Genomic DNA, 144,179 nt, shown 5'->3' with positions numbered 1-144,179 from the left:
TTTTTTCCAGGGCAATGGTGGTTAAGTGCCTTGCCCAGGGTCACACAGCTAGTAAGTATCAATTGTCTGAGGCCATATTTGAACTCAGGTCCTCATGAATCCAGAATCCAGGGCCGGTGTTTTATCCACTGTGCCACCTAGCTGCCCTGAAATGACTATTTTTTAATGGAGCTAGGATCAGTTGTGCCTGGAAAACCAGCTGATTTGTCTTTAAAGTTAAACAAAACAAACCAGCTCACCAAGTAGTGTTTTTTTTAACTCATTAAAAATAAAACAGCTTTCCTTATATGAATACTTTAAAAACAGTCTATTTGGAAACTGCAATTCTTCTAAAATCTGTTAGATATTTTGCCAATTGCATCAAAATGAGAAGTTACTTTAACCTTCTTTCTTATTATACATTAAAATGAAACTCTAAAATTCTAATTCAAGATAGTTCCAAATTATATCATCCTTAAAAACCTCATAAAACATACACTTCATAATATAGTATATTTAATCTTATTTTTATAATCATACCTTAAAACCATATTGAGAAGTCCATATATAAACATTTTAATAACAGACTATCGTATGCATATGCTGTCATTCAAGAAAAACACCTCTATACCAGTTCTTTTTATTATGCATTAAGTGGTTGTATTTATACATTGAGAGTCAGTGTGGCACAGTAGCTAGAAGGCCAGTCTAGGAAATAAGAATACCTTGCTTCTATTCCTGATTCCAACAATATGATGGTTCATTGTTGGCAAGTCATTTATTATCTCTTTGTCCCAAACAACTCTAATGCTGCAAATTGGTGTTGAGGTGCTGGTCTGCAATAGCAGAGGGAATTTTCTAGCCAGGAATTTATGTTAATTAAATTACTTCTTGCCTCCCCAAAATATTTGGAAACTCTTTAAATGGGAAGTCAAATTTCCTAGATATATGATTAATATTAATTATAATGATAATAATAAAATTATATATGTGTGTGTATATATATGTGTGTATGTATGTGTGTGTATATATAGGTGTGTTTTAAATATATATATATATATATATATATATGATTGGCCTTGCATTTTTTTTTTTAGTGAGGCAATTGGGGTTAAGTGACTTGCCCAGGGTCACACAGCTATAGTAAGTGTTAAGTGTCTGAGGCTGGATTTGAACTCAGGTACTCCTGACTCCAGAGCCAGTGCTCTATCCACTGCGCCATCTAGCTGCCCCTGGCCTTGCATTTTTAATACAACATCATAATTTTTGCTTTTGGCGTGTAATTAACCTATAGGGTAAGTTTTAATCTTTGTGTGTGTGTATGTATATATGTGTATATATATATATGTATATATGCATATACATATATATATATATACATATAAATATAACTGAAAAAGTCCTTCTTTGAAAGATAAAATTTGAAAGAAAGGTTATGTCCTTTCATCAATTTTTTATTATTATTAATCCAACAATGCACAGTCTTTAATGCATTTCAAACTATTGAATGGTTTCCCTGACTTATCTCTAACATTTGACTATCCTTTTTAATTTGGAAATGCTGTGTTGGCTGAGAATCAAACTTAAGTCAACTGGTTGGAAGGCAGATAGCCTCACTATTCTATCATCAACATTATCTAATGTCCTTGAGACACTCATCAAGTAGTTATACTAGACTGATAATTGAACTCTCCAAGTGCATGTGCAGGAAGTAATGAAGTTCAAGGTGATTACTGCCATCTTTGCAGAAGGAGGATAGTATTGCAGCTAGATTACATCTTAACAAAATTGTGGATATTATCAGCTTACTCCATTCAGCCAGTGAGTTTCACTGGCAATAACCACATGAAAACTTTCATTGAATTCTATAAGCTGTCCAGTGATACCCATGGCAAAAAGAAAGGAAAAAAAAAGATCGGCATGGTCATTGAAGAATAATGATTATGGCCAAAATAAACCATATCTCGATCATTTTAATGTAAATTATCAACGAGTAATCATTATATCTGGTCATACTTATTTTTTTAAATGCTTCAACTAAGTGAATCATTGAATGATGTATTATCCACCAATATTTTCTTACCTTATTTTTGGAAAAGAAGTTTTAAAAGTGTTCAAAGTCCCCATCTAGTATCTTCTTCTATCTCTACAACAATTTTATGATATAGCTGAAACAGAGTCTATATTTTATAGTTTAAAAAATGAGGCGCAGAGGGGCAGCTAGGTGGCACAGTGGATAGAGCACCGGCCCTGGAGTCAGGAGTACCTGAGTTCAAATTCGACCTCAGACACTTAACACTTACTAGCTGTGTGACCCTGGGCAAATCACTTAACCCCAATTGCCTCACTTAAAAAAAAAAAAAGAGGCGCGGATAGTTCACAGAGCCTGATCTAGTTCCTAGGTCTCCTCTGAAATAGTTTAGGAATATATAACACATGTTTTTTAAACCATCTGTAATTTCCCATTGTCATGTACTATTCAGAAAGTAATATGATATTGATAAAAAATAGCTTCAGAATAAATCACCAGCCCTGGATTCAGGAGGACCTGAGCCTCAGACACTTGACACTAGCTGTGTGACCCTGTCATTTAACCCTTATTGCCAAAAAACAACAACAACAACAAACAGCTTGAATACAATAAATGTAAAAAACTGACTCATTTTGGACATGCTGAATTTTCTTTTTTCTTTCTTTCTTTCTTTTTTCTTTTTGCAGAGCAGTGAGGGTTAAGTGACTTGCCCAGGGTCACACAGCTAGTGTTAAGTGTCTGAGGCTGGATTTGAACTCAGGTCCTCCTGAATCCAAGGCTAGTGCTTTATCCACTGCGCCACCTAGCTGCCCCCAAAACTGACTCATTTTGATAGAAAATAAAAGCAGAGTTACAAGGGTGGAACAATCATTACCAAGAAAATTAGAATACAATCCTTGAAATCTTTATATGAAAATAAAGAGAATTGGAGTTTTACTCTGCAGAAGAATCTATTATTCCACTTCTAGAAAAAGAAAACAAAACAACACATAAAACACTAGCTTATAAGGCAACTAGGTTGAAATGGATAGAGCACTGGACCTGGAGTGAGGAGGATATGAGTTAAAACATCAATTCACACACTTAATAGCTATGTGACCCCAAGCAAATTATTTAACTATTATCTGTCTCAATTTGACCAACTGCAAGATGAGGATAATAATAGCACCCATTTCCCAGGGTTGTTGTGAGGATCCATTGAGATTATATTTGTAAAATGATTAGCACAGGACCTGGCACATCGTAGGTATTGTATAAATAGTTGTTTGCTTTGCTTGCTCTATTAGCTTAAAAAATGAATATAAACCTTACAATGCTTTTTTTTTTGGGGGGGGGGGGGTTAAGTGACTTGCCCATGGTCACACAGCTAGTAAGTGTCAAGTGTCTGAGGCTGCATTTGAACTCAGGTCCTCCTGAATCCAAGGCCAGTACTCTATCCACTGCTCCACCTAGTTGCCCGCTTTAGAGTGCTTTTAAAATATGTTACACAAAACCAAAATAGAAGAAAGTGCTTTTGGGGGGGAGGGAATGACAGTGAGGGAATTTCTGCCTTTTATTTTTTTCTTGTTTAATAAACTTAAGATACTTTGCTCTACTTCCTATTCTTGCTAATGCAGGACTCAATAGCTGAGTACAGGAGGTCAAACAGTAATATTCCTACCAGGCCTGAAATCTCAGTGAACCATAAGAATCTGGTGATTTCTTTCCTTTTTTTTCTTTTCCTCAGCAATAAGCATGGGTTTACCTGGGTCACATCTATGTAAAAATAAACTTCTTTCTTTCTCTTTTTTAAAGAAAGTCTGAAAATTGAACTCTAACTTTGTTGAAGTATATAAGTTTTAACATTTTCTTCAGTGAAATTTGAGGCAGCTACATTTGTACAGAGGATATAATATTGGAAATCAAATCAGGAAGAGCTAAGTTCATTTCATGTCTGAGGTGTCTACTAGTTGTCAGACCTTAGACAATACACTTAACCTTTTATTGCCTCAATTTCTTCATGAGGAGCTTTTAAATGATCTCTAAGTTTTCTTCTAGTACTGAAAGTCTACATAATATTCCTATGGGACATTTTCAAGCCTAGCTTTAGTGGGCTATGATTCTGGCTCTGAGCTTTCTCTATGGAAAGGGGCTAAAGTAAGGGCTCTTCATTAAGTACCACTTTCTAACCTATTGTATTTAATTAGATGCGCTTAAATTTTTTGACAATAAAATGACTCCAGCATATCTGATGACTATATATAAAGTCTGAGTTCCATAGAACTTTCTGCAGGAGTGTGACATTTAAAATTTAATGTGTAGTCACCTTATTCTTGTCCCAAGTGTAGGGAAAACTAGCTAGGGCTTACTTATAAATTAAAAGCTTTAGCACCAGTTTGGGGCATTAAGCATTTATTAGTGAAAAAGAGAACACCTGAGTCAGAAAGCCAAGAAAAATCCTGTCTAGCATAGCATCCTCAATTCCTCCACCACCAGCCTGTTCAAGTGAGGAACTGATAGAGGAAGCTCTCTCTGCATGCCAAGGAGAGGTGGTCCTTCCACCCTGAATCAAGCTAATTGGCTAGCATTAAACAAATCCATTGGTTCACTGGACTTGAGAGTGGTCCTGTGTTGAGGTCAGCATCCACAGCTTCTGAGAACAATACTGTCTTGAGGGCCAGGCAGGTGTGGTTTCATTTGCATTAACTTTAAGTAAGTTAATCAGTGAAGTAAGTCAATCAGTGAAATAAGTCAATCTCAGTCAATCCAATCAATCCAGGGCCTTTGAGTGTTGGCAAAAACCATTATTTTCTCACAGAAGTAAGAATATATATGGATAAGTGTTACATGTCTTATTAAAGGTAAAGACTGATCATCCACAAATAAGTATGATTTCTGTTAGTATCATTTGTTGTTTAGAGCTCTAGGTTGGCGAATAGCATTACCATGAACTCCCACATTTAAAGTATATCAATTTCCCTTTTGCAACATGAATAAAGAAGAGCACCCTACTTATAGCATGAAAGTCAAAATAGAGGGGAGATATAACAGAGTTGGAGTGAGATGGCATGAGATATCATAATGTATAGCTAGCATAAAGTCTAGAGCTGAGCTTTATATATTTATAAGTGCAGGAAGGACTCAGCTTGTGGCCAGCTGTTGTCAACTTGAGCCATATTGCCATAAGCTAAAATGCTCTGAAATTTCCCTGCATTACCACAGTTAGGCTTAATCTCTCCCATATGAAAATTTATGTACTAGTGAGGGAATCTAATTATAGCACATTCTCTTATTAAAAATCCAAAGTAAATGGAGTGCTGACCTTGTCCTCAGGAAGACCCATGTTTGAATCTAGCCTTAGATGCTTACTAGCTGTGTGACCCTAAGCAAGTCACTTAACCTCAGCCTTAGTTTCGTCATATGTAAAATGGGCATAATAGTTGTAAGAATCAACTACAGTAACATATGTAAAGTGCTTTATATAACATTGGCTATTATTATTGTTATATTATTATTATTGTATTATTTTTTTTTAATTTTTGAATGGTCTCTGGATGGATGAGTGGCTTCATCTCTGAGCCTCAGACACTCTCACACATGGGAATAATACTTGTAACCTACCTCAGGTTTGTTATGAGACTCCAGTGAGAAAGTATCCTATTAAGCACCTTGATGCCTTAAAATATCGTATAAATATAAACTAATCTTGTTTTAATAAATGTTATTGATGCTCAAAACAATCCAAAAAAATTCAAGATCTAACCTCTCCCATGAGTTTCAACTGAAAAAGGTATAATATCAGTATCTCCTAACTCTTTAAAGGGTCAAAACTTCTTTCCAAACATCTATATGCTGAAGATATTAATCACATACAAGATTAATAACCAGGAGAATTTCATTTTGTCGAGGAAAATGAAGTAATGGAAGGGAAAGAATAGTGAGCCATGTTAGGGAAAAGGAACAACTCATTTGGATAAGGAGCCAATTCTTCATGTAGTTATCTATGGAAGAACAAGTAGCTTTTCACTTTTAACTTTTCCCCACTCCCTACCCTCCCGAAGACAGAAATTATATAGGTTAGACAGTTAATGGAAAAATGTTCTTCAGCCAGAATGGAGACTAAGAAATTGCAAGGTATTGTAGAAAATTAAATATAGTTTAATCTGTCTGTTTCCTATAAAAATGTAATATAGAGCAAAGAAATTAATTTTATATCTCTTACAAAAAAAAAATAAAAACAGATCAGAGACATATCTCCTACAGAACAAAACCAGATCAGAGAACATAATGTTCCCTACAGGATAAACCAGATCAGAGATAGACAGGAAAAACATAATATCAATTTATTTTGTCCCAAGAAGAAATATAACATGATCATGCTGAAGACACTCCCAAGGGAGCTCAAAGATTCCCTCTTTCTAAGGGTTTTTAAGGTTTCTTGGCTCACTGGTTACAGAATAACTTCAATAGCATGATACAAATCAACCCAAAGCAAATACTACAAATGTAAATCAATTAAACAAAACAAATCAGTTAACAACTCAATTTAAAGCAGAAGCTCTGGTTAGATTATGTGGAAACAGGAAGGTTATTATCAAAGACAAGGAGGTCTAGATAGCTGATCAGGAGAACAATGAGATCTATTTACTTTCTTGGGAAAGAAGATAGTGAAAAAGAATTTCAAAGGGGTAATTGTTTATTCTTTTGGGGAAAATAAATAGGGACTGTCTGGCTTCTGTTTGAAGTCTTTGAGCAAAAGGCATTTTGCTCCTATTAATCCAGGGTCTCATAAAATCCATTTGGATAATAAAGCAGCTCCATCAAATCTAGGTGATCCATACATTTATGTTAACAGTGTTAAGAACTTATTGTATGTATATCATCTTAGCAGTCCACTCATACTTCTTGGGAGCCTCTTTTGTGTCTTGCTACAATCTATAAGATTCCCAGTGAAGATTTACACAGTCAAAAAGCATTTCTACAGTGTAGTAAGATGTTTTAGCAGCTGTGCTGACTGCTGTGGATACACAGAAAGACAAAAACACTTTCTCTTACACATAGGGGACAAGGCGCAGCAAAATCTACACTCAATTCCTCTTTCTTTCTTTCCTTTCTTTTTTTTTTTTTTTGCGGGGGGCAATGGGGGATTAAGTGACTTGCCCTGGGTCACACAGCTAGTAAGTGTCAAGTGTGTGAGGTCAGATCTGAACTCAGGTACTCCCCTTATTCTTTCTTTCTTTCTTCTTTCTTTCTTTCTTTCTTTCTTTCATCTTTCTTTCTTTCTTTCTTTCTTTCTTTCATTCTTCTCAGTTCTAATGGGGAAGAAAAGATGTCAATAGATGTGTAATGTACAAGATACATAAAAAGTAGATGGGAAGAAAAAAAAGTAGATGGAAGATAATCTCAGAGGGAAACACACATGTGGTTTTGGGGGTAGGTCTAGGGTCAGACCAGAAAAGTTCCCTTGTAGAAGGATTTGAGCTGAATCATAAAATGAAACTAAGAGGCAGAGGTGAAGGGGGAGAGAATTTCAGGCACAGGGGATAGCAAACTGCAAAGCCATGAAGTTGGGGGATGAGATGAATTCAGGAATACGTAAGGGTTCCTCATGCCAGATTTTGCCTCTTTGAATCCCAAACTGTCTGCATTTCCTTGTACTTGTCAAGATAGATTCTCTCCTGGCTTATTCTTCCCAGAAACCCTCAATGTCAAGTCCAAAATGTCATAAAACTAGTGCATTCTAGTCTGTTTGGCCACTTCTCTAATCTGATTCTCTCTATCAGGCAGTGGCCTGGGATCCAATGTTTCATACGCCAAAGGAACTTTACAATGAAGAAGCAAAATTTTGAGATATGAAATCCAAGTCCTTAAATGCGAAGCAGAATTTTTTTCCTTGTTTTTCTTTCTATTACTACCATGAAGTACAGTGTTTTGCCACATAATAGGTGCTTAAATGTTTGTTGACTTGAAATGGTGCTGTGAAATTAAAAACAGCAAAAAGTCAGAGTTCCCAGCACCTCAATGCAAACAAACCCCAAAATCAGCATTTGATCCTGAAATGTTTTAGCATCTTTTTGTAAGGAGCTTCTTAGCAATGAGTACATTTATGGTATGTTGTTGAAGTAGGATCATCTGAGTGACATTTATGAGTAGGAAGAAACGGGTAAACAAAATTCTCAAAACTCAAGACAGATGTAGTATCATTGTTTTTTCACTGCTTCAGAGTCTATGCAAAATGAATTAATTAGAAACTTGAAATCTAACATATGCAGATGACAGAATTAAGCCAGAGCAGCCCTTAAGAGGAAAGGCTACACCTTTGTTTGCAAGATAGAAAGATGTTTAAAGCAAAATCAGCCTTCCAAATAGGTCATTTATGTGACCACCTTTTTTTATTAGGTGTGATTTCAGATGTTCTGGAAAAATACTTCTACCTCCCTACTCACCACCTCCTAAACTAGATCACTAATATCTGCAGCTCTACAATTAGAGATGAGTTCTTAAGATTTTGTCCTGTATTAAAATGCGATACTTCTAGAATAGGGCAGAAACGGAGGATCATACTTTGTCTCAGTTGTCTAATGTGAAGACCTTAAATGTTTTTCCTGAGAATATGTGAGAACAGAAATGCATGAGGTTAATAGGTGTCTTGACCAGGGATGAAAAAGGAGATTCAGGGTGAGATTCAGGGTACTGAGAAAAACTTTCCCCTTTTCAACTAGTTTACAAGCTGTCATATTTCACACCAGTGAATTGCTTTCTTCTTAGGATTTTAAATTCAAAATTTGGGGTCGAAAATGCTCAATCTTTAAATTTCGTGAACAAAGGAAATTTGTATAAATGTTAATCTATAGAAGATACATGTAAAATGCATAAACTATTTGAGTAATAGGAATAAGACAAGCATACTAGTCGTGCCTGTTTGGCAAATACTCACTGTAACAGTTTCATCACTAAATTTTTCACTGCTAAGTAAAAATTCAGTTGTAAGAGATATGGAGTAATCTTTAAATTAATTCTGATTAAGTCTAAAGTCAACATTTATTAATTTCCTATTATGATAGATTTGAGTGAGAAGGAATTATAGAATTATTCAATTTGCCCTTAATATATACAGAAGGAAATTGAGGTCTAGAGAATCAAGCTGAGTTGTTCACCATGTCTACATATGTAGTAAGTAGAATTGGGATTAATCCAAGTCCTCTGTCATGTCATATTAACAAGCATTTATTTATAAGTGCTTACTGTGTGCCAAGTTATTATGCTCAGTGTTTTAAATGAAAATACAAACAAAAGAAAGACTTTTCCTACTTTTAAGAAGGACCACATTCTAATTGGGGAAGATAATACATAAAGGAAAGCTGAAGGACTGGGGAGAAGGTACCTGAGTAGGGTGGAGAAGAAACAAGTATGGAGAGTCTGGAGTAGATCCAGAAAGGAATGATAAAGTAAATATGACTAGCTTGTGCACTTTCCTTAAATGGAGATTCCAGGACATGATGACCAATCAGAAAAAGAGGTCAGTGTCTAAATGATATTCCAGAGTGAGAAGGCTAGTGTGACATAATAGGGAAAGTAGTCCAAGAGTCGGGAGAAGGAAGAATCTACTCCTCTTTCTGAATTCGCATTTCAGACCTTTACTACTCTTTCCTCTATACTACTCAGAATGTTTTCGTTGTGGTTGTTGTTTGTCCTTCATTCTCAAGAGAACCATGACATCAGGGTGATGTCATGACTTGCAGTGAATTGGATTTAAGTGAGGGAGGGCTATGCAAAGTCACCAACCTCACTCTTTTTTCCAAAGGCATCTGAATCCAGTGGCAAGATATACATCAGGATGAATGGAGATGGCCCCTGGATGTTTAAGTCAATTGGAGTTAAAGACTTGCGCAGGGTCATACAAACTAATTAGTGTCTGAAGTCAGTTTTGAGCTCAGGTTCTCCAAACTTCAGGGCCAGTGCTCTATCCACTATATCCCCTAGCTACCCAAATCAGGATATAGAAAAGTCATGACAGATATCAGAAAATAGTTACTGCTTCTATGTAAATAATAATTATGCAATAGATTTTCCAAATAGAGTATAAAGGGAATCTTGATTGGACCACACTTTGAATCCTCATAAAGGAGCAGATGAAGAGATTTGCTACTTGCCATGATTCTTGAAAACCATGAATGTTTCTAGAGTTGTTTTCACCTGGGGAATGGAAGGTAAAATAGAAATTATTTTCAAAATGATGAAAGGCCTACATTTACGTATATTTTTAGCTGTTTGTATGTGGGGGGAGTAGGAGGCATTTGGCTTATATTTTCATTGGTGTGGGTAATCCTTGGGTAGAAATTTCTTCCACCAATAGAGATGAGTAGCAAACATATTTTGGAAATTGTATTCACCAACACACATGGAAAAGATTATGTAAATTATTAAATATTAAGGCAATCTCTGGGGGACTAAGAGGTTATGCAATTTGTTCCATGGTTACACAACTACTAAGCATGGTTCAAAAGCACTTGATCCCATGTCCTCCTGATGCCAAGGTTCATCCTCTAGTAATTATACACCACTACTTCTGTTTCTTGCCATTCATAGTTATTTTTACAGTTACCACATTTCTCCCCACCAAAATGTAATCCAATGTATATGTCAAAAATAGATAATGTACATGCTGTAGTGGTGATCAGAATATCCTCAGTCTAAAATTATCGCACAGCAATAATTACTTTTACCTTTTTTTAGAACCTCACTTTAGATTTTATGTTTTGCTTAACATGATGCCAAATGAACTGAAGGGACTTTCTCTCTAGAGCCCAGGAAAGAATACAATCCATGATAAATATTTTACTATATTATTTGCTACTCTTATTCTTTCTGCTAGCAAACATTACTATAATAAAGCTCATATATTGGCTGCTTCATGTTGTTTTCAAGTACTAAATAGTAGATAATTCCCTTTACTTTGCATACAACAGGGAAGTACAATCAGTATGGCAACATTTATTTGGTACAATTTATGAATTTCTTTTATTTCAAAATAATAGTGAGTTAAATACATAGGAGCATTATGGATAAAACTTTTCAAACCCTTCGGATCAATTAAAATAATATTATACTCGTTAACACTGGAGATCCAAAAAGGTGTGAAAAAGACGAGATAATGATTAATTTGAAAACTAGAAAAAATGCTCTCAAAGAAATCTGTCTAGCTTATGCAATTCTATAATTAGACAATTCTGTACATAGACAAATTTTATTAAAATATATGAAATGTTTGTTTGTGAATACTGGTGTTTGTGTGTTTACATATTTTCCAGAATACTTTTACTTCTTCAGGACTGAATAAAACTTTTCATTGTAAAGCCAAGTAACAGATGAGCCAACATAGATCATTTTCTATTCTGTGTTTTTTTTAAAGGATAGTCGTACTATATGGACATCTTTACTTTGTTTGCAAGCTAAATAATATACCCAAGGAGAAAAGAAACATCCTTGAAATGTGCATATCTAAATTTTGGGGAACAAACTCTGGAAACTATAAGGATCCCTAAATAGCACTGTCCTGGACTAAAATGAATGAAAGAACCAACCAGTCAAACATACTATTTACTTATTTCTACTTGAATCCATACTACAGTGGGTAGCATGAATGGCGGATACCATGATTCTGGGGTAGAAAAGGAATGTTCCTCTCTCTCACCCCACTGGAATCACATGATTCTACCTAAAGAGACCAAATGGACGCTAAATCTCTTTTTAAAGGTCTGCTGAGTTCCCAGCTCTTCTGGCTCAGCAGTCAAATGGGGGCTCTTTGTCATCTACCATTTCAAGTATCTTAGTCCTTGTCTGGAAGGAGCACTTCCCCTGCTCACCCCCAACCTCAAGTTTCCATATGGTCACCTACAACCAGAAATAGCCATTGAGCATGTTCCATGGGCTAGAAGATATAAGGCTCCCTTTACAATAGCAATATGAATAGCAGTAGCAGCAGCAATAGCAACACACTTTGCTTTTATTTTAGTAGAAAACAGGTTTGAAATAAAAGATGCTACATATGCTAGAGGATCATTTCTCAAGATCTTCAGAGAAAAGGAATAAATGGAATGGCAGGACTAGGCTTTTTACTATTTCTTTTCCTCTAGACACCATAATTTCAATAGTATAGGGAAATCCCAATGAATAAACTCTCTCAATCTTTGCATATTAGCATCTTGCTTGAGGGCACTAAGTGAATTGTCCGGGGTCACATAGGCAATTTGTATCAGAGGTGCTACCTTCCTGACTTCAATGACACTTTTTTTTCCTCTACTATGTAAGTCCTCTCAAATGACTCCTTCTTCTTCTTCTTCTTCTTCTTCTTCTTCTTCTTCTTCTTCTTCTTCTTCTTCTTCTTCTTCATCATCATCAAGAGTAAGAACACGAGAAAGCTCAACAAACAACACAAAATTTTAGGGTATTTTTCTTGCAACAACCCAGTGAGCTGGAAAGTACAAGAATTCAGAAAGAGATGACTTCATATCCTGTATCAGACAGTTAACAGCTGTGTGACTGTGAGCAAGTTAGTGAACTTTTACCCATTGCAGGTTTCTCATCAGTAATATGAGGATAATGGTTCCTACCTTATAGGGCTTTGAAGTTCTATATAAATGCTGGATATTATTATCAGCATTATTATAATTATCATTATTTTCATTACTATCATCCCCATTTTATAGATGATGAACTTGAAACTCAGAAATGCTAAGTGAAATAGTTTAGTGAATGACAGAATGGGGAATCATTTCACTACAACAGTTATTTCTATCTCCAAGAGTCTGTGATCCTATTCTATTAATTTTCTCAGAATCAAAGCAAAGAGCATCAAGAAAGAAACATAATACTTCATAGAGCTGCAGGCCTCCATTTCCTCACTTATTAAATGAACAGGTTAGACTAGGGCATCTCTTAAATCCCTGTGCAACAGTGATTTGATGATCCTATTCATACTACAGTTTTAGGAAGCAGTAAAACAGGTATTTGGGCAGAACTGTATTGTGGAATGGGGAAGAGAATCTGAATTCAAATATTTCCTCTGTGCTTCTCTGTGTGACCTTGGAATACCACCTAATCTCCCTGGGAACTCATTTTCTTATCTTACAAATGAGGGACTTGGTCTCGCTGGCCTGTAAGGCCTCATAAGTACATGTGAATTTATGATGACCTCTTTATCAATTTTTTATGAGAAAGTATTTTGCAATTCAGATGAGATTATAAGACTAATTAATGACAGAGTCAATGCTGAAGCATACATTGCCTTTCTGATCTGTACCAAAAAACATTTCTATGGCTTATTTTTTTAAAATAACCACTTCTTATTCTTCTCGAGCTACCTAGTATTTTCAAGGTTTTTAAAAACACATGGTGAGAAGTATAAAAGTAGCTTTTGTTAATCTTTGCCCTTCTTGGGGTACTTTGATGGAGGAAGGGGAAAAAAGATTCAGGGTCCATGTTCCTTCTGTGTCTCTCTAACCATTAGCATAATAGCCCTTCAAGATCTACATGAATACCTATCTTCCTTCCCCCCTACCTTTCTTTTCACTCTTCTTTTATCTGTGTTCTTCCCTATAAAAGGAACAGAATGTCTATATGTTCTATTTATATTCCTTAGCAATTAGCAGTGTCAGGCATAGAGTAAGTACTTAATAAATGCATGTTGACTTAATTTGACTTGACATATAGAAGGAAGAATGTCCACCACTTTTCTTCCTTCTACTCCTATGACTGTAAAAATTCTCTCACTCACATACAATGATTAGTCTCTGACTTTTAACCATAGCTCAGAGAATAGTGCTAATCATACAATTATCAATTATTTATTTTCAGACACACCTCATCTACATGCCCACCCTGAAGACAACTTTAGCATGATAGAATCATAGATCTGGACATAACAGATTTTTAAAAAAAAAGTCTACTCCAAACTTCTTAGTTTTTCATATAAGGAAACTGATGCTCAGGGAGGATAAGGGAATCATAAAGACCCATAAATTGAAAAAGAATATAAGAAGCAGTGTTTAAATCTACATCCCTTGACACCAGAGGTAGTGCCCATTCCACCCTATAATTTATTTCCTTTAAAATCCCTCAATTCTACCTCATGCAGTTATATAGGTTGGAAAAAAAATTTTGAATTTTTCAGATTTGAAAAAAGGCAAAAAAATTTATGGCTAATTGATCTCTAATATATATGCATTTTTTTCTGGAAAAGTTTTCTGAAGCCATAGTCAAACACTGTTTTCTCATTCAAAAATAGGTTGTAATGATATAACTTGGTTTCAGAGACATCTGTTTAGCTTTTAGAGGTTTTACATGTGGAACTGTGGTTTTCTGGACTAATTATAGGTAAGCAATGATTATATTTATCACTAGAACTCTGTGTTTTATTAGCATTTCTGTGAGTAATGAGTGATAATTGAAATGTGTGGACAAATAGAATGTCATATGATAAAGAAAAGTTTAGGTAGTGGCATGTAGGTTTAACAGATGGGATTATTATCCCTGATTTATTTCAATATTATTATACTTAGAAAATGAATAAATCAAGACTGAGAGCAATTAGACATATATATATATATATATATATATATATATATATATATATATATATATATCATTACGAGGTTTCCCACTCTGGGGATTCTTCAAAGCAAGGAAATCACAGGCCTGGATTATAATTTAAATGTCATTATATGTATCAAATACTTGAAAAATCTTAAAGACATATAGGAGGAACAATACCTTCATGTATTCATTGTCCTATCCATAGGAATGCAGTGATCAATGAAGCTAAATAAACAGAAAAAAAATTACTATTTTTAATGGGGAATTTTTTTCCTGAAAAAAATTTTAAGAGGGGAGGAATAAATGCTGTCAATTCAATTTCATAAACATTTATTAAGTGCTTACTACATACCAGGTACCATGCTAGGCATTAGAGATACAAATAGTGGGGGGGAAAGATAGTCCTAATCCTCAAGGAGTTTACAACTAATGGGAAAAAACAACACAAAAAAGATACCTGAATGGAGAAGGAAACATTAGGGGATACCCAGCAAGGGGGCATCCTGTTCCAATTTCTTTGAGTTGAAACCAGGCAGAGCTGCAGATAAAAAGTGAAGTAAGCAGGAAGTTCAGTTCCTACTAACTATAAAGGAAAGCTTATGGAAGAGTTAGGTATTCCAGCCCTCCAATTAGAAAAGAAAAGAGTCCGAAGGAGGTTGGAAAAGTGCTGAGTATACAAGGCATAATAATGAGATTAGAAGTGATTAACTTTTCTTGGGAGGAGCATCTTGTTCCCTGGAGTCAAAACTAAGAGCAACTGAAGATGGAAAGTGTCACAAAGACTATCATTCCCACAAGGTTTAACATGTAAGCTGAAAAAGATTGCTAGCCTTCCCTGGAAATATGTTCTGTACTGCCTCCAACAAGGAAGGGAAGTTATTGAATCATCCATCTTAATCCTCTGCCTTTCCCAACATTCAAAAGTGATCTTAGACAAATCATTTCAGTTCCCTGGTACTTGGTTTCCTCTCCAAAATGAAGAGGTAAGATTAGATGATTTCAAAGTTTTCTTGTAACTCAAAAATTGCACGATTTGATGAAGAAGATACCCAGTGTCCAAGACTAATTAAAATATATGTTCTATATGATACTTCTGTAATAACATCTACATTATTATTTAATATGTTGGACTTTATTCCACAAATTTGGGAGAGGCAATTTACTACCCAAAGGCACAATCAGACTATTGAACTGCATTTATTTTATTTAGGTGAATGATTTCTATTTATAATTAAATTAGAAAGCCTTTCTCAGTGAAGTCTCAGTACTTTGAACTACTTCATAAACTCTTTACTGGTTTTCTTAAGACTTTCCAGTGACTTTAAAGTTCCACCTTACACCACCATTTAACAGGCATTTAAACCCCCTGAAGATAAATACTGGGAAGTTGATAACTAAAGTAGCAAGTCTAGAAGTATGTAATTTATGAAAGATCAAACTCCTTTCACAAGATGGAGTTGAGGAGAATTTGTTAAACAGTCATTACATCCGCTCTTGCTATACATAGAGAGCAAAACAAATTAGTGATATTATGGTAATATTTTCTCAGTGGCCCAGATTACATATCAGATGATCAAACTTCTATGATTTGTCTTTGAGGGGAAAATGTTTATACAGGATTTAAACAAATAAAAAAATTGTAAATAAAAGGTAAAGAGCTAAAAAAATAGAGTTGAATGTATTATACCCTACTCAAAACACTGTCTTCACCAACGAAGGGAAAATTGTCCTGCAGTCTTTCAAGAGAAGAGTTACTATGGAAGAATGATTTAAGAGGAAAGAGAAAGATTAAAAAGAAGGAAAGTAAAAGTAAATATTATATAAAGGACAAAAGGGGGGTGGTTAGCTACCTCAAGCGTACTCCCATGACTGAAAGATATATTCTATAAGGAGCTATGGAGACCCTTACATATAATATGTAAGTAATTTTTGTCTAGAGTCCCCAACATCTGAAAGAGTGCTGTGCATACAGTATTGTGGCTCAGGAGAAGAGGAAGAAGAGATCATGTCAGCCACAAGCATCTAAAAGTACAGAAATACAAGAACCTAGAGAGGAATTTTATGGCAAAGTGAAAGAAAATAATCATTGGAAAGGTAGAGGGTAGAAATGGAACCAAAAATCAGGAAAACAGGGACAATCACTATCATGCAAAAATGCTTCTACCCCTCTCTTTCTCCTGCTAAGAGTGAGTCACAACAGAAAAATGGGGAATGGAAGGAAGCAAGATCTATAAACCAATAACTTAGAAACTGTTTAGAAGAGTAAACTCAAAATAGATGCTTTAGTAGCTTTAAAACCCAAGAAGCACACAGAGACTAAAGAGAGAATAATAAATAAATATAAAAATCATGACTCAAAAACAAAAGTTTAAAACAGATGGAAATGTAAGAGAATTAGAGAAGAGAATGAGTCACAAAACCCCTTTTAAGAGAAAATGCAAATAAAATTAACCACACAAAGTAAATTCAAGAGGAGGAGAAGGGGGGTTTTAATTAACTGGTTAATTGAGAGAAAATAATAGAGAGGATTTAGACAACTAGTTAAAAAAGAGAATAGAAAGATAACTAAAAATAAGAAATAGGTAAACAATGTAAAATGGGAGAGGGGTGAAATATAAGGTGGAAGGGAAGAGAGCTTGTAGAAAAACTATTTCCTTAAAAGAGATTAAGCAAAAATTGCTGAAGATCCATATTTATTTTATAGAGGAATACAAAAGAATCATCATTAAGAAACAAAAGTAATGTAAGAGATAAATGTAGGAAAATATAAACCTAACACTTGTTACTTTAAATGTGACTGAATTGATTGAATAAAACAAAAGAATGACAGATTGAATAAGGAAAATGAAAATCCAGAATGTGTTACTTGCATACATACCCCATACATATCCCCAAAGCAAAAACATGCATAGAATGAAAATGAGGGGCAGGAACAAAATTTACTAAATAGCAGGTGAATGAAACAAAGAAGTTACAATGATTTTATCTAACAGAACAAAAATATATGTAAAGTGTTAATAAGGAAATTGCATTCTGTTTAAAGGAATGATGAATAACAAAACAATAATATTAAACTGTTATGTTCCAAATGGCATAGCATCAAAACCCATAAAAAACAAAACAAAACAAAACAAAACAAAACACTGGCTGAATTACAAGAAAATGTAAACAGTAACAGAATAACAGTAAAGTACTTAAAATCTCTCTCTAAAATTTAAACAAATTTTGCATAAAGTTAATCAAAGAGAAAAATATGGATACATAAATTGATGGAGAGAAACGAGTTAAAAGAATTATGCTATCTTTGAAATGAGAGTTCTAAAGAATATGCATATTTCTCAGTATCATATGGAAGTTTTATGAGAATTGACTGTTCCAGGAAACAAAGAATGAAAACAAATATGAATATAAGTAGAAATACTAAAGAAATAATAAACACATCCTTTACTGATTGTCACAATAAAAAATAGAAAGTAGTTCAGGGAACATAAAAGACAGACTAAAATGAAGATGTAGCAATGAATTCATAGATAATGAGTGGGTCAAAAATAAATCATAAAAACAACTAATAATTATGAAAAAATGATGATGAAACAAAATGCCAAATTTTCCCAGATAGAGCTAAGTAAATTCTAAGGGGAGAAATTATCATTATTTTCCAGTTACATGTAAAGATAGTTTATAACATTTGTTTTCATAAGATTTTTAGTTCCAAATATTTCGCCCTTCCCCCCCAAGACAGAAAACAATCTGACATAGGTTATATATGTAAAATCACATTAAACACATTTATGTATTAGTCATGTTGTGAAAGAATAATCAAAACACAAAGGAAAAACCTCAGAAAAGAAAAAAAAAACACCTAGAAACAATATGGTTCAATCTGCATTCAAAATCCACGGTTCTTTTTTTCTGGGTGTGGAGAACATTTTCCATCATGAGTTATGCAGAATTGTCTTTGATCAGTGCACTGCTGAGAAGAGTGAAATCTATCACAGTTGATCATTACACAATGTTGCTGTTATTGTGTACAATGTTCTCCTGGTTCTGCTCACTTCACTCAGCTTCAGTCCATTTATGTCTTTCCAGGTTTTTTTTTTTTTTTTCTGAAATCTGCCAGCTCATTTCTTCTTCTTCTTTTTTTTTTTTTGGTGAGGCAATTGGGGTAAAGTGACTTGCTCAGGGTCACACAGCTAGGAAATGTTAAGTGTCTGAGGCCAGATTTGAACTCAGGTCCTCCTGACTCCAGGGCCGGTGCTCTATCCACTGCGCCACCTAGCTGCCCCTCCAGCTCATTTCTTAAAGCACAATAGTATTCCATTACATTAATATACCATGTTCAGCCATTCCCCAATTGATGGGCATTCCCTTGATTTCCAATTCTTTGCCACCACACAGAGAGCTGTACCACACCATTTTAAATGATTACTTATGATGGTTCAAGGGGAGATGAACAGCAAAGGTTTTGGGGAGATTTGATGAACAACTCCAAGAAAATTATCAAAATTAGATACAAACATTAAAATTAGAGACAAACAGTAATGAATAGAAGATGACTAATACAAATATATTTTAAACATTAGAATGCCAACAAACATAAATAAACACCAAATGAAAATATTTGACACTTAAAGGAGAAAAATTGCAAACCCAAAACAGAAGAATTATAAAGAGCCCTAAAAGATGCTACTTTGAAAAAAAATCAGGGCAGCTAGGTGTCACAGTGATTCAGGAGGACCTGAGTTCAAATCCAGCATCACATACATGACACTGACTGTGTGACCATGGGCAAGTCACTTAACCCCAATTGCCTCACCAAAAACAAACAAATAAATAAATAAATAGAAAAAAAAATCTATCAACTTTAAATAGTCTGATTTAAAAGAATAGTATAGAAAAGTAAATCAACAAAAATCAAATGACAAGATGAAATTACAACAAAAACAGAACAAAAATAGTATTCAGATCCAACTCTGCAAAAATATATGTTACTAAAACTGAGAACAAGGGAAATATCTTCAAAAATATAAAGTACTGAAACTTACAGGGGACCAAATAGATATTTTAAATTATCTAGTCTCAAAAAAGGAAATACAACTAGAGCTAACAGAATTAGCATAGAAAACTCTTGTTTCTGATAACTAATTTAAAGAATTAAGTTAGTTTTGTAAAGGGAAGTTAATAGCACTATTACATAAATCATTCTCAAAAATTTAGGAAGTACCCTATCAGACCTTTTTTTAAAAGAAATAAATCAAAGCTTTAATCTATAAAGCAAGGAAGCATAAAGCAAACAATTATAGAATTGATAATGATAACTATAGACAAAGAGAATATTAAGCAAAATATTTGAACAAAATCTTGTTAAATTGGCTGTAACAATTTCTTCTAAGCTGCATCAGACTCAGGCCAGTCCCCTAAGTAATTTAGGTTATGACATTCACCAGCTAGCAAAAAGAGATTGTATTTAACCATAGCAAAATGATGATGTTGAACAAAGACAGACATTGAGAATTCCTTCAGTTGATTCAACTGAGAAAAGCTACTATCATGAACCAGGAAAGCATCTGAGCTCCTGGAACTTCTCTTGGGTATTTTGTACTCAAACAATGAAGCAACAGTTTGATCATCCTAACATGAACAAGTCTCCATACGGGGTTTTGTTTTGTTTTGTTTTGTGTGAGGCAATTGGGGTTAAGTGACTTGCCCAGAGTCACACAGCTAGTAACTCTTAAGTGTCTAGTCCAGATTTGAACTCAGGTCCTCCTGAATCCAGGGCCAGTGCTCTATCCACTGTGCCACCTAGCAGCCCCTCCAGATAGGTTTTAATGACTTTTTTTTTTTTAAGTGAGGCAATTGGGGTTAAGTGACTTGCTCAGGGTCACACAGCTAGTAAGTGTTAAGTGTCTGAGGCCAGATTTGAACCCAGGTAGTCCTGACTCCAGGGCCGGTGCTCTATCCACTGCGCCATCTAGCTGCCCCGGTTTTAATGACTTTTAATGAAAAACGAGCCTAACCTGCACATGGGCAGGTTAGATTATCACTCCTATTGTCATCATCCAAGAAATAATTCATTATAAAAAATCAGCTTTATATCAAGTTTATAAGGATCATTTAACATTAGGAAAACTAATACTATAATCATATTAAAAACAAAATCATTGAAAACCACATGATTAAGAAAAGGAAGGAAAAGTGTTTGACTAAGTCCAACAGTCTATGATGTATAGGTATGAAGGGATAACTTAATGTCAGAAAAAGAAATCTATTTAAATAGCACAGAAAGCATCCTCAGCACTAGAATACCCGAAAAGCTTTCCCAATAAATAAAGCATGGTTACTTACTTGCTTCCTCTATTATTTGATATCATGACCCTTAGTGGAACATGTGGTCAAGCATGAAGTTTATAAGTACCACATTGAATCAAATCATGAAAAGAATATTCAGAGAAGAACAAGTTACACAATATCTATGTCCAGTTTTAGATTATTAAATTCCAAGAGACTAAAAATACTTAAGATTAAGTAAATCGGGGCAGCTAGGTGGCTCAGTGGATAGAGCACTGGCCCTGGAGTGAGGAGAACCTGAGTTCAAATCTGGCCTCAGATACTTAACACTTAACTAGCTGTGTGACCCTGGGCAAGTTACTTAACCCCCATTGCCTCACTAAAAAAAAAAAAAAAAGATTAAGTAAATCACTTTTAAAATTGAGTAAATCTAATTTTGTAGTTAATAATACTGATTACTGTCATAGTTAAATCACTCATATCTAAAGGGATGGGGAAAAACTCACGTAGCACTACCTGAAAAATTATTTTATCATTACTAACCACATGATGATAACATTTAATCTAAATTAATGCACTAGATCTGCCTGCAGCTAGTTGTATAACTTTGAATAAGTAAAACAATCTGTTTATTTCACTTTCTCTATTTGTAAAATGATGATAGTCATGCATACTTTATCTACCAACCTCACATAGTTATTATGAATCTAACATGAAGTGGCAAAATTAGGCATTTTAAGTGAATTCACTATGGAAATATTCTTTAACATTATTTAAATTAGAATTTTTTCCAGGGACTACATTAGGGAAAAGGAAAAGAAAAGAAAAGGAAAGAAAGGAAAAAGGAAGTGAAAGAGAGAAAAGGAGGAAGGAAAAAAGCAAAGAAAGGCAAGATGGAGGAAAAGAGGGGGAAGGAAAAGATGAGAACTGAATTTTAACTTTCTAAAAAGTATAATTAGGCAAAATTGAAGGAAATCTAAGAACTTAAAGATAATCACTTTTCATCAGAAATTACACAAAATTTAGAAAATCAAAGAATATAAAAAGTACATATTAATTTCGTTGATATTCTAAGTGACATTTTCTAAAGGAAGACAGGAAAAAAGGAAGGAAGAAATAAAGGAAAGAAGGCAGGAAGGAAGGAAGGAAGGAAATTGTTGCACTTGGAGGCAGAGCATGGAGCAAAGTATCTTTGCTACTAAAAGTAGCTAATTAAATCAGCAATCAATGTTTTGCAATGTCTAATTTTATCATTTCTGTTTTAAAGGCTGCAAAATTGAAACTGAAGGGTAAACTGCAGTTTCTATCTTTCAGAATGCTTACTGTGAAAGAAAACAAAAACCTGGAAATACTGACTTGTATCGTCAGAACTCTAAGCTCAGTAAGATATATGTGTAGAATTTCAACAAATCATCCCTTTGAGCTTGATGCACATGCAAAAAAAAATACAATGATGATGATGATCATCATAAAGAGCTAACATTTATACAAAACATATATGTTCTATGTAATATATATTGGTAGCTAGGTAGCAAAGTGGATAGAGCACTGGCCATAGAGTCAGGAGAACCTGAGATCAAATCTGGTCTCAGACACTTGACACTTACTAGCTGTGTGACCCTGGGCAAGTCACTTAACCCCAATTGCCTCAAACATCCAGGGCCATCTACAGTTGTCCTAATGTATATATTTCCACTGGATCCAGATGTCTCTGGAGGAGAAAGAGGCTGGTGACTTTGCATAGCCCTTCCTCACTTAAATCCAGTTCCCTGCAAACCATGATATCACCTCCTAATATCTTGGTCCTCTTTGAGAACAAAGGACAAACCAACAACAGAAATATGTACCAAGCACTGTGCTAACCATAAGAAATGCAATTTTCATTTCCCTCTCCTACCATCCACCCTGACAAAAATTTAAAAACAAAAAAACAAAAAAACAAAAAACCTTTCCAACTCCAAAAACCTTATACTCTACTGGAAAGAAATAATTTATGATAAAACATTAAAGCCATTGGAATCTTAGAGATCATCTCAGAATAATAATAAGTTATATAGAATATTTTACTGTGTAAATTATTTTTATATTAATTATAGCCTCACAATAATTCTCTGAATTAAGTTCTATAGATATTATTAGCCTCATTTTGCTGGTGAAGAAATGAAAGCTCAGAGATAGTAAGTAACTCAGCGACAATCACACAGCTGTTGCATATCAGGGTCTGATATGAAGGTTGCACCTACAACCTTTCAATGTCACGAGAAAATGAAGAAATTCTTTAGCATATTTCTCGAACTACTTATAGAAAACATTTTGGAAGACATAGATATGTCATATAGGATAATAGCTACAGATGAGTTACAATCTATGGCAATAGAAGAAACTTGGAAATATATGCCTAAGAAGCTTTCTTTGCTGTTTAGATAGATTTTTTTTCTGATAATAAGATATTCCTCCATGCCTATATATCATAGAGTTTTTAGTATAAGTGACTGTTGGACTTGGTCAACACTTTTTCTTCATCATCTTAATCATGTGGTTTAATGATTTTGTATTGTATTTGAAAGTCAGATCTCCTACTCCAGTTCAGGTCTTTTCATCATGAATGCTTGAACATCCTCTTTTTCATTAAAGTCCCATTGTTACCCCTGAAAGATTACACTCAGTTTTGCTTGGTAGAGACTTCTTGGTTGTAATCCCAGTTCCTTTGCCCTCCAGAATATCATATTCCATGCCCTTGATCCTTTAATGTAAAAGCTGCTGGATCTTGTGGTATCCTGACTGGAGCTCCACAGTATTTGAATTATTTCTTTCAAACTGCTTGCAATATTTTCTCCTTGACCTGGGAGCTCTAGAATTTTGCTATAATATTCCTAGAAGTTTTCATTTTGGGATCTCTTTCAGGAAGTGATTGGTAGATTCTTTAAATTTCTATTTTACCTTCTTCTTCTAGAATATCAGGACAATTTTCCTTGACAATTTCTGGAAAAGTGATGTTTAAGCTCTGGTCATGGTTTTCATGTAGTCCAATAATTTTCAAATTATCTCTCCTGGATCTCTTTTCCACATCAGCTGTTTTTCCAAAGAGATATTTCACATTGCCCTCTATTTTTTTTATTCATTTGGATTTGCTTTATTGTGTCTTGCTTTCTCATAAAGTCATTAGCTTCCAATTGCTCCAATCCTAATTTTTAAGCAACAATTTTCTTCAGAGAGTTTTTGTACTCTTTTCCATTTGGCCAATTTGGCTTTTCAAGCTGTTGACTTTTTTTTCATGACCTTCTTGCATCACTCTCATTTGTCTTTCTATTTTTTCTATACATCTTTTACTTTTCCCTCTACCTCTCTTACTTTATCTTCAAAGTCCTTTTTAAGCACTTCCATGGCCTGAGACCAATTCATATTTTTCTTGGAAGCTTTGGATGTAGGAGCTTTGACTTTGTTATCTTCTTCTGGGGCTGTATTTTGATCTACCTTGTCCTAAAAGAAGCTTTCTAGGGTCAGCATCTTTTTTCTGCCTGCTCATTATCCCTATCTAATCTTCTTGGCTTTTAACTCCTTCTTAAAGTGGGGCACAGCTTCCAGGGCACACTGTCCCAAGCTTCAGAGGCTCCAAGGTGGTGTGCTTTAAAGAGAGGCTTGATCTCAGCTCTCCTGGCCTGTAAGTTACCATGAGCCTGTTTGCTCTTTAACCTGGAAGCAGAAATCTGGTTCACTGTGGTCCCAAGCTTGGTGTGCCTGTGCCTATGCCTGTGCCTCTCCACCCCTGGGTCACTGTCACTCAAGTCAACACAACATTGCTCTGCCTCAAAAACAGCGGAAACCCCTGCTATCTCCCCTCCAGCCAACCTTCTGGACCCCCTCACCTGTCCATGAGATGAGTTCCAGAAGTATCTGCTGATGCTGATGATTCCAGGGCTCTGTAAATTAGGCCTGCCTGGGGCTGGATCTGTGTGGCACGGCTATGCTCCCCTCTCAGCCTAGTACAGGAAACCATCCCTGCTGCCCTTTTAAGCCATCTTTGGCTGGAAAATGATCTCACTCTGTTCTTCCGTGGGTTCTGCTGCTACAAGAATTGTCTTATGGCATTATTTGGAGGTAGTGGATGGTTGGTGTGGGGAGCTCTGAAAGTTATAGACTGTCCTCTTCAATCTTGACTCTTCCCCCAGTGATTTGTTTTTAATATGATTATACTATTAGTTTTCCTAATGTTAAACCATACTTATATCCTTGATATAAATCGATTTTTCAATAATGAATGTTTTCTTAGATGATGATAATAGGAGTGATAGTCTAAACCTTGCCCAACTACAGGTTAGGCTAGTTTTTAATTAAAAACCATTAGAACTTATCTGTGGGTGATCACATTGTTGCCTCACTGTTTGAGTCCAAAACATAAAAGAGGAGATCCAGGAGGGGTGCTCAGATGTTTCCAGGTGCATCATGATGATAGCTTCTCTCAGTTTAATCAATTAAAGGAGTTCTCAATATCTATCTTTGTTCAACATCATTATTTTGCTATGGTTAAGTAAATCTCTTTTTGCTAGCTTGTGAATGTCATAAAAATGTCTCATATTGTTCCCATATGAAGCCTAAATTACTAGGGTACTAGCCTGAGTATGATGCATCTCAGAAGAAATTGTTACAACCTATTTAACAAGATTTTGTTGAAATATTTTGCTTAATTTTCTTGCTCTATAGTTATCATTATCAAGTCTATAATTATTTGTTTTATGCTTCCTTTCTTTATGGATTTATTTGTTTAAAAAAGGAATTCGATAGGATTACTTTCTAATTTTTTGAAAATGACTTATGTAAATAGTGCTATTAACTTCCCTTTAAAAAAAAAACTAACATAATTCTTTAAACTAGTTATAAGGAACAAGAGTTTTTCTTTGATAGTTCTGTTAATTCTAGTTATATTTCCTTTTCTGAGACTAGATTATTAGATATCTATTTGGTCCCCTGTTATTTTCCATATTTAATATCCTCATTTTTCTTCTTACATTTAAGGGTTTTTAAAAATAATTTTTATTTTTGGGGGCAGCTAGGTTGCATAAGTGAATAACGCACTGGCCCTGGATTCAGGAGGACCTGAGTTCAAATCTGGCCTCAGACACTTGACAATTACTAGCTGTGTGACCCCTGGGCAAGTTACTTAACCCTCATTGCCCCACAAAAACAAACAAATAAAATTATTTGTAAATAATAATAATAATAATATTTATTTTCCCCAATCACATCTTAAGACATTTTTAATGTTTTTCTTTTAATTTTTTGAGTTTCACAATCCTATTACTCTTTCTTTCCTCTCCCCCTTCCCTGAGGTGGTAAGCAATCTGACATAAATTATAACATGAGTCATTATGCAAAACATTTCTATATTAGTCTTTTGGTGCAAGAAAGACAAAAAAAAAGAAAACTAAAATGAAGAGAAAGGAGGAAAGAGAAAAAATAGTATCCTTCAGACGTATTTAGACAATATCAGTTTATTCTCTTGAGGTGCGTAACATGTTTCATCATGCATCCCTTTGGGATTGTCTTGGATCATTTTGTTGCTGATAGTAGCTAACTCATTCCCAGTTTTTCAGTATATATATTGCTGTTACTGTGTACAACATTCTCCTGGTTCTCATTTCACTTTGCATCAATCATTGTAAACCTTTCCAGGTTTTTCTGAAATTATTCTGGTTGTCATTTCTACTGTGATGAAATAATGAGATTTAGCAGATACTCAAAGACCCACCTGGAGATTAATCTAGGACTGATTGAATCAAGTGAGAGTGATAACTGCTAATTAGCCTGCTTCAGGTTAACTGGATTGTAATCACAACTTGAGAAACACCTTCTGAACCAATGGATTTGGATGATGCCAACCAATCAGCTTGAAGCAGTGTGTAAGAACTGCCTCTGTTCCCAGACCTATAAAAAGCTTCCACAATCAGTTTGCTGAAGAGAGTTCCTGATTAAAGCAGACTCCTGGAGGAGGACTTCAGGAAGAACCCAACCAGGCTGGAACTCTAGGCTAGGTAGGACTTCTTTTTCTTAAGTTTCTGAACTCCTTGTGAATACCTCTATGCTTTAATAAATGTTTAATGCCCAAAGACTGGTGCTGAAGCTTCTAATTTAAGGCGACCACAACTTAGATTTTAAACATCACATTATAACACAATAGTATTCCATCAAAATCACATACCATAGTTTATTCTGCCATTCCTCAATTGATGGATGTCCCCTCATTTCCAAATCTTAGCCCACACCAAAAAATGTTGATTCTCTTCATCTTCTTGTAATCTCTAATCTGTTTGAAACCTTTGCTCAAGTGACACTTGCTACTTGAGGACTCTCCTGATCACCCTATTGTTATTAGTTTCTCTTCATGATAAACAAAATTAAATGGTATTTACTTTGTATTTATCTTGTGTTGGTATATCTATGTACATTGTGCATCCCCAATCAAATTAGAATGTAACTTCTTTGAAGATAGGAATACTTTTGTTTTATATTAATATCTCTAATTTCTAGTACAATGTCTTGCCAATACTATTTAAGTATTCAATATCTGCTTATTGAATTGAAAACCAGAAGTGATACCTGGATTTTTAATGAAAATGGTATTGATTTGTCTTTTTTTTGTTTGTTTGATGTTTTTTTTTGTTTTGTTTTTAGTGAGGCAATTTGGGTTAAGTGACTTGCCCAGGGTCACACAGCTAGTAAGTGTTAGTGTCCTGAGCCGGATTTGAAACTCAGGTACTCCTGACTCCAGGGCCAGTGCTCTATCCATTGTACCACATAGCTGCCCTGATTTGTCTTTTAACTTGGTGAGTTTGAAGTTTTGTTGGATTTTGCTTTCAGAAAGAGATATCTAGGGGGCAGCTAGGTCGAGCAGTGGATAGAGCACTGGCCCTGGATTCAGGAGGCCCTGAGTTCAAATCCGGCCTCAGACACTTGACACTTACTTGCTGTGTGACCCTGGGCAAGTCACTTAACCTTCATTGCCCCGCAAAAAAACAAAACAAAACCCAAACCCCCAAAACCAAGCAAACAGAAAGAGATATCTAATAGTCAGAAATGAGGATCTGGAATTTTGGAGATTGGTCAAGATTGGAAATATAGCTTGAGAAATAGAAGGATAGTGGTAGTTGTAGGAATGGATGAGCATGTCAAGAGAGAGATCATAATGAGAGTCTGTTGTTTTCTGAGTAATATACAAGAAACTATGTCAAATTTTACAAACTTCATGGCCTCAGTCTCATGATGATGATTAATGTGATATGAAAAATACTACCTGAAGGGATCTAGAAGCATTACTAAGCATTATGAAATCCTTGGAAGAAATTGAAGATCAAAGGGTGCACAGGTGGTAGTTTCAACAATGCTGTTAATGGAATTTGAGGATTACGAAGGAGAAAAGCTGAGTTATAAGTGAAGAATAGGTCAAGAACTTGATTTCTGAGAATGAGATTTGGCAAATCTGATTACACATTAAAATGTCAGATAAGCAATATCTAACAAGAGTTATTAAATAATATATTTGTCTGATGCCTTGTAGTTAGAGGGAATTTCAAATTTCTTTATTATTATTTTAAGAGTTTCCAATTTAAAGGAAAAAAATAAGAATTAACGTGTGAGCAATAATTTCTTAGAAGTACTTCACCACAATTTCTTCCTTTAAAGACGGAAGAAGCTACAAGGACTAATCACTATTATTAGCCAGTAGGAAACACCTGGTAGTTTAGGAAATAATCCAACATTTTGTAAGAAGTGAAAATCAATTTTACAACTTTCTAATAAAAAAGAGACGGAAGTCCAGGCATAGATTGTTATGCACTAGGTATCTGAGGGTAGATTTCAGAGATCACTAGGGAAAATATGGCATTAGCCATATTCTTCTAAAGGAATTGCTTCTTGAAGTGGTGGAGGAGATAAACAACAAAAGCAAAGATGGACTTAGTAATGGACTTCATACAATCATGACCAAATACTATTTCTGAGAAATACCTTAACATAATCCCACATGGGCTTCAGCTCTAAAATCAGAATGTGCTGAACATCTGGTCATAGCCACCTGTGCTGCTTGGCAGGCAAACTAGGGCCCCTTAAGAAGAACTCTTTCTAATGTATTTTGTCACAGTGGTTTTGTGACATCTTCCATTATAGTTAAGCATGTCTTGAGAAACACAGAGGAAGAATAAACCACATAAGTGTCTTCTATACCTCAGGTGACATAAATTGTAAAAAGAGTTGGGACTCTGGGCACCAGAGTTTTACAGTGGGAAAAATGAGATGCTGTACCAATATTTGGGTGGTACAGATATGCAAATGGGATACTAGATTTAGTTTCAAAAACTTTTACAGAAATACAAGCAAACAACAAAGAACAGGAATGATTAGGATCTGAGAAATATGTCAGAATATTGAATTCCTGTCCACAGCAGTGGTTATCTCTGACCATAGAGAAACTAAGTTTTATGGATAAAAAACTAACATTCATAATGCACTGGGTTTTTCAAAAGTAAAGGTGTTTTTCATTTAACTCAGTTGGGTTAATGAAAAATACCAGAAATTCAATTCCGATCACATATCATCATATTTTAGTTTAGGTAAAATACTTTACCTAAAATGATTCAAAAGTGGCCAATATCAAAAGCTTGAGCAAGGTGATATGGGGCTCCTGGGACTTGACATCCTTTTTAATTAAAATTTTTTTTTTCTGTATTTGTTGAATTTTGCTGTCATGTAGGAAGTCTGAATAATCCACTTCTAATTGGAGACCTTAAGTAATGGTGTTGGTCAATTGAGTTTCTTTTTCTTTTCTTTTTTCTTTTTTTTGTAGTGGGATGAAGGGTGAGAAGTTGGACTCTTAGAAGTTCAGCTGGTCATTAACTGTTACAAGCTTCTTTTGGCTAGTGACAACCATTTAGAATAATCCAGTGCTATCATGATTATTATCTCAGCAAGTTTGATGTGTTTTTGTGTACTTAGAATGAAAAAAAAACTTCTAGAAAGGATTCCCCTTCCCACTTCTCCATATTACTGTTGCCTCAAAAAAGACGAAGATTTTGCTTTCTTTTCTGAGTATCATGTGTAATTATATACATGCATAAATCTGTGGAGAAACTGGAAAAAAAATAAATGAAAGAAAAACTACTGTGGGTAATACCTAAACATCTTTGTCTACTTCTATAAAGCAAACTTCATTAAGCAAATATTGTGTGAAGGACAGAAGGAAGGGTGGATTCATCAAGGTTGGGGAATAAGAAATCTGATTTCTGATTTGGTAAATCCTCAAATTCATCTTTTATCAATGAAAGAGTACTGCATAGTAGAAAGGCTGAACTGAGGAATGAAAGTTCCATGACTGAAAACCATATAGAGTTCAAGATGTCTTCCTAGTTATGTGTGCACAATCCACAGGGTGAGCATTGGATTTCCCAGGCTTCAGATGCCCAGTGATAAACAGGATTAGGTGACTGGTTATCAATGCCACCTGTTGGTCAGATGTGTAAAAGTTTTTGAGATTTTTACACTGCTATATAAATATCAACTCCTATGTACAGGTGGGGATTTCAATTTTTTAAAACAATTTCATATTTTAAATGTAATTCAATATATCAACATATCCATTTAAAAGATGCATCTCTTGATGATAAGCCTTCCTACCTCATATAAACAACAGTTTAAATTGAATTATTTTACAGAAGTCATTAATTGCACATTTGTTCATCAATTAATATTTTAAAAAATTGATGAGTGAGGCATTGCAAATCTATTTCTTTGTGATTTCTGTAGACAGTGGTATTGTATAATAAATACAAATGAATGTTGATGAAGCATCTCAAGAATATTAGAAAATGAATTGCACAATTGAATGAAAATGATCCTGAAGTTAATATCTGATTGCTTCTGGGCATTTTTGCTACCATAACTTATTATTTATTGTAGATGACTTTTTTAATGACCATCTGTTCTTTTTCCAAAATGCTGCATGTCATTAGGACACTAATTTACTGTCAGATGCAGAAAAAATGAATGCACACATTTTAAGTTTCAAGCATTTACTGATATTTAAAAATATGAAGATAATTCCTTATGAAATTGGCTTTTCAATATGAACTATATAAGAGTTTTCATTAAATACAAAAATATAGATGACATTTGGGAGAGAGCTGTTAAAAGCTTAGTTTAAACCTTTTAGTTTTGAGGTATTTGTGTTTTTTATTGACTTTAGCTACAGTTATAAAATATAAAACTAAATCTTATCAGGTATTATTTAATTTTGATGTCAGGAAACAAGTTCCTAACAGAGCTATCCAAAAGTGGAATGAGCTGCCTGAGAATATATTGAATTCTCCATAATTGAAGCTTCAAGTAGAGGATAAATAAACAATTTTTCAGGTATATTAAGCATGATTTTTTTTTGGATATGGGTTGGAATACATGGCCATTGAAGGGCCTTCCAAATCTGAAATTAAAATAATGTAAAACAAACACTTGGGCATTTGCTTGAAGGCCTCCCATCTTTACTCCTGGAATTTGAAATCAGGTATCATGTTCCTTTAAGGTTTTCTCTCCTCCAAGCCAAACATATCCAGTTACTTCAACTGATTTCCATATGGCATAGACTCAAGGCCCATCATCCTGGTTGTCCTTCTATGGACAGTCTCCTCTCTATCAATGCTATTCCCAAAATGCAGCATTAAGATCACCAGTCAATATGGCAGGAGAAATGAAATTGGTATAGGCTGGTTTGTCTCCACTAATGTTTCACAAAGTCCTACCAAAAGTAGCAGACTAAGTCTTGATCAGGAAATTAAAAAAAAAAAATCATAGTGAAACATTTTTCCAGCCCGGGTCAAGAGAGATAAACAGACACAGGTCTTCAAAGTCTGAAGATATGGTCTGGTCATGTAGCTATTACTGGAGCCTTGTATTCCAGGGACTAAACTGAGGCTTTGGGTTGTACAGTAAGTCAAGAAGTCCTAGATCCATCCCAGAGTGGCCTGATGCTGTGCAGGGAGTAGGAATATATGTTAATTCTGATGCTAATATCCCAGAGTTGGGTCCCAGATCTAGGAAGGAACCTACATTTAGGGCAAACCAGGGCAAAGAACAAATAATAGTCTGAAGATATGTTCTCTTTAAGAGGTAGGAACAGAAGCTGATAGCAGCTAAGCGGCTCCTGGGAAGAGAGTGAAGTCTCATATCTAGCCTGCAGACTAGTCTAAACCTAAAACTGAACAACCAGTGTAGAGTTGCTCAGGCTAAGGGAAAACCTGCAGTTCTGTCACTTTTACTATGTGCTGCCTTCCATCAAGCAGGCTATTGACACTCTAACCAGAGACAAGCCATATTTGTACTGCCCAGACTCAGACATTTGTTAGAAACTTGCAGACCTTTTATTAGAAGATCAGAAATCAGACTTTAACTTGGAGTAAATTGCTTTGATGCGAATGAAAACTTGTAGGTCCCTAGAATGAGTTGCCCCTTAGATCTTTAAAGAACCCAGCACTCAATGCCCAAGAAAGAAGATGCATGACTAAAGTTAATATAAAATTTAACCATAATAGCCCTAGAATTCCTTCCAGAAGAGGGAAGAGAATGACCCTAAGACACACAAATACTGTTGATCTCTATGAAGTTGGCAGTTTATTTCATTGTCCAGATTAAAATATATATATATATATATACATATACAATGTTATCTAGTTTTGCTTTCCTTATTATGTTCTTCATAGAATGCTTTTTAAAATCGAAGTGTAACCCATCTTCATTTCATCTTATTAGATTCAGCTCAAACTTCTACCTCATAAACCAGTTTTTGAATCCCATTTCTGTCTTCCACTGTATAAACTATACACACATCTTCTTACCATCTGCAAATCTGTTACATATATGTTAAACCCTATATGAAAAATGATAAATTCTTGTAGTTTTCCTCTGGATACCAATTTCTAAGTTTACACTGAACTATTTTTTTTTTTAGTGAGGCAATTGGGGTTAAATGACTTGCCCAGGGTCACACAGCTAATAAGTGTTAAGTGTCTGATATCAGATTTGAACTCAGGTCCTCCTGACTCCAGGGTCGGTGCTTTATCCACTGCGCCACCTAGCCACCCCTACACTGAACTATTAATCACTACTTTTTTTGACTGGTCATTTAATCAGTTCTGAATCTACCTAATAATATTCAAATCTAGTCTACAGTTCTCTATCTGGTCCCTTTGTGGTGGCATGAAGTAATTGTACCAAGTGTTTTGCCAATATGTAGAAAAACTATATCTGCATAAGGAACTTTTATGTTGTACAAATCTAGTAACTGTTAAAAAAAGGAGAGGAAATAAGTTTGCTCTTACATGATCTGTTCTTTATAAGTACTTGCTAGGGATTGTGATCACTATTTTCATTTCTAGACATTCATTAACTATCCCTTTAGGTCAAACCCTCTTCCATATTATTCTATTGTTTCTTTTATTGAAACCAGAACATTTGCTCATCAACAATCATGTGGTCCTTTCATTTTGATTATCTTTTGGGGATTATTGAGAAGAGCTTAGAAATCATATCTTCAAATTCTTTCAGTATTTGAAGGTATAGTTTATCCTGGCCTTGTGACAAACTTGTCAAGGGCACCTAGCTGCTTTCCTTGCTTATCTTGGATATAAACTCCATATGAGCTGTATTTGTTCTGTCCTTTCCAGTCCAAAGATCACACTTCTTGGCAGAGAAACAGAAGCAAAATATAATTCAACCATACAGACCATCTGTATGGTTCAAATCTAAGAGTGATGTGAGCCATTATTATTAGTTGTTTTTCAAACTCTGATGATCTTACCAAATTAGCCATGCTGTTAGGCACCCAGACCACTTCATCTTATCTCTATACTTTTGCACTGACTTTCCCTCATGCCTACAAAGGATTTCCACCTCATCTTTCCCTCTTAGAATCCCTTGTTTCCTTCAAGCATTTGTTCAAGTGGAATCCTTTATATGAAGCCCTTCCTGCCCCTCTGAGTCACCTTGTATTTGTTTTGTATGTACTTATTTATGCCCTTGTTCACATCTGAGCTCCTTGAGTATAAGGACTATTAATTTTTATATTTTCTTTGTAGCCCCTGCAAAAGGCTTGGTATATAGTGAGAATTTAAATGTTTGTCGATTGATTTATTGATACCAACCCACACCTTTGATTTGAAACTATTCTCCTGCCTTTGTTCAGCCCCAAGACTGGAGTATTTATGTCACCCTTAATGAATCTGTAACTATATAAATGACTCCATGATTCTGGTCCATCTCTAATGATGAATGTTAAGCCTTTCCTTTTCCCTGTCCTCTAATTACAGAGTTCTCAGCAAATACATTGGTAAATATCCTTTCCTGAATCATAGATAGTTCTTGTTAAGTGTCTGATGCCGAATTTGAACTCAGGTCCTCCTGAATCCAGGGCCCATGCTCTATCCACTGCGCCACCTAGCTGCCCCTAGATTAATAATGGCTTTGTTGCTGTTCAATCTTTCAGTCATGTCACGGACCCTGTGGACCATACTGTCCACTTGATTTTCTTGGCAATGTTACTGAACTGATTTGCCATTTCCCGCTCCAGTAGGTTAAGGCAAACAGAGGTTGTGACTTGCCCAGGATCACACAACTAGCAACTGTCTGAGGCCACATTTGAACTCAGGTCTTCCTTACTCCAGGTCTACAGCTGTATTTACTGAGACGCCTAGATGCCTCCATAATGATACCTAATAATAGCTAATTTTTATAAGAGTCTGCTGTTTTAGGCACTGTTTTAAGCCCTTTACAAATATTATCTCATAATGACTCTGGAAAGTAGGTGCTATTATTATCCTTATTTTATAGATGATGTAACTGAGACTTTTCCAAGATCACACAGCTGGTAGAAAGTGCGTGAGAATGGATTTGAATTTGTGTCTTTCTGACTCCAGGACAGCAGTCTATGAATTGTACCATCTAGCTGCCCCTATCTATTACATAGATAGTTATATGCCTTTCTTCTTGTGTATCTAGGAGCATTAATATTATCCCACTAACCACATTAGGGATAGGGGCTGGAAAGAGTGACTTTTTTGGTTTTGAACATGTGAGTATTGAAATTTTTCTTCTTTTTTTCATGTTTCTTCTTTTGGACTGTCTCCAGGGAAGTTCAGTTTCACTGTAGATTGAGTGTGTTAACCTGTTGCCCCCAAGACTGTTTGTCTCTATGCAACTCCACTCATTCATCCTCAAAGGCACCTTTCCCATCACCATCACAGCAACTGAGAATTTATAAAAAAGGCGAATTAATCAAGTATTTGTCATTTTGAACAGACAATAAATCCTTTTAAAACTGTGGAACTGAATGTCAGCTACAAGTCAGAATAACCTACTATAACTTTACAATATTATTTTTAGTTTCAGTTAAATGTATCTTGGAATGTAGACAGGATTGAATGCCCTACCATCAGCTCAGAACTCCAAGTCAAAATAACATATTTAGACCGGCATGGTGGCGCACACCTATGATCCCTGATACTGAAAAAGGCTGAGACTGGTAAACTGCTTGAGTTCTGAGGTTTTGAGCTACAGTAGAACTTAAGCTGATTTGGAGTCTGCAATAAGCCCATCATTATAATGGGGTGGAGATCGATGTGGGAGGTACCAACCTGCCTAGGAAGGAGTAAACCATCAGAAAAATGAAGTGTGTTAAAACTTATGTGGGGATCAGTAGAGAGGTTTGATAGTGAATGGTGATTTTCTTTCTAGCCCTAGTGAGACCCTGTCTCCAAAAAAAAAAAAAAAAGAATAAAAAGACCACCCACTTCTCCCCTAAACAAAACAAAAAGTACAGAATGAAGATGATTTACTGAGATTATAGAATATAGGAAAAGAGTTTTATTCACTTATTTCATCAATAACTGATATTCTTAGCCCACAAAGGACCATTTCAGGAGCACACATGATAATTTACAAGTTCCATACAATTTATTAAAAAGTAATTTAGAATTTGATTTGTTGAGATTTTAATTTAGATGTAAAGGAAAATAGAATTGCTTTGGTTTGGAGATACAATATCTTGTTTTTTTTTTTTTTTAGCACTTAGCACATTGCTTGGCCGTTAGTAAAGGCTTAATAAGTGTTTTATTTTTTTCATTCTTCTGTTTCTATCGAAAAAAATATATATCATATTTCTCTATCATATATATAGGATATGTTTTTACATTATATATATATGTGTATATATATAATGTAAAAACCATATTTCTCCCATTTTCATCCTGGCTCTTAAGAATATTGATCTTTACATGGAGAACTTTACCTTTTTTTTTTTAATAAGTCAATTCCTCCAAGGGGTAACAACGAAAGTGTTTCCTAGAGAAAATCAGCAAGGCATATTTGTGTTTGGATAGTGAAATCTTGGGTTCTTAACCTTTTCCTCTGTGTCTCATGGGCTCCTCTCTAGCAGTCTGGTAAAATCTAATGACCCCCTTCTCAGGATAATATTTTTAAACGTATAAAAAAAGGTCATGGAAAGAAAATAAATTCCATAAAATAGTTAATAACATGTGTACAACATACATATTGTGGTAAAAAGTTTTAACAGTCGGTTAGATAATGGAGAGACGCCAGTTTTTTTTTAGGACCACCCTTTTGGGGAGGAGACCAACAGCATGAGCTATGCACACCAGTCCGCCTGGGACGCACGCCAGATTGCCTGCTGAGCACTCAACTTCCGGGGTGCGAGCTTAAAAGGCAAGGAGAGAACGGAAGTGGGACTTTTTCCTGCTCTGCTGGTCTCCTGACTGCACTGCACAGGCTGATGCTGATGAGAGTTCAACTGGGCCTGGCTCGCGGTTAGCAGCAGCACGCGCTTGACACGGTCTCTCTCTCTCCCCAAAGGTGGCCTTCGGCTTTTGGTGAGTTTTATACGGAATATAGACCAAGCTTAGACTTAAGACGATTTGCTTTGCATTTCTACTTTCCTATCCCTCTAATCAACATCACCTGGTAACTACCATACAATAAAAGCTCTAACTAGAAAACCAGAAGCTTCTTCCATTTACTAGTCTGGGAGATAAATTAAGGGAAAGGTTAAAGAGGGGAGATTTATGATCTAATATCCAATTTTAAATCTCACAATATATACACACATATGAGTATGTGTATATATGTATATACACATGCATACATATATTTACAGACCTCAGGTTAATTAAAAGGTTCTTAACCTTTGTCAAAGGATGGTTTCCAGCCAAGGAAAAGTGGTAGTAATGGGGAAAGATAGTTAGTTACAGAAACAGAACAAAAAGGACTAAAAAGTAATATGAAGGTTTAATCTTAAAGCAATTCATATATGCTTAGATTTACCCTATTCATTATCTAACAATTAAAATCCTTCATCACAATTAGGTTTTGAAAGAATTTTGCTAACACAGATCATTTCTTTATTCCCCCAATGATTTATACTCTGAGGGTTCACATCTCTAGGATACAAATCAGGATGAGTTCTTTATTGTCATACTTTTATCCCCCAAGTTCAGTAAAAATTCATCTTTCTTTCTATAATAGTTTCTATAATAGTTTTCAGAGGACATACTTCTAATATTTCTGCTTTCCATCAAGAAATCCCTTTTTATTTCCAAATCCTCTGGGAAAAGTTGTCAAAATTAGCACTCCACTTGGCTTAATTGGCAAATAGAAAGGCTACTTGTCTTGTCCTGAGCATCAGGGAGAGCACCACTGTGGTAATTCTTTCTACCACCAGCCCATTTAATCTTTTCATTCTAGAATTTTCTGCAACAAGCCCACTATTCTTCTCTTCATTTTAGAAATGCATTGTAACACCTGCAGGACTGTCTTTAGACATATATTGCTTTCTCCTTTGTTACTCTCTTCCTTCATTTGCCTTGTGACTTTTCTGCCTCCCCCCCTCCCCCCGCCCGCCCCTGCCACCTCATACTTTGAATCAGTTCTGCATTCCATACCTGTAACTCATGATGTAAAACTTTCTTCAGACTTTTCCATCTCAAGGAATTTTTTTTTTTGGAGGGGGACAATGAGGGTTAAGTGACTTGCCCAGGGTCATACAGCTAGTAAGTGTATCAAGTGTCTGAGACTGAATGTGAACCCAGGTCCTCCTGAATCCAAGGCCACTGGTTTATCTACTGTGCCACCTAGAGGCCCCAATCTCAAGCAATTTACCAGCCCTTTAATTTACTCATTCAGAACACTATGTAACCAGCTGAATAAGAAAATTGGTAATCTGATTGATGTTCTTGTTAATAGTTTAAAGACAGCTTTGATGTAGTGAAAGTATTTTTGCATACAGAGGTAGACAACTTGCATTTTAGTACTATTTTGGTACCTACTACTTTTGTGATCTTAGGGAGGTCCTTTTAAATCTCTTATTCTGTAAAAAGGGGCTAATAGAACTTGTACAACATCTTCTATCAGGTTCTTAGGGCAATCAAAAGAAATAATGTAGGTAAAACACTCTCACTGTAAATCAGTTTACCAATATAAACATTTATTAAGACTATACCCTAGGGGCAGCTAGGTGGCAGTGGATTAAAAAAAAAAAAAAAGCACTGGCCCTGTATTCAGGAGGACCTGAGTTCAAATTTGACCTCAGACACTTGACACTTACTAGCTGTGTGACCCTGGGCAAGTCACTTAACCCTCATTGCCCCGCCAAAAACCAAAAAACAAGACTACACCCCAGTTAAGTAAAATCAACAAGAATTAAATAATTACTGACTACTTACAAGGTCCTGTGCTAAGTGTTGGTAATAGAAAGAAAGGTCAAAACATTCCTATTCTCATGGAGCTCACAATCTAATGGGATAGATGAGGTGCAAACAATTATATGCAAAGAAGTTTTATAGAGGAATGGGTATGCTAGAGCCAGTTCAAACTGGCTCTAGAAAGTTGATCATTAAGATTTTTAATATCAGTATTTATATCTTGGAAATCAGCAAACACTACAAACCATCCTTTGATTTATTACTTTGTTGATTCTCCAGATTTTATAACAGGGTAGAGAAAATATTAATAATACAGATTAAATTTTAAATTGTATAATTTTTCTGAGAGTCAATTGTAATGCATCTACCAACATACTCCCATAGACAGTGTACATTTTAAGTGATCTCATGGGTAAGGAAATAGACTTAAGAAACATGAATAAAAGCTTCTTGAAGAATGTAGAATTTTCACTGAGATTTGAAGGAAGTCAGAGAAGGCAGGATGTATAAAGAAATAAGAGAATCGATATTGGGGGATAGCCAATGAAAAGGCACAGAATTTGCAAAAAATGGGAAGGAGGCCAGTGTCAGTGGATAGCAAAGTATGCCAAGGGTAGTAGAGTGTAAGAAGACCAGATTGGTCAGAAGGGGATAAACTATAAAGCATTTTTTGAGGGGCAATGAGGGTTAAGCGACTTGCCCAGGGTCACCCAGCTAGTAAGTGTCAAGTGTCTGAGGTCAAATTTGAACTCAGGTCCTCCTGAATACAGGGATAGTGCTTTATCCACTGTGCCACCCAGGAATTTTTAAAGGCAAATGGGGATTCATATTTGATCCTAGAGCTGATAGGGAACTGCGACAGTATATTAAATGAGGGAAGGATGATATGGTCATCCTAATATTCAGGAAAAAGATAATTTTGAAATTGAATGGAAGATAGATGGGACAGGGCAAAGTCTGAATGAAGAGAGGCCAACCAATAGACTAGTGCCATAGTCCAGCTATGAGGTTTTGAAGGCCTGCATCAGGGTAATGGCAGTGACAGAGAAGGGAAGGGGGCATATAAAAGAGATTGTAAAGATAAAATCAACAGCATTCCCTAAAATACCCCACCCTGCAACACACATAGATGGTGTGATAGTGATCTTCACTACTGTAGGGCAAAGGGATTTCACCAATAAAAGAATTTCAGACAGAGAAGCAGTGTACTGATGGAAACAATTAGGGTCAAAGATTTCTTTTCCAACATCCTTGCGACTTCTGCCCATGGGGTAAGGTCAGTGCTACTATTTGGCCTAATTTAATTTTCATATCTGTTCATTTCACTCAAATGGAAATTTATATTCCTATTCAAACTACTCACCCAGCCAATCTGTAAGGTGAAAACCTGACTCTATTTTGAGGTATGATTAACAATACACTAGTTTTTACAATTTGCAATACATCACCTATTATAATAGTCGCCTTTTTGATTGTCAGTTTTTACAGGGTTTAGGTTTAAACCATTTATTGTGGGGTTAAGAAATTGTGCTCCCATCATACCATGAGAGCAGTAACAGAAAAGCCATATTTCTAATTCTAAAATTATTTTCTTTTATGCTGTAAATATGGAAGGGACAGGTAAAATGGTGGGAAACAAATGATGTTACTAACCCTGAAATCCTATCAAGATTGCTGTGTTTAAAATAATCAGCTCTAGGGACATAATATGAGAATGGAAAAATTCATGCTGACTGGCTTTTAGATGGGTTTTTTAATACTTTTTTTGAGTCTGCGACTTATAAGATACAATCATTAAATTACTCTAAATGTATGTCCTTGGGTGATAGCAGTTGCCCACAGAAAACATGGCTCATAACACCAGTTTCGTTTCATTGACTGCTGAGCATGAAAAATACAACAATCTACAGAGAACATCAGGTGGTGTTTCTTTGCATCCAAGACAGACTTTAGTTTTTTAAAGATATACTCTGGATACTTAGCCAAATCAGATGCGTCTCTAGGTAATTAGAAGTGCATCTTTAAAGTATGCTTTATTATATTTTTTCTGCTTTCAAATCATTACAATGTCTGAAAGTGGGAGAGAGGGCTAGCCTTATCCCCAGTGAGTAAGGCTATCGAATTCTTGGCAATTCAATTCACTCTGGGACAGATAGCGGTACAGTCGAGAGAATAATAAATTTGGAGTCAGAAGACTTGGGTCCTAAAGCTAACTGCCAGTTGCAACCTATGATACCTCCCTGGGCTTCAGCCTTGTTTTGTGTTAAATGAGCAGCTTGGACTAGAAGACCTATGAGGTCCCTTTCATCTATAAATCCCTGGTCCAATAAATATTGATGGAGTGGGGTAGGGGTTGCAGGGGCAGGGTGGATTTGGGTCAATGAAGGCCCAGAATTTAGATCTTGTACATCCTCTGTTTTTCTGGAGACTTTGTAAGCCTGTTTCTAGAAATGGATATTGTGACTCAAGGATACTATGTCTGTTCTGTATATTTCTTTCTGATCTTGGGTGAATGAGAATACAGATGAATAGACAAGATAAAAACTTTGTGTGCCTTAAAAGGTTGAAAAGGCTACCAAAGGATCCAATAACTGAGTGCTTCAGTTACTGGATCCTATGATGGTCAGTTTTCTAGATTCCTGAGCCAAATCTGCCACGAGCCAGGGCAACCAAGTCCTGTGAGTAGCCATCCTTGAAAAGAAACATGCATGACCCAGTATAGCTGTGGATCCTACCAGGATCTAAAGAAACCTATCCTGAAAGCAAAATTTTAACTAGCACATCAACTGCATCACCTCTAGAAATGAACTTAGTGGGAGAAATGTAGGATCAATTTTAGTTCCTTTCCCCAGGTACTATGTAGTTGAAGAAAGTGGGCTTTCAAAATTGGTTTTTGTACTTAGGCCCTTAAAAAATTTATGTTACATAATCAGTCTCTATTTATTGTAAGACAATCCTTTTATATTTCTTAAATTAATTCATCCCATTTAGCACAGAAACTTTTTTCAAACCTTTTTCCGCCCTCCTCAAATCTTCCATGACTGCTCTTTCCTCCACCCTCTCAGCTGAAGACCTTGTCACATACTTACTGAAAAAACTGAGGCCTTTGGACAAGAGTCCCCCTTTTCTCCCTCCTCCTCATCTTATGTCATTCAGATGTCTTCTGCCACTATCTCCTCCTTTACCTCTGTCTCACATGATAAGGTGGCTTTTTTCCTTGGCAAGGCAAACCCTTCTAAATGTTCCTATTCTATCCCATTTTCCAACAAATAGCCCACTCTATCATGTCCACTCTCTCACTTGTCATCAATCTCTTCATACCTAGTGACTACTGTTAAGGGCTAAAATTCTAGCTAGTCTGTCCAAAATATCTAATGAGTGGTCGCCAATAAATTATAAGCTTTAGCAAGAGTTAGACTTTTAAGCATTTATTAAGGAGAATAAGAATTTGGTAAAGAGAGAGAAAGGCCTAGATTCCTATCTATTAAAGGGAGAGCACATTTCTAGCTCCGCTCTCCACCAGAGTCCTCAGGAAAGAGCCCAAGAGCGAGCGCCAGTCTCTTCCTTCCTCCTCCCACCAGCCCGCGTCACTTCCTTTTCCAAAGAAAAGACTCCTGGTCTTGCCCTCAAAGACCTTCGCTTCATGGGCATAACTCTTCTACAGTAAGTTTCCAGCAGGTGGCATCATTCCAATCATTACAGTTCCCCGCTTTGTTTCCTCAAGAAACGGTATGTTTCCTTGATGAAACAGTCAAAAATAACAGAATATAATAACCTATGCTAACTAACAATGTGCTAATATCAATATAGAAAAGGGAGAGAGGAAAGTTTTGTCCAGAGGGGTGATTTTTTGTCCTCATGAACCGACACTTTGACATTGGTCTTGCAAAGGGAGGGCCTCTGCAGAGAGTACATATTACAGATGGTGTATATTATGACAGAAAGAGAAAAAGGAAAAAACAACAAAAACAAAACTTTTCATTTAAAGTCTCTGAAAGTCTTTTCTCAGATGTCCTCTAGGTGTAGTCATGGAATGGAAGTCTTTTCAGGGGTTGATGTGTGGATGCTGGTAATCAGCCAGGAAAATTTCCTACAAAATTGAGCTTAACACAACTTTAAAATAGCTTTGTCAATAATCAAATCAAACAACGAAAGTTCTCAAAAACATGTCTAAGGGAATTCAGAATCTTGGTTACACATGAAACATATAATAAAACAAAAATTGAAACATTCTTTAAAATTATAATATTACTATAGTCCCCCCTTATGGAGAGTAATTGAGAAGACAATTGCTGCGATATTAATTTTTAAAAAATAATTTTTATCTTTGTTTCATCACTTTTTGCATCATCTGCCTAATTATCCTCATGCAATTATAAGAAATTTAACAATCTAATATAATTGGTAACAGATGTCAAGGCCAAATTCAACACTGCTATTTATCATGACACCTGAGATAATTATGGGGGTTACCATAAAAGAACAGAGAAATGATGGGATATGAGCATTCCCACACTTGAGCAATATATTCTGTCCATGCAGTATGCCAGGCTTAAAATAGGTGGATGGAATACATGTCCATGCCACCAAACATATTGGAGGAAACTGAGTCAGACTTAATCAGATGCATGGGATTGAGATGTCCATGGCATCAGGCATATAGGAGGGAGCATAGAAGCCAGGTGTAGAAGTGAGATGGGTGGGATCAAAACTTCCAGCCATCTGTACAGTATTGTGAGGAAAAATAAAATAAAATATTAAACCAAGAGAATCCAACCTCAACATTTGTCAAAAGCCGTTCCCTCAGTCATACCTTGACTTCATGCATGGCTCCCCTCATGTGACAGTTCAGTGTCTGCTCTTGCATGTATTCCCTCTTGTGATTGGATGGCATCTTGGCCAACTGGCATCTGATAACTCAGAATAAAGGCAATTAATGTCTTAAATGATAAGTTCCCATAATCCAAGTCTCATATGGATTTAAAAATTGAGGATAATAAATGATTGCAAAAATGTGAATACATCTTGACTCAGAACACAATATATAATTACGCAACAATTTCAAATAATACCCTTTTTTTTACTTAGTATACAATTACTTTTGTGAAAAATCAGAACATATTTAAATACAAGTTAAAGCACAACAGAATCTCAAAGAAAACTTTTTTTTTTGAAAAAAGAAAACTTTTACAAATGTTCCCCTCTTTTTTTTTTTTTTTGGAATATGCTTATCAAAAATAATACTTCTGGAATCAATTTACACTTGCCATGGCAACCAATTTGCCAGGGAAATGCTTTAAAGAATTTGATCAAATAATCAGTTGAGACAAAATAACAAAAACAAACAACTCAGAATATGGGAGCACAATACTCCTAGAATTAACATTGCATTTGGTAAAGAGAGAGAGAGAGAGAGAGAGAGAGAGAGAGAGAGAGAGCACATTTCTAGCTCCACTCTCCACCAGAGTCCTCAGGAAAGAGCCTGAGAGCGAGCGCCAGTCTCTTCCTTCCTCCTCCCACTAGCTCGTGTCACTTCCTTTTCCAAAGAAAAGACTCCTGGTCTTGCCCTCAAAGACCTTCGCTTCATGGGTGGAACTCTTCTACAGTAAGTCTCCAGCAGGTGGCATCATTCCAATCATTACACTACTTAGCTACTGCCTACAAACATGCCTGTATTTCTTCATCTTCAAAAAAAGGCAAAAAACCAAACAAAAACCCCCATTATATCATCCAACCATCTCTGCTAGTTATTATTCCATATTTCTCTGCCATTTTCAGCTAAACTTCTTGAGAATACCTTCTACAACAAATTCCTCCTCTTCCTTTCCTCTCACCTTCTTATTAACTCTTTGTGTTCTGACTTCTGAACTCATTATTCAACTGAAACTGCTCTCTTAAAACTTACTAATGATCTTTTAATTGCCAAATCTTTTCTCAATGCTCATCCTTCTTGTTCCCTCAGCAACTTTTTAGTTGTTTATCACCCTTTTTGTAATACTTTCTTCTATCTCAGTTATGCACTAGTATACTCTTGGTTTTCCTTCTACCTCTCTGACTGTTTTTTCTCAGTTCCCTTTGTTGGATCTTCATCCAAATCACATCTATTAATTATGGATGTCCTGGGTTTTTGTCTTTTCTTTGCATAAACTATTTCATTGGATAATCTCATCAACTCCCATGATTATCATACCATAATTATAATCTCTATACAAATTAATCTTATATATAACTATGCAAATACATACATACATACATACATACATACATACATACATACATACATACATACATACATAATCTTTTATATAACCTAACCTTTCAAACTCTGGTTTGACATCTCCAACCGCCCTTTAGAATTTTGAACTATATATCTTCAATTCAATCTGTCCAAAACTGAAGTTGTTATTTTTCCTCTTCCAAATCCTTCCCCCTTCCTTTCTTTTCCATAAATATTGAAGTTACCAGCATCTTCCAAATCACCCAGGTTCAGAATCTGTGTCATCCTTTACTCCTTACGCTCTGTTACCCCCTCATTTTCAATCAGTTCTTGTCTTGCCATTTCTAACCTTTGCAACATTGCTCATATATTCTTTCTTTCCTCTGATACTACTTCCCCTTTAGTGTTGGCCCTCATCACCTCACATAGAGACTGTTGTAATAACCTGATAGTTGGTCCAATTTCCCTGCATTGAATTATCAAATAGATCTTCCTTAAATGCAGGTTTGTACATATCAGTACCCCTCTTCCTATTCAAAAAGCCACTGGTTCCATATTATCTCCTGAATCAAATGTAAAAATCCCATTTTGCTTTCAAAGCACTTCATAATTTGTCCCTTTTCTCCCTTTCCAGTTTTCTAACACTTACTCCCTTCCACTTAATCTATAATAAAAATATATTGGTATCCTTGTTGTTCCTTGCACATGAACGAAATTCCAACTTCTGTCTACATTTTGTCACTGTCTACAATGTCTCTCTCTCCTCATCTCTACCTCTTAGCTTCTATGGTTTTCTTCAAGACTCAGTTAAATCTCATCTTCTGCAATAATAATGTCTCAGTCTTTTTTAACCTTAATGCCTTCCCTTTAAGATTATGCTTAATTTATCCTATACATATATTGTTTATATGCATAGTGTCTCCCACATTACATTGGTTTTTTTTTAAGTATTTTATTATTTTCCAGTTACATATAAGGATAGTTTTCAACATTTGTTCTCACAGGATTTTAGTTCCAAATTTTTCCCCTGCCCTTCCTCCTTCCCAAGATGGAAAGCAGTCTGATATAGGTTGTACAATCACATTAAACATATTTCTCCATTAGTCATGTTGTGAAAGAAGATTTGGAACACAAGGGAAAAACCTCAAAAAAGAAGGAAAAAACAGTCCAAAAGTAGAAACAGTATGGTTCAATCTGCATTCATAATTCACAGTTCTTTCTTTTGGATGTTGAGAACATTTTCTATCATGAGTTATTTGAAACTGTTTTGGATCAGTGAACTGGTGAGAAGAGACAAGTCTATCCCCATTGTTCATCATACAATGTTGCTGTTATAGTGTACAGTGGTTTCTTTGTTCTGCTCCTCTTAGTCAGCATCAGTTCATGTGAGTGCTTCCAAGTTTCTCTGAACTCCTCCTGCTCATTGTTTCTTACAGCACAATAGTATTCCATTACATTCATATACCACAACATTTTTAACCATTCCCCTATTGATGGGCATTCCCTCGAGTTCCAATTCTTTGCCACCACAAAGAGAGCTACTATAAATATTTTTGTTCATGTGGGTCCTTTTCCCTACATTACATTGTAAGCAGGAATTTTAGATCAGGGACTATTTTTTTGGCCTTTCTTTGTATTTTCAAAACTTAGCACAGTGCCTAGCAAATAGGAGGTGCTTAATAAATTTTAGTTGACTGACGGACAGTTAAGTTCTCCTATCTTTGAAATTTGATCATTTTAAGTCTCATCTTCTCTATTCTCAAAATGAGACAATGTCTTATTCATTCATGTGTTTCAAAGTAGGAATATCAAACTAAAAAAAAGTGGGAAATGGAGGACAGAAAAATGACGAGGAAATATATGATGACAGACTGGGCTTTATAAGGTCACTCATTGATATAAGCTACTGGAAGACAGAAGCTATTTTGGTTTTGATTTTGTAGCCCCCTATATAGCATAAAGTTTGAACTTAGTAAATGTTTAAAGAAATGAACAAAAATGCTTCATAGTACAATGGAAAAAATATGAGCTTTGCTATTTGAGGACTTAAAATCACTCCTTCTGATATTGGATATGTGACCTTGGACAAGTCACTTAACATCACTCTCATTTCCTTTGCCCAGAATTCACAGTTATTCTTCAATCCAACTATATTAGCCTCCTTGCCATTCCTTGAAAAAGATACTCCATTTCCCAACTCCCGGCATTTTCTTTGGCTTGCCTCCATTCCTGCGATGCTTTCCATCATCATTGTTTCTTGGCTTCCCGGGCTTCTTTTAAGTTCCATCTAAAATCCCTCTTTCACAAAAGCCTATCCTGATCCTTTTTAATTCTACTGCCTTTCATCTGTTGATTTTTTTCCAATTTATCCTGTATGTTTCTTGGTAATACATAATTCCCTGAATGTAATCTTCCACAAAGGACTCTGAGCTTCTTAAGGGAGCACAGACTATTTTTTCATTTTGCTTTGTATCCCAAGAGCTTAGCACACTGCCTTGCAAAGAACAGGCATTTAATAAATGTTTATTGACTGACAACAACATTCCTAAGCCTTAATTTCCTCAAGTGTAAAAGGAGGAGATTGAACAAAATAATTACTGTGGTCCCAGCTAAGTCTAGATTTATGATAATATGAATTAATACTAATACCTTTGTATTAGCATTTTAAGATTTAAAAAAAAAACTTATGTTATTTGAACCTCATAATAGCTCTACAAAATATTTTACATCGAGAGAATTGAGGTTGAGTGGTTTTATATATAGTAAAGGTCTCCAACAAGATAAAAACAAAGGGGATTTCTGACTCCAAGGCCAGTAACCTAGAAAATATTCTGTACTGCCTCTTTTTAGACCATCACATGAATACATATCCATGGTTTTCAAAGTACTTTTATATCCATTATTTTTAGCATTCTACAATTTTCTTAAAGATGGTGGGAGGCAGCTAGGTGGCACAGTGGATAGAGCACCAGCTCTGGAGTCGGGAGGACCTGAGTTCAAATCTGGCCTCAGACACTTAACACTTACTAGCTGTGTGACCCTAGGCAAGTCACTTAACCCCAACTGCCTCACTAAAAATAAATAAATAAAAATTGGTGGGGTTGGCAGGTCTTGTTATTCTTTAACAGATGAAGAAGCTAATATTCAAAAAAGTTAAGTGACTTGTTTCAAGTCACATAACATAATACATAGTTGGATCAACAGCTGAAAACATAATAATAATAATAAAAATCACTGACATTTATTTAGCTCTTGATATGTTTCAGACACTGTGTTAAGCGCTTTACAAGTACTGTCTTATGTGATCCTCACAAAAATCCTGGGAGATAGATGCTATTACTATTTCTATTTTATATATGAGAAAACTTAAGACAAACAGAGGCTAAGTAATTTTCCCAGGGTCAGACAGCTAGTAAGTTTCTGAGGTTGTATTGAAACTCTGATTCCAGGCCTGATGCAATGTCCACTGTGGTATCTAACTGCCTTCATCATGGGATATTTACTGAAATCATATGAAAAGAATCCTGAAAAAGGAGGAAATAAAGGCCTTCTCTCTCCCAGTTTGAGCGACAGCCTAGATCCTTAATCTTAAGCATCAAGCTCCAGCTCCCAAATGTCAGTTTATGAACATTTTGAAATGTCTCCATTCTTATTTCTCGCATCTTCTTGATACAATATTACTTGAATATATAGTGACAGCCATTCAGATGCTGTGCCTTTTCTTTGCTTTCTGTATTCCTTTCAAATGGAGAATTATTAGAATTTTAAGGCTTTAGTTGAGATGCTGAAAGATAAGATCCCCATCTTTATTTTTAGTGTCTCTAATCACATAAATTTAACACTTCATCTGAAAGACAAGCTGCTGGCATCAGTTCTCCTGCAGTCACCAACTGTCTGGAACATCAGTCAGGACAGCAGTATTTTGACATATATTGCCATTGCCACCTGAAATCTTTGTATAATGTGAACAAAGTCAGATGCATGCCTCTGCAAAAAACTCCATGGGAGTCAAATGCAGTTTTATGTCTAATGAATAAAACAAGGAAAGTCAATATTCATTGCTAAATGAGAATGGCAGATTTATTTTTGAAGTGGAAAACAACAGCAGGAAAGGGGAAGGAAGTTTGGGGTGGAAAAGTTTTCTGGTTAAAATTAAAATTGAAGTGGACTTTTCAGCTCTCAAGAATAGAATGGAAGGAGAAGCCAGAACTGAATAAGTTGAAATCTCACTGAATGATATTTTGGAAAACACACAGGGCTTTAAGTGTACCCAAACTGGTCCATGAAGTAAATGGACACCTTTCTTTTGATAGGGAAAAGTCTGAGTCCACTAGAATACTGAAAGTTAGACTTTGTCTTCATCTGTCTAGAGAGCCTTCCCCTCTATCTTAAAATGTATGGTATCTTTCCAGTTCTCAAGACAAAACTTATTTTCACCTTGTGTAACCATGCCTCTGTGTCTTTTCCCCGTATTCTTGCTGTTACAGAATGAAATGGATTAGTAACACGTTGACTTGGCTACAATATTTGCCTGCATATGCCCAATTCTCTAAATTCCATTACTATAGATCCTGAAAGGATTATGAATGAGGGGGCATGGTCTGTGTGAAAAGGACCCGATTACTACCAGCTCTATAAAGTTTTCCTGCTCATGGGTTACTTAGCTTACTAGATGTTTGCTTGTCATACACATGATCTCTCCTAACACTACCAGGATCCAGTTCAGCCTCAATTCGCCTTAATCATAGTTGGTATAAGCTAGTGATTAAATGGTATAGTTACGAGTATATGGGAAATCACTTTACCCAAAGGCATTACCCACAAATAAATCAAAATAAAAACAGGATCCACTAGAGAATACTATGATTCCTTGCATCAAAACTTCTCTGTTTCATTGTTAAATGTAAACTGGGAGAGGTTATGCATTAAAAACATGTAAACCTCATTGCATATTAATGTAAAAGAGATTGACACTTCAAATGGTTCTGAAGGAAGAGGACAGGGAATAGATACATTTTAATGGGTGTTAATGGGGATAGAGACGTCTGAAAAATGGGGTGCTAAGATGGTTTTGGAAAGGATGGCCCTGGGAAGCCAGGGGAGGAATTAAAGATATTTGATGACTATTTAGGGTAGATTATGGGTAGTAGCAAAGGGTTATAAGTAACTAGAATTAGAAGATGGGGGGGTGGGGCAGCTAGGTGGCTCATTGGATAAAGCACCTGGTCCTGGATTCAGGAGTACCTGAATTCAAATCTGGCCTCAGATACTTGACGCTTACTAGCTGTGTGACCCTGGGCAAGTCACTTCACCCCCCATTGCCCTGCCCAAAAAAAAAAAAGATGGGGGGGTGGTAAAGTTAATGTTTCCTGGAACTTATTCTTTGTAGGATGTTCATGTTGTGGTTAATTTGGAATTGATGAATCATGAGGTCCCTTTCAAATCTGAGAGTCTTTGATTCTGTGAAACTGCCCAGGATGGTTTTGTTCTAAGGTTGCTTTTCACCTTTTACATTCTATAACCCAAGCCTCATAAAAGCAAAAATCAATCAGTCAATCAATAAGCATTTATTAAACAACTACTATATGCTTGGCACTATTATAAATGCTAAGGATACAAAGAAGAACAATTTCTTGCTAATATATTTGCATACTCAAATTATGTATATAAACACAGACATAATATACTTATGTGTATCTATATATGTATATGCATATATTTTTTCAGGAAGTAGAACTTTTCATTCTCATCTTGCCTTATGATTATATGAACTTTAGTCAGAATATAGCTTGAAGTATTTTAAAATAATCTACTATCTGAGTTACTAGGATAAAGAAATTGCTCCATCTTTAGTGCAAACTGATATTATAATGCAAACTACAACTAGCCAATTACTTAGAACATAAAGTGAAGGAGAGCATAACCAAAAGAAACTTTAGGGGAAATTTAGGAAAGGAAAATGTAGTTTCTTAAATTGCAATTTGACCGTGGCTTCTCAGTTAGTACTACTACTATTACATTTAATGGGATCTTTAACTATCATTACTGTCCCAAAGCTTAGCTTCCCTTAAAATATAGCACTTAAAAAAGTTTAGACAAAAAAATATGTATCCAGGACACACAATCTGAAAGCAGAAGTCTGGAAAAATGTGAGGTATGGAATTGTTTGGTAAAATATGTGCCATTATTATCTGTTATTAATATCATATTTCCCTTTGGTTTTTCTCAGTAGATGAGATAGTTTTGTGGAAATATGCATTTCCTAGTAAAATTAGCATTTTATCTTTCTTCATAGGGGAGTTAAAAGATCAATTTGAATATTCAAAAAATGAAGATTATTGTGATGACTGATATTTACTCATTACCTATTTATATATTTGAAATAAATATATGCAATAATATTGGATAGAAAATATAATTTTCATTCCATATGGAGAAAAAATATCAAAAAAGAAAAATAAATTATAGAAGGGAAAAGATTGCTAAATAACATGCCTCATTATCCCATCTATCATCTGACAAGCCCATCACACTAGAATATTCATTCTAATGCAAGGTAAACAAGTTTCCTTGAATTCAAGTATGGTAGACAAAATTCCACAGCCATTTTTGGACCAGCATTAAGTTTTATTTCAATATGTCTCAAAATTTATTATGTGAGGTCCTAACACATATACCAGGTCCCTCCTTCCTGGACTGTATCAGCTATCTCCCCTCCTCTATCCCTCCTATTACCTGACAATAAAAACAAAAATCAATAGATATTAACCAAAAAATTAAAGCTTGCAAGCAAAATATAAAAATGTAAAAAAAGAATACTTATAGGATGGAAATATTTTACATTTTGTCATCTGTTAATGCTTCTCCTGGGCAACTAAATGTTTAACTATCTGTTTGATCTAAAAATTATTAGCATAAAATTTACAGTTATGTACTCAGTAGCCAGTATGTAGAACTTGTCTTTTTTCTTCTTCACACTGCTTTTCATCTGAAATAAAGATAAATCAGTCCCTGACTTCAAAACAAAAATGGATAGGGGTGCTAGTCTTAAAGACATAATATGCTGATACTATATCCAGCAGTTCATTTTCATGGGGGAAGATACACACCATGACAAAGGAGGGAGACCTATGATATGAAGGAAGCACAAGATAATGTGATTGAGTGTTTGGGACTTCAGCTGAAAAGTATGGCATCAGTAAAAATATAGACAGTAGCATTAAAATGCCCAATCTTTCATCCACTTGTCCCTGGATAATTAGTAGAGTCATAGCAGCCAAATAAAGGTCTTAGAATGAAAGAATTTCAAAATTAGAGAACATAACTCCCCAAAGGACTTTAATAAATTCAATATAAGGTATTAGTAGGTAGTTTCTATTGTTAAATGCCTATTGAGCAATGACAATGCATGTATTTCATGGGGATTTTTGGTTACTTTAGATCAGAAAATCCTGGAGTTGATTCTACTGTCTTGAAATGGTGCAAATGTTATCAAAAGTATGAGACCTGTATTCAGTATAACTGAAAAAAAAATTATCATTTGTAATGGTTACCAGAAGATAATAGGTACCAGAAAACTTCTGGAGTTGATTTGCAAACATTTCTTATCTTTGGAAGGGACTCAAGAAAATAAGCCACATTTTGGTAGCATAAGATAATTTGATCCAAAATGTACAAGTCTATACACCCTGGATACAGAAGCCTTCTAAGTAAGCCAAGGGTGAATCACACAATCATGGAGATTCTATTTTATTAGGCACTGAAAGAATATTTAAAAGACTGGAAAAAGGAAGACTATGAACATACTAGAGAAGAACCAGTGTAGCCCCTTATGTTTTCAAAGAAGAGAAAAGAATATGCAAACTGTTGGGAAATTAGCTTGATTTTGTCTTCTGGCAACAATCTGGAAAGGCTCATTAAAAAAGACTATCAGAGGAAAGAAAAAAAAATGATTGCAAAGAGCCAGCATGGCATTATTAAAGAAAAAAAAAAACATTCATGTCAGATTACCCTTATTTCTTTTAGGAAAGGGTAACTAACCTAGTAGATCATAAGAATTCTGTGGTTAGGGTTTTCTGAGATGTTAGAAAAGTATTTGTTCAATCATCTCATGCTGTTATTGTGGAAAATTGGTTACATGAGTATTTTTCCCATTCCATTATGTTTTGGTAGTATGTTTAAATTAAATATTTTATTATTTGACTTCTTGTAATTTGCTGTAGTAGTTATAAGATCTAGTAAATAATAGAATATGATAATATTTTGAGGGGATAAACATAAGATCTCATATTCTATTCCAAAAAACAAAGATAAAAACAAAAACAAAACAACGTCACAAGTTCAAGAAGGTTAGACAACAGCTTGTCTGACAAAGATCTTAAACTTTTAGTGGATTAAAAGCACAGTATAAATCAGTAGTGACTTGTGGCTGCCAAAAATAAACAGAGGGGAAAACAAGTAATGCGATATTGTACTACAATTAGACAAGTCTAACTTTGAGGAACAAGAATATTACTGTTCCTCTGCATTCTGAATGTAGCAGGCCACATCTGAAATGTTAAATTCAGACCTGAACGTCACAGTTTAAGAAATACATTGATAATTTGGAGAAAGTTAGAGAAGACAACCAGAAAGGAGAAGAACCTTGAATCCAGGTCTTATAAGGATCAATTTAGCCTAGAATACATTCTTAGGATGTGACATTAATGTTCAAGCATTTGAATGATAGTCAAATGGGAGAAATAGATCATTGTGTTTGGCCTCTCTCTATATAATTGGAGGTGGGGTGGTAAAATATCACATAAGAAAACAGCTAATAATTCCGTTAGGAACTTTGAGAAACATTGTGACCATTTCCCTCTGTTCTCAAGCAGCCTTCCACAGCTTGGTTTACTCTCTGATCTCTTAACACTTTTGTTCATAACTGAACTAAGCATCTCTTCTGCCGTCCTGATAATTCTTATTAAATTTCTATTGTTTTCTATCTCTATCTATCTGTTGCTAGTGAAACTATTTTATATTAGATAGATTCTAGGCAGTAACCATCACATTTTGGATTAGACTACAAGAGATAGTAGAGGACTAAGGCATCGTATTTATGAAATCATATTTATTCTTATCTTTACAAAGCTTCAAAATGTGGTACAGATAGTGTGGGAAAGAATATTACCCATCTTTGATGTAGGAAAGAAGGGAAACTCCCTTTCTCTAACTTTGAGTTTAATCAGGACTGCAGAAACTATATGGAGAACAACCATCTTAGGAGGTCCTTTGGGAGCTATGAGGCAGATGAAAAAATATATGCAGAAGAAAGTATTGAATACCAGGGTTGTTTGACTCTAAGAACGTGATAATACTTCAGGCCTGCATCCCTGAGCAGTTTAAATCTAATAGATTATTAAATAATATCCCCTAGGCATACAATCTAGGTAGTCTAAAATTCAAGTACAAGCATATGAAAGAACTAAAGAAAGCAAATCTCAGGATGAGAGGAGATAAGGAAGAGGTGCCCTTGGGATACAGCAACAAATGTGGAAAGTAAGCTTCAGTTATTGACGTCAGTGAGACAGATTAAGGACAAAGCAATAGCAGCAGATGTGGAACTAGTACAAAAAGATAGCTAATGCCACTTACAAAGAATAGGAGAAGAACAAGACCTCTCAAGAGAACTTTATCAACACCAACTCATGGTAGTGTGTATTAGGAGGTAAGAAGTTACCATATTTTTCATCATTGCTCTGATTTTTTCTCTTATAACGTGACTAATGCAGAAATAGGATTGATGTTATTATGTGTATATATATATAAATATAACCTATATCAGATTGCCTGCTGTCTAGGGGAGGGGGGAGGGAGGGGAGGGAGGAAGAAACATCTGAAATTGTAAAGCTTGTATAAACAAAAGTTGAGAACTATCTTTACATGTAACGGGAAAAAAATAAAATACTTTATTAATTAAAACAAAAAAAAGAAGAAGTTACCATAAATGTGCTGGTAGCAACACGAGGAAGTCCTCCTCCTAGTTTATTTAAAACATGAGTTTCGTGCAAGGGAATCTCTTTTCTTTCCCTGACTGGCATGGGAGTCTGTGTGGAAGGAATTATTTTCCACTGTTTTATAAGTTGTTATGAGAAAGTATTATTATTATTTTTATGGTTTTGTCAGTGTTATTTAAATTGTTTATTATTTCATTTTTGGTGATATGCTACAAAAGATAAAAATTAAAGTTTAAAGTGTATTTCTTTCCTTTCATGAAATTTGAACATACTTGGGGATCTATGGGTAGAATGGGATATAACATCACACTAGAAAAGAAGGACTTGATGTCACATTTCACAGTCACTTAAAGAATAAGGAAGAACAAAGGAAAAAGAATACAAACAGAGCTGTGAACAGAGCAATGTGAAGACAAAAAATAGTGTTATAGAAACAATATTTGTTAGAAAGGTTGACAGTGAAAAGTGAAAGTCATCCTTAGCAGGGAAGCAGTTGACTATGTTTGGATGTAGGGTTAGCCAACTAAATTTTATATTTTCACTAATGAGGTAAACTTTTTAGTTATAGAAATACATTTTCAATCACTTAACTAATGAACAATATCTAGTTTATTTTAGCACTTGAAGAAAAGTATTCATTCTTAGAATGAATAACTCTGCAAGATCAAATGAACCAGTAATAGTACCTAGTAAAAGTATTATTTTTACAACTGAATAATCATACCAGTTAGGATAATAAGTATTTCTAGATATCATACATATGTTAAGTTTATCAGCAAAAAAAGAATATGAAAAATAGATATTAGTTTCTTCTACCAATGAAGGATGATTCATTGGTAAACACATATACATATTAAAAACAGGAATTTAGGTGGCAGCTAGGTGGCCCAGTAGAGAAGGCCCTGGCCCTGGATTCAGGAGGATCTGAGTTCAAATCCAGCCTCAAGCACTTGATACTTCCCAGCTGTGTGACCCTTGGCAAGTCACTTAACCCTCATTGCCCCCCAAAAACCAAAACAAAACAAAAAACAAATGGAACAAAAAATAGGAATTTGATTTTGATTGGGTTAGAGAAAACCAATGACCGTGTCACTATCTATGTCTTTGTTCAGATTCAGTTGTATGGCTGATCCATACACTTTGTGCGTTCCTAAAGTTCTGCAGTAGGTCACATTCATACAGTTCTGTGGAATTTCTTTCACAGAGGTCCCCTGAAATGGTCTTGGGAGTACAGTATACTAAAGTCAACAGGAAGTTAATCAGGGTATTATTAGGCATTTCTAATCTTATGGAGACTACTCCTCTAGTTAATAAGAAGTTGAGATTAAAAAAATAGATAAGACTATATTATAGGGGATCATTCTCTTGGAGGGTTAGAGGATAACTCTAGTGTTGTAAGGAACATAAAATATCTATTAAAAACTTATTAACTTAGATAAAGCTAAAGATAACAGTTAGATGGATATCTTCTTTATTCCCAAAAGCTGGACACCTAGGAGTAAGAAAACCTTTAGGCAGAAGTAGTTCATTTCAACCAAACCCTGTATAAGAGATTTGACCAAAACCCCTCCCATCCAATACACATACACCTTGGCCCAATGACTGTTTGTGAGGAATCTATCTTTAAAAAAAAAAAAGGCTATAGATGCCTCTGTGTTGTTCAGTCATTTCAATAATGTCTGACTCTTTGTGACTCCATTTGGAGTTTTCTTGGCCAAGATACTGGAATGGGTTGCCATATCTTTCTTCAGCTCACTTTCAGATGAGAAAGTGAGGCAAACATGATTAAGTGACTTGTCCAGAGACACAGAATTAATTAGTACTTAGACCCAAATTTGAACTCAGGAAGATGAGCCTTCATTAGTCTAAGCCCAGTGCTCTATCCACTGTGCAACCTAGCCTCTGAGCTTAAAGCTAAAAAACAGATTGCAAAATTCACTCTTCCTTATACATGAAATGGGTAGCCTCTCAGTTGAGGACCCAAGTTTAAGTCAGAATCTCATGGTAGAAACTCCATAATCTCATATTCAGGATTACTGTGCATGATAGTGACCAGGAGAGTGGCCTTGAACAGTAGTCCTGCCCTGCTAGACCAGCAGGGAGCAGTATCAGACAAAGAGTATACATATTAGTATACATACAGACTTATGTCTGGCAGAGAACATATGTTTGCCATCACATAAGTGTCTCATGAGACTAGGTGGAATGGGGATCAGTAGGAACAGCATGATAAATTCATCAGTCTATTCTATTTTAAGACAAGTATAATTCTTATGAGATTTTTCCCTACATCAAGTGAAATTTGTAATTGCTTATAGTTCTGACCCCTGTGGAAAGGTAGAACTAATCTACTCCTTCTTCCCCATGACAGCCCTTCAAATACTTAAAGAACCCCCCCACACACACTTAGTCTTCATTGTGCCCCAAATATATACTCCAAAGTATAAAGTTCTTGTGCCTCTAGTGAACAAATCATGTACTCGAATCCCTTTAAAATTCTGGTCACCCTCATATACACACATGCATGCATACATACATGCATATGTACATGTATGCATAATACATACATATAAATAAATGCATATGTACATATATGTGCATAGAAATATATACTATATATACATATGTATATATGAGTATTTGCATATATATTTAGCTATATTGATTATTTTATTTCTATTATTGATCTCCTTTAAACATGATACCCAGAATGGAGCACAAAACTTTTGATATAGCCAGTCCAAGGAAAACATTATACAGTACAAACCATTCTTTTTCATTTATTTATTTGCTTGTTTGTTTGTTTTTGTTTTTTTATTGTTTAGAATTTTATTTTCCAAATTATATGTAAAAGCAAATTTTGACATCAATTGTTAAAAACTTTGTGTTCCAACTTCTCTTCATCCTTCCCTTCTCATAAAGTCACTAGCTTCCATTTGTTCAATCCTAATTCTTAGGCAATTATTTTCTTCAGACAGCTTTTTTATTTCCTTTTTCATTTGACTTTTCAAGCTGTTGACTTTTTTTTTTCATGACTTTTCTGAATTGATCTCATTTCTCTTTCCATTCTTTCCTCCCTCTCTCTAAATCTACCTTCTTTCTCTTCTAAGTCCCTTTTGAGAGCTTCCATGGCCTGAAACCAGTTCATATTTTTCTTGGAAGCTTTGGATGTAGGGGCCCTGAGGTTGTTATCCTCTTCTCAGGGTGCACCTTGCTCTTCCTTGTTGCTGAAGAAACTTTCTATAGTTCTCAACTTTCTTTGCTTGCTTATTTTGCCGTCCTTTACTTGACTTTTAACTCCCCACTGGGGGGGGGAGGGCGGGTCCTGCTTCTAGGCTACACTACTGTCCCCAGTTTCAGAGGGTCTCAAGTGTTTTGGTTTAAGGGAGAACAGGTTTTATTCTTGCTTGGCCTGTTCTCTGGTCCACAGATAACCTCAAGCCAACTTCCCAAATAACCAACCAGCAAAGCTTTCTGTAGTGTGGTTCTTAGCTTCGAAGATCCTGCAGCCCTTCCCTACCTGGGGACACTTAGGATTTCTTCCTGGTTCCCTGCTGGGGTGGGACAGTGAATTCCTCCCTAGCTCCCTCTGACACCCCTGCACTCCCCACCCCTGCACTTCCACCCCCCTCCTGGCTAGCCATTCAGTCCTCTCACCTGACCACAAGCTCAGTTCCAGAAGATCCTGGTGCTGCAGCTGATTTGGAAGCTTGGGGAGTTAAGTTCCTGTGGTGTGGCATGCCTGGGATCTCTGTCGGTGTGATTGCAGGGTTGGACTTTACTAGCAGCCCAGCATGACCCCCTTTAATCTTTCTATGGCTGGAAAATAATCTTAGCCTGTGTTTTTGTGGGGTTTTCTGCTCCAGGGGTTTTTTATTGCTCTTTTTGGGGTAATTGTATCAGGAGCTCTGTGCTTTTAATATCTTTCCTCTGCCATCTTGGCTCTGCCCCCAAACCATTCTTTTTAAGCATGAAGAAAAAAAAGGTTGAGAAAACTCAAATTAAATGATTGCTGATATGGGTATCAAGTGATAGAATAGACTCAAACCCAAGTCTTTCACCTCTGCATCCAATGTCCTATCCAGTATGTAATGTATTCCTTAAAGCCAAAAATTTTTTACATTAGATTCAAAAGAAAAGGTATTTAAATTTAGCCAGCTCTAAAACAATAACAATTATTGGAGTTACAAGGGTCTCATTAAGAAAAACTCTGCTTAGTGGCCTTTACATATGTTATATATGATATAAAATTCCTAAATCAAGTTAAAATTTGATTCAAATTATACCTGAATCTGGGTTTTGCTTTAATTCCAATGAAAAAGTAGCCTCTGGGTTGAAAATTTAGTTTTTCTGCTAACTCAAATGAAATTAGACTTTTTCCATGCTCATTAATTTTTTGTAGTAAATTCTTTATGAAGACACAGTCCCTCATATTCACTGATGATTCCTTTTTTCAAGAATTGTAAGTTTGGAGCCTTAACACTGAAGAGATTTTGTTGGATTTGGAGAGAGCAATCATATCATGTAGGTTCAAAGAAGACATATCAGTAGCTCACATTTATATGCAATTTTTCAGAACAATTGTAGCTTACTTTTGCAAAGATATTTAGGTTTTGTCGTGTTTATCTCACTTAACCTACCTAGCAATTATCCTTTGGTACAAGTATGGTTGTTCCTATTTTATGCATGGAAAAATTGACATATAGGGTGACTAAGTGAATTGCTCATGTTCACAGAGATAATAAATGTTACAGCCGCAGTTTAACCAAATTGAATTCATTGACCTTCACTACCAATCTTACTACTTACATCTTCCAAGATCTTACTCCAGGAATCATAACCTTTCTTTCATGCATGGAGACATCCACAACCTTCCATTTTAGGGAATCCTTGTAGAATTGGAGGGAAACTTAGGAATTCCCTATTCCTCATGTATTAGAACAGGAAATTGAGGCCCAAATGAAATGAAATTACCTTTCTAAAGTCAAACAGGTAGTGGATTGATCAAGTTCCTTTGATTCTAATGAAACTCCCCCCTCTCCCTTTCACCATATTTTCTTTACCTCTGCTTACAATTAAGGCATACTTGGAATTTCCTTAAATCATAATACGCCTTCCCATCAGCTTGACATTATATAACGCAATCCTATTACTCTCTTCAACATTTCTGCCAAACATTTGGGGGGGGGGAGGGCAGGAATTACACTCATTCTCTTGCTCATGAGTACCACATGTTACTTTTATCTATCTATCTCTATCTATTTATCTATCTATCTATCTTTCTATTTTGCATGGGGCAATGGGGGTTAAATGACTTGGCCAAGGTCACACAGCTAGTAAGTGTCAAGTGTCTGAGACTAGATCTGAACTCAGGTCCTCCTGAATCCAGGGTTGGTGCTTTATCCACTGGGCCACCTAGCTGCCCCAACCACATGTTATTTTGAACATTTTGATTGATAACTTGATGAAGGCATAGATTATATGCTCATAAATTTACAGATGATAATGAAGTTTGGAGGGATAGTTAACACATTGGATGATCTTCTGAATCCAAAAAATCTTGATTGGCTATTTGCACCAAGTCTAATAATCCAAAAAGATCTTTTTTTCTTTTCTTTTTTTTCCAAAAAGATCTTGATATAATATTAGGCTAAATCTAATAAGATGAAATTCAATGGGATAAATGTAAAATAACTTGTGACTCCTACTCATTCATGCTGTTCCTACCTGTGCAACCTATTCATACTATTTGAGAGACTTTATGTTCAAGGTCTGCTCTCTCCTTCCTTTTTATGGTAATAACTCAGTATGAACCACTTAACATTTAGAGAACATTGTCTTATGATTTAAAATGGGCACAAGCTTGAAATTGGGACAAAGACTTACAAGTACAGTAATGAATACTGGGCTAAATGCTGCTGTGCCTGAAGAAAATGAGATATTAACTTGGCTATGGTGCTCTCCAGGTAAAGTTTTGAGAATTGGAGAGTTAGAGGAACTCTAATACTCTGCAGATATTTAGTTAAGACATCCATACCTTAATTTGAAGAGCCTGATATAAAGTAGTACCAAAGATTTGGCCAAGAGAAAACTTATTCTACAGTCATATTAGGATAAAGGACCAAACAGTTTAAAGGTCTGATATGAGCTGTTAAAAATACAAAAGATGAAAGAGCAAATTAAGGTCCATCAAGTGAGAAAGAATGGGACTAGACCCCAACTAGATAAATCAACAAGGATATTCATAAAGAAGTAAAAGTTTGTTTGTTTTTAATCAATCTAGAGAAGGTTACAACTTAAGTACAATTATTATTCTATAAACAACAGCAACAACAAAATGAAACATTTTTTCCTTTGTGAAAAATTAAGTAAGACCATCTATTCAATCGGTTCCTCAGAAATAATAGAATGGAACAACCATTTAAAAAACAAAAAATCCTTTGGAATGATGCAAAAGGGAATTGAAACTATTAAAAAAATAGGTGGGCAGCTAGGTGGCACAGTGGAATAAAGCACCAGCCCTGGATTCAGGAGGACCTGAGTTCAAATCTGGCCTGAGACTCTTGGCACTTACTAGCTGTGTGACCCTGGGCAAGTCACTTCACCCCCATTGCCCCACAAAAAGAAAAACAAACAAACAAAAAAATAGAATGTTAATCAGAGCTCTCAAAGAAAACAATAAGACCAAAATAACAGAAAGCTTAAAACACCTTGAAGAAAATTTCTCCAAAATAATAATGGTTATGGAGAAAAAACAAAAAAAAACCCTACAGATTTAACAGTAGAAAATCAAAAGTAGAGAAAAACTTGGTAGAACACATGGAAAAGGCAAACTTTGGAAGTACATGTGAATTTTATATAAGCTAAAATGGCTGAATTTGAAGAAAGGATACACAAAGCTCATTTAAGGACTTCATATGTTCTGGATGGTGGGGGTAGGGTGAGGAGTAATAATATGCAATGAATTTAGAAGTCTGAAGACAACATTTCAGGAAATAATGCCAAAAATATATTGCTTAGAACCATTGGCAAGAGAGTAAGGTACTAATCCCCATAATTCTTAGATTGCTTACAGAGATGAACCCAAGCTTAAAACAAAATGTGTAGTGTTAAACTTCAGAATTTTATTACCAAACAGTTAACATTCCAGGAGGGGGGGGGCAGGGGGAGTCTTTACCTATAGAAGAAGATCAACATGATTAACCCAGAATTATTCACTGTCCCTGGGAAATTAAGTAAGAGATTGGAATGTAATATTCCAAAAAGCAAGGGATATAGGATATATCCCCAAAATATCCCCAAATTACATATCCTGAAAAACTAGGTGTAATAAATAACTCCCCCCCCACAAAATATGAACTTTCAAAAAAAAAAAGAAAGCATTTGAGTTATGCTACCAAAAAAAATTAACTATAACTTGAAAGAGCTCCAAAAGAGAAACACTAGAAAGTTAAACTACAGTTAACAAGAAAAGACTAGTCAATGAAGTCGATTCTTTCAAGCTTCTTGGACAAGATAAGGTAACATTTAAGAAATCACTGAATTCTAAAGAGAGAACAAAGAAGGATCATTACTAAGGGGAAAAGATTTAAAATGAATAGTATTCGAAAAGCTATGGGGTTGATAAGATTGTATGGATAAAACGATGTTTTTAATATATAAAATCTTTCTTTTAGGGAATAAGAAGATCTAACTCAAATGGAAGTCACTTGAGTGCAGTCAGCAAACACGAGGCAGATAGGAACTGGAGATCCACTCCCATTTAGGATGTGTCAAAGGAAATAAGGGAGAGTAATGTGTTTGGATGTGGGACTGTGAGACACTATTATAAGGGAAAGGGGTAAGGGTGTGGGGAAGACTGATCTTAACCTGTGTGGGAATTTATTGTGATTTGGGGAATACCCACCTTTGACTAAGGTTAGAAAGCCTTAGATCCTCAGGGTTTTTCTCTGTGTAAGCCAAGCTGGAGCTGCCCCTCCTCCTCTGTTTTAGCTGCAGGGGCCTCAGAGCCAGGATAAGCAGTGCAGATGAAAACCCCAGGCCCCAGGGGTTGTGCTGCACATGCAGAGGCCCCTGGCACGCAGGGGGCACAGCTCCCTTGAGCCCTGGGTGTGGTATGCATGGCTCCCTTGAGCCCACCAGCTGAGGCCCTAGGGGCTGCCAACCAATTAGCTTGGTGATTGTGTGCAACCTGGCCCAAGGGTCTGGCAAGAGAAGAGGTTTATTATTCAGAAGGCAGATGTGAAAGGGGGGAGTTGCAGAGGACGAAAAGGAGAGGACTGAGAAAGAGGACTAAGAGGAGGCTATGGAGAGCAAACACAGCTGATGGTGAAAGGGAGGACTGAAAAAAGGCGGGTTGGTACTGAAAGCAGGTGTGGTAGGAGGAAGCCTGAAGGAGGACTCTACAGAGATAGACAGAGGAGTAGAGTAGAAAGGAGAGGGGAAGCTATGGAGAAAGATAAAACACAGTCAGATCATATATTTTACTTTTGTTATCTTTATCTCTAAAGATAACATATAAATAAACCCTGTGTTTGTAACTGAAAGAGGCTATTTCTTGTGGTCTGGGAGAAGCAGTTGGGGATTTTTTAAATGGCCCTTACAGACTGGCTTAGGCAGCTAATAGCCAGCCAGTTCAGTACACCTGGGGTGGGCACTAGAAGGGAGTACAGTGTGACCACACCAGGAAGGGTCTTGGAGGCAGCTGAGATAGCAGAAGAAGCAACATCTTCAGGATCTCTCAATTCAGAGATAGTAAGGGGGTCATTCAATTGGTTAGAAAGAATTGACGGAGCCATTTGCTGGGACTGGATGCAGGTGGCACTGATTGGCAATTCCCCACATGCAGTTCTGAATCACAGTTCCTGGGTAGAGACGAGCACTTCTTGTTGGTCAGAAGGGAGCTGTAGCCCTGGTCACAGTTCTAAGGCAGAAAGGAATACCAATGTTTACGTGTGGAAGAGGGCAAGAAACCTAGGAGGAGTTACAGATTTTCTGAGAGGAGTGTTAGTGTATTTATCTGTGGGGCAGCAGGAGCACTTCCTGGGTAAATACCAGAGCACATACCAGGAAATTAGTCATCATACCTCTCCCCAGATCACACCACATTGGAAACACCAAAAGAGACATGAAAACACTGAAGAACATAACATCATAAGATAACAACAATAAATTTGTTTAATAGTAAAAGAGGCACAAAAATTAACTGATGAAAGGAATGCCTTAAAAAGGAGAATTGAGGTAAAAAAAAAGTTCACTGAAGAAAATAATTCCTTAAAATTAGAAATGGGCAGTGGAAGCTAATTACTCCATGAGACATCAAGAAACAAATGGTCAAAAGAAAGAAAAAAATAGAAGTAAATTGGAAATATCTCATTAGAAAAACAACTGACCAGGGGGCAGCTAGGTGGCACAGTGGATAAAGCACTGGCCCTAGATTCAGGAGGACCTGATTTCAAATCTGGTCTCACACACTTGACACTTACTAGCTATGTGACCCTGGGCAAGTCACTTAACCCTCATTGCCCCGCAAACAAACAAACAAAAAAAAGAAAAGAAAAGAAAAAGAAAAGAAAGAAAAACAACTGACCTGAAAAACAGATTATGGAGAGAGAATTTTATGAATTATTAGACTTCCTGAAAGCCAGGATCAAAAACAAAAAGCCTAGATATTATCTTTAAAAAAAAAAAAAGAATTATCAAGGAAAACTGCCCCAAAACCTTAGATCTAAAAGGTAAAATAGAAATTGAAAGAATTCACATTACCTCCTAAAAGAGGTCCCAAAATGAAAACTCCTAGGAATTTTTTTACCCCAATTCAGGAACTCATACGTCAAGGAAAAAATATTGCAAGCTGTCATAAAGAAGCCATTCAAATGTTGTGGAGCTACATGAGATTTACCAGCTTCCACATAAAGGAGTGGAGGGCTTGGAGTATGATATTATGGAAGGCAAAGGCAATAGAATTATAACCAATAATCACCTACCCAGTAATCCTCAGTATAATCTATAATAGCAGCCTGGTAGGCCTGGGCCCAGTTAGGGATGCTTTGGCTCTGAGGGGGACACTGACTATGGAGAAATATGGTTGATCACCTTACTGGGGTCAGTTAGAGATTACTCTTTCCTTGGAGAAGCAAAGTAGTTAATTAACCAGGTAGTGGTTAGTCATACAGATAATAAAGCAGATATGTCAGGGTCACCTAGAGAGCTGGGGGCCTTGAATTTACAGCATGAGATTAATTGGGAGCCAGTCATGTTTGCTATGTGATTAGGACCAGGTAGTGACAATAATCTCTGGCTAGCATCATCATTTTCCAAATAGTTATAACTTTTCAGTCCTAAGTCTCTTCCCCCATCCCCTTCCCTTCTCTATAAAATTGTCATCTTCTCCTTTGTTTGTGGAGTTGAAGTTCGGACTTCTCCTCCAAGCCATACCTGTATGTGTCAACTGATTAAGGAACATGCCATAAACCTGTACCTCCCTGGGACTTGAAGTCTAGGCTTCTTCTCATACCTCTGTATGCCAAATAGTAAAAACTTTTACTTAAATTTTGATTGGATCATGTGGGCAAGTAATTCTTTGAAAGAGGAATATTTTCAGAACCAATTTCATGGTGACATAGTCCCATGGAGGAAAAATGGATATTTAATAAAATAGAGGACTTTGAAGCATTTTTGATGAAAAGAACAGAGCTGAGCAGAAAATCTGACATTCAAACACAAAACTCAAGAGAAGCATAAAAACAAAAATATGAAATTGTAATCATAAGGGATACAATAAGCTTAAACTGTGTACATTCCTTTATGGGAAGATGTTCCATGTAACTGCTAAGTACTGTATCATTAACTGGGCAGTTAGAAGGCATCTACATAGACAGAGTGCATAAATGTGAGTCTATTATGTTAAGATGATTTTTTAAAAAATGAAGTCATGAGAATGGGATGCACTGAGAAAGGAGAAGTCAGAATTAGGATGGAAAAAAAATTCTCATATAAAAGAGGGATGTAAGGGAGGCATTTTCTTTTTTCTTTTTTCTTTTTTCTTTCAGATTTCCCATCTAAAATTCATCATCAGGAAGTCACAATGTAGATCACAAATAAACACTCCTCAGAACAACAAAAAAGAAAAAAGAAAACCCCAGAGAACAACCACGTGGTTCAAGAGACATAATCATCACAGTGTTATAAGGTCTGAGAGACTGGTCGGTCTCAAGGCAGCAATGAAACAGCCTATAAAATGTCCAACCTTCAGTTAGCTTCTAACACCATTTAAAAAAAAAAATATGTAAAGTAGGAAGGAAATGGCTGAGTTGCCCCCCCCACTCCCCCAGCCACCATAGACTTTTTTTTTTTTTTTTGGCCAGGCAATGGGGGTTAAGTGACTTGCCCAGGGTCACACAGCTAGTAAGTATCAAGTGTCTGAGGCCAGATTTGAACTCAGGTCCTCCTGAATCGAGGACCGGTGCTTTATCTACTGCGCCACCTATCCACCCCCACCATATACTTTTTGTTTTTTGTGCTGGGCAATGAGGGTTAAGTGACTTGCTCAGGGTCACACAGCTAGTAAGTCTCAAGTGTCTGAGGCTGGATTTGAGCTCAGGTCCCCTTGAATCCAGGGACAGTGCTTTATTCACTGTGCCACCTAGCTTCCCCCCACCATATATTTTCTGATTGAGCCCATGGCCAAGATGACCAGCAGTGACCAAGCCAGCTTCTGAAAAGCAAAAGAGACTAGACAGACAGTGACTATGCTGAGTTGAAATGGCTACCACATTCAGGTTTTGTAGGAAATTGAGGGTAGCAGCCAAGCAGCCCTTGGCAACTGTAGTGATGAAGTCTTCTGCAGAGTCAGATGGGTTAAGTTTCCCTGAGCCCACGAAGCACCTGGTTTACCTTTTGGCCTTGAGCCTGGCTGCTATGTCACTATTTTTTTTTAATTGAAAGGGAGGCTATCTAAGTGTGAAAGGAATTAAGTAAAACCTGCTGCGAACATTACATACAGGTTTCAGGGCCAAATGGACAGAAGTTATTTGGAGCTACTTGATTGAGAGTGTGATCCTCAGAAGCAGTTGCCTGGAGGGAGACATGGCTCTGCAGCAAATTGGGGTGGGAGGAAGGAGGCTCAAGACCTTCCAGTTCTTCTTGCTTCATTGCATTGTTTTGCCCTAGGCACTAAGAAGAGATAGCCCTAAGGATGGTTATGGGAGGGAAAGGGGGAGGATACCATTAGCCTACCCTTCCCACTCCCAAAAGCACCTGAAAGCCTCTCTGAAAGTAGAGAAATTGCACCTATCTAAACCAAAATCCATCACAGAAGATAGTGGCTTCCAAATCCCTAAAAGCTGAAAACAGAAGGTAGGGCACTTTCCTTTCTGGGCCTTTCTCAATTCTATACTCTGCTGAGAGCTCTATGTCCATGGGGTTAGAAAGAGTTAGAATTAAAAGCAAAAACACAAAAAACAAACAAACAAAAAAAGACAAGAACAACAAGAAGAGAAACCAACAAAACCAAAGAAAGACCAGCTCCTGTGAGAGACCCAGGTAGGGAAAGAGCTGGTTGGGTACATTCATTTTCATCTGGGAAGGGACATGGTGGGGAACCTAAAGGGAACCGAGAAGGAGTTTTCTGGCTTTCACTGCCTTCTTCCCTAGCCTTTGTACAGTGCCCTGCCCACACAGGAAGAGGCAAGTGGTGCAAAGAGAAAGGCCTCCGGCCACTCGGTGAAGGTAAAACACAAATTTACATCCCATATCAGCAGCCTTTGTTTGAGGGATCCCTTTAGTGAGAATCACCAATCCACATTTAGAATCTTAAATTACACAGTTCTGGCTGACTGGAGACTTCCCTGCCCTGAGTACAGACAGCAGCCACTCCCACTGGAAGAGAAAAATGTCCTTATTTTCCCATCAAAGCCTAGTTCCAAGAAGAGGTAAGGCTGTTTTTCATTCTGGGTATGTAACAAGTCGGCCTGCTGATATGGGGGCCTCAGTGTCATCAGAGCACTCCCAGCAGCAGGTGGCCTGAAGTATCTTTGATCTTCTGAGTTCTCATTTCTGCTGTTTTTTAATGTGATGACAGATTTTAAGTATTTAGAAATCCAAATTAGCTGGAACCTCTGCTTACAACTTCAAGTGGTAGGGGCTTCATGGTGAGGGGCTGGGACGTCTGCCTGAGGGTAGAAGGTTTCAGCTGCACCTGTTGCTGGACTGGGTTATTATAATAAGTTACTTTTCTGTACACCTGAGACTGAGCTTGGGTATTAGGGTATAGGTGAGGAGGTGGGGGAGGGGGCAATACTTCTGGGGCATAGGGATAGCTGGGACTGCGGAAGTTCATGACACCTGGAGCGGAGAAATAGGTAGGGGTAAGCAGCTGCTGGGGTGGTGGCTGTCCCCAGGACATGGACACTGGTGGCGGGTACAGACCCGGGTTAGGTAGAGTTTCTGGCGTCTGATGGGAATATAAACCAGGGTGGGGGAGGTGCATTTCTGGTTGTACAATCATGCCTTGAGCAGGCTTCGGTGTAGGGTTGTCACTGTAGGTGTAGATTGGTCTCCGGAGCTACAGTGCGTCATAGTAGTGCCCTTCCATGATATTGATGTGTACAGGGAGGGTATGGACGCGTCTCTGACTCTGGGATAAATATCGTTCGGTTTGACTACCTGGAGCACTCATTTCTTCCATGTGGCTAAACTGAGGTGGAGAGCCTGCTCCCAGGTGAATGTGTTTAGGAGTACCTTGAAGCTCCCTTGGTTGTAGAAATTGAGGCTGCCTTGGGCTCCAGTTTTGTTCGGTCAGATTTAGTTGGGTCATGTCTTGCTCCAATACCCCTGTGCTGGAATCTGCTGGGGCCTCCCAATTCCCAGTCTTTGAGGGTGGGGGTGGGGGGGTAGTTGCAAGGGGTGGAGGTGGAGGGGCCCACCCCTCCGCAGGAGGTGGCACTGCCTCTGCTAACTTGCTTGCATCTCCAGCTTTGTTTCTGGATCTTTTTGCTTGAGAGTAGGACTTCTCAACCTGTCTGTCAGGGTGTTGGTAGTTTCAGGGGGAGGGGGAGGAGACTCATAAACTGCTTCCTGTTTTTCAGGGCTGTTCCTAAGCATTAGGAGAAGACTCCATTTTGGGGGGGAACAGGTGAGTAGATGGTGTGTATTCCAGGTGCCAAGAATGATAACCATGTTCATGCCTGACAGAGTCATTAGAACGAATGCTACCAGGCCCACCATTTTCTGCAGACCTAAACCTGGTCCTTCCTTCCTTGTAGCTTCCAGATTGAGAATAGTTCCTAGATGTAGACATTCTGCTTGCACCAGCAGCACTATGATTGATGAATGTTCTTGGTGGCAAGGAAGATCCCCCAGGACCTTGGTTACAGGAAGGCTTCTTTGGCTGGTCGTTGTCCCAGTTTGGCTCCCTCTGTAGAGAGCTTCCAATCCTGGGTTTACAGAATCGATGAAGTCTGACATCATCAGAATTGTGAGCTGATTGAATATCATAACCATGGAGGTCTATGAGCTCCTGCCAAGACTTGGGTGCTTGTTCATCTTCTCTGAACTTGTCATGTTCCCATTGGCCCTCATCCTTCCACAGCTTATCCTGATATTCTTGTGGTCTGACGTCTTCTTCTTGGGTTTAGCCTCGGGTCATGCTCAAAGAAGAGCCCTTTCCTGGAAATGCAGGCAGGGTTCTTCTGATCATCATCATCCAAATGCTTTGAGACCTTTTTATACACCTTGTTTTCTGCAGGTTCTGAGTTCTCTTGCCCATCTTACTTTGTCTCTTTCCAGTCACAGTGCCTTTTGGGTCAGGCTTTTCTTATGCCTTCTCTTCTTTTGCCAAAGAATTAGCAGCATCATTAGCTTCTGACTTTAGCTCTACCTTGGACCTTTCCTCTTTGCTGTAATCTTCCTCTCCTTCTGAATCCTCTGTACTTTCATAATCTGAGAGAACAGCATCACCTTCACACTCGACTCCTTGGGACTTTGGAGACTGCTTCCTTCTGCCCATTTCGAGGTGAGGCCCCTGATTGGCCTTGCATTGAGGAAGAGGAACCTCTGCCTGGCTGGGCCTGCTGCCTCCCTGACACAACCCTGGGAACTGGAGCTATCCCATGCCCGAGGCACTCCTTGTACTCTAAGTCCTGCTAGGCTCGCTGCCACCCTAGGTCTGATATCTTGCGGAAAACCGACCCGTGTCCTTTGCATTTCCTATTGGAAGGGGAATTGGGGGTGGTAGTTTGCAGTGCTTGAACCTCACTCTCATTAAAGTTGGTTCAAAGAGGGAAGAATACTTATACATACTCAATTGGGTACAGAAATCTTTCTAGCCTCACAGGGAAATAGTAAGGAAAGGTGATAAATGATATTGGAGTGGGATAAGAAAAGAGAAGATGGATTTAGGGAGGCAGTACTTAAAAGCAAAAGAAAACTTTTGAAGAGGGACAAGATAAAATGAGAGAAAGAAGAATAAACTGAAGAAAGTAATCATAACTATTTATATATTTATTTAGGGGTTTCCCTAAGTTAAATATATAAAGAAATTTTCACATCGATTTTTAAAACTTTGTGTTCCAAATTCTCTTCCTCACTCCCTCCCCACCCCTCCTTAAGAACTCAAGCAGTTCAATATAGTTTATACATGTGCATTCATGCAAAACATTTCCACATTAGTCAAATTGCAGGGGAAAAAAAGACAAAAGAACTTTAGAAAGAGGAACTAACAAAAAAAAATTATACTTCAATCTGTATTCAGGTAGCATCAGTTCTTTCTATGTAGATGGATTGCATTTTTCATAAGTCCTTCTGATAGTATCCTGATCATTATTTCTTACAGTGCAATAGTGTTCCTTTCTAATATCATCCCACAATTTGTTCAACCTTTTCTCCAAGTGATGGGCATCACCCCAGTTTCAAATTCAACTTTTTTTAAATCTCTTTTAGGATACCAATGTAGTAGTGGTATTGTCCACTTTTTGATTGAATTGACATTTTTTCCCCTGAAATATTCTACTCAGTTTTGCTGGGTAGGTGATTCTTGATTGTAATCTCAGTTCCTTTGCTCTCTGGAATATCATATTGCATGCCTATAATCCTTTAATGTTGAATCTACTAGATCTTGTGTTTTCCTGACTGTGGCTCCACAGTACTTGAATTGTTTTTTTCTGGATGCTTACAATATTTTCTCCTTGACCTGGGAGCTCTGGAATTTGGCTATAATATTCTTGGAAGTTTTCATTTTGGGATCACTTTCAGAAGGTGATTGGTGGATTCTTTCAATTTCTATTTTACCTTCTGCTTCTAGAATATCAGGGCAATTTCCTCTGACAATTTCTGGGAAGATGATGGCTAGACTTTTTTTTATCATGATTTTCAGGCAGTCCAATAATTTTCAAATGATCTCTCCTGGATCTATTTTCCAGATCAGCTGTTTTTCTAAGGAGATATTTCACATTACCCTCTATTTTTTCATTCATTTGGATTTGCTTTATTGTTTCCTGATTTCTCATAAAGTTATTAGCTTCTATTTGCTCAATCCTAATTCTTAAGCAGTTGTTTTCTTTAGAGACCTTTTGTATTTACTTTTCCATATGGCTTTTCAAGCTGTTGACTTTTTTTCATTGCTTTCCTGTATCACTCTCATTTCTCTTTCCATTTTTTCCTCTACCTGTCTTACCTTATCTTCAAAGTCCTTTCTGAGAACTTCAGTGGCCTGAGACCAATTCCCCCACCTACTACTCAAGACTGCGTCCTGGTTCTGAGCATGGGCAACACCATAGAATTCTGCCTCAGCACCAGCCGAGACCCCTGTAATCTCCTCCTGGCCAACCGCTTGACCCTCTCATCAGATCTTGACCTGAGTTACAGAAGTAGCTACCCCTGAAGCTGATTCGGAGACTCTGGAGGTCTGTTTCTTTGGTGCAGCCAGCCTGGGGCTGGATCTGTGTCAGTGTGGCCTGGGTCTGGGCTCCACTCTCACCTGGTACAACAGACCTTTCTTGCTGACCTAAGCCATTTTGGGCTGGAAAATCTCACCCCATCCTTTTGTGGGTTATGCTGCTCCAGGAATTGTCTTATGGCATTATTTGGAGCTATTTGGAAGGATTGTGGGGAGAGTCTGGAAAGTTACTGACTTTCCTCCACCATCTTGGTAATCTTGGTAACTGTTAATGTGAATGGGATGAGCTCACCCATAAAATAAAGTCTGGTAACAGAATGGAGTAGAAATCAGAATCCAACAATCTTGTTGTTTACAAGATATACACTTTAAAAAAAGACATACATTGAGGTAAAATAAAGGTCTGGAACAAAATTTATTATGATTCAGCTGATGTAAAAAGGGAAGGGTAACCATCAGAATCTTAGATAAAGCAAAAACAAAAATAGACCTAATTAAAAGAGATAGTCAAAGAAACTACATTTTGTTAAAAGCTACCATAGACAATGAATGAATACCAAATATTTTATAGTAAGTTTCTCTAATAAAGGCCTTATTTTTCCAATGTAGATGTAACTGAGTTAAATTTATAAAATAATAGCCATTCACCAATTGATACCTGGTCAAAGAATATGAAAAGGAAATATTTAAAAGAAGAAATAAAAGGTATCAGGTCATATGAAAAAATGCTCTAGATTGCTATTGATTAAACAAATTCAAATTAATACATCTCTGAGATACCACTTAACATCTATCATAAATACTTTAAAAATGGTGGAAGGGATATGGAAAAAATAGGTACACTAATGCACTGTTGCTTGAGTTGTTCTAGTCATTCTGTAGAACAAATTTGATCTATTCACAAAGGGTGATAAAACTATGCATACCATTTGACTGAGCAATACCACTACTGTGTTTGTTCTCTAAAGGGATCAAAGAAAAAGAAATTTTATATTTGTAGTAGCTCTTTTTTGTGGTGGTAAAGAATTGGAAATTGAGGGAATGCTGGGCTGAACAATTGGGCTATGGCTGAACAAATTGCTTCATATGATTGTGATGGAGCACTATTGTACACCAATGAAATACCCAATTTAATCGGGGGAGGGTATGGTTACAGAAAAAGAAAACAAACAAAGAAGCAAAAAAAAAATAGCAAGATCTATAGGAACTGATCCAAAATAAAAGAATCAGGAGATCACTGTGTATAGAAACAGTAATGTAATAATGATCAACTGTGAAAGACTGGGCTACTCTAATTAATGCAATGATCTAAGGTAGTCCCAAAGGATTTGTGATGAAAATTGCTATCCACCTCCAGAGAGAGAACTCATAAACTCTGAGTTCAAATCTAAGTATATTTTTTTCACTTCTATTCATTCATTCATTTGTTTGTTTATATACTTATTGATGATATGGCTAATATGGAAATATGTTTTATGTAATTTCACATATATAATTGAAACAAAAAAGATGATTATGCCAAAGCTTTCATTTCCAAAAAAGTGAAGTTAAATCTCATTATAAGCCCCAAACCCTGTGTATTAAAAATTTCAAGCCACATATGTATGCTACATAACAAAAATAATTTACTTTTATCCTTCTGAAATAGCAACTCAAAGAAATGAAATTCAACCTGTAATTTACTTCTTTTGACAAAAAATATTTATTAGTTTATTATTCTCCCTTAGGATTCCCTAAAATGTAATCAATTACTTTCATTTTAACCATACCAAAAATTCAGGAACTTTTTTTTGGTGAGGCAATTGGGGTTAAGTAACTTGCCCAGGGTCACACAGCTAGTAAGTGTCAAGTGTCAGAGGCCGACTTTGAACTCAGGTCCTCCTGAATCCAGGGCCAGCGTTTTATCCACTGTGCCACCTAGGTGCCCCAATTCAGGAACTTTGAGAAGATACCCAAAGGTTATATATATTTGCTATTTTGTTTCTATTGAACGACTTATAAGATAACTTTCATTTTCATATTTTAAGTAGTGTCCAATTCTAACCCAACTAATCATAGAATGCTCAGATATCTTGATTAAAGCAATCAAAAGCAAACTGTATGTGGATCCTTAATCATGTATAAAAGGTCATAATGGCTTTGATGAAGGATGATTCACTAGATGAAAGTAGATAATGCCACCTGGGAAATACCACTTTATTCTTTGTCTCTGTCTCTGTCTCTCCCTCCCCCACCCCAATGACCAAGTGATAACAATGTCAACTTAGAAGTCTGTAAGATCTGGGATTCACATTATCATTGGTAGCTCTGGCAAACAAAGCTAGTTGTAGTGGCCTTGGAACAATAATGGCTGACAGCAGAATCTATATTGGGAGATGAGAACCATACAAAGAAGTCACATCATAGTGACAACCTAGTCACATTAAGAAAAGGGAATTTTAGCACTCCAAGAGCACCAGCATAAGAACTGTATGTAGGACTTAGCATACCTAAGGACTCCACAAAGGGAGAAAATTTTTTCTAGTAACTGATCTGTGAGTTTTCCCTTTAGGAAATCTGATTTCTGAATCCACTTTCCCCAAGGACCTTATAAATGAAAGAAGAGGGTATGCCCAGATTTTGGTGTTGGGGTGGGGATGTTTCTTTAACAACTGTCCTGGCTATATTTGCTTAGTAAATACATTTTCTACAAGCTAATTAGGTTTGCTTTTTAATAGTGAATAGACACAAGTTGGGGCTGACAAGAAATAGTGCTATAAATTCTAGCAAACCTCAGTGTTACCCCTAAAGCCCTGAAAGATATATAATAGCTGTATTTTGGTACACTGAACTTCAAACAGGAAGGTCCAGGGAACATGTATAGCTTCATCAAGTTCATCACAATAGTAAGTAGCAGTACTGGTATTTAAACTTTGATCATCATAGCTTATATGCATTGCCATTTCCATTGCACTACTCTGCTTCTATGGTGCCACCAAAATGCAGAGTAACCATATTGAATTATTAGGGTGATCATAGGGGTTTAATGTTTTGGTGGTCACTCTAGGCCCTAATTAAGTGCATGTTCTGATTTTTCCTTCTGGGTAGTGTTACCAGACTTGTGTGGTGGCTTTTTTGTTTAATGATTCTTCCTTAGTCGTATAACTGCTCTACTTTGTATAATCTGAAAGGGGAAAAAAAAGAAGCCTCCTATGGGTTCATTTATTATCTCTATGCAATTGACTCATAAATCTACATTCCAATATTAATCCATCTGGTCTTGGATCCTTATCTGCTTGATAGTCATCACCAGTCTAATATCCCATCAATATCTCAAACAATATGATGAAAGTAGAACATATAAATTTTACCCCTAAACTTGTTTCTTCTCTAAATTTCACTGTTTCAGTGTGAGGCATTACCATCATATCAGTCACCTTTGTAACATATTTGTCATTGGCTATCTCTTCTTCACATTCTTATTCAATCAATTGCCAAGTCTTATAGATTATATGTACAATATCTTTCACATATAACCCCTCACACAGTTGTTACTCCATTTTAGGCCCTCCTTACCACTCTCCTACATTCTCTAATAAGTTCTCTAATAGTAATAGATTAATTGATTCTCCTGCTTTCAGTCTCTCCCATGTTCTTCGAATCCATATTCCATGTAGCTGAAACTACCTGAAGCACAAGTCTGACCATGTCATTCCCCTGTTCAAGAATTTTCATTGTCTCATTATTTTCCCCAGAAAAAAATTTAAACTCTTCTGCCTAACATAGTAGAAGACAGTATATTGCTCTAGGAATAAGACAGATAGATGTTCCAATACCATCTCTAATGTTTACTAATCGTGAAATAATGTGAAAATCACTTGAAGAGTTACATAAGTAAAGTCTTTGATATGACTTAAGGACCTTGTTATTAATGTGTATGCCTTTGTTAGGATGACTTTCACTTTCTAGGGGTTTCATCCTTCAATGGTGAAAATAATTACTATAGACACAAGTTTTGGGTAAGATTATTATCAATTTATCAATTTCTACCACTAAGGGATTGCTTTTAGCTTCTTGTGGTCCCAAGAGAGCGCATGGCTACCTATCCAGGTTTTTTATGCTTTTTCCATAAGAGACAGGTCTATGGCCATCTCTTTCAGACCAAAGACCCCCTCCTCGTTGTCGGGTCTTGTTCATATACCCTTTCATTGTAGGAGGTCCATCACACAACAAACAAATCTAATTAGTTAGCAGTCAAATCTAATTGGTTGACATGACTTGAAGGATGGTTATATTAAAATAAAGTCCAAGGATGACATCAGGGAAAGGAATGAAAGATCAGTACTCAAGATGGTCACAGCAAAATAGTTTAATCTAGGTGTGGTTTAATATTATTAGTAAAGTCCTTGGGCTATCTAGACAAAAGAATCTGTCTCCACCTAAAGCTCCTTTTGTTATCTTGGGTTTGGGTAAGTTTGACCTAGATAAGATGATTGAATCTCTCTAGGAGAACTTGCCTTGTTATGGAGGGGGAAGGAGAACTAAGAAAAGGAGATCTCTGTGTCCCCCAAGACCTTGATTATTAATAATTATTTCTCATACTCCTCACCTCTCCATACTCCTAGCATGCCTAAAGTATTCAAAATATTAGTGTCTAAACTGGCATTTTTCTAGCTTGGTATACAAGTAGCACAAAAATAGTTCATTCCTAATGGATATGGTGCCTGTGATCTGTGTAGCAGATTGGGAAGTTATTGAGTTATATGACTTACTCTCCATCCTAGCAGGTATTATACAATTGTATTCATGAATTGCTGAAAAGTGTCAGGTGCATCAGCACAAAAGGCAGTATACATTATTCATATTATGTGAGCCATGTAAGTCTCCAAGGAGAATACATATTATGTGCTATATGCTCCTCTGGTCCAGCTTGATGAAAATAGAAGTGTGCCCCATTGATTAAGAAGCTATGGGATCAGAGACAATGTGTACTAGTTACAGATGGTGATGGTTTTAGGGGTTAGCAGTTTTAGCACTGTCTGAGCTCACAGAAAAGCTCTTTGTCTTCAGCAAAAGGACTAGTATCACTATGGATGAAGCAGATGGTTAGATAAATTTCCTCTGAAGAGTCATGGCAATAAATTCTTCAAGGAATTCCAATCAGAGGTTATAATCCCCAATGTTTAGGACCACTTTGAAAGCATGTGATAGGCGAAAGAGGCAAAGTTTAAGCTTCTGGGCTCATGAATGCCTCAGCAAAATTCTGGCAATGACTTTTGTTTGAAGGTTTAATGGACAGTGAAGTGTGGTGATTGGCTAATTAATTGAATATACCCTCATAGTCCTAAAGGCAGTATTCTGGGCCATGGATAATATAACAAGTACCTTAGGTATCTTCTTTGGGCAGAAATTACAAGCAGATTAAGTTATATCAGTTCTGGTACCGATGGAAAATAGAAGGATGGTGATGGTATAAAGAATTAATTGTTATTTGAGGTTTTTATGCCTTGGTGCACACTGGCCTGGGGCTCTGAAAAACACATGGTGCTCCACCCACTGGTTGTAGCCATTGCCAGGACTCTGGCACCTCACGCCCTCTCCCCATGCCTACATGGGCCTGGCAAAATTATAATGATTGGAAGCCTAGTGAGGGCAGTCATGTGACTGTCAGAGTGGCCATCCCATTGGCTGGGGCTGTGTGGGGTGTTTCTAGGTTTGGGGGAGGAGAATTGAGCATTCTAGGTGGGAGCTGGAAAGGGACAGGCATTCTGCTGCATATTTTCAGCTGATTCTAGGGCAGTGGTATTTTTTCAGGTATTATAATTTCCCTTTCCTCATTTTATTTCCTTTCCCTTGATCCTACTGATCCTGTTTGTGTGTGTGTTTTTTTTTTAAGTTCGTTCTTGTTAAAATAGATCTTGTTCTGTTTTGAGGGAGGCTGCCGGTCTCCTTCCTTGCCCCAGTATTGCAGCGAGCCGCTTAGCTAGCACTCCCCAATTAAAAATTGGTCCCCACAATGGTAAATATATAAGTCAGTTATTCCAGCTGACTGTCTACCTAGGCCTATAGTGAATAGATCTCTTAAGTGATATGGATCAAGCAAATCAGTCATTTATATGGGATGAATGCCAGGTTGGCTATAGACATCCTCAGGTAGGGTCAATTTTAAGTCCAAAAACTTTCAGGGATTTTGTCTTAAAAGGATTTAGAATCCTTTAAAGGATTCAGCAGTTGGGGAGATTAAGTGCTATAGGCAGGAAGAAATTTCCATTTGGTTAGAACTTTATAAGGTAGAAATCAAGACTCCATTTGAAGGGATTTTATTTAATGAAGATGGCCAGAGATAAAGCCAGTTACTTTTTCATTAGGTCATTCTTCAAGTAGTTTGTAAGACCATAGACAAACCACTCCATTAGAATGACTATTGTTCCAGTTTACAGATTCACTCTCTTAACAGGAAAGGAATTCATCACTGACCCCTACTTTCCACCCCACGCCCCAAAATTTTTAAATCTGTGGATTGGTGGTAATTGCTTGAATTGTCTGCACAAAGAAATTTGTGAGTTCCAAGATATTATTTTCCATTTCCTCCAATCTCTTCTATTCATTCGCCATAATGATCTTCCCAATAAGTGGGGCATGATCAGACCAATTTTAACTTGGTTATTGGAGAAATACTTCTGGTGAATGTGTAGGTATAGATTTATTCAGACTAGGAACTCAGCCAGGAACTCTGCTTTCTTACATCATTTTGTAGGCCTGATCAACTATTTCATGAGAAGTTAAAGTTTTCCAACTGCTGCTAAAGCATTTTCCCCCCCGGGCTACATTTATCTGAGAGCAGTGTTTGAAAGCTTTCTTCAAAAGATGGAGAAACTACAAATGGAACTCAGTGTTTTCTGGATTTATCTAACAAATAGTACCAGTCTCATAAGGAACATTTCTCAGTGTTTTGGGGGGAACATGAAAATTTTTTTGTGGTTCTGAAGGAAGAGCCACCACAGCATTCCTATGAGGCCTGATTGGAAAGCATCAGCTAATCAAATTATCATAAGGAAATTCTGTGTAGACTCATTGAGTTCAGAAGTTTATGGCTCTAATATCTAATCTTTTTTGGATTCTCTTATCTTTTTTTATGCATCCATGGGTAAAAGTCATAATGAGTGACTGATCAAATTAACCAAGATGGAATAGATTGGAGGAGATAATTAAAAATTATTTTTACACCTTGAACATCATCAATCATGCAGATTTTGACAAAATCTCAGATTGTTGAAGCTTGATGAATTCTCAGAAATCAATATTTACAGTGGAAAGAAATGAAATCAAAGTCATGATACCTTCACCTTTTCTTACTACTTATTTCTGTCTTCCCCACTTTAAGTTCATAGAAAAAAAGGGAATCCAAAGGATAGGACACTATATCTATAACCTTCTGAAAACAGCCAGCCAGCCAGCCAGTCAGCCAGTGAGTCAGTTAACAAGCATTTATATCCTTGGCAAGTCATTTAAACCCCCTGGGCCTTAATTTTCTCATCTGTTAAACTAACAAATTGGACTAAGAACATCAGAGGTATTTTTATATGTAACTTTATGATCTTGTGTAACTATCCACTCTAACCTTCTCATTTTAACAAATATAGAAACTAAAGCAGAAGGAAGTGAAGGAATTTAACCCAAGTCACAAAATGAGTTAGTCGCAATTAGGACAAGAGTCCTTTTCTCCTGATGCTAATTGTAGTGCTATTTGGACCATGCCTGAATGTTTCCTGCTGAGAAGTATTAAATGTACACACTGAATTCAGTATATTCATAATAATTATGAAAATAATAAATCTAGGAGGAATAATAGAGGCGGAAAGAGATAGAGGTAGAGAAACAGAGACAGAGAGGCAGGGGGTATTTTCTAAGGGAGGCATTGTGCTAATTACTAGGTGTTTTTGTTTGTTTGTTTTGAGGCAATTGGGGTTAAGTGACTTGGCCAGGGTCACAGAGCTATTAAGTGTTAAGTGTCTGAGGCAGGATTTGAACTCAGGTACTCCTGACTCCGGGGCCGGTGCTCTATCCACTGCCGCTAATTACTAGTAATACAAATTGCTGCCCTCAAGAAGTTTACATTCTAATGGAGAAAGACAATAGGGAGCTGGAAGTCGAGTTTAGGGGTAATTGGTGTATCTGTGCAGGAACATGATTGGGAAAGTGAGATAGAGACTCGATTTTCAGGCAAGACAGGGCCAAAGCTCAAATAACACAGTCCAAGGTGTTTCCAATAAAGAAAACCATAATTTTTGACTAACAATGGTTTGAAGATGTTCTCCAGGAAGATATGTAAAAACATATCATATTCTCTTCAATCTAGCATTTGAAGAAAGTGAAAGCTCAAATAATAAGAAACACTGATATATTCCAAGTCAATGAGAAAGAGATGTGACAAACATTACCTTCTATATAAAGCCTTTTGAGAATTATTCCCTTCATTCCTCACTGTCAATTGGGTTCGCTCACTAGTCATAGAGATAAAGTCTGGATATGTGATTTTATTGGTTTGCGAAACCTTCTCCCATTACAAGTAGACCCTTTAACACATTTCAGGGTCTTCATTTCCTTGTGTTTTTATTCCCAGTGCTTACACAGTACTTAGCACATGTTTTTTTGACTGATTAACTAAATTATTGAATGACTAAAGGACTTGCCCAGGGTCACACAAACAGTATGTTTACAAGATGATACCAGATCCTAGGTCTTCCTGGCTTTGATGATAGCTCTCTAGTCTCCAATAACATTGCTGCCTCTCTCTGCCTCTTTAGCAATGCCCCTAATTAAAAAGAAAATGGAGCCCCCTCAAATCTATTCCATGCTAGTTAATTTCTTAATTTGAAAAAATAAACATGTTTAAATTCTTAAATATAGCCTAGGCTTGATTCTTTCTATGAACCCTAAATGTTTAACTTCTATCTCTGTAGCAATTTGCAGTTTGAAAGTAGATTTTGTAACTGCAGTATCAGGGAGCTCAGTAGCTAATCCTGGGTCCCTTCAACCTCAAAACACATAGGGATTAAACTTCCTTGCAAAGATCAGAATCAATCAATGAATCAAGACTTTATTAATAATTTACTTACCTGTGACTGCACTAGAAGCTATGAAAAGAAAGACAAAAATAAAATTATCCCTCTTTTTTTTTTCAGGGCAATGAGGGTTAAGTGACTTGCCCAGGGTCACACAGCTAGTATCATGTGTCTGAGGCTGGATTTGAACTCAGGTCCTCTTGAATCCAGGGCCAGTGCCTTATCCACTGTGCCACCTAGCTGTCCCCAAATTATCCCTGTCTTAAAGAATCTTACCTTATACAGGAGAAGACAACCTATATACATGAGTATATATGAAAAATGTATGCACATATTTGTGCTTACATGTACATATATACATATATGTATATGTGTATAAGCACATTAAATAAATACCAAAGAATGGAAATTGTAGGTTGCCTTGCTGTGTAGTCAATAGAAAAGACCTGATTTTTAGATAACTTAAGGAGTGCTGGTAAACTCTAAGTCTATAAATTGCAGGGAGGATGATAGCCTGCATTGGTAAAAGGGGTTTTCCTCATCTGAAAATTACCTTGTTCAATGAAATTCCAGATCCAATATCTATTCCCAAATTTTGAGTGGAGGCACCTTCAGCTAGAGGCAGCAGGAAAGATCTCAATTTGGAGGTGGTATTTGAGTGGAGCTTTGAAAGAATGAATGGAGAACGGAATAATTTTTTTCATGGGGGACAGCCTGTTCAATAGCATGTAGGTGTGAAATGGTGCTTTGATTGTGAGGAACAGTAATATAGCCTATTTGGATAGACTAAAGTGTGTGCAAAAGGGAAGAATATATAGAAAGGAAGAGTAGATCCAGCTTCCAAAGGGCTTAAGATAAAAAAAAAAAGACATTTTTTTTTTTTGCTGGGCAATTGGGGTTAAGTGACTTGTCCAGGGTCACACAGCCAGCAAGTGTTAAGTGTCTGAGGCCGGATCCGAACTCAGGTCCTCCTGACTCCAGGGCCGGTGCTCCATCCACTGTGCCACCTAGCTGCCCCAAGACATTTGTTTTTGATCCTAGAGGTAATAGATACAAATTGGATTTTATAAGGCAAGGATAGTGATATGGTTTACTTGTAGTTTAGGTATGTCAATTTGTTGTGGAGGATGAATTGGAGAGGAGAGAGATTTGAGGAAGGAAGACCAATTCAAAGGCTATTTTTTTTTTGTGGGGCAATGAGGATTAAGTGACTTGCCCAGGGTCACATAGCTAGTACATGTCAAGTGTCTGAGGCTGGATTTGAACTCAGGTCCTCCTGAATTCAGGGCCGGTGCTTTGATCCACTGCACCACCTCACTGCCCCACAAATACTATTTCAAAAGTCTAGGCTGGAGGTGATGAGGAGCTGAATATAGGTGATGGCAATATGAGGAGAGAGAAGAGGAGAGATTCAGGAGATATTTAATGATAGATTCAACAAGATTTAGCAGCTCCTACATACATACATTTCTATGTATGTATGTAGGAGCTGCTACATCTTGTTGAATGTTTATATGTGTATATGTATATATATACACATATATGTACCCACAAAGGTATGTACACATATAAGGTTTTGTATGTGTTACTTTAATTTCTTTATGCATCTGTGTATATGTATATGTATGTATATCACAGAGAAAAAGAAATTAATTATATCTGTGGTGGATAGATGGACAGTATGTATAATTTCTGTAATTATTCTTCTACTGAACTGCTAGAAATGAGAAAACAAAAATTTCAGGTTTTTTTTTTTAATTGCAGTAGCCCTTTCTTCCTCAAAGTTCATGGGAATCAGAGTATTCTAGAACTGAATAGAAAAGGGACTTAAAAGTCATCTAGTCTGAATACCTTCTTTTCCAGACTAGGCAATTGAGGCCCATAGAGGTTTAGCGATGTGCCCAGGGTCATAGACATAATAAGTGGCAATTGAATATAAATCCTCTGACTCCAAATATAGAACTTCATTTTCTCTCACTGCACTATAAATTCCTGGCTTTAGAGTTTGGCAGAAAACACACACACACACACACACACACACACACACACACACACACACACACACCCCTTTCCTGTTAGTCTATTAATTATCTAGTATTCAGAAATCTGTGTCTTGACCTCAGTCTACTGAGAAATGGGTAGAAGAAAGCTGCGTGGAAAGAGATGTGTATATTTCACTTTCCAGGTGCACAGTGAGCAACCAAATGCCTTTCAGCAATTTTATCTAATTTCTGCCTGCCATAAACAGAGTGCCAAATGCCGAAGTGCTAATTCACAAACATGATTGCTGGCTCATATGCGCCTAAAAACTTGGAACTGCACTCGATTCCATCATGCATGCACCTCTCAATACTTAATGGGAAAATATTGTGCCATCAGGTCTTTAATTTTTAAAACTTTTAATAGTAACATGGTCACAGTTGAAAAATACTTCCTGGGGACTCCAGCTGTTTTTTTTCTCTCCTGAAAACTTTACTGAGTAACCAAACTTAAATAAAATCCAACCACCACCACCACCAAACTCTTGCCTCAGACAATGAGATGAAATACTTTTATAAGACTTTTAATTTTATTCTTGGATTCTTCATCTTTGTATGGTGATAGGAAAAGGAAAAATTCTAATTGAAGTTAACACCCCCTCCAAATTCTAAAACAATACTACATGGCTTTCAGAAGAACTGATTTTTGTGAGTTGCTAAAGATAATAGTTGGCAAAGATATTTGAATATATGCATATGCCCTTATGCCTAATAAAATTATTTAATCATCTACCACAAATATGCAACATTCAATATATTATATTGCATTTAGATTAAAATGTATATTTATATGAAATCAATAGAATGGAATAAATAATTCAAAATTAGTACCAAATTTCTATAATAGTTTTAAAAAAACAAAATTACATGTAAAGTTTATTTCTAAAGAACAAAGATTTTTTGAAAAATTATAGAGCAATGTGTTGAATAATGGGAATAGATGTACACTCCTCACCATCATTATTTTGATGGATTTGTTATTTCACGAATATTGTTATTGACTCTCCTGGTTATAAATTGCCTAAAATCCATATCATCTTATCCTGTGAATTTCTCTTAAAAGTTTACTCATATATTTTCTACAGACAATTCATCTGGTGAACGAGTAAGCTTATGTTATCTTTTCTAAGTTTGTCAATATTATATACAACTCAGTTGTAGTAATTAGGCAAATATTTTTTCATAATACATAAAAGTTGGCATGAAGAATTATTTTACACAAATTGTATATGTGATACAAAATATGTTGATCTTGTAAGCTAAAGAATTCTTTATAATAAGCAATAATGATTTTAAAAAATAAAATATAAAAAATTAGATTGGGAACATATATACATATACACATGTGTAATGTGATAAAATAATGGGATTTCGAAGATACTCAAAGACCCACCTGGAAATTAATCTAGACTGACTGAATCCAGTGAGAGTGATTGACTGATGATTAGCCTACTTCAAGTTAACTGGATTGTAATCACACTTGGATATCCCTTAAGAAGGTATTGTTCTCAGAAGCTAGACTGTGAACTCAACTTGAGAACACCTTCAAAACCAATGGATTTGGATGACGCCAACCAATCAGCTTGAAGCAGTGTGTAAGGACTGCCTCTGTTCCAGACCTATAAAAAGCTTCTACAATTGGCTTGCTGGAAAGTTCTTGATTAAAGCAGGCTCTGGGAGGAGGACTAGAGGAAGAACCCAACCAGGCTGGAACTCTAGGCTAGATAGGCTTTTTCTTAACTTTATGAACTCCTTGTGAATATCTGTATGCTTTAATAAATGTTTAATGCCCAAAGACTGGTGCTGAATCTTCTAATTTAAGGCGATCACACAATACAGATTTTAAACATCATAGTACACATATCATACATACATGCATACATATTTGTGTATGTATATATACACATTCATAATGTATAAAGAACTGGCACAAATTTATGAGAGTGCCAATTGTGAGAATAAGTTTGTTACCGTAGTATGTGTAACTCCATTTTATTCAAAGACTATTTTGTAATGAAATAGTTGTTGTTACATAAGTTTTAAATTTTTTTTACTAAGATAAAAATTTACACATATATTTTCTTAAAAATATATGTGTGTCATGTACAAAAATATTTATAGCTGCTCTTTACGTGGTGGCAAAGAATTGGAAGTTGAGGGGGTGCCCATCAATTGGGGAATGGCTGGACAAGTTGTGGTATGTGAATACAATGGAATACTATTGTGCTATAAGAAACGATGAGCAGGAGGAGTTCAGAGAAACCTGGAGGGTCTTGCGTGGGCTGATGATGAGTGAGATGAGCAGAACTTGAAGAACATTGTACACAGTAACATCAACATTGAGTGTTGATCTACTGTGATGGACTATATTCTTCTCACCAATGCAATGGCACAGAAGAGTTCCAGGGAACTCGTGATGGAAGAGGATCTCCAAATCCAGGAAAAAAAAAAAAAAGAACTGCGGAGTATAGATGCTAAATGAACCATACTATTTCTTTTGTTTTTGATGCTGTTGTTTTTTTTTTTTCTATTTTGAGGTTTTCCACCATTGCTCTGATTTTTTTTCTCTTATAACATGATTAATGCAGAAATAGGATTAATGTTATTATGTGTGTGTATATATATAACCTATATCAGATTACCTGCTGTCTAGGGGACGGGGGAGAGAGGGGAGGGAGGGAGAAAATCTGAAATTGTAAAGGTTGAGAACTATCTTTACATGTAATGAAAAAAAATAAAATACTTTATTAAAAAAAAATGGAAAAAAATATATATGTGTGTGATGGGACAGCTAAGTGGTACAGTAGATAAAGCACCAGCCCTGGATTTAGGAGGACCTGAATTCAAATCCGGATTCAGACACTTGACAAATACTAACTGTGTGATCCCAGGCAAGTCACTTAACCCTCATTGCCCTGCCAAAAAAAAAAATGTATGTGTGCCCCCAAATGAGATAAGTAACTTGTGGACAACTGCTAATACCACATGGGCCTCCCTCAAATCTGGTAAACAATTGCTAATGATATAAGAAAAATGAAGGTTATGGAAATCCTTTAAATCAAAAGAGAGGTTAATAAAATAGAAAGTTAAAAAAAACATACCTTTGAACTAATAAAACTAAGAGCTGTTTTTTATGAGATTAAACATAGCTTAATTTGATTTTAAAAAGTAGAAAATCAAATAATAGTATTAAAAATGAAAAAAAAGTCAAATGCACTGCCAAATAAAAGGAAATTAAAGCAATTATTAGGAGCTATTTTCCTCAGGGCAGTTAAGTGGTTCAGTGGAGAGAGTCAGGACCAGGAATCAGGAAGACTTATCTTCCTGAATTTAAATCTAGTTTCAGATACTTACTAGTTGTGTGACCATGGGCAAGTCACTTAACACTGTTTGTTTCAGTTTCCTCATCTAGAATGATTTAGAGAATGAAATGGCAAACCACTTCATTATCTTTGCCAAGAAAATATCAAATGGAGTTATGAAGTTGAACAGAAATGAACAACAACAATTTTGACCAATTGTATGCCAATAAATATGACAATCTAAGTGAAATAGATGAATATTCAAAATATAAATATTATAATAAAATATTATAACAAATATGATAATAAAATATAATCTGAGGTTAACAAAAGAGGAAATAGAATTCTTAAATTTGTTCCCTAAGGGAAAAAAATCCATAGGAGCAGATGAATTAACAAGTTAATTCTACCAAACATTTAAATAACAACTAATTTCAATACAGTGTAAACTGGAAAAAATAGACAAAGGAGTTCTGCCAAATACCTTTTATGACACAAATATAGTTCTGATACCTAAACCAGGAAGAACAAAAACAGAGAAAGAAAATTATAGACTAATGAATAGTGATGCAAGATAAATAAATAAATTACTAGCAAGAGGATTATAGCAACATATCACAAAGATCACAAACTATAGTATTTGTACCAGCAGTGCACAGCTGGTGCAATATTAGGAAAATGATCAGCATAATTAGCCATATCAATAACAGAAACAACAAAAATTATATCATCTCAGCAGATGCAGAAAAGCTAGGAATAAATGGAGCTTTCTTTAAAATGTTAAGTAATATCTACCTAAAACAATCAGCAAGAATTATCTGTAAAAGGAATAAGCTCGAAGCCTTCTCAATAAGATCAGCCATGAAGCAAGAATGTCCATTAAGACCACCAGTACTTAATATTGTAGTAGAAATGCTAGCTATAACCAAAGGAAAAAAAAATGAAGGAAATAAGCAATGAGGAAATAAAATCATCACTCCTTGTATACAATTTGATGGGATACTTAGAGAATTTTCCAAAATCACGTAAAAATATTTGAAACAATTAACAACTTTAGTGAAGTTGTAGGATAAAAATGAATCCATTTAATTCATCATCATTTCTATATACCACCAATAAAACTCATATGGAAGAGAAATACCATTTAAAATAACTATAGATGACAAAAAATACTTGGATAGATTATTGAGCCTGGAGTCAGGAAGACCCCAGTTCTAGTTTCAGGCATTTTACCATTAGGTGATAGAAAAAGGTTATTGCCCCATGGTGGGAATTTGTCTCTGTCCTTAAGCGTAATGTTCACTGTTGTTCTTTGCCCTTTTTACTCACCAATCATCGCCACCCCCCATTTTTCCTGAACATCATCTCTCTGAGTACATGGCCTCCCATTTTTCTGGTTGTTGGTTGCTCTCTGAAGATATGATTCCCTTTCCCCTAATGCACCAAATTCCTATAGATAATATCCAGTGTAAATCTCCATCTGGATTTATAGAATGACTCTATTCCCCCATAAGAGCATTAATGAATAGCACTCATTGGCAACTGGGTGGTGGAGTGGATAAAGCACTGCCCCTGAAGTTGGGAGGACCTGAGGTCAATCTCACCTCAGACACTTACTATGTTACCCTGGGCAAGTCACTTAACCCCAATTGCCTTAAAACATCTGGGGCCATCTTCAGTTATTCTGATGCATATCTTGAATTGGTGACTTTGCACAGCTGTCCCTCTCTTAAATCCATTTCAGTGTAAGTCATGACATCACCCTAATGTCATGGTATTCTTTGAGAATGGCAAACAATCAATAACAACAACTGAAACAAGATTTCCTCTTTTATTCTCCTTTCTTCTATCCTTTTTTTCCCACCTTGCCCATTCTCATATAGCTTCTTTTATTCCTGAGAGACCACAGTAGCTATTTTCCCTTTTCAATTCAATTTAATTGAATAAACATTTATTAAGCATTTACTATCTACCAGGAAATGTGTTAAGCCTTAAGGATACAAATGAAAAAAAAAAAGAAGTACAGTCCTTGCTTTCTAGGAGTTTACAATCTAATGAGTAAAGACTATACACAAAAGAAAGTTGGAAAGGTAAATAAGGGGTGACTTTTGGAGGAGTTAAAGGAATACTGGAAGGCATTTAGTGCTCTCTTCCCCAGCCTTTCAGTCAGAGAGGAGAGGCTGCCAAGGAATAGAGAAGACATTGAGTATTAAAAACTTAGCCAAACAGCATGAGGTTATTTTGCTAGTTTTCTTTCCTTTTTTTTTTTTTCTTGGAAGAAATTTGTGAATTCTTCTCATTTGCACTTTGTTTTCTGGGTTAAGTTCTGAACAGTTCCTGTATTATTTCTTGGATTATGGTGTTCTTTATTTTTTTTTTCAATTTGTCATGTTCTTCTGTGATTCTCATAATATTTAAATTATCTCTGCACATTCTATCTTCAAAATCAATGCTTCCTTTGTATGGAGATCATGTTTTATTTTAATGTTACTATGTTTTTGTTTTCTCTCTTTTTTCCAGATTTGTAGTACCAATCAGTTATATTCTCTCTTGTTTCTTTGCTGAGACTTGTCACTGTGGATTCAAGTTTTGTTTTTCCTTATTCTGCCAATTATTTCTCCTATATGGGTCATAAATTCTTCTTTCAAAAATCTTATTTCTCTTTTAAACCATTCAGGAATAGCCTGCTGTGTTTTCACACTCTACTGGGAATTCACAAGTTCCTCTGCTTCATTATGTGTTAATTAATTTTCCCTTGTTTCTAATACTCATTCACAGATGGCTGAACTCTTTTACCTGATCTGTAGGCCATATTCCTTTTGGCTATTATTTATCTTTCTAGATTATCAGTTTATGTTTGAGGTTGAGTTTTCTTCTTCCTGAGATCTTGAGTAAGTTAAGTATTATTTCCCTTATTGCCCCCTATAATTCACTTTCTGACTTCTTTTCTTTCATAGAGTTTCCTTATTGTCTGCATTTCAAAGAGTCTTATACTTCTCTCAAGAGGGACAAGCCATAGTTCACCAATCTTAGTCTCTACCACAAGTGACTGGGGGAAAACATATAGACCCACAAAGATGTTAAGCTCTTTTCCTTACACTTGGTGGACCTTTTCTTCCATTTTCCAATAGAACTCTGATGTGTCAGACAACACTGCCATATTGCAAATTTCTGCTGTTTATATCTCTGAGGTACTAGGAGAAGAAGTTGCTGGTTATAGTGTAGAGTTGTGTTTGCAAGTATGTAGTTTAACTTGTTCAATCTTGTTACTAAGAGTACAGGGGACAATCAAAGTGGGGGTACTGATTGAGTTTGTACATTAAAGATTCTTTTTTGTAGTTGATTGAATTTTAACTTGTGTTTAGATTCTTGCTTTCCTAGACTATGGAGACAACTGTAATTGCTTTATGTCTCGCACATATTTCTTTTTTGAAGATATGTAGAGGTTGCAAAGGTTGTAGAAAATGACTGCTCTTCCATCTTGTTTACATGACAGAGAATTCTAGTCAGCATTGGCATTTATTGAATGAAAGGAATGATTTAGTCAGATCTGCACTTTAGGAAGATTACTTTTATAGCTGACTATAGACTAGAATTGGGAGATTTTAGGAAAATGCAGGGATGTTCAGGATCTAGCTTGAATCAGTTCTAGAGAGCTGATTGTTAAATTTCCAGTGTGATATATAACTTAGAACTCAGCAAAATGGACAAATTAAGGTTTTCTTTATTGTTTGTGTATTGTGTTGACATAAGAAAGTGATGGGGAAAATGTTATAACTATTCCCCAAAGATATGAGCACTATGGGCCATGTGGAAAGAAAGCATAATCCATCATAGAATGGTATATTTTGGAAGAGGAAGGGGAAACAATCCCAGAATTTATATCCCTTAAGTCCCAGTATCATCTGTAATCCTCATACCCTTCTGTGCCCCTTTTCTAGAGGTCAACAGAATGCTCATTCTTTCCTTTGTCCTATTATGAATTAGTACCCTGATTAGATTAAGATAGGGATATTTTTGTTTTATTTGTGACATTTTCCAATAAGAATGTTTGTTTCATGGGAAGAGCTATCATTCAGTTTTGTCTCTAGTCTCCTAAATAGTAGGAAAGTCTAGAAAACAGATTTCAGCTTGGTTATTTGAAGTAAAGAGCTGAGAACTAACAAATAGTTATCACTTGTTTGAATGCAGAAACCATATGTATCTTCATGTTTATGCCAACCACTGCATATGCAAGTGAGAGTGGAGTATCAGTTGATGTCAATTTCATCTTCCAAAAGTGATCAGTTTCACCTTCCTCAGCTCCTCCTTTTGTCCCACTTCGGCTCTTCTCCATTAGAACAGATGCCTAAATATATAATTAGAATGCAGTTTTTTGTACTTTCCCAACTCATTTGTCAAAAACTCTAAAAGTAAATGCTTGGCATAGGAAAAATAGGCTGACATAATAAAAAACAACAACAACAAAACACATTTCTTTCCTTCTCTCTCAGCCAATAGCTTTAAAATCTTCCATCCAACATTAGTTGTGGCTAACAAAGGCATACTTTGATTCTGGTGCGCTCTTGCCAATGGGTATTGTGGAGACACTTTACATTCATATGTTATATTCATTCCTGGTGAATAATAACAAAGTATTATAGGATGAATTAAATGAAAGAAGACAAATGAAGAAATGTCATTTCTTAAACTTGTTTCATGAGAATTAAGGCTAGGACTACTGTGGAAGGTGCTTTAATATTAATATTAATATGTTGTCATTTACTTTCTCACAAAAAACTTTCTGTTGTAGAAATACTTTAGAAAAAGATGACATTACAAAACACATTTATTCTTTTTTATATAAAAATATTTTATTATTTTCCAGTTACATGCAGAGATAGTTTTCAACATTTGTTTTTATAAGATTTCTAGTTCAAAATTTTTCTCCCTCCCTCCCACCCCTTCCCCAAGACAGCAAGTAATCTGATATAGGCTATATTTGCTGTTGTTGTTGTTGTTGTTGTTGTGGGGCAGTGGGGGTTAAGTGACTTGCCCAGGGTCACACAGCTAGCAAGTGTCTGAGGCCAGATTTGAACTCAGGTACTCCTGAATCCAGGGCTGGTGCTTTATCCACTGCGCCATCTAGCTGCCCCTATAGGTTATATTTGTACAATAACATTAAACATATTTCTGCATTAGTCATTCTGTGAAAGAAGAATCAGAACAAAAAAGAAAAACCTCAAAAAAGAAAAACAACAACAAAAACAATAGAAATAGTATGGTTCAATCTGCATCTAGATTCTTCAGTTCTTTGGGTTTTTTTTTTTGATTTGGAGAGCATTTTCCATCATTGAGTCCTTTGGAACCATCTTGGACCATTGTATTGCTGAGAAGAATCAAGTCTATCACAGTTGATCAACACTTAATGTTATTGATACTGAAATACATTTATTCTTTATGTACCTTCTGATCATTCAGGACTCAGCAAAATAGGCCATCTAGCCCATCTACAAGTTTCTAAAAGGAAATCAAAGGAGAGTTCTATATTATTCTATGCCATTACTTTCTTGCTAGATATCTCCCTTTGGTATGATTGCCTCAAAAATCTCTCTCCTGAGGAGTCCGTAGGCTTAATTTGTTTGCCAAAAATATTGAATGTATTGAACTATTTTATTTAGTTGTAGATTGTACAAAGTAATATTTCCTGTCTCAATGTTCTGGACTGCATGGATATCAGGGCAATCCATCATGGGTCCTGATGATCAGAAGCTATTACTAAATTGGACTGTGGAGTTGTGGGTTTTTTTGTTTGTTTGTTTGTTTTGTTTTTTGATTAGTACAAGCAACTATATGGTGTGTGGGACCTGGAATCAGTAACACCTGAGTTCAAATTTAGCCTCAGACACTTACTAGCAGTATGACTCTGGACAGGTCACGTAGCCTCTGTTTGCCTCAATTTCCTCAACTGTCAAAGTAAGATAATAACAGCACCTACTTCACAGGATTATATTGAGGAGCAAATGAAATAATATATTTAAAACACTTAGCACAGTGCCTGCTTCTATAGAAATTCTTATTCTTCTCCCCTTCTCTTATTTGGTGAAAAAAGTACATCACAATTATATATAAAACACACACACACACACACACACAAAGTAGTGGGAAAGAAAGAAACAAGAAAGTTAGATATGGAAATATAAAGATGTTTTAAAGAATGGAATCAGAAGGAACAAGTGGTCCTAGAGAGGGAAAAAAAATAACAAAACCAAGTTTTGGAATGACATTTCTTCATTTGTCTTCTCACATTTAATGCATTCTATAACACTTTTTTATTATTCACCAGGACTGAATAACATGTCAGGGTATGCATATAAGCCATACATAAAAGAAAGCCTCAAAGCAGAATATAATGACAGATTTTCAGTAAACAAGAACAGGCTGAGGAGATTGAATGAGAACTAAAAGCAAAATTCAGTATGCATTCAGGGAAGAGAAGATAAACTTCGAATCCTCCAACATCCCACTCACATGCTTTTAAAACTATAAACACATGCAATCTATGTGAGGGCACTAGAAGGGCACTCATTATCTACATAATAATAGACTTACAAAAGCCTGCATTTGCATTCTTCTGCATTTTCAACCTGAGGTATATTAGGCTTTCTAGTTATTCCATTTTATAATAATTGTGTGTTTTAGAGAACTAGGAGGCATTGAAAAATCTGCCTGTGGGAATGAATGAAGGGAACCTGTTTAGTACTGAAAACAGGGTAGATCAGGTGGTCAAAGTCTAACGTGATCATTTCAAAGAGAATGTCATTAGTGAGCTTTTAATTTTTTAAAAGCTTTTAGGATTATAAAGTAGATTCTACTATATAACTTGTAGTGTTCTTACTTCTCATGTCAACTGTTTAACATTATTCCCTCTGTTGGAAGGTAACCCTTGGAGGCTTATAACCCAACAGGATGGAGGGGGAGAAGGACATTTAAGGAACTTTGAATAGTTGCTGTTTTGTCTTTTGGTTCAATAACTACAGTTACTTCCAATATCCCTGAAGTTGATTATGACGTTAGGGACTTTCCTTATCATTCTACCACACTCTTAGGGAGGTTGTGATCTTGATAAAAATCTAAGAAAGGGGAGCTAAACTTGGATTGCTAAATATAAGAGGAGAATTATCATCCATTCTGATAATGGAGGTGGGGATGGGTAACACTATAGTAAAGGAAAAAATGGAAAGATAAAATACCTTGTCATTGGAATCAGAATGTCTGGACCTCAGTCTTTTCTATCATTTATATATCATTAGACCACAGAGCTCTTAACCTAGGCTCCTTAAACTTTTGGGAGACTGGGGGACAAGGGAGCTTCCTGTTTATCTGTCACAATGGCTGGTGAAATATAACTATCATTTAACTAGTTTCATTTTTAAACTGTTTCCATATTTTCTTTGAAAAATCCCCAAATCAAAAAAATATGAAAGGGCATGGAATTGATAGGGCAGCTGGGTGGTACAGTGGATAGAGTGCCCACCCTTCCATCAGGAAGATTCATCTTTGTGAGTTTAAATTTGGCCTCAGACACTTACTAGCTTTGTGACCTTGGGCAAATCATTTAACACTGTTTGCCTCCATTACTCATCTATAAAACGAGCTCAAAAAGGAAATGGTAAACTACTCCAGTATCTTTGCCATGAAAAGTTGGACCTAACTGAAACAATTGAACAACAACAATAACAACAACAAATGGAACTATAATGATCTTGTATGTCATGGCATTGAGAGGTAGAGAATATGTCCCTTTTGGATTAAAGGGCAGAACTTCTCCAGACTTTCGCCATTGACTCTTGCCTACTTTTGGTAATATGCCCTCTGATCTCTTTTCAAGTTTTCCTAACTAGAAATCTATATTTTAGTTCCCACCTTCCTGCTTTTACCTAAGTTTAGTATTTGGAATTCCTGAGAAATTAGCTCTTGAATGGACTCAGCTCTTATGTGTGCACGTGCTGTGAATCATCTCCACTTAAGGAATTGATCAGGAATTCTTCTAAGCACCTTGATGAAGTGGGCAGTGGGCATCTTTTTACATCTTTCAAAAACAACTTTATATGGAATTTATGAATATATCCTTTGGTACTTTTTTAAGGAAAATAAGTATGGTTAAGGGATAGTTTCAAAACTCAGTATCCAGGGCTGCCTGAAGGATAATTAGGATGATTCAACCTTCTAGAAGTATGTATTTTGATGGGAGTAGCTAATGTTCTGGCTCATGAAAAGGAGTTTTCATTAATGATGCAGATCTCCCCTCCCCCACTACCTCTTCTCATCTGCCATTCTTCTTGGAAAGTCCTAAGAGTACAGAAGGGAGGGACTGGGGTGGTGGTGGTGGGGAGGATACATTAATGTTAGATTTAGAGGTGTTCATGGACAAGGCTGACATGGTTACTCACGAAGTCCATAAAGATACTTCATAGGATCAAAGTTTTGATTAAAATGCTCTCAATTTACAGGTAGATAAATAAATGGAAGCCTCCAGAAATTAAGCAACATGTCCAAGGTTAATCAAATGATAATTGCTAGTACTGGGTTTCCGTCTCATATGTTCTGACTCTAAATTCAGAACTTTTATACACTTTTCCATGGTGTCAGGGAACCTTTGCCTTTTAACCTGACCATGTAACCCCACCCTCCACACACCTTGTCCCATTAAATAAACTCTAATTGCTCCTTATTATACTCACATATAAAATGCCCTGACTTTTTTCACCCTTCTAAACAGTCAGAAAATAAGCATTAAAGAAGTCCTCTATGAGTCAGGGATTATGTTAAATGCTGGGCACTGGGGATACAAAGAAAAAACAAATGAATGAGCCAACAAATAAACAAAAATCCTCATTCTCAAGGAGCTCACAGTCTAATGAGAAAAATAAAATGTGAACAACTATGCAGAAAGATAAATACAAGATTAATTGTAGATAATCTTTGAGAGAAGGCATCAAGATTCAGGAGGACTAGGAAAGATTTTCTGTAGAAGATGGGGCTTTACCTGAGTTTTGAAGGAAGCCAGAGATACTCAAAGGTAGAGAAAGGGAGAGAGAATTCTAGGCATGGGTTGGGGGGCAGCCCCTGAAAATGTCTGGAGTCAGGGGATAGAGTGTTATGTGAAGGGAACCACAAGGAAACCAATGTCACTGGATTACAGAGAATATAGGGAAGCTGGAAGGTATAGAAAGACTACAAAGGTAGGAAAGAGCTAGGTTATAGAGGGCCTTAAAAGCTAGAGTATTTTATATTCAATTCTGGAAGCTCCTGGAGTTTATGTAATAGGGCCTAGGATGAGGTGACATGGTCAGATCTATGCTTATCCCTAGTTATAGTCAGAATCTATCAAAGGTGATACTTGAGTTCAGGTGATAGTTGAGACTAGATCACTAAACAGTATTCAACACTACCTTCTGGGAAAAAAGGGGAAATTTCTTGAGCAGCATGCTCCTTTTTAGGGAAACAAGGAAGGGCCTGTGTGTTTCCCAAAACTGGGAGGAGGTTTAGTAAGGAAGTAAAGACATGACCTGGTAGAGAAAAGGACCTAAACTTTACACTGCCATATTTTAATGAATTTTGGGGCCTGAATCATTTGTCCTCAGACACTGCTATTTGACCCTTGGCAATTAATTTAATGTCTGCCTCAGTTTCCTCATCTATAAAATCGGAATATTAGCAACTACCTCACAGGGTGGTTATGAGGATAAATTGAGATATTTGTAAAGTATTTCTTAAAATTGTAAACACCATATCATTATAATAATAATTGTTCTTATCATTATCATTATTTGCTACCTTATAGGAAACAAAGTTTGGATTATGGGAGACTCAATATTTAGCTTTCCTGTCCATAGAACCGCTTAAGTTCCCTGATCCTTTTTACTTGGAGGGCAGAATACTCTTGGTGCTCTTGGTTTAGTATAACTTGATCATAGATTTCCAAACTCGGAGATTCTGCAAGGTTAGCCTCATGGAAAATATCCTTTATCAAAAGGTATGGAGGGGGGCAGCTAGGTGGCGCAGTGGATAGAGCACTAGCCCTGGATTCAGGAGGACCTGAGTTCAAAATCCAGCCTCAGACACTTGATACTAGCTTTGTGACCTTGGGCAAGTCACTTAACCCCAATTGCCTAACCAAAAGAAATAAAGGTATGGAGGGAATACCTCAGTAGCTCCAAGGCAGAGAGGGAGAGATCCCTCACAATCGTTGTTGAACAATAGTTTTCATTTGTTTTTCTAAGCCCAGGATTCAAGGCACTATGGCACACAATGATAACTCCATGAAGTTCTCAAATCCTGACATAACATGGAATAAGTTTGCTTTGGTGAATCACTTCTTACAGGAGTTTGCTTATGCTTTAATTAAATGAATTAGCCTATGTTATTGTGGACTCCCACCTACTCATGAACATTTAGAAAAGTAAGCTCATCAACTCCTACCTTCTGTAATTACTGACTTTATAACATGTCCTATAACATTCATTTGGTATGTCTTCCAGGAGTATTTTGCAGAAAGGAGAGAGGAGACCATTAAAACTCAAAGGGATACCAGATCCAAGTTTCTTCTTTTCTCCTGGCCTTCAGCCATATTGTTCCATTTAGACAAGGAGCCATCCAAGGACTGGCTTGTCTGTTATCACTTATGTGGCAAGAAATAGAGGACTATGGGAGGCTATTTCTACATGATGATTATGTTTCTTGTCAAGAAAGAATAAAAACCTTAGAAATCCCTTGTCCTAAAAATGCCACACCTTCCAATGATATTCAAAACCATTAATTTGTGGCTACTAAAGCAATGCCCCAAAGATTCTGAGTGGAGGGAACACTTCAAAATCCTCACACTGAACACATGCTCTCCCCTCTCTTTGGTCACACTGGGACTCGTCATTGTGATTTAGCAATGTTGTGTTATTTAGCAAAAGAAACTGTGTTCCCAGAACTACTGGAAGCATGGCTTTCAGTATTTGTATGAGAAATCCTATCACAGCCCTAACTTGAACTCTGACTCAAAGCTCTTTCTTTTGTACCAAGATTATTTTTGTTTGTTTGTTTTTGAGAGGCAATTAGGGGTTAAGTGACTTGCCCAGGGTCACACAGCCAGTAAGTGTTAAGTGTCTGAGGCCGACTTTGAACTCAGGTCCTCCTGAATCCAGGGCCGGTGCTTTATCCACTGCGCCACCTAGCTGCCCCCTATGTACCAAGATAATTTTGTTTTGTTTTTCTTCATGAATAGTGCATTCAAGGAATAGAAGACTCTCATCAAAAGTGATATTAATACAGTAATTATCAGAAATTGTTAATACAGGAATCCCAACCTCAACTAGTTGTATCAAGTCACTGACCAGGGCAGAGATTGTGTCTTTCAGATTGTTTTTAGAGAAGAAAGGAAATACTTGATTTCCTTAGCTCTCCACCTCCCATGTTGCAGTCCCAGTGATATTTGTGAAATAGAAGAATGAGGAATTATAGCTTTGTCATGACTATAGAACCCTTAACACTGTCACCATCTGGAACCATTACACTCTGCCCATGAAACCTGAGCTGATGCAACAGTTGGCAGGAATGGCAATTGTCCCAATCAGTAGCTTGTTTTACTGTTCCTTCTGCCTACTCCAGCAAGAGATCCAACATCAGGATGATAGAAAGACATAATCAATAAGAAAAAGAAAGCCTTGAAAATTGGGGAAAAGAACACTTTAATTTTATATATTATTGAATCAATTTAATTTCATGTATTTGTCCAGTGCCTACTATGTGTGCTACAAAGTTCAGCTAAGACATGATTATGTGATAACGTTTTATGAACCTTTAAAGTGTATAAGAAATTCTATAGAATTTTTTCGAGTCTTGAAACAATGCTAAATTTTTGATGCTGAAGCATTACCTTCATTTTACATATGAGGGAATTGAGAAGTAGGTTAAGTGAATTGCTTATGGTCACTTAGCAAGAAAGTGGCTGAGTCAGAACTCAAGCTGAGGTTGTACTCACTTCAACCCCAGGACATTTATCTACTGTGCCATTACTCTGCAATGTAGTTTTTATTCCCTTACCTTAGGAGCCTACAGTCTAGTAAAGAAAGATAACAGGTAAATAAGTGATTATAATTTGATGCTTGGGTGAATTTTTACTTCCATGCATGCAGATAACAAACATTTATTAAGCATTTACTATATTCCAGTCACTGTGCTAATGGGGTTCCAAATACTTTTCTTTATCACCTACTACCTGATCCTTTATTCCTGTTTCCCTCAACACATTTTGCCATAATATCCCATTCTAAAGCAAGTCACCCTTCCTACTGTGCCCTCTGAAATGCATGCTCCACAGGTGGCAACTTCTGGTTTTCACTGATGAAAAGCTTCCCCGGCATCCCTTTCAAATACTGGATGAACTTTCACTCATTCCTCCAACTCACATTGGTTAAGGTGGGGGAGTTGGAATACTCCTTGCTTCCTATTTCAGATTCTGGGTTCTCCCTTTACCACCACCTCTCAGGTGTAACTTTTTCATCTTTGAGTTTCACTCAATCAAAATTCTAGTAGTTATTATCTACTAGCTCTTATCTATATATTGTTGGTCAGCTAGGTGGAACAGTGGATAGAGTGGCCCTGGATTCAGGAAGAGCTGAGTTCAAATCTAGTCTTAGACACTTACTGTGTGACCCTGGGTAAGTCAGTTCCTCATCTGTTAAATGAACTGGGGAAGGAAATGGCATACCACTTCAGTGTCTTTGCCAAGAAAATTCCAAATGGGGTCATTGAGAGTAGGGCAAAATTGAAATGACTCAAAAATAATGAAATTATGTACCATCCTTTAAGATATTCCCCTTCTTGTCTCTAACAATTCAGTTTTTACCTCACAGTATTTCTCTCCTAAACTATTGCTCTGACACTATAGTAATTCAACATACTTATTAATAATTCCTCAAACTCTGTCATATGAGATACTCGATTTACTCATTTCCTATAACTATTCCTCCACCCCACCTCAACCACACACAAAGTTGGTTTTACTTTTTTTTCCCTGTCACACATAAATGCATCAAATCTGAGTGCAAGAACTGAAATTCCGTTACCTTTTTACAGTCTGTGGTCATTCCAATTCTACCTCTGCTTTGTAAAAACAAATTAAGTTCTCACAGTGAATATCAATTCCTCTACCCCTCAATTCTTCCACTATCCACCATCTCTATACTATATAGACTTTCCTTTCCCCATATTTACCCCTTAGTAAGCCAGTTCAACTTAACACTATCCTCTTGTCTTGAATCTTTTGGCCCCCTTTCCCTTCTCTGATCTTTCCCTGACAGCCTTGGATCATTTCTATCTCTGCTGCCTTTACTCCTACACGTGGGCCAGTTGAATGAAGTTGGAGAAAATCCCAAAATTTTGCTGACTGTGTCCATTGCAAATTTGTATTACATAACCTCAAGTGGTACAAAACAATCCTTTTACACTTCCCTAATTAGCTCATTATCTCATGCTATTAATAGTGGGTTATTGGGGCAGCTAGGTGGCGCAGTGGATAAAGCACCGGCCCTCGACTCAGGAGGACCTGAGTTCAAATCCAGACTCAGACACTTGACATTTACTAGCTGTGTGACCCTGGGCAAGACACTTAATCCCCATTGCCCTGCAAAACAGACAAACAAAAAAAGAGTGGGTTATTAAATGATGTTTAAAACATTTCACTCAAAATTCCCATAGCTCTCCCTCTCACTACCCTTTTAGCTAAGAAACTTTTCTCATATTTTATTGAAAAAAAATGAGACCTGTGGACAAGATCCGTCTTTTCCCTTCCTCCACATCTCATATCTCCTAGATACCTTCTGCCACTATCTCCTTCACTCTTGTTTCACATTAAGAGGTGGCCCTTTTACTTACCAAGGCAAAACCCTTAACGTGCATGAGTGATCCTGTTTCATCCTGACTTTTCAAACAGATTGTCTTCTCCATCATTTCCAAATTCTCATTAATTTTCATTCTTTCCTTTTCTACTGGCTTCTTCCCTAATGTCTACAAACATACTAATGTCTCAGACCCCATCTTCAAAATACTCTCATTCAATTCACCTTTCCTTACTATATCAGCCCATATATTGTCTCCCTTTTGTAGCTAAACTCCTTGAGAATACTATATAAACAAAAGTCTCTACTTTCCTTCCTCTTATTCTCAGTTTAACTTTAAAATGTCTGGCTTCTAACTACATCGTTTAACCAAAATAACTTTCTCCAGTTATAAATGATCTCTCAATTGCCAAGTCTTATGACCATTTTTCAACTTAGCCTTCTTGACCTCTCTGAATTGTTTGACATCTAAATCTTTTGACACTTTTGATCATTCTCCTTCCTGATAACCTCTTCTCTCTACATTTCTGTGACTATACTGTTTTCCTCCTACCTTTCTAAGCCCCTGCATATTTCATAGGAATCTTTCTTCTCTTATTTTTCACAAATAATTTATATAGTATTAGAATTAATTATTTTTAAATGTTTGGTAGAATTCACTTGTCAATCCATCTGGTCCTAGGGATTTTTTTCTTAGGAAATTCATTGATGGCTTGTTCAATTTCTTTTTCTAAAATTGGTTATTTAAGTATTTTATTTCTTCTTCTGTTAACCTGTGTAATTTATATTTTTGTAGATATTCATCCATTTCACGTAAATTGCCAAATTTACTGGCATATAATTGGGCAAAATAGTTCCTAATAATGGTCTTAATTTCCTCTTCATTGGTGGTGAGTTCACCCCTTTAATTTTGGCTACTAGTAATTTGGTTTCTTGCTTTCTTTTTTGATCAAATTAACCAATGGGTTAATGTGTTTTATTGTTTTTTCTCATAAAACCAGCTTCTAATTTTATTTATTAATTTAATGGTTTTCTTATTTTCAATTTTGTTAATCTCTCCTTTGATTTTAAGGACTTCCAATTTGGTGTTTAGTTGGGTATTATTGTTTTTTTTTTATTTTCTAGTATTTTTAGTTGCATGCCCAATTCATCAGTCTGTTTTTTCTCTGTATTACTGATGAAAGCACTTAGTGATATACATTTTCCCCTAAAAACTGCTTTGGCTGCATCCCATAAATTTTGATATGTTGTCGTATTATTGCCGTTTTCTTTTTTTTGTGAGGCAATTGGGTTTAAGTGACTTGTCTAGGGTCACGCAGCTAGTAAGTGTCAATTGTCTGAGGCCATATTTGAACTCAGGTAGTCCTGACTCCAGGGCTGGTGCTCTATCCCCTGTGCCACCTAACTGCCCCATTATTATTGTCATATTCTTTAATGAAATCATCTATTGTGTCTATGATTAGTTTATCCTTTTTTTTTAGGATTATATTATTTAATTTCCAATTGATTTTTAATCTCTCTTTCAAGTGTCCAGTATTCAGTGTAATTTTTATTGCATTATGATCTGATAAGGATTCACTCACGATTTCTGTTTTTCTGTATTTTGCTGTAAGGTTTTTATGCACTAAAACATGGTCGATTTTTGTGTAGGTCCCATGTACTGCTTAGAATAAGGTACATTGGGAGGGCAGCTAGGTGGCACAGTGGATAAAGCATCACCCCTGGATTCAAGAGAACCTGAGTTCAAGTCCAGTCTCATATAATTGACACTAGCTGTGTGAACTTGGGCAAGTCACTTAACCCTTACTGCCCTACCCCACCCAAAAAAGAAGGTATATTCCCTTTTATTCCATTTGATTTTCTCCAGAAGTATATCATATCCAACTTTTCAAGAATTGTATTCATTTCATTAACTTCTTTCTTGTTTATTTTATGGTTAGATTTATCCAGTTCTGAGAGGGGAAGGTTAAGATCCCCCACTTGGATACTTTTATTATCTATTTCCTCATGTAACTCATTCAAATTCAATTTCAAAAATTTAGATGCTATACCATTTGGTCCTTTTTTGTTGTTGTTGTTTTCTGGGGCAATGAGAGTTAAGTGACTTTCCCAGGGACACACAGCTAGTAAGTGTCAAGTGCCTGAGGCCAGTGTCCTTCTGAATATCCAGGGCCAGTGCTTTATGCACTGCACCATCTAACTGCTCCCTATGTTAAGTACTAATATGACTTCATGTCCTTCCTTTTTATCTCTCTCTCTCTCTTTTTTAAATAGGGAAATGAGGGTTAAGAGACTTGCCCAGGGTCCCACAGGTAGTAAGTGTTAAGTGTCTAAGGCCAGATTTGAACTCAGGTCCTCCTGAATCCAGGGCCAGTATTTTATCCACTGTGCCACCTAGCTGTCCTATCTCTTTTAACTAGATCAATTTTTGCTTTTTCTTTGTCTGAAATCATGATCGCTACCCCTGCTTTCTTTGCTTCAGCTGAAGCCTAATAGATTTTGTTTCAATGCCTTATATTTACCCTGTGTGTATCTTTCTGATTCACATGTATTTCTTTCTAGTAAACAACATATTATAGAACTTTGGTTTTTAATCCATTCTGTAATCCACTTTCATTTAATGGGTGAGTTCATCTTATTCACACTTATAGTTATGATGTTTATTCCCCCCCCTTTCTTCTCCTCACCCCCTTCCCTCCTCACAGGTGCATTACTTATGATCACTGCCTTCCCCAATATCCCCTCCTTTGTATCAGTCATCCCTCCCCCTTCTATCATCTCTGTCCCTTTTTTAACTTTCTTATAGGGTAAGATAGATTTCTTCATCCAACTGAGTGTGTATGCTATTCTGTCTTTGAGCCAAGTTTGATGAAAGTAAGGTTTAAATTTTGCCTGCCACTCCCCAACACCTTTATCTGTCTTCTCCTCAATTATGATAGTTCCTTCATGCTTCTTTTTTGGGGTGGTACAATTTAGCCCATTCAATTTCCCCACTCCTTCCATGTAATTTCTTTCTCCAAATAAATATTTTCAACATTTGTTTTTTATAAGATTTCCAGTTTCAAATTTTCTCCCTCCCTCCCTTCCCTCCCCTCTCCCCCAAACAGCAAGTAATCTGATATAGGTTATATATGTACAATCACATTAAACATACATGTAATTTCTTCTTACCCTTTTATTTAATTTTTTGTGGTGTCATTCCATCAATGTCCTTTTGTGACCACATTCTCTGTCTACATATACTCTTTCTAATTGTTTTTATAAATTGTAAAGACTTACATATACCACCTTATTATATAGATATATTAAAAATTAATCTTACTGAATTTTATAGTCTTTCTTATTTCTTCTTTATATTTTTATGATTCTTTTGATTCTTGTATTTGGAAGTCAAATTTTTTATTCTATTCTGGCCTTTAAATCAGAAATTCTTGAAAGTGCTCTATTTCATTAAATATCCATTTTTCTCCTGAAAGATAATATTCACTTTTGCTGGGTAGGTGATTCTTGGGTGTAAGCCTAACTCCTTTGCCTTCTGGTATATTATATTCCAAATCCTGTGATTCTTTAATGTAGAAGCTGCAAAATCCTGTGTAATTTTGACTGTAGCTCCACGATATTTGAATTGTTTCTTTTTGGCTGCTTGTAATACTTTCTCCTTGATCTGTGAGCTTTGCAATTTGGCTATCATGTTCCTGGGAATTTTCATTTTGGGATCTCTTTCAGATGGTCATTGGTGGATTCTTTTACTTTCTATTGTGCTCTCTGGCTTAAATATATGAGGGCAGTTTTCTTTGGTAATTTCTTGAAAGATACTGTCCAGGCCTTGTTTTTGTTTTTCTTTGATCATGGCTTTTAGTTATAATTCTTATATTATTTCTTCTGGATCTATTTTCTAGGTCAATTGTTTTTCCAAAGAGAAATTTCACATTTTTTATCTTTTTTTTTTTACTTTTTTGAATTTGTTTTATTGTATCTTAATGTCTCATAGAGTCATTAATTTATGTTTGTTCAATTCTAATTTAAATTTTTTTTTTCTTCAATGATCTTTTATACTTCCTTTTCCATTTGGCCAAATCTGTTTTTAGGGGGTTATTTTCTTCAGTAAATTTTTGTATTTCTTTTTCATGGTTCTCTTGTGTTACTTTTATTTTTTTCCCCAATTTTTCTTCTACTTCTCTAATTTCCTTTTTAAAGACCCTTTTAAGCTTTTCCAAGAATTCTCATTGGGTCTAAGACCAATTTACATTTGTCTTTGAAGCTGCACCTGTAGTCATTTTGTTACTATTGTCCTCCTCTATGTTTATGCATTGATTTCTGGATCACTGTAGAAACTTTCAAGAGTGAAGTTTGTTTTTAGTTGTTTGTTAGTTTGTTTCTTTTTTTTCACTTTTGTGCCTTTTTGATTACTTGATGTTTATTAGAGAGTTGGGTTTTATTCTCAACTGTCCCAAGTTTTTGTGCTGAGGTCCTAGGTCTTACTAATGGCTTTCACTGGGCTACAGGACTTAGCCCTTGCTGTCTCTTTAGAATAAACTGCCCTCCCAATGGGTCTTGGGGGATTAGTCCTCCCTTTTGGCCTCCCCTGGGTCTGGGATGGCCTTCTCCAGGGGTGGTACCCTATGGCTGGGTTGCTCTGTTAGCACCTTTTTGTTAGTAGGCTCTGGCAGAGATATTTTGTTGCAAATCTTCCCAAGTGTGGGTGGGGTCCCTGCTGACAGGTTGCTATGGTAATTGCAGATCTGCTGAGGGTTGGGGCCCCCTGCTACTGGTTTGCCTGGGAAAGACTCTCCTTGCTCTTAGGCCCTAGGGACGGGAACTTCCTGTTGATCATTCTTTAGCAGGGTTTCACTATTGGTCAGCAGTGGGGTCAAGGCCTCCCTTGTGGTCTGTGCTAGCTGTGAGGTACGTGGTAAGGGTCCCTACTATACTGCCCAGATTGCTCTCTTGCACAAGGTACTGATGGTTTGTAGGAGGTCAAGGCCTTACTGCTGTTTTGCCCTAGGCTCAGAGCCCTGCTCCAGATCCCCTGCTGTGAGCTCAGAAACTACTACTACTCGTGCTGCTGCTGCTGCTCCTCGTGGACCTTACTTCCTTCCTACCCAGGTAAGACAGACCTTTCCTACTAGACTGGTAAGCTGTTTCCCTGCTCCTGGAATGATTCAGAGGCAGTTTTATATTGACTTGGAGGGGAAATTTGGGAGAGTTTCAGATGGTTCCTTCTTTACTCTGCCATCTTGGCACTGTATCCTCACTGCATAACACAATGCCTGACACATAGTAGGTATGAAATAATAAATGTTGAGTTTAATAAATACATTGAGTTTAATTCTGGCTTCAGTTTATCTGAAACCTGAGTTAAAAAAGGAAGTTACTGTCATTACAACTAAATTATTTGTCTATCTTTGTAAGTTTTATAAAACACTCAACTCACTGCAATCCTACAAATAGGGATTGAAAATATACTCACTTTTTTAGAAGAGGAAACTGAGGAAAGTGTATTCATTTTACATTTGTCTATTCATTCTCAAAATTTAATTGAATATATTTTAAAAAAGGTGTATTATTCTACTGTGATTAAACATTATTTTAAAAAAAAAAGTCTTTGGGGGCAGGTAGGTGGCACAGTGGATAAAATGCCGGCCCTGGATTCAGAAGGACCTGAGTCAAATCTGGCCTCAGACACTTGACACTTACTAGCTGTGTGACCCTGGGCAAGTCACTTGAACCTTATTACTGAACAAAAAATATAGTGTTTAAAAGCAATGGTAGGATAGTTACCTTTTTGCTGTAATTGGATAAGACAGACAATTCCCATGTGGCATGGTATAAATATGTCTTCTAGTAATATTAGAAGTCCCAGAATAATCCCCAAACTAAGAATTAGGACAGTATTAATTTTTTTTGTTTTTTTTTTTAATTTTTTTTTTTTTTTAGTGAGGCAATTGGGGTAAAGTGACTTGCCCAGGGTCACACAGCTAGTAAGTGTTAAGTGTCTGAGGCTGGATTTGAACTCAGGTACTCTTGACTCCAGGGACGGTGCTCTATCCACTGTGCCACCTAGCTGCCCCCAGGACAGTATTAATTTAATTGCTAAGACTTGAATGCAGCCAGAGAAGTAACTTCTGAAGTCTATTCTAGAATGCAAGTGGCATCATTTGGGGGGAAAAAGGAAACAATAACAAATAAAGAATATTTATCACCAGTGACATGGAATGAATATTAGATCTACAGTGTGTCTCACATTTAAGTCTTTCCCATTATTTATACTTATTAGCCTTTTTCCTAGTGCTATTGCTTTTCAGGTTGTCACTATTTTGCTAAGGACTTTGTGATGAGGTTAACAGCATTATCTTCTCCAAATTCTGTGGTCTTTAACTGAGGCAGCAATATTCAATTGCACACTGATGCTGACACAGAATTTAGAGGGAAATAATTCTCAGGGTAACAACTTTCCCCTTTTAACTACCAAGTCTTGATCTTGAAAAATGGGTTTCTCACCACAATTATAAAGAATTGAGTCATAATTCCAAGAGTGCTGTAGAATTGAGGCTTAGATGTGACAAGGACACATCTTATGACAGGTTGACCATAGTTAAAAAGCAAGTCATTCATAGGTGATACCCACTGAAGACAAATGAGGCACTTTATAATGTATCTCACTCAGCTCATGGTTTATTATGTTTTTCATTTTTATTGTGTATGAGAGGCATCACCATTTAATGACTACCAGTCTATGTGTTTCAGCATTTTCTCAGCTATAAATGCCATCTATCTTGTTTGATATTCTGCTTGGATATTTGCAAATCATTCACAATGTAGCAAACATAATTGCAAGAATTATTAAGATGTATATGAAGAAACCTGTTCACAACCATCTAACCCCCATAGGTTTGTTGACTTCTTATCATTTCCTAGGTATTGTACTACTTTGTGATCTATTTTTAACTGACTCAGCAATGAAGTAATTAAAGAACATGAGATTAACACCATGCAGATTTGCAATTCTGTTCTATCATGAATTCCCAGTTTCAGTGTAGCATCATGGATGTTGCTGTGGGTGTTAAGTGATAGATAAGAAGGTGGCATCTTTCCTATTCTCCAAAATTATATTATTGGGAACAGAGGAAATATTTGAGGCATTATTTTGAAGGTAAATGAGATGAGAATAACAAAAATATCAATATCCCTACTCTGGACCTCTGCACTTGAAATAGAAGTCAGACAACTAGCATTTGTTAAACACCTACTATTTGCTAGTTACTGTGCCAAGTGCTAGGGATATAAACATAACCAGGTAAAACCCTGCTCTCAAAAATTTCACAGTCAAATGGAGGGATTAATAGTCAAAGAATTATGTACAGACAAGGATATACAGGGTAAATTGAAGGTAGTTTCAATGGAAAAACTCTAAGATTAAAGAGTACTGAGGAAGGCTTTTTACAGAATGTCAGCTTTGGAGACATGAAGGAAGCCAAGGAAACTAGGAAGAAGAAATAAAGAGGAACAGAATTCCAGGCATGGGCACAGCCAGTGAAAATGCTTTCAGTGAAAAGATGTAAAGCTGGGGGCAGCTAGGTGGCACAGTGGATAAACCACAGACCCTGGATTTAGGAGGACCTGAGTTCAAATCCGGCCTCAGACACTTGACACTTACTACCTGTGTTACCCTGGGCAAGTTACTTAACCCTTATTGCCCTCCCCTCCCCAAATTATACATCTATCTCTATCTCTATCTATCTATCTATCTATCTATCTATCTATCTATCTATCTATCTATCTATCTATCTATCTACTTCAGGGAGCTCCAGTGTAGAAGATACTAGAGGCACTACTACTTATCTTTTTTTTGGGGGGTGAGGCAATAGGGTTTAAGTAACTTGCCCTTTTTTGGGGGGTGGTGGGGCAATGAGGGTTCAGTGACTTTCCCATGGTCACACAGGTAGTAAGTGTTAAGTTTCTGAGGCTGGATTTGAACTGAGGTCCTCCTGACTCCAGGGTCAGTGCTCTATCCACTGTGCCACCTAGCTGCCCTTGGCACTACTACTTATAATCTGTTATCTCAGCAGGCTAATGTTTCGATGGAAATCTCCCTTAGGACTGAAATAAAAAATATTGATTATTATTATGTACATACCCACCTCCAGTTTTCTCTTCTGTGGCCTAAATATTCCCTGATCCTTCAACTGATGGAGATATCAGGGGAGAAGGGGGCATAATCGAAATGAGCATTGGACCTGGAATAAGAAAGACCTGAGTTCAGATCTAGCCTCAGGCCACTGAGAGATCCTGGGGAAGTCACTTAACCATTTTTTGGCCTCAGTTTCCTTATCTGAAAATGAGCACCTATCTCCTGGGGTTATTGTGAGGTTTAAATGAGATGATTGTAAAGCACTTAATGGTACCTGGCACATAATAAATTCTATATTAATTATGATGGTGATGACCATCATCTTAAACCAAAGCACTCAGAAACCATGTTCTAGGTAAGATATTATTAGGGCAGACTACAATGAGATTGTTACCTCTTGTCTTATAGAAAGTTTTTCTTTACTAATGCAATCTCATATTACATTCACTTTTTGGCTATAACGTTAAATTGTTAATCTTTTTTTATACAACTCCTTTCTAATCATATCTTCAGCATCCATGTGAAGTTATTTTTTTTTCCTAACCTAGTATGTAACTACATTTATCTCTATTAAGTTTCTTCTTTCAATCATACAAAGTCCTACTGCAATGCTTAGTCATGCTGTCAAAGTGACTTTGGCTTCTTAAAGGCTATGCCAGTGGAACATTAACTTTGGAAGTTTCTTCATCCTAGGAAGATCCCGAGTATCGTCTATTAAAAAAAAATTAACTTAATCCGAAAAATTTATAACTGGACTTATATGAAAAATTATAAGTTTAGAAAAATTATAATTGGGCTGTAAGTCCCTTCAGGGTGGCCATTCAAATGTCAAAACATTTAAACCAACTAGCTGGTGGCCTTAATCTGTGGACTTTTGAGTATCTGGCTATCTGACTGCTCTTAATTTCCTAAGCCAGTCTGTTAGGGGCATTTCCTTCCTCTACTTCCTCTCAGACTAAGAAAAAAAAGGACTAAAATGCCTCTTTTAACTAAAGCAAATATGGGATTTATTTAGGTGAATAAATTTAGAGTTAAATGTAGAATCAAGGATAACAAAAGTAAAATATAAGCTATCAGCTTTTCTGCCAACAAACTCTCCACTTTATCTTTTAACTATCTCTACTGCCACCACCGCTTCCTGTTTGCCACGCCTGGAACTTAGCATCCTCATGCATCTCCAATCCAACTGACCTTCTTCTAGCATTTCCACTTTCTATCTGATTTACCTCTCTGCACAGTAGTGAACCCTGAAAAGCCCCTTACTCCATCCTGTTGTGAATCCCCTTTCTTTATTATAGCCACTGTTTCCTTAGGGAACACCCCATTCTGTACTGTCATGATGACCCCCCCGCCCCAAGTGGTTCTTCTCCCACCAACCTCCCAGCGACTCTATTTATTAACCTTCTCTCCCCTCAAACCTTGGGCTCCCTGTACCCCTGCACATGCCAAGCTAATTCGCTGGAAAGCTCCATGGCAGGGGAGGTGGGGGGAGCTTGAGTGAGCCATGCACACCACACCCAGGGCTCGAGGGGCCCGTGCCCCGTGCTGTGTGCCTGGGCTCTCCCCATGGGCCCTGCCCAGGAACACTGTTGGGGCTACCCTGGGATCTCCAGGGTATATCCCCTCAGGGCAGAGGGAGCTGAGGTTTTTCCCAGCTGTCCAGCCCAACTTAAACCATCCCCCACCCTCCCCACCTGAAGCTGAAACAGAGGGGGAGGGGCACCAGCCCATCCTACACAGAGAAAAACCCTGAGGGCCTAAGGCTTTTTAATCCCAGCCCAAAGGCAGGGTCCCCAAATAACAATAAGTTCCCACATGTCCCAGGAACATATTGTGTCTCCTTTTTGAGTTTACATTTAACTAAATGTGAAAGGACTTGGGGCAGCTAGCACCAGCTCTGGATATAGGAGGACCTGAGTTCAAAACCAGCCTCAGACACTTGACACTTACTGGCTGTGTGACCTTGGGCAAGTGACTTAACCCTCATTGCCCCACCGAAAAAAAAAAAAAAAAGATTGAAAGAGCTTATTACAAATGGACTGGCCATTTGGTTATGAATTCTTTGACTTTAGCAAACTATTGGAAAAATAAAAATGCATAGTAAACCTCATTCTTCTGTGGCCTCTATTTTATTTTGACACTGAAATGGCAGAGTGACAGTGTAAGGGGTTAAAATTCTAGCTAGTCTGTCTAAAATATCTAATGAGTGGTCGCCAATAAATTATAAGCTTTAGCAAGAGTTAGACTTTTAAGCATTTATTAAGCAGAATAAGAATTTGGTGAAGAGACAGAAAAAGGCCTAGATTCATCTATCAAAGGGAGAGTACATTTTAGCTCCACTCTCCACAAGAATCCTCATGAAAGAGCACGAACCACTCCTTCCTCAATCCCACAAGCCTCCTGTGAAAACTGGAAATGTCCTGTCCCCCGCCGCCCCCCCCCCCCCCACAGCTCCAAGCTAATTGGCTGATAGCTTTGATTGACAGCATGTAGGAGCAAAAGTCACTTCCTGACACCAAGGACCTGACGGCTTGGCTTGCCCTCAGACAGCTTCTCCTCATGACGGAGCTTTCCTACAGTAGCTCTCCAGCAGGTAGCGTCATTCCAATCATTACAACAGAAAATGAAGGAGAAAGTGTTAAGAATGAGTTTTAGACTTTCTATATCCATTAATTTAGCCAATGACATTTGAAATGTGAGATTATTTTCCGATGACAGAAGTTTGAACAAAATACTGAAGAACCTCAATCATAAAATAATTATCTGTCTTTCTCTCACTAAGATCAAAAGACAAAAGGAATTTGCAAGTAAATAGAAAGATGGCTCAAAATTCCTGTTGGACAGGTAAATGACAGAGATAGTCAATTTGGTTTTATTGGTTGTATAAAAAGAAAAAGAAATGACTTTTTTGGGTATATTTAGCCTCTTATCACAGTGTTCATAAGCATTTGCAAAAAAAAAAGAAAAAGAAAAAAAGAAAAAGTCGAAAACTATAATTTTTACTACACATTGAAGAAAACAAGGAGAAAAATTCTATGAAGAATTTTAAAGTCTTTCCAAATTGACATATACTTGCATACTTGAATTCAGTGTAAAGAGAAATATAACTGGGAAGGACAAACAGTATCTTGGTGGGGAGAAATGTTGGTGTTTAAATGGTTTAAATTTTGTGTTAAAATTGTTATTGTTTCCTTTTTAGTTTTATGTAATTATATGCCACTTTCACTGATCTGTTATTCATCTTTTTTTGTTGTTGAAAGAAATTAAAAGTATAAACTTTCCTTTAAGGATTTCTTTGTCTATATCCCCCAAATTTTGGATATTTTTTCATTGTCATCATTATCTCTAACAAAATCATCTATTGTTTCTATAATTTGTTTTGTGATTTACCGAATCTTATGATTTTGTCTGTTTCAGGTTAATTTTTGAATATTTAAAATTGCCTTATATTCAGCAAAGAATGCATTTAATATCTTTTCTATTATGCATTAAATATAAGGCTTTATACTCTAAAATGCAATACAGTCTTGGAAAGGTTTTAGAGTAGCTGACAGTATTTATGCTCCTTTTATTTCCATTTAATAATTGTCAGAGCTCTATCATATATAACTTTTCTAAAATTTTATTCAAGTGCTGTGCATGTTCTTATTTTTATTTGATTTGTGTTGGCTTGCAAATGTATATTGATAATCCCCAACTATTAGAGTTTTACTCTCTAACTTTAGGTTTTCTTTATGCATTTATATGCTCTCATTTTTCCCATGTATTAAAATTAAGTATTAATTAATTGTTTATGACACTTATCAATAGAATATAGTTTCCCTTTTAATCTCTTTCATTTTTTTGCTTTTGATTCATATCACATTATGACCGTAACATGCACTTTAAAAAATTCAGCTAAAGAATACTATATTTTGTTCCAGCCCATTATATTAATTGTCAATTTAAATGTATGTGTATGTTTCTCATAAGCAATATAATATTGGATTATGTTTTCTTATTCTTTCTGCTCTCCTGCTCCCTTTTACCAACAAGGTAATTACATTCACATTCACAGTTATGATTATTTGTTGTGTATTTCCCTCTATCTTATTCTTGAAATTTTTCCTCTTTTCTCTCTGTAACCTCCTTACAGTGAATAAGATTTTAAAAGAAAAGAATGCTGAAACTATTCTTGATGAAATCTTTTTCTACTCCCATGAACTGCTTCTCTTCCCCTCAAACAGAAACCAAATTATAGGTTGTTACCCTTAATTTTTTTCTTTTTAAAATCTTCATTATTTCCCATCTAATTTTAGTTTGTTTTGTTTATGGCTAATTACTTTCCTAATCTATCCTTCCTCTTACCCTCTCCCCATTCCCTACTGGATCCCTTTTGAATTGAATGCATATCTACAACAATCTCCTTATGTATACATGTTTGTGTGCTCCCCTATTCTCTCTTTTGACCTGAGCAGATGAAGGTGAGATCTGTTTCAGAATCTGCTCCCTAACTTCTATTTTTTTTGTATGGTCTTCTACTTGTATATCCCAGTGATGTCAGATAATAAAGTCCTTTACCTTTTCTCCTTTTCTACTCCTTTTCATATGGAGTGCATGGGGTATCCAGAGAGGATTTCCACCAGTTGTCTTGACTTTTGTCTTGCCACTGGACTTTAATGACTCTGGAAGAGAGAGTAAAGTTAATGAATTTATGCAGCTCTCTCACTTAAATCCAATTCACATACATGTCAAGATATCACACCATGATGTCAATTGTCTTCTTTGAAATGAGAGACAGGCAATAATATTGGTTTTCTTATACCTGTCCTTTATTCTTTTAAGATCATGAAAACCCAACCCAATTAGTAACACATTATTTGTATTGTTTTAGCTCCCTATATAACTGATGATATTGTTAAGCTTCTGAGGTGACATGTATTATCTTCCACATTAGAATGCAAATGCTTCATCCCTCTTTGTTACCTTCTGATAGCTTACTTGAATTTAATTTTGTTGTCTTTTTTTCTATTTGAATCCTGTGTTTATGTGTCAAAGTTTCTATTTGAATCCTGTGTTTGTGTGTCAAATTTTCTATTCATCAGTGGTCTTTTCATTTGGAATGCTTTAAAATCCTCTATTTCTTTAAAGATCCATTCAACCCTTATAGCATTATACTCAGTCTTCCTAGATAATTTACTCTTTGATATGTCTATATATCTCTTGCCTTATGGAATATGAAATTTCATGCCCTCCACTTCTTTAAGGTGGTAATTTCTAAATCTTGTGTTATGATGATTGCTAGGTCTTTTTCTAGAATATTTTCTTTATGACTATTTGCAGTATTTTTTTAACTGGAAGCTCTGGATATTTGCTATGACATTTTTCAGTTTTAATTTGGTATTCCTTTCAGGCAAGGATTGGTGGATTCCTTTTATTTACATTTCACTCTTCACTTAATAATTAATATGGAAAGTTATTATTCCTCATTCTTTGAAATATGATAAACCAGATTTGTTTGGTTTTTGGTCATGCCTTTAAGGTAGTCTAATGGTCCTTTTTATATTATTTCTTTTTGATCTATTTTGTAGGTTAGTTGTTTTTGATAATGGTATACCATATTTTTTCCATCTTGAATTTGTTTTAGTCTTTCATTATCATAGTGTTTTTAAGTTCTGTTTTATCCATTCTCATATTCAAGGAACTTCTTGCTTGGGTAAGGTTTTATACTCCTTATGTTAATTTTTAAATTATCTTCCTAAATGTCTTTCAATTCTTTTCTCTACCCAAGTCTTTTAATTTACAATATAATTTTAATGTTTTTAAGAATAACTCTTGTCTGATTTTTTAATAGAAATTCTAGTTGATCCCCCCCCTCCAATTTTGATTTTATTTGAGGCTTTCTCTGTAGGTGCTTTGGAGTTCCTTTCCTCTTTTGGATTTTTATCTTGTGCAATTCTGGCATGATAATAGCTATTTGTCTGTGTTTGTTTGTGTGTGTGTGTGTGTGTGTGTGTGTGTGTGTGTGTGCATGTGTGTGCATGTGTGTGCATTAGACTCTTCTTTGTTGTTATTGTTACTTATTTTTTCTGGCATTACTTCCTAGATTAGGGTTTGGTATTAAGGTCAGGCTCTGGACACTTCTGGAGGAAATATTGTTCCCTTGTATGTCCCTCCCATATTATTTGTGGTATTAAATTTGTTCTCTGGGTATTGAACACTGTGTTCTTCAGAGATCACAGGAACTATTTAAGCCAAAAAGTTGAAAACTTTCAGTGAAGTTTTTACTTAATGATAGATTTAAGAGATCTAGTTCGAGTTCTGGCCCATAGTCCCTATAGCAAGTTAATCTGACAGAACTGTTTCTTGACAAATGCATGCTAGTTCTTTTTCATCATTAGTTCTTTTCAAAGAACTTACAAATTGTCACTTTATCAATATGTTAGGAACTTTTGCCAGGTTTTGAAGTCAATACAAAAATGTACTGTTTACCAATTTGTTCTTTTCCCTTTGATGAAAATCAAGTTATTTATCATCCATAATTTGTAGGTGAAAAATAGATAAAGGATTTACCAAGTACTTAATTCATGCCAGGCACTCTACTAAGGCCTAGTAAATGTAAATGAAAGCAAAAAAAAAAAACAACCAAAACCCTTCAATATATATATATATATATATATATATTTTTTTTTTTTGGTGAGGCAATTGGGGTTAAGTGACTTGCCCAGGGTCTCACAGCTAGTAAGTGTTAAGTGTCTGAGGCTGGATTTGAACTCAGGTCCTCCTGAATCCAGGGATGGTGCTCTATCCACTGTGCCACCTAGCTGCCCCACTTCAATAGTTTTTAACCTCAAAAATCTTAAGTCTAGTAGGGGAAGGTAAAACATAAAATGAATATTGAAGGCAGTAGAGAAAGGGAAGATAGGCAATCCAGAGATCGTGGAAAGGGCACAGGTGAGAAATGAGTATGAATGGCCCAGGTATTTCCTAAGTTGTGGTAAACAGGAAGAATTCACTAACTCGAGGAGGATACTTTAAGGGCAAAGTCACCATACCTGAGTTCAGTTTCCTCAACAGAAAAAGAAAAAATAGAAAACTTCTCCTCTGATTTTCAATGTCATCATCCCATATACTCTGAGCAGTGATTCTATCTTTTCTTTTATCATTCTTTCCCTAGTAAAGGCTTGGCTTATCAATTGCCAAAGGTAGTGTTTCTTAACCAAATTTTAAAAATCCGTGCTGTTCTTTTATATTAATCTTGTAATATTTGCCTTTTTCCCATCTTTCATACATGGCCTTTAAAATTTAACTTGCTCTATGAGTTCCCTTTGCATTCATCTCTTTCGATAAATTACCCTTATTCTCTCTTAGTAGAATAGTTTGCTTTTTTCCATCTTCAGAATTTACTTCTGTCAAGGCATTGGACTGACTTTCTCTCTAGAGTGCATAGAATTCTACATTTCTGAAGCCTTTGAAATCATCTTTCTCAAAATGTAGGATTCTGCTTCTGGCTTTCCTATCCTCTATTAATAATTCTCAGAATGGCCACTTATTTTCAAATTTTCCATAGTTTCTTCTTTAGCATCTAAGTTCCTCTTCTTTTTTCAAGAAAAGCAGTTCCAGAAAAATAGTTTTGATTACTTCTTCCTCTTTTTAGTGATAGAAATAATTCACTGACATCCTTTCTATATTCAATTCCTATTTCAAAACAATCTGTCTAATATTGCCTATGAGGAAAAAAAGCTGTAATACTTGAATATAATCCTCTAATATGTCAGAGAGCTAAATGCTTATTAGTATAGTTATATATGCATAATAATCAATATTTTACTGCTTATTTTTATTGATTGATGAATGATCAGGAAACTATATATTGCTATAACATTAGGAAAAAAAGCAACTGGGAAAGAACTATTATTTTTGCCACCATGAAAATGAAACCATAAAAGGCTTAGTCACTTATTCATTAGTAGGATGAGTACAGATTTCCTCATACACACACACACACACACACACACACACACACACACACACACACACACACACAAACAACTAACGGTTTTTATTTTAAATAATCTTCAACTAAAAGCCCTTTAAAGGTTCTTTGAATGCATTTTCTTCTATTTTAGGGATGCATATTTTAACAGATCTATTTAGGAACCATTTGCCTTTAACTGATGAAAATGATGTTTAGTAAATTTCAGTGTCGAAGAAGCTTTTGGAAAACATTTTAAAAAGCTTTTAAAAGATTGTTTTTCATCACTTAGAACTTTTCTTTTATCTTTTCAAACAGCAAATGTTTGATTTCAGGTGAAAAACACTTAAATTTATGAATTCTGGTTTCTATGAGATTGGTAGGAGATTAAAGTCTTAAATAAATATAAATTTAATTCAACACTCTCATTTTGCAGATTAGGAAGTTGAACAGTCCCAGAGAAATTGAGGGATTTCTCCAATGGTTCACTGGTAGTGTGTCAGAACTAAGAGATTTGAACCCAAGTCTTCTGACTTCAAATTTAACTTTTATTCTATGGCACTGTTCTGCCTTTTGTTATCTACATGAGTAAAAATAGTTAGGCTAATTTCCTCCAGACAAAATCAAATAAGCTAAAAATGAAAGATTCAACACTGTACTAAGACTTTTGAACAATGAAAAGAATAATAATACAAAGTCCTGCTTTCAAATTGCATATAAGCAATTTTCTAAAGTATCTTCTAATGCTGTCTTAAAAAAAAAAAACAAAAAACAACAGCACAAATAAATATCATCTCCCGTGCCTGGTATGATGAACTTCAGAATAAATGTTTTTCCTTGACAGAAAAAAAAAGTAAATGAAATACAGAAATCTCTTGAAGACTTGACATTTTGTAAATGTAATGACTTAATTTTTCCTGAAAGATGTAGAGATCTTAATTATGTTCTTCTGAACTTACAACCTTTTTCTATTTTACTGAACAGAACTTTGTAGAGTGAGATTTGACACATCTGATTAAACTATGTCAGTCACTCCATGTAATGGAACATGCTGAGATGTGAATGACACACTGATGGAGCTCAACAGGATGGATCATATGGTGTCAGGGTTTTTTCCCCCCCTCCTTTTTTTGGACAGTAGGGGGTAGGGAGGAAGGATGGCCTTCTGAAGACAAATGCGATTTTCAGAGGCCAAACACTATTATTTATTTATTTTTCAGATTCTGAAGCTCAAGCCTTTTTTATAAGTCAGTTGATACTGGATTTTTTTTTTAAGGATTCATTCCATTGAGTAGAATAAATCCTTTTTTCTTATGCATTCATGTTGTCAGAATGTGTCTATCAGCCAGTATATAAAACAGCAGGTGAGATGTAAGTAAGGTTGAAAGAAGTGTAATCGTAATCTTTAAGTGGCAATGGCAATAATAAAACCCTCTCCTTGGAGAGTGTCCTGTTAGGGTCAGGCATGAATTATACTTTAGAACATTACCCCAAAGTAAATGCCAACCTTCCCTTCATGCTCATTGGAATGGCAGAAGGAATCTTAAAGATTCTCACGGTTTTTATAGGCATATAGAATAAGCCCAGGGCATTTGTGGAACAAGAAAACATCTATAAAAGAACTTGGATAAGGGAACCAAACAGAGAGGATACTGATTCCCATTGAATAGCTCATTATTTTAGAAAGTGAGAACACCTCTGTCTAGGTCCATGGAACTGACCTAAACAGGTAATGATACAACTAGCTAATAAATGAGATTGCCAACTACCCAGGAATAAATAAATCAGACATACTAGAATTATGGCTTCCGTTAGGTTTTTTTTTTTTTTTTGAGTAAGAATATGAAAGTCGAGATAATCTTTTTTTATCATTTTTGTTACTATCTCCCTTGTCATTTACTAATATCTGGCACCAAAATAAAATAGCAGAAGTGAAATAGTCAGTGATCAAAAGAACTCTATTATTATTATTGGTAACTATGAAAGCCATGTTGTCCATCTTCCACTTGTCACCTTGACATTGTTTTTAAATCCTTCCAAAACTGTAATATGGAGTTTTTGGTAGGCTGTGAGAATAGCATTCTGTATCCTATGTGAATTATTAGGATTTCATATTGTCCAGTTGTTGCCAATTTAAAAGGGAACAATACTACTAAAGAACTGAGCCAAAAAGACTATTATGTTGGATAATTTAAACCTGTTTTCCATTGAATCATCTTCAATGGCTATCTGTCAATGGATGGTTTCCAACTTCACCTTTGTTTTCTGTAGAACTGAGATATTAGTACATTTAAATTATACAGTGATGAATGAACCCCCTCTTCCCTTATAGAAATAATTTGGAGGTTGAGCAAATGGCACAATGAGAAGTATCTTAGGGCATGGTTCTTCCAGGATCCTCAAAAAATCTAGAAAAATTCCTGTAAATGGAATAAATATAAAAATGACAAAGAAGAAAACTGAAAGAGCAGACAGCAAGCTGACTTTAAAAAAATAACTACAAGTTAGCTCCTTCTTTTGATGTCCCCTCTGTCTTATGGCCTATGACTATATTGATTCAAAATATCTCTGAGACCCTCATGAAGTCTTAGTTTTAGAAATAATTTTTGGCATTAACCTCTTGACAGTACTCCAGGAGTGATCCAGCTACCTGTATATATTAAAACCCATGAATGAAAATCTTTTAACAGGAAGTAGTAGGAGTGTAGGTCTGAATTTATGTGTGTGGTTGTATGTAGTTTCTGTAAAGTGGAAACAGGAAATGACATGATGGAGGAACTAGTGTTTCCAAAGGAGCTAGGTGGTACAGTGGATAGAGCACTGACCCTGGAGTCAGGAGGACCTGAGTTCAAATACGACCTCTGACACTTGACACTTACTAGCTGTGCGATCCTGAGCAAGTCACTTAACTACAATAAAAACATATATATGTGTGTGTGTGTGTGTGTGTATATATACCTATATATATATGTGTGTGTATACATACATATATATATACACACATACATACACATACACACATGTATATATGTGTATATATGTACATGTACATATATACATATACATCTATACACATACATATGCATATATACATATACAAGATATATACATAAATATGTATAAATATACACACACACACACACATATATATATATGTATGTATAAAAGAAATAGCCATCAAAAAGAAGAAGAATGTTGAAAAAATGATCTGAATGCAATGGCTTCTCATATTCCTGTTCTAGGGAGAATTTTCTGTAAATTAAATTGGGGAGTAAAGAAAACCTGTCTCAGAGAAGTTCATGTATCTGAGAGGAGTAAACCCAAGGAAGAGGAAGAATAATCCCTTGTTTCTCCTATAGTGGTGTACTAATATGTAATCCATAATTTTTGATGAATAAAAATTCCAGTATAGTCTAGATCAATCAAAAAAGTTGGTAAACACCTATTATGTGCCAAGCATTTTGCTAAGTGTTTAAAGGAGACAAAAAAATTTTTTTAAAAGTATAGATGTTAGATCTCTTGAATAAATCATCATGTAATAGATTCTGTAGAAAAAATATACTTCAAATTTAAAATTCTCTGAAAATCATAGAGAATGGCAAAAGTAGGACATGAACAATTCTAACTGAAAGGAAAATTAACTGAACAAAATTTTAAAAATAGCTAAAAATTACAAGAAAACATGGGAACCCTAGAAATAGAAAAAACATCAGTCTTCCAGAAAAACAAACAACAAACATCGCGCGCGCGTGTGCGCGCGCACACACACACACACACACACACACACACACCCTGAATAACTTCCAATAACTGAATAACTTTCCAAGGGGAAAAAAAATCCCTGAAATGCTGAAATGATATATTAAAATACAGATATTGTTGAGTCATTTTCCATCATATCTGACCTTATTTTGGGTTTTTGTGTGACCTTCCCAGTCAACACAGCAAGTTAATGTCTGCAGTGAGATTTGAACTCAGGTATTCCTGAATCCAGGCCCAGTGCTCTATCCATTGTTCTAGCTAACTGCCCAAAGAGAATCTAGAAAATAGCACAAGAACTCTTCATTAATCATGATAATATAGCCATAATTCAGAATTACAAAATCAAATAATACATTTTTCAGATATTAATTTAAAATAATCTATAATCCAAATAGAGTCATAATAAAACAATATTACTACTTGTTAAAAAGAAAACAAAGGTAAAAATGGAAAGAGCTTTAGCTTATTTTGAAATGTAAGATTGATTTACATTTTAATCTTAAAATATCCTGCAAATCTGATCCCAAGAATTAAAAAAAAAAATGTTGAGCTTAAAGAAAAAAACAATTAAGGATATATTTTTTAAAGTACAGAAGTGACCAGAATATTTGACATGAGAATTTACCAAACAAAAATGTTATACACTTAATAGCATTGAAAGATTAAATATGGCTACAATTAGACTAGGCCATTAGTTTTGGATGATCTAAAATATTTTTGTTTCTTTCTGTTCATATTATTCTTTTTTCTTCCAGGGCAATGAGGATTAAGTGACTTGCCCATGGTCACACAACTAGTGTCAAGTGTCTAAGACCAGATTTAAACTCAGGTCCTCCAGAATCTAAGGCTGGTGCTTTATCCACTGCGCCACCTAGCTGCCCCCCTCTGTTCATATTCTTGAAGAAACATTGTAAATTGAGATCTATTGTATGACTTTCTAATATAGACTCTTTCACATTGTGATGTTTAAAATCTAAATGTGTGGTCTAAAAAAATCTAACGTGTGGTCACCTTAAATTAGAAGCTTTAGCACGAGTCTTTGGGCATTAAGTATTTATTAAAGCATACCAGGTATTCACATGGAATTCAGAAAGTTAAGAAAAGGCCTATCTAGCCTAGAGTTCCAGCCTGGTCGGTTCTGTGAATAGAGAGGCATACCTGGTGATAGAATTTCGGGGGGAGAAGTGGCTATTTTCTCACAACAGAATCTAAAATTATTGATTGCAAATTAAACTGAGTAATATTATCCTTTTACCACTATACTCATTTAAACCAAAGATTCTTTTTTTTTTTTTTTTTTTTGCGGGGGCAATTGGGGTTAAGTGACTTGCCCAGGGTCACACAGCTAGTAAGTGTTAAGTGTCTGAGTCCGGATTTGAACTCAGGTACTCCTGAATCCAGGGCTGGTGCTCTATCCACTGTGCCATCTAGCTGTCCCTAAACCAAAGATTCTTAATGTGAGGACCACAGTTTATGCAACAGTTTTTTTGGGAGCGAGGCAAAAAAAAATCTGTTTCAATGTAAACATTTTTATTTGCAATCCTATGAAATATATGCTATTGAAACATTGTGTTGATGTTTCACTGGACTTAGAAGAGGTCTGTGATATGAAAAGCTTAAGAATCCTCAATTAAAAGTTTTAAATGTATTAACCTATTTAAAATAATGATGTTCATGAAAATTACAATAATAATTATATTATTATTTTTCCTCTTTATATTTATACTCCATCTTGGAATCATTCCCTTGTTTTATTCCTTTGTCTATTAGATCACTGTACACTGCATCACTGATTTTGTATCTTTCTGTGGCTTGGAGGTACCTTTCCCAGTCAGCCACAAGCTTTGGTAAGTCAAACCTCCTGACAGACTGTCTACTTTCTTAGGTCCAGACTAACTAAATATGGAGATGTGCATCATTAAATATGTTGTCAAAAGTGCGATACATTATTTGGCCATGGTAACCAATGGAACAAAATAAAATATGAAATTACCTATAATCCCATATGCTTCCCTTATGTTCTCTCCATGTTAATATTAAACTAAAAGATAGCCAGTGAAAAGAATTACACAGGAATTAGACATTCCACAAACATTAATTGGACCATTGTTACTTCAAATATATCTTTGTGGAAATACCAATAAGATGATACACTATTAGAGCATTTTCCATAGTGGCATTTTTATTTTAAATGACATTTCAAATATCTTGACTTTCCCAATACAAGTAAAACCAGAAATAGAAGTTTCAAGTAAGAAAAAAAATGGTTCGGAGGTTTTCTTGGAGGGCCAAAGAAAAGATTTGGCGGAGTTAGTTTCATCCTGCACTGAAAAATCAAGCAAGATTATTTTATGTGCATCACCTTATCATGTTCATGATGAGTACTGCAGTTTGAGAAACCATCCATTAACGAGGATGAAGCAGCGTAGAATTTCTGTGAAGAACTTGATAATATTCTCAAGATGAGTCCACATATTCCTTGGTGAAGACAGGCACAGAGGATAATAGTGAAAACTATATTTGTATACATGGAATTATTATTACTCTGTTCTTGAATAGTCAAAGAATATGGATAGACAATTTCAAAGGAAGAAATCCAAACTATAAACATAACATAAAAGTACTTCATATAACTAATAATTAGTGAAATGCAAATTAAAGTTACTCTATGGCTCCATCTTATACCCATCAAATTGGTAAAGCTGACAAAAAATGAAAATAATAAATGCTGGAAGGACTCTGGAAAAAAGAGACATTGATGCTTTGTTAGCTCTGTAAATTTCTCTCATGAAAAGCAATTTGAAAATATGCACAAAAAGTTACTACAAAATACTTTTTTTACTCAGTGATATCTTTACTCAGTGATATCATTACTGAATGAGTTGAAAAAGAAGGTACGTATCCATATGTACAAAAATATTTATAGCAGCTTTTTTTTTGCTAAGAAAAAAAATGGAAACAAAATGGTCCCTACCATTTAAGGAATAGCTGAACAAATTTTGTTACAAGAATGTAATATAATTTTACTTTTTTTTCATGAAATGATAAAGGATTTGCTTTCAGAGAAGTCTGGGAAGTTTTATGAACTGCTGTAGAGTAAAATCAAAAGAATCACAAAAAATAGTTTATACAATAATAACGCAATATAGACCAAAATGGTTAAAAAATTATTTAAGAATGTTGAAAATGGATACATGATTTAGACATAAAAGTTGATAAGGAAAGGAAGGAATAATCTACCTCTCAGACCTTTGGAAAGGAGAACAGTTTATGACCAAACAAGAGATAGAGAATATTATGAAATGGCAAAATAGATGATTTTGATTATACTAAATTAAAAAGGTTTTGTACAAACAGAAGCAATGCATCCAAAATTAGAAGAGAGACAGAAAACTGGGAAACAGTTTTTATAGCCAGTATTTCTGATAAAGGCTTAATTTCTAAAATATATCAAGAACAAAATCAAATTTATAAGGATCCAAGTCATTCCCCAATTGAGAAATGGTCAAAGGATATGAACAGGCAGTTTTCTGATGAAGAAATCAAAGCTATCTATTGCCATATGAAAAAATGCTCTAAATCACTATTGATTAGAGAGATGCAAATTAAAACAACTCTGAGGAACCATCTGACACCTATCAGATTGGCTAATAGGACAGAAAAAGAAAAGAATAAATGTTGGAGAAGCTGTGGAAAAATTGGAACACTAATGCATTGTTGGTGGAGCTGTGAACTGATCCAACCATTCTGGGGAGCAGTTTGGAACTATGCCCAAGGAGCTATAAATCTGTGCATAACCTTTTGATCCAGCAATACCACTATTAGGTCTTTTCCCCAAAGAGATCATAAAAAAGGGAAAAGGACCCACATGTATGAAATTATTTATAGCTGCTCTTTTTGTGGTGGCAAGGAATTGGAAATTGAGGGGTTTCCCATCAATTGTGGAATGGCTGAACAAGTTGTGGCATATGAATGTAATGGAATATTATTGTGCTGTAAGAAATGATGAGCAGGCAGATTTCAGACAAACCTGGAAGGACTTGTATGAATTGATGATGAGTGAGATGAGCAGAACCAGGATAACATTGTACACAGTATCAACAACATTGTGTGTTGATCAACTGTGATAGACTTGATTCTTCTCAGCAATACATTGGTCCAAGATAGTTCCAAAGAACTCATGATGGAAAATCCTCTCCAAATCCAGAAAAACAAACAAACAAAAAGAACTGTTGAATCTGGATGCAGATCAAACCATACTATTTCTATTGTTTTTGTTTTTGTTTTCTTTTTTGAGTTTTTTTCCTTTTTGCTCTGATTCTTCTCTCATAACATGACTAATGCAGAGACATATTTAATGTGATTGTACATATATATCTTGCTGTCTTTTGGGAGGGGGAGGGAGAAAAATTTGAAACTAGAAATCTTATAAAAATGTTGAAAATTATCTCTAAATGTAAGCGGAAAATAATAAATATTTATATGGGGCAAAAGGAAAAAACAAATAAAAGAAATGATGACAATGATTCCAGAGCATCTGCAATAAACGAGACTACCTTTCTCCTAACAAAGAGAAGTTGTAGACTCAGGATAGACATAGAGATATAGAGATATATACTTTTGGGACATGAAGAATTTGTGAATTATTTTTGCTTGACTATGAATATTTGTGACAAGGGTCCTCCCATTGCCCTAAGCCCTCTTGTGAAAACAAGAGAAAATATTCCTTTTTTAAAAATTAAATGAAAAAAAAATCTTTAAAAAGAAGAGAGACTTGGATTTCACCTTACAGGTGCTAGAATGCTTACCACCATGTTTTTTTTTTAATCATAAGAGAATTTTATTATTTTTCAGTTATATGTAAAGATAGTTTTCAGCATTTGTTTTTATAAGATTTTGAGTTCCAAATTATTCTCCCTCCTTTCCTTCCCTCCCCTATCCCCAAGACAGAAAGCAGTCTGATATAGGTTATATTTGTACAATCACATTAAACATATTTCTGTATTAGTCATGTTTGAAAGAAGAATCAAAGAACAAGGGAAAAACCTCAAAAAAGAAAAAAAAACAACAAGCAAAAAGTAGAAACAGTGTGGTTCAATCTGCATTCAAAAACCATAGTTCTTTCTTCTGGATGTGGAGAAAATTTTCCATGAGTTCTTTGGAATTGTCTCACATCATTGCGCAGCTAAGAAGAGCCAAGTCTATCACAGCTGAACATCACACAGTGTTGTTGTTACTGTGTACAATGTTCTCCTGGTTCTGCTCATTTCACTCAGCATCAGTTCATGTAAGTCCTTCCAGGTTTCTCTGAAATCCTCCTGCTCCTCGTTTCTTACAGCACAACAGTGTTCAATTACATTCATATACCACAACTAGTTCAGCCATTCCCCAACTGATAATCATTCCCTCAATTTCCAATTCTTTGCCACCACAAAGAGAGCTGCTATAAATATTTTTTTACACGTGGGTGCTTTTCCTTCCTCTATAATCTCTTTGGGATACAGACCTAGTTGTGGTATTCCTGATCAAAGGGTATACACAGCCCCATAGCCCTTTGGGCATAGTTCTAAATTGCTTTTTTTTTCCTCCTCTGAGGAGGTACGTCGAGAGTTGTTTTAACTTGCACTTCTCTAATCAATATTGACTTAGAACATTTTTTCATATGGAAATAGCTTTTATTTCTTCATCAGAAAACTGCCTATTCATATCCTTTGATCATTTCTCAACTGGGGAATGACTTGTATTCTTTTTTTTTTTTTTTTTTGGTGAGGCAATTGGGGTTAAGTGACTTGCCCAGGGTCACACAGCTGGTAAGTGTCAAGGGTCTGAGGCTGGATTTGAACTCAGGTCCTCCTGAATCCAGGGCTGGTGCTCTATTTACTGTGCCACCTAGCTGCCCCATCACTTGTATTCTTATAAATTTGATTTAGTTCCCTAAACTTTTTAGAAATGAGACCTTTATCAGAAATAATGGCTGTAAAAATTGTTTCCCAGCTTTGGGCTTCCCTTCTAATTTTGCTTGCCAACATGTTTTCTGATCACACAGTGGAAATTTTTATTTCTTCCATGTAGTATAGACAATTTCAAATCTTTCTGCTGACATACACAAATATAAGAGTTGAAATCTTTCTTTTAAGGATGGCAATTCTTTATTCCAGAAAGAAAAGAATTTCCATTTGGTGAGAAATTGCATAATATTATCCATGTAACCTACAAAATTTAGGAAAGAATGATCGTTTCGGTCATTAAGAGCCATATACAAAGGTGCATTCCAAATACAAATGAATACATGCATGCAAGCATGCATGAATGACTGAAAAGCACTTATTAAACACTTATAAGCCAGGAATAATGGCAAGACCTGGTAATATGATTATAAAAATACAACGATACGTGTCCTCTTCTCAAAGAGGATGCATTTTAAATGGGAAAATCAAATCAACCAGCATTTATTAAGCACTTATGTGCCATATACTGTGATAAGCACTAGGTATACATAGAAATGCAAAAATACTAGAAAAGAACAACAACAATAAGAAAAACAGCCTCTATTTCTCTATATACATATAATATATGCATACACGTACATACATACACACATACATATAAACACATATTTATTAAAATACACTATATGTACACAAAAAGAAGAGAAATAGATTTCTATGTACACATATATTATATACACATATAGGCACATCTAATATACATGCACATATGAATATACATGCATATTTCATGCCCACACCAATGTACACATAATACACGTGTGAACGTATGCACACACACATATATACACACATGGATATACACATGTGTATGCACGTGCATATAAACACATACACATACTCATGTACTTACATAAACATATACATTATATGTATACATTATATATATTGTATTATATGTGTGCATAAAACCAGGGGGAGGCACTAACATTTAGTAGGACTGGTAACGGCTTCTTGCAGAAAATCAGTCTTAAACTGAGACTTGAAGGAAGCCAGGGAAACCAGGAAGCAGAAGTGAAGAAGGAGAGAGTTCAAGGCATGGAGACATATGGTGAAAATGTCTGGAAACTGGGGATTTAATGTCTTATTTGAGGAATGACATTGAGGCTCTTGTCACTGCACTGAAGAATACATGGAGGAGTAAGGTATAAGAAGACTGTAAATGAAAGAATGGCCAGATCAAAATGATTTTTAGAGCTAAACAGGATTTTATATTTGAAGATGAATGTGTCCATGCATGCATATATATATATATATATATATATATATATATATATATATATATATATATATATATATACACACACACACACATACACATATGTGTCCAGTTTTGCCCTACAATCCAGCTATATTGACCTTTGTTGTTCCTTACATGTGTCATTAGATTTCCCATCTCCCTTTCTGTGCATTTCCTTTGCCCCATGTCTGGAACGCTCTGCTTCTGCATCCATGACTCTTAAAACCCCTACCTGTCTTCAAAATTCTGTTCAAATGCTGCCCTATGCAGGAGGCCTTTCCTGGGCTTCATAGTTGTTAATGCTTTCACCTGAGGTTCTTCATGTGTATTATAATTTATTCCTTCTACTTATTTACTACTTCTATCTAATAGAAGTGTTAGCTTTCCTCAGAATGCTACTTGATACCAACTATACAGCCTGAGCTATTTTCTGATCCCATCTCCCTCCCTCAACACACAGACACATACACACACATAGATGTTAGAACTTCCTCTTGAAATTGTTTTCTATATAGTTTTTATTTAATTACCCAGATATATGTTGTATCATCTCTCCTGTGTAATCTAAGATTCTAAATGTGGATTCTAATCTGTTCCCCCAGTTTGGGGGAAACTGACTAAAAATCACTGATAAAACGAGTTTAGGTTTTAAGGGTTTATTGGAAAATAGAAAGAAAAAGATTGAGAACAGAATTCTAACAGCCTGGCATTCCTATCTCTCCTCAAATTTCCTGTGAAGTCCTCTGCCGCCACCACCATCAAGTCCGGAAGCCAAAAAGGCCCGCGCTCTCCGCACAGGCTCCCTTTCCTCCTTCCTGTCTCCTCCCAGACCATAGGAGGCTCCTCCAGTTGATTGGCTGGTAGCTATGGTAAAGTACATTTTTGCTAACTGTTAGATAGACTACCAACTCTCTGATTTTGTTCCAATCTTGTGAGCCTGAACTACCAAATGGTCTTCTTAGTCCTGCTCTATTAGACACCATGTGGCTCATAATCTTACCAGAAGGTAAACATACATTGGTGCTTGATAAATAATCAAATATCAGTGGGCCTAGACTGGTCAATTACATCACTTTTATTTTTCTAAGTAGTATGCTGTTTAGGAATCATGTGAAGTGTTTTCTTTTTTTCTCCAAGGAGTATGATACAACAATTAAACCTTTATCTCTAAATGGTCCATTGCCTTTACTCTCATTTGATAATACCTTTGGGGAAACTCAAAGCTGGTGCTGCCCCAGAAATATTCATTCTATGGTCGGAACACTAGATTCTTGAATCATACTGCCTAGAGGATTTCTTCCGCATTCCTTGGAAAGAATGTGTAAAGTAAAAGGCAAAAACAAGACCTAGATAGTGCAAGCATAAGAGTAACTACCTTGCCTCTTTAGGCCAAGAAGAATGGCTTATTCACCTTTGTTCTATTCTTAGGAATTACCCCTGTCCTATCAGTTGCTTTCAAACAATGGATCATTGACTATATGTATATCAGGTTCCTAGTGTAATTCACCAAATTCATCAGGAACTCCTCTGATCCAGCCACCTCCCCAGATGCAAAAATGAATTGTGTTTAAACACACGTTTAAAATTTTATTTGCATTCGTTCATAGTTCAGGTATATACATAGAAGTAGATTTTCAAAATGTAAAATGTATTACTAAAAGTGAAAGTTTGGGGCAGCTAGATGGCAGTGGATAGAGCACCGACCCTGGAGTCAGGAGTACCTGAGTTCAGGTCCGGCCTCAGACACTTGACACTTGCTAGCTGTGTGACCCTGGGCAAGTCACTTAACCCCAATTGCCTCACTAAAAAAAAAAAAAAAGTGAAAGCTTAAATTAGAATTGAATACCAACATGAGAGGCTGTTGCTCCCCTGTATGAAAACCCCTTTCTTTAATTTATGATGACCTTGTAATCCTGGAGACCTTGAACTAGAAATCTTTGAAATCCTGAGATCAGTCCCAAAGTACTCAGAGTAACTACCAGGATTCTGTGGAATTTTTTTAGTTTCTTGTCTTTCAGAACCCAAGGTACCACATTTGCTGAAACACAGGAATACTGAATCTCAGATGTGGAGAGGACCTTAGGGATTATGGGATTCTAATCTGTATCCATTATAACAGCTCTGATATATAGTTATCTAGGTTCTAAATGATATCTGGTGGTGCAAAACCTGCTACCTCCATGAAAGTCCATTCCACTTTTGAATATTCCTTTTTATCTGTCGGTTTTTCATTGCATTGAGTTGAAATATGACTCTATAATTTCAGCCAAGTGCACTTTTTTCCCCCTCTGGGGTGAAGCAAAACAAAATTCTGTGATTCTGCAATCTAATTATCTCCTTCAAATACTTGAAGATAATTATTTTGTGCCAGGTCTTCTTAAATTCTGGTTACATTTTCTCAGCTAATCCTCTCATGGCGTTGTGACATTGTCTCTCCTCCCCTCCCATCTCTCCATTGCTTTTCTCCAGACATCCTTAAATTCATCAATGTCCTCTCTGAAATGAGGAGCCTTGATGTGGAAGCTGAATTTTCAGTGGAAAAATTTTCAAAATTGAGTTGCTTAAGGAGTGTAGTCAATTAAGAAATGCAAACTAACTTTGTCCATTCCTAGCACATCTCTCACTTAAGAACTTACCTCTTTTTTATGGGATTCATATCCATGGACTTTTCTATGTCTTCCCATGTATATCTTTTTTCTTGCAATTGTGCATAGGTGTTGTTCTGACTTCTTTTGAATTAAACTGTAAGCTCCTTAAATGATTCTATAATAATTTTTTTAAAAATACTGCCCATACTCATGAAGTAAGTCATTTAATATAATGATGATTTGATTATTATATGACACCTGCCTGCCAACTATCTTTTGTATGAGACAATTGTGTCTTGAAATATCTGATATGTGAAAGACAATATTACAGACACATAAATTATGAATTAATCTAATCTCTGCCCCTTTGATTTAAGTTGCATTTTCAGAACATAAAGACTCCAGTCCATATTGTCATGATCACTTATAGAAACACCTACATCAGATTATGATTTAATAGCATGCTGTATATATTATATGGTCAATAGTAGTATCATCTCCTCAAACACTATTTCAAATCTTTGGTAAGATTATTACTTAAATTTTTGCTTGATATCCCTTTTATTTAAGTACTAAGGTGACATTCTATCTTGTTTAATTCTGGAAAAAATAGCATCCCTGAAGAAGAAGGTATATGTACTTTCTCCCTCATCAAGAAAAACAAAACTATGCAACCAAATATATTTCCCTTTTCTACTCAGTTGAGAGAAAAATTAGAGGTAAATTTATATCTCTTTTGGTAATAATCTATTCATCTTTGGTGCCTGGTAGCTTCAAGTATCCTTTCTTCTATTAGATAGTTTTCATTCTTTTATTGTTGTTATCACTGTTTCTTTTTTATTTGGTACTGTTATGTCCTGTAAACTATAAGACTATTTTCTAAGTGGAGTCTAAGTGGTCTAAGTGGAGTATAAATCTCAAGTCAATAAATGCCTTTTTTTTCTATTTGTCTTAGACTATTCTGCAAAAAGTGGGAGCTTCATATAAATTGACTGAAACACAGCTGGAGAATTATTAGATTCAGGCTGATAGGGAAGAGGGCAGTTAGATTTCCTTCTCTGCAAAGTGAGTTCCCTCTGAGAGGTAGAGTGGAAATCTATATTATGTCTTTAAAAAATAAGTATTGCGGGGCAGCTAGGTGGCCCAGTGGATAGAGCACTGGCCCTGGAGTCAGGAGTACCTGAGTTCAAATCCGGCCTCAGACATTTAACACTTACTAGCTGTGTGACCCTGGGCAAGTCACTTAACCCCAATTGCCTCATTTAAAAAAAAAAAAAAAGTATTGCCTTTTATTCTGAAAAAATTTGTCTGTTTGATTCAATCAATCAATCAAAAGTATAAATTAGGTGAGAACAAGTGTTTAACCAATTTGATCATTGGCTTAAACCAGATAAGAGCATTCAGGAAATGATGTGTATTTGGTTAAAGAGAAACATTCCTACTCTGTATGGCTTGTATAACACACCAAACCATGCTTATGAACTCTAATTGTACTTCAGTTTGCACTGAGTTCATGAGTTTTCTCTCTGGTTTTAGATTGCATTTTTCATCATGAATCCTTTGGAATTTTATTGTTTCACTGGATTTATTGGAGTATGAACTATCTTTCATAGTTGATAATAATTACAGTATTGCTGTTACTGTGTACATGTTCCTATGGTTCTAAACATTTCACTTTGCATTAGTTTGTATAAATCTTCCCACATTTTAATGAAATCATCCTGTTCATCATTTCTTGTAACACAATAGTATACCTTTATAATCATATACTACAACTTGTTCATCTACTTCCCAATTGATAGACAGCCCCTAAATTTTCAATTCTATGCCACCACAAAAAAGAACTTCTATAAATATTTTCCTTTTCCTTTTCTTTCTTTGGGATATAAACATAATAGTGGTGTTGCTGGATCAAAGGATATGCACAGTTTTATAGCCCTTTGGGCATAGTTGTAAATTGTTCTTAAGAATAAGTGGGGGGTCAGCTAGGTGGCACAGTGGATACAGCACCAGCCCTCGAGTCAGGAGTACCTGAGTTCAAATCTAGCCTCAGACACTTGACACTAGCTATGTGACCCTGGGCAAGCCACTTAACCCCAATCGCCTCACCCCCAAAAAAAAAAAAAGGAGGAACAGTTTGTAACTCCACCAATAGTGCATTAGTGTACCTATTATACCACATCCCCTCCATCATTTGACCTTCCCTTCCCCCTTTTCGGTCACATTAGCCAATCTGTTAGGTGTGAAATAGTACTTGTTTATTTTTCTAATCAATAGTCATATAGAACATATTTTCCTATGACTATTGATAGATTCACTATATCATTAGATAGACTGGTTTGAAAAATGATTCATTTGAACCACTACTCCGTTCCAGTTCATGGTGATTCCATAAGGGAGAATGATTATTTGTAATTATTAGTGTTATACTTATCTAGTAATGTACATTTATTTAGTCATCTAATAATAAGAATAAACATGTATTAATGCATATTTTATATAAACCATATAAGGAGAATTAGGTAAAATTGGTTCTTATAGTCAACTTTTATAGTAGGCCTCAAAGTTTTATTTTATTTTACTTTTTAGGCCTCAAACTTTAATCTAATGTTCACCATTTATTTACCAGTTATGAAGCTCATTTACACAACCACAAGAATTCTGACAAAAATATCTTCATCCTCTTTTTCTCAAATTCCATCTTCAACCCTAGCATGGGTAGGAAACTTGTATAATATGGAAAGTCCCCAAATTTGTTTTCATACCTTTGGACTACTCTCTTTTTTCCAACATGAGCAGGTGATGATTTTATGACTACTTAATCACCAGAGGTGACTATTGCCTTGACCATCTTATGACCTCTTAGCATAGATGACCTTTGCCTTACCCAACCTGAAGACCCATGCTGATACATCATTTCTGTCTCTCCTGGAGAGTCAAAATCAGGGTATACCAATCAAATTTTTTTTTTCATTTACCATTCCTCTTTTTCATGCTTGTGTATCAAACCCTACAAAAGCAAAGTCCTCAGGAAAGGAAGCATCACAGTGAGGAAGAACTGAAGTCCACTTCATTAGAGAGGGTCATGGAACCTGCAATAAAGTGCTATTGGCTTGGAGCTCTGCCTTAGTGGTTTTTCTTGCAGAGTAGACAATTTTGGACCCCACACTGGACCAATAGAAGGCAATGTATCCAACGGAGAGATAGAAGTCATACCAACAACAAATTATACACACTAACAAATGGATTTAATTCTTTTCCAAGGACACTGAACCTTGGTGGATATAGAAGAGTTAAATATAAGTTTAACTTTATACAGGGAGAGAAGGACTTCCAGTAAGCAGGAATTGACCTTTGCATGAATTACCATGTGTGCTGTTTGTCCCTACTTTCCCTAGTCACTTTATACAAAGAAAGATAATGCCTCTGTTTGGGGTGGGGGGTATTATTTTGAGCTATAGTTTTTATATGTTCACTTCATGGCTCTGCTTTCTCTTGACTTTCCAAACTTCAAAGTCATACCCTTACCTTGCTTTTCAGTTTCCTTTTATGTGTTATCTTCTTTCCTTGGAAGGTAAGTTCCCTGAGGATAGGGAATCTCTGTTTATTTGAATTCGTGTAGTGCAGTGACTGACAATAAATGCATATTTCCTTCCTTCCTTCCTTCCTTCCTTCCTTCCTTCCTTCCTTCCTTCCTTCCTTCCTTCCTTCCTTCCTTCCTTCCTTCCTTCCTTCCTTCCTTCCTTCCTTCCTTCCTTCCTTCTTTAATAAACACCCCTTTCATAAAAGCTAATTCATGTCTCCTATTTGGTTAGTATTGGGCAGTGCATTGGATGGGTATTCAAGAACAATTGTTGTTAAAATGTCATTCACCTCAAATGCATATCTCTCATTCAGAGCTGTAAATGCACCAGAAAATTTTTGCTATTTGTTTTAATACAAAGTATTTGATTAATGAAACATACTTAGTGTATAAAGTAATAGATCATGTATTATTATAATTGAAACTTAATCTTGCTTTATTGCATTATACGAGATGCTAAGATTTATAATTTGCATGGTGCTTTCATTTTCAAAGGAATTTTAAAAAGGCATGAATTAATCCTCACTACAATGTGAAAATTACACCTTAAAGCCTGGGATGTGGGAACTGATTATCTCCGTGACTTATTCATATCCTTAATTGTATATAGAATTGTTCAGTACTCAGCAACTAACTTTGTAAACCAGACACGATGCAAAGATGAGTGAGACCTCAGAACCTTTGAGACTACTATAATGTCCTTATCCATGTGAGTGGGGAATATTTTAAAAATCAAGGTCCCATCCAATAGAAGGGAGTGGAGTAGAGAATTAGTGTTAGAATTTCCTCTCCAAATAAATGAAGTCTTGTATTTTAGGAGTAAATCCATTGTAGATTCTCCCATGCAGTGATAAAATGTACACTGATAAAGCAGAATCTAAATTGAGGGTTTGACCTAGCATTGCTTTGTTTGTTAAATAAGAACTAAGCTTAAGGTTTTAAGACCTTGAATCATCTTTAATTCACGTATTCAATTTTCATGGGTGCTATTGTACCAGCATGGGGTCTTTTGCTTACTATGTTATATTGAAAATTGCCATGTACTGTACACAATATTTTTAATGAATGGTATGCTATAAATACAGTTCCTAAATCCTCTATAGAAAGGGAATTTCCCTTTGCCTTCTTCTGTAGATAAAAGGATGAATATGCCTTCCTAGACCCACAACTTCAGAGTTGCATAGGATATTTGAGACCATCTCTTCCAGGTAAAAGTGAATCTCCTCTATAAGTTTTTCTGAGAAATGGTCATCCACAGTTTGCTTGATCTCTTCCTGAAATGACACTCACTACCTCCTTATGTTTTTTGACTAGTTCTACCTCTTAGGAAATGTTTCTTCATATCAAGCTGAAATCTGTCTCTTTGCAAGTTCCACACAGTTTCCCTAGTCATTCTTTCTTGGGTGGAGTATGAATCAAATCTAAACCATGTGATAAACTTCAAATCCTTGAAGACAGAAGGCATATCCACCCCTGTTCCCCTATAACCTTTGGTTCAATTAAATTCAATTGATTTCAAGAATAATTTATTAATCACCAACTATATGACAATAGATAAGTCAGATACAAGGACAAAGAACAGTTACGACATCCCCTTTTCTAGAGGATACTTTATGCATTTCAGTGAAAAAATATGTACATAGAAAATTAAGTCACTAGATACTCTCACTAATACAATGATCCAAGATAATACCAAAGGACTCATGATGAAACATGCTTCCCACATCCAGAGAAAGAATTGACATTGTCTGAATGCAAACAGAAGCATACTATTTTTCTCTTTTTTCCTCCTTCCTTCCCTTCCTTCGTTCGTTCCTTCCTTCCTTCTTGTGCCAGACAAATACTAGGTGCTTAATAAATGGATGTTGATTGACATTGCTTTTCATACACCTTTCTCTTGACGTTTCCAAATAAGGACACAACTTGCCCTTCCCTACTCCTTTGGGACATCTTTTATTCTACATATTTTTATTCAAAGATCACTTACAATTACTCAGTAATCACATTTCCGCTTTTATTTCAGTGCTTTGAGGAAAAATTACATCTAGGCCTCCTGGAAACACAACTGGATACTGTGTTACTACTTACCTTAGAAATCTACTCTTCATCATAAAGTTTTGGTTATTCATTTATCCAAAAAAGATTATTCTTGGTAGATAAAATGAAGCAATGTAAGAAAGAGCTCCAGATTCTCCCTATTATAAGTAATCATTGTCCTATCCCCACTAAGCTGGTCATATGACATATTCCTTGACCCTCCTCTTTTTTTTCCAAATTCAGTTAAAAAGAAAAGTAACTCCTTTCATTGTTCTTATATTTCTTCCACAGACTTAAATCCACCTGAGTTTAGCATTCTTCAAATTATTCTTACTGGGTGTAGCCATTTTTAAAAATTCATCATCTGTTACCTACACTTGTTTACATCTTCTCTACAAATACTTTTGAAACCTAAATTGTTTGATTAGCTAATTCACTATGAACTCATATGAGCTTTTTTTTAGGAGAGCTTTTTTTTGTTGTTGTTGTTGAAGCTATTTCTCTTTGGCTTCTCAAAGTTTTGTTCTTAGGAGCTTTCCATCCCACCTAGGTAGATCTGTTACTTTTAAAAGAAAAAAAATGCACAGAATTACTGTCTTTTCAATGACAACAAATATCAGAATATTCTTTTCAAAACATTGGATTTAAAGTTATAATTTATTCCAAGGAAACTTTAAGTGATCACTTCATTTTTTACAAAATAGTTTAAATAGTATGTATATATTTATGAAAGACAAATATTGATGAAGATTTCTAGATTGGTTGCTAGCCCATTCTTTCCCTCTTTTATTTAGTCTAAGTCCATGTGCCTAATTGTCATTCCCATATTTCTCCCATATTTTCTCTATAGATTACCAAGGAAAAAATATAATACTTTTAATTTATTAAGAATTTGAGAAGGAAACAAGTTGATTACTAGAACAAATATGATTTTATCTTTAGTAGGAGATCTAACCTAGTGCAGTGAGTGCACTGGCTCTGGAGTCAAATTCAAAGTACATTTATTAAGTGCCTACTGTGCACCAGGCATTACGCACTGAGGATACAAAGAAAGGAAAAATACCACCATCGATGTCATTGTCCTTGTCATCATCATCATCATCTACAACAGCCACCAAAAACCACCATCACCACCAATAAGAAAAATAACAGCAAAAATAGTAGCAGCAACAACAAAAAGTCTCTGCCCTTAGATATCTTGTAATCTAGATTTAAATCCTGCTTCTCACTATTCCAACCTATATGATTTTGTACAGAAGAGCTAACTGCCATAAGGTCAAGTTTCCTCATTTGTCCAATAATAGGGCTTGTCTATCTGGTTTCTATAGTCCTTCCTAATCCTAATTCCATTATTCTGTGTGTTTCAGTATTGAAAGTTAATAAAATTTTATTAAAAGCAAACCAAAATGATTAATGTGCCTCATTTTTTTTCATTATTTTTCTGTATTTTATTTTTAATTTATGGAATAAAATAAGCAATCCCATAACAGTAGAATAAAAAAAAAGATGATTACACATGAAATTGAAAATCTATTATTGAAAATTTGCTATTCCTTTTAAATAACCTTGAGATATCAAAAGAAATCAAAGCACTTTGCAGTTAGAGAAATTCAAATTAAAACAACCTTGAGATATAATTTTATCCATTTAAGATTGACTGAAGTGATCAAAGGGGAAACTGACAAATGTTGGAAGGGATATGGAAAAATTGGGAAACTAATTCACTGTTTAAATAGTAAAGTTCACTGTTGTTAGAAGTTTGACCTCATCCAACCATTATGGAGAACAACCTGGAATTATGCCCAAAGTTGTTCTTAAAACAATTTTGATATTGTTGTATACAACATTCTCTTGTTTCTGCTCATTTTGCTCTTAGTTATTTTGTACAAGTCTATCCATGTTTTTCCTAAGATCATTGAACTTATCATTTCTTATAGCACATCATGATCATATGCTACAACTTGTTTAGCCATTCCCAATTGACAAGCATCCTTGTAGTCTCCAGGTCTTTGCCACCACAAAAGAGAGCTGCTATAACTATCTTAGAAATTATTATTTCTTTCCCTTTTTCCCAAAGTCTTGGAAAACAGATGGATACAGGTAGTTTAATTAACCTTTGGGCATAATTCCAGGTTGTTCTCCAAAATGGTTGGATCAGGTCAAACTTCTAACAACAGTGAATTAGTTTCCCAATTTTTCCATATCCCTTCCAACATTTGTCAGTTTCCCCTTCGATCACTTCAGTCAATCTTAAATGGATAAAATTATATCTCAAGGTTGTTTTAATTTGAATTTCTCTGACTGCAAAGTGCTTTGATTTCTTTTTTGGAAAAACTACCTGTTCATATCCTTTGACCATTTATCAATTGGAGAATGACTCATATTTTGATATATTTGATAAAGTTTATATACAAATATATATGTAGATATCTACATATATATGTAGATATATCTATGCATACAGATATACACATATATGTATACACACATATATGTATTGGAAATATATTTTCTTCTTTCCTTCTGATCTTGGCTACACTTGTTTTATTTAAACAAACTCTTTTGAATTTAATATAATCTAAATTACCCATTTTATACCTCACTCTGCTCTCTCTTGTTTATTCATAAATTGTTTCCTATCCGTAAGTCTGATAGGTTATATGTCCCATGTTCTTCAAATAAACTTGTAATGTCTCTCTTTATATCCATGTCATGTATCCATTTTGATCTTTTCTTGGTAAATGGTGTAAGATATTGGTCTATTCCCAATTTCTGTCGGATAGCTTTCTGCTTTTCCCAACAATTTTCACCAACTAATGTATTCTTATTATGAAAGCTTAAATCTTTACAATTTTCAGGTACAATTTTACTATATTTATTTACTGCTGTACATTGTATGTCTACTGCTAAACCTCCTTCCTTTTCATTTTTTAAAATTCTTTTGATATTCTTGATTTTTGATTTTCAAAATGAATTTTGTTATTTTTTTCTAATTCAGGAAAATATTTTATATTTAATAGTTTAATTGGGATGCATTGAGCATTTAAATTTGTTTAGGTAAAGTGGTCGATGTTATTATATTGGCCCTGCTTACCCAAAAACAACTAACATCTCTTCAATTATTTAAATCTGATTTTATTTGCATAAAAAAACTTTTTAAATAGTTTTATTCACATAGTTCCTTGTTTTGTTTTGGCAGGTTTTTTTTTTTTTAATTTTGTACTGCTTAGAGCTATTTTAAATGGAATATCTCATTATCTCATCTCAAGAGTTTTTTTAATCCTTTTTTTTTCCCAGGTATTTCTGGGAATAAACTTTTTTTTTTTAACTAAATTTTCCAGATAATTGCCTCAACTATCCATTTGGAAGAACATTGAAGGTTCTTTTGTTTATTCCATGTATAATATTTTAAATCATAGCAATATCTTTTAGAATCTCCTATTTTACAATGAATCCATATTGGCCTCCAAGCAGTGCCCAAATTATATAAGACAGTTACAGCCATGAAACTTCTTGTACAGGTTTTTCATTTGGTAGATTTATTCATATTGATAGTTTAAGGAAAAGATTTGAGCAATTCCTTTTCATAATATATGAATGATAGCAATGGAAACAAGTTTATGCAGTGTTTCACAACTGAAAATATTTTCCTCACACCAATCATGTAAGTAATTAGTAATTTTACTTGTAAGCCCATTTCACAGATAGTCAAATTAATATTTTAAAGGTTCAATGAATAAATAATAAACCCTTGTATTTGAGAGGAATGTTTTATTTTTCTTTATATTAACTGTCTTGAATTCCAAACTCTTTACTTAATTTTTCACCATCCAGGTATAGCTGTAAATTGCTGATTGTATTACTGTTAACAAGGTATCTGTAGGGGGCAGCTAGGCAGCTCAGTAGGTAAAGCTCTGGCCCTGGATTCAGGAGGACCTGAGTTCAAATCTGGCCTCAGACATTTGATACTTACTAGCTATGTGACCCTAGGCAAATCACTTAACCCTTATGGCCCTGCAAAAAAACAAGCAAACAAGGTATCTGCACAAGTATTGTTTTACATAAGCAAGTAGAATCAACTAAGCAAATTACTTTAGATATTCACTCATAATGATTCAATTTAAAAAAGATTATGTATGCACATGTTTGTGTATATATATATATATATATATATATATATATATATATGCCTTTGCTCTTAAATGATGATCAAGAATAAAGGTTATTTGAATTGAGATGAATAATCTGCTTATAATTAGAGATTCTGTGAAATAAACTGGTTATATGTTGACCCTAGACAGAATTAGTGTTTAATTATCCATTGGAATAGTTACTGTTGAAAAAAAAATCTTACATCAAAACATGTTATGTAATTTGGTTCCCTCCACTTCAGGCAGAAATTCTCTTTAAAGACAGTAAAAATAAAATAAAGCAAAATACTTTTCATAGGAGACAGACAACTTTTTAAGGATAAATTATAAGTAAATATTTATATGTTAGCAACTAAATTAAATAAATTCAAATTCAAGGAATTTTTAGTTTTGTCTATCTAATAGTTGTTTTATACCCACCATGGCAAAAAACAAAATTTTTATATTAGTTTGCCACTCATCCAAATGTCATTTTCCTAGCAGGTTGTGTTCCCTGGGGATGGTGATATTAATTCTCCCCTGAGGGTTCTAGAAGTAGCCTATAGTTTGTCCTTTTTAAAACTCTTGCTCAAGTGTCTTTGTGTACTATATCCCTTGATATTAATTAACTAGTAGGATTATATTAGCTTTTTAAAAGGGGCATTTACTGAGAATGTATTATAAAAATAGTAGTTATGTAATATACTTCCCCCCACCTCCACGCTCACACTTTAGGACACACACTACCCTTTTGTGTGGGAACACACAGTTCTCAGGAGAATGGCTTGCTGTCGTTGCTGTTGAATCATTTCAGTCTTGTCCAACTCTCTGTGACCCCTTTTGGAGTTTTTGTGGCAAAGATACTGGAGTGGTTTGTCATTTCCTTCTCACACTCATTTTTCAGAAGAGCAATTGAAGCAGAGTTAAGTGACTTGCCCAGGGTCATACAGCTAATAAGTACTTAAGACCAGATTTGAACTCTGGGCCTTTTGACTCTAGAGCCTGAGCTCTATCCATTGTGCCACCTTGTCCAAGTTTTTTGTTGTTGTTGGTCCTTCATTCTCAAAAAGCACTATGAAAGGGCAGCTAGGTGGCGCAATGGATAAAGCACTGGCCCTGGATTCAGGAGGACCCGAGTTCAAATCTGGCCTCAGACACTTGACACTTAACTAGCTGTGTGACCCTGGGTAAGTCACTTAAGCCCCTTTGCCCTGAAAAAAAAAAGTACTATGACACTGGAAGGTGATATGACTTACTGAATTGGATTTAAGTGATAAAGGATTTTGCAAAGTCTTCAGCTTCACTCTCTCCTCCAGAGCCATTAGGGTCTAGTGGCAAGATCTGATCAACTGAAGATGGCCCCCTTTCTTACCTAGCCTTAATCACTGAATGGGCCTTGCCTTAGGCAAACTGAGACTTGTGAAAGTCCTTAGCTTAAAAGGCCAAGCTTGGTCTTCATGCCTTTTTTTTTGGTTTTTGGGTTTCTTTTTGTTTGTTTGTTTGTTTGTTTGTTTGTTTGTTTGTTTGTTTGTTTGTTTTAAGAATAAGAGGGTAGTTTATTTCGGGGATGAGGAAGGGAAGGGAAGGGTAACCAAGATAAATCCTTGGACTTCTCTTGGGGAGAAAGGCATAGAGCGTGGCTCTGAGATACCAATCTTCTTGAGCAGGAGACTGGCAGGTACTTTTATAGGGGACTGATGGGGATGAGCATCCCATGGTGGAAAGTTCCTTTAGGGAGGGAGGACCATCCCCCACTGGTGGTGGCTGGAGGAATTTGGGTGAGGGGTGGAGGACCATCCCCCACTGTTGGTGGTAGCGGGATTGGGTGAGGGATGGCTGCAGATCTCTTCAACACAAAGGAAGCAGCCACACCTAATCTTGTTGCCCCAGGATTGAGAGATACTTGAATGAAGGGTGGAGGTCATGGAGCTAGCTCAGAACTGGTTCAGCTTATCTCTCTAGGTGTATCTGTCCTCTGGTTTAGTTTTTCAAGGAGAAGAATCCTTGATGTGCCCCAGAGAACTTCCGGGGTGCTCTGCACCCACAACATTTCCCACTTCTCTATATATAAGGAAAGGGGAAGAAGATTCTTCTGAAACTGCTTCATGCTGGGGGGGGTTGTCGAAGAAATCATGGTGCTAGGGAGGGGGAGGGGAGAAGTGGAGAAGGCCCGGAGCTGTGAGGAGCTGTGAGGTCCCAAGTGGAGAAGGCCCGGAGCTGTGAGGAGCTGTGAGGTCCCAAGGGTCCAGAGGATTCAGAAGTGACACATAGGCACAATGGGTATCTGCCATGAATCCTTGAGCCTAGATGGAACCAACTTAACCAAAAAAAATTAAAACTGACCAGAGCAAAAATGAAAAAGGACCTTAGAAAGTGCTTTTTTTTTCTCCCAGGGCTTGGCCTGCCTTACTAGAGTTAAGTAATCAGATCAAAGCTTAGTTCTGTGAGAGGCAGTGTCTGTCTGCATTTTAGTTAGTCCAATTTCTTAGGATGCACACCAGTGGTGACCCTTTCTGTACACTCCCTTCTGCCCCATTACTGTACCCAGATATAGTCCTGTCTAAGGAGAATGGTCTGAACATGGTTCAGACGTGAGGTTGAGCTTTCTCAAGGGAGAGAGGCGCCGGCTGCCCATCTCGTGGAAGAGCAGAGCACTGGCCAGGGATAGACACACAAGCACAAAAGTTCTTACCCAGAAACATGGAGTCCGAGGGTCCAAGCATGGTTCAGACATCTAGCTCAGCTTTTGCTGAGGGAGGGAGACCCAGGCTGCCCTCTGTTTCCCGTTTAGAAGCTGGCCGTCTCTACCGCTCTGTGACTCAAACGGGAGGTTGAGTCGGGTGGGAGAGGGAGGGAAAAAAACCCAGAAGGGAGGGTCCTACCTCCAGGTTTTGTGTGCCAAGAGTGGTCAAGACATCTGGCTGAGCTTTTGGTGAGGGAGGGAGACCCAGGCTGCCCGTCTGCTGTCGCATGCAAAAGCTCTCTACCTCTCTACCTCTCTGTGACTCAAACGGGAGGTTGAGTCAGGTGGGAGAGGGAGAAAGGAAACCCAGAAGGGAAGTTCCCACCCCCTGGTTTTGTGTGCCAAGAGGAAAGAGGAAATTTCCTGCACCCTTCAAACGTTTGGGCGCCAAAATGTTATGGGGGGAAATGGGGTAAGGGTTTGGGGTAGGGGCTTCGGGTAGGGGTCCTTAGGAATTCCTCTTTAAAGAATTACACCCTCTTGCACACAAAAGCAGTTAGAATAAGATAGTAGTTTATTTCGGGGCTGAGGAAGGGAAGGGAAACCAAGAGAAATCCTTGGACTTCTCTTGGCGAGAAAGGCATAGAGTGTTGCTCTGAGATACCAATCTCTGCATCACCTTTAAAGTGCAGTGGGAGTGAGGAACCAAATTAGGAGGCATGCATGACCTCTTCTTTTGGCCTTAGAAATCCTTGGGAGTCCTTTTGTTTTCCCATAATGGAATCCTCATGATGTTCCTGTTAGGTATAGCTCTCTGTCTGAATCTAAATATCATTGACTTTCTAGAGTCCGCAGCCATGGATTTTCTAGATCATAAGGGGAACATGATACCTCAAGCTGCTGTTATCCTCAACATTATCCTCTCTGTCATCCACTACACTCTGGATTCAATTACTAACTCTGATCTTTGTTTGAATCTCTCTGACAACTACGATAGATATTCCTAATTCCCTGATTGTCTGAGTGAATGCAATGCCCCTCTCATTCCTTCATCTAAGATAAGGAAAGAATGAACACAAAAGAAACTAGTGCTATCATCCATGTTGGGGAAAGTAACCAGCTATCCTTCATAAATAAGCTCAGAGCAATACTGTTCATTTGAAAACCATCAGGACAGAACAAGTCTCAGGGTTGCAGGTCACTTGATTTAGTTATCTACAGAGTTATTTCTGCCTTAGCAGCTAATTAAATGATGTTCATCACTACACAGTACAAATTGCTAAGGCCTCATGGACAACAGAAAGCAATAAGAGTAAGAGAATGTGTGTATAGATATATACATATCTATACATATATCTATAAATATATATGTGTGCATATCTATACATACATATACACATATATGTGTTCTAAGGGGAGAGCAAAAGATGCCAGTATTATAGATGTCTGAAAGGTGACCGCTCCAAGTTTCTATGTTTTTTTTTTTAATTTTTTGTTTGGGACGCTGGTTAATGTGCCCTGAGGTGCTTCAAATGTAACTACATAAAATATGATCCCAAAATGACATATTCCTGCATCATAAATTAAGATGAACATCTTGGAATTAGGAATAAATATTAGAATGGGTGTAGTGGTTTGTTGTTGTAGTTGTTGTTTTCTTTAGGTAGCAAAGTAGCAGGGCAAAAAGTAATATTATATATATATAATATATATATATATATATATATATATATATATATATATATATATATATATATATATATATATATATACACACCATATTGGAAATATCACTTAAATCTCTGTACTTCACTTTCCCCCATGTAAAAAGAGGAGTATTTGCTAGTTAAAAAATAAGGTTTCCTGAAAGTAGCTTACCAGGCTTCCAGAGCAAAAGTTCAAAATTCATATAAGCTTACAGATGTTTCCAAATATGTTTATGTTTGGTAGCATATTTCATATTGTTGTTTGAATCTTCCACCCTTTAGCTATTAATTAGTATCATAGATCTCGAATTGTAATATTTTAACAGTTAAAATATATTTTGAAAATTATAAAAATTAAAAAAACCTCCATGACAACATT

At 36.0% G+C, this 144,179-nt stretch overlaps 1 pseudogene; it reads right to left on the bottom strand.

Moving 5' to 3' along the window:
- Positions 1-67,933: 67,933 nt before the first annotated feature.
- Positions 67,934-142,046, bottom strand: LOC122754632 (annotated as a pseudogene).
- Between the last annotated feature and the right edge of the window lie 2,133 nt (positions 142,047-144,179).

Source organism: Dromiciops gliroides, chromosome 4, assembly GCF_019393635.1.
Source record: "Dromiciops gliroides isolate mDroGli1 chromosome 4, mDroGli1.pri, whole genome shotgun sequence".
Classification (NCBI taxonomy): domain Eukaryota; kingdom Metazoa; phylum Chordata; class Mammalia; order Microbiotheria; family Microbiotheriidae; genus Dromiciops; species Dromiciops gliroides.
This window is presented reverse-complemented; position numbering and strand designations above follow the sequence as displayed.